This window comes from Mya arenaria, chromosome 9, assembly GCF_026914265.1.
Source record: "Mya arenaria isolate MELC-2E11 chromosome 9, ASM2691426v1".
NCBI classification, from domain to species: Eukaryota; Metazoa; Mollusca; class Bivalvia; order Myida; family Myidae; genus Mya; species Mya arenaria.
This window is the reverse complement of record NC_069130.1, coordinates 48,435,023-48,557,020: the sequence shown is the minus strand read 5'-3', so window position 1 is coordinate 48,557,020 and position 121,998 is coordinate 48,435,023. Positions and strand designations below refer to the sequence as shown.

General features: G+C 35.5%; 3 protein-coding genes across 8 annotated transcripts; 1 reads left to right on the top strand and 2 right to left on the bottom strand.

The window, feature by feature from the left end:
• Nucleotides 1-2,729: 2,729 nt before the first annotated feature.
• On the bottom strand, nt 2,730-102,834 carry LOC128202998 (arginine-glutamic acid dipeptide repeats protein-like). 6 transcript variants are annotated; one of them, XM_052904218.1, is made up of 25 exons: nt 102,741-102,834; nt 99,377-99,661; nt 96,860-96,930; nt 88,847-88,949; nt 55,234-55,330; nt 54,601-54,754; nt 47,504-47,637; nt 44,223-44,319; nt 41,812-41,910; nt 38,292-38,372; nt 23,393-23,528; nt 16,823-16,912; nt 13,436-13,614; nt 13,030-13,188; nt 12,357-12,437; nt 11,012-12,099; nt 10,518-10,671; nt 10,103-10,277; nt 9,630-9,732; nt 8,848-8,975; nt 8,180-8,257; nt 7,290-7,472; nt 4,852-5,232; nt 4,024-4,187; nt 2,730-3,473 (listed from the first exon to the last, which is right to left on the bottom strand). In XM_052904218.1, the coding sequence occupies exons 2-25, from the start codon at nt 99,630-99,632 to the stop codon at nt 3,396-3,398; spliced, it is 4,269 nt and encodes a 1,422-aa protein (XP_052760178.1). In that variant the 5' UTR covers nt 99,633-99,661; nt 102,741-102,834; the 3' UTR covers nt 2,730-3,395. The 6 variants fall into 6 exon arrangements, with proteins under 6 accessions (XP_052760178.1, XP_052760181.1, XP_052760179.1 ...); XM_052904221.1 differs by lacking the exon at nt 4,852-5,232 and adding an exon at nt 4,561-4,779; XM_052904219.1 differs by having other exon boundaries at nt 9,636-9,732.
• A 7,965-nt stretch (nt 102,835-110,799) lies between these two features.
• On the bottom strand, nt 110,800-111,501 carry LOC128246119 (uncharacterized). The gene has a single exon (XM_052964318.1). It carries the CDS (start codon nt 111,499-111,501, stop codon nt 110,800-110,802), a length of 702 nt encoding a protein of 233 aa, XP_052820278.1.
• A 3,285-nt stretch (nt 111,502-114,786) lies between these two features.
• On the top strand, nt 114,787-117,096 carry LOC128246118 (serine protease inhibitor Cvsi-2-like). The gene is made up of 3 exons (XM_052964317.1): nt 114,787-114,829; nt 116,421-116,531; nt 116,987-117,096. Exons 1-3 carry the CDS (start codon nt 114,787-114,789, stop codon nt 117,094-117,096), a joined length of 264 nt encoding a protein of 87 aa, XP_052820277.1.
• The last annotated feature ends 4,902 nt before the right edge of the window (nt 117,097-121,998 follow it).

The following is a 121,998-nucleotide window of genomic DNA, read 5'->3' as shown; positions in this document are numbered from 1 at the left end:
GAATAATGGGACATGCTCACATTACCTCTTGCAACATTTGCATTAATTTTTTGACAGGGCAGCTGATGATAACAACACCAAGGCTATAATGGGACCTCAAATTCTTTCTTTGAAAAAATCAGGCGAGCTTATAATATAACATAACTAATGTCCAACACAGGACTGATATACACTGAAAACAATAATTTTGGTGGAAACATGTTGTGAGCAATTTTTATTCTTAATTTTGAAATAAATTCCTCATTTTTCTTTTTAATTTGGAAGTATATTGTAAATGAAATGATCTTCCTTTACTTATAAAGCTACTTACACATTTTTCTTTTTCATTTGGATGTGGATTGTAAATGAAATTATCGTTCTTTACATATAAAGCTGCTTCCAAAACGAAGCCTACAAAATGCATTATACACCATCCATTCTTATGTAGTAATTTAAATGATATATAACCATTTTATCATAGCAAATATTTTTCCCCAAAAAAATTATTCTTCCATGATTGTGTACAGATGAAATTAAAGCAATAACATTTTAAGATTGGAAATATTTAAATATTTGAGATCAGAAGAAATTAAAATTTGATGAATACTGTGAAACTCATTCTAACTGAATAAAAAGATCAATAGACTACATAAATAATTTGAAAAGTTGCTAGCAGTAACATAAAACATTCCAGAAATTCTCTAAAACATATCGAATTAGCATGTTAATTTCATTTTTTACAAGCAAGTCTTTTCACAGTATCTCTTGAGCATAACAATGCCAGTACTTGTATGCACAGGCAGCAGTTACGTTGACAGGACCCACCCTGTGGCCACCCCCCATTTAAAAAAAAAAATAGTAAATTTTTTTATTTCAAGACCAAAAATGATTGGAACATGATGATTTAGGTATCATAAAAACATAAATATCAACCAAAAATTCCACTAAAAAGATTTTTCCCGATATTTACTATTATTATATAGTATATATAATAATAGTAAATATTGGGAAAATTTTAGTGGAATTTTTGGCTGATATTTATGTTTTTATGATAAATGATCATGTTCCAATCATTTTTGGTCTTGAAATTATTTTTTTGAAGATTTTTTTTTTAGAGAAGGGTGGCAATAGGGTGGGTCCTGTCAACGTAACTGCTACCTGTGCTTTTTATGCATATATATATATTTTAGATCAATGTTTTTAAATCGCATGTCAACTAAAAAATGCACAGCATGTGTTGAAATTGAATACTTAATTGACTTAAGAAGAAGAGACAATTACATTAAAAATTATTTCATTTACTTCAGTTGAAAATTAAACCAAAATAAAAATATCTAAAAAAAAATACCTTCAATATGTTTAACATTACCAAAGTTCTCTGCATGTTATTCTTACATAACTGTTTTCTTAGCTCAAATAAATAAAAATTACTATTATACAACATTCAATAATATAATACTTTTCGGGGGGCTTGCCCCATTGCTTGGAAAATAGATTGCAAATATAAATATTACACCATCCTTAATTCTTAAACACATCAACATAAACATTCACATTATACATAACATCAGGATGATCTTGGTTTCAAAATCACAGCGAGGAATCATGGGGAACCACTGCTGCTGTACAATTAAATGATTCAAGTGTTGTGTGCTATTGTAGTATGCTAACTGACACGACACCGAGCCATCCTCATATCCGTATTCATTAAACCAGCGGAGTGATTCACTAGTCTTTTGATAACCATGGACAAACAAACGCACATTATCAAGACCAGCCTTAATTCGATCTAAGAGCCATGACATTTAAGACTATTTTGTGCTTTTTTGCACCCCTCCCCTACCCTCCCAAATTGTTCATACCCCCCCCCCCCCCCCCACACACACACACACACACCATTGGCTTGCACGTAAAATGATGTAGTTGAAGAACAAATTGAATGCTATCAAAAACATTACACGAACCATAGGAGAGGAAGATCAGCCAGGTATCACCTTGGATCAGCCCGTATCGTTGCAACAAGTCTTCCCCAGCGGGGGTGACTTTGATAATAGTCTTTTAAAACACTTGAATCATACTTTAACAACATGTAGTGGTTGTACCTGATTCCACTTCATGATTCGAACAATAATACCGGAAATTAACTGATTTCTTGATGAAATGCTTATAAGCCCAAAGCCCAAAATAAAACCTTAAAATCTTACTAATAAATAACATGATTGCCCGCCTCGAATATGGGTAACAAAGGCCAGGGTTGTTTACACATGTAACGGGGTCTGTTGTTGGCACCTTTCAAACCTGTGAAAAATTCTTTAAAATCAAACAGTCTTCCCCGATGTATCGAGTAACCTGAGGAAATTTAATTCCCTTATCAGGTTTACGTACAGTATGCTTTATTTCCCCGAAATATTGGACTAGGGCTCTTGTCCCCGATCAAAAGAAAAATCCCCTGAAGTGATGACACATGCACACTGTCTGAAGTAATGAACGAACACAATCATGCCTATTTAGCACAGTCCCATGAAAATCTAAGCTGCCTTATGAAATTGTTCAGTGTTTTTTTCTTAAAACTGAATATTATGTAATTTGTGTAGTTTTCAAATGGAATCATAATCTATATAATGCATTTTTACATCTATTTAAACAATAAATAAAGCTTGACAAAAAATGCCCTGTACAAAAGTCGAAAACACTTTTACGCTATAACAAAAATTTGATGATTTCTGTCAAACAATGATACAAAATTGTCATTCACTTGTATTTTCATCATATATACACATATACATCAAACATAGCAATGAATTTTACAAAAGAAATGTAGAAAATATTGCACCAAAAAGTTATGTTTGTTCAGATATTAAAGTCATCTGTAACACTTCAACACAAGGTCGCGTTGTAAATCAAACAAATCATTAGAAAAGAATACTTAAAGAGACAGACCTGCTTAATATTAATATATAACACACACACATGACACGGATTTTAATTAACACTGGTAGACTTTCAGCCGATCGGTAAGACAGAATAATTTTCCTCACACACAATCTTTTCACCGCTGTCTTGATAAACATCCTTTCCCTTTTCCAATTTTCTCTAATCAAATTCCAATTACTCTCTTGGAAAACCAGAAAACCTGTTTCTGTACATAACTAATTTCCATAGTTAATTTCTTTTAACATTTCCCAATAGCTAGCACTTTTTTCAAGTTTCAGCACATTTCCTTTTCTTTTCTAAGGGTCTGCCATCGCCAGCAAACCAGTCCAACAATAGAGAAATTCTTTACAAATTCTCCAAGGCATTCCAGTAAACCAGTCCTACCAGAATCAACCTACAGGACAACAGGTTACTGTGTGCTACCAGTCAACCAAGAGTTGCTGCCCTTTCACAAGAAAACCTCTAGAGTGATCTCCCTTCGCTCAGTGAGGTGGTGGCAGGTGCCCTGAACCAAACCGGTCACGCTCCAGTGCCATCCGCTGAAGAGCCTCATGATGAAGCTAAAAAAAATAAAATTGTTTAAGTCTAAGTTATTAGTCCACAATAAATACTCAATTTGTTATTTTCTTACCCTTTTGGGTATTTCTACATTTCGCTACCCTGTTTGGTATATTCCTTCCCGGTTCGGTATTTCGCTATCCACATTTTGAGGCGTACTTGGGTTGAAAGATAGGTTCAATTTTATTTCCTATTTTAACATCCAAGCAAAAATAATAAATATGAAGCTAAAAAACCATTTAGGTCCTTTGTTATTTTTGTTTGTTGGTTGCGAATCACGAAACAAACTTTTCCTCAATAGTGGCATGACTTGCATAGTTTTTGCAAGATACGAAACTATTATCAAAGTGTAGTAACAATAATGTCTGATTGACACCAACATAGTTTTAATAACCAGAGCTTTTATAAAATACAGCTTTGAAATTTGTAAAAATAAGTTAAAAAGAGACATTGTTTAATGAACAAATTATGTCTTGCAAATACAAATTTGTGTCAGGACAGCTCTAGTTACAAAACAAGCCAATCTGTATATATTTATTCTGTTCAGTTTACCTGCTGAGCAAGTGCGGGGTCAGTGTACGCGCGTCTGTACAGGTCTGAGAGCTCCTGTTCCCGTGACATCATATGGGGTGGGGGCATACCCACAGGGAGGGATGGGAGGGAGCCTGGGGGTGTCTGATTGCTGGCCCCGTTTACCCCCGACATTGGGTCCGCTCCTGGGATGAAAATTGTTTCTTTAACACATATCTAATCAATGATTGAAGTTTGATAACAAACAATTTGATCTTGTTTTAGAAATTATTATTCATTCATACACATAATTAGCTTTAGTTTAACATTGTAAATGCTTCTATCTTTTTGCTGTCACATGCATTTATGCAATGATAGTTGAAAAAAATTAGACCAATTTTCGTGTAATATGTCCAAACTGATAACACTGTTGGAAGGACATTAACATGATAATGGTTATCTATTATCAGTGAACTATGATTTACTCGACATGAGTGTATCATTCAGACAGTTTTTAATCAATTCATAATGCCATCTACATGTTTAAACCTTGTCCCTAATCACAAGTACCAAACTTACGAGAAAACTGGTAAATCAAATGAGAGGGGGAGGTACTAAGCCCAGGGCGCTCAAACTTTGTAAAGCCTGGGCCGGGCCCTGCAGACGAGCCCACGGTACCCCCTCTCATAACCATTTCATTCGAGACTCGCTGCATATAAACGTGCTGCTCCTGAGTAAGACGCTGCGTGTAAATCTGGTAAATCATTCTACTCGTCATTTGCTCTGACTGGAGCATATCTGTAAAGGGGAATATTGTTTTCCATTGTAATTTGTTCTATTTTCTAAAGGATTGGGTTTAAAAATTCTTACCTGGTGGTAATGTATGTAGCATATGTGGCGGAAGAAATAGGTGCGGCATCGCAGACGACGTCGGTGGCAGAAAACCATGAGGGGTTGAAACAGGGGGTGGGGAAATGAGGTCGGGTTGATGAAGGTGTAGATGCGTGTGGCTGTGTGCGTGCGTGTGTGTGTGCGCATGTTGTTGGGCGGCAGCAGCTGCAGCGGCTGCAGCTGCTGGTCCCGCCATGCCTGACATTTGAAAGCGCATCATAGGGTCTTGCATCGCCTGCAGTCGTTCAGCCTGAATCCTCTCCGCCGACATACGTTCTGCGGACCTTCTCTCCGCCGATAATCGCTCCATCATTGCGGCGTACGCGCCAGAATCTCCAAGCATGTGACTCGGGTGGAGCCCTGAGAAAACACCATGAAAACTGCAGTTAAAAAACTGGTAACTTGTTCTTGTTTCTATTAGTAAAAGTATACTTTTTGTTATAAGATTTAGTGTAACATCCGATGTTTTGCTACATTTTTCCGAGTTCTGGATTTTCCAAGCATTCCCGTCAATCATTCATTCATTGCTTTCCAGTCATTCAAATAATTGTGTATTTTAGCTGTCGGTTTTAAAGTATGACAGTTTTTTCTAATGAGAACCATTTCCTGTACAACTTGACTCAGAAAAATGCTGTTACACTAAAGTCTAGCCTTTTCACAACCGGTTGTTCAAAAATAACCCATTCGTGAATTGACACTTAATTTTTTTCCCCAATGAAAACCAAACAAAAAAAACAAACAAGCGATACTGATCATTTTTTTGTTGCTTCATTCATGGTATTTTCTTCAGGTCAATTGTGGACTTACAACACAAAAAATTCAACTCACTGTGAAAAGACTTCTCCTTCATTGCAACTATGTCTAGTAAACAGTATCCATACCACATGGTTTAGATGTCATATGTAAACAGAAACTTGACGGGTAATTTCGGACATTTCTTCAGCCGAGCATGGTCATTTTTAGCCGATTATTTTCCACCTAAGCTGTACAACATGACAAATGTAAGTGCAGAATGATAGCATCGAGGGTTCAAAGCGGAAATGTTCTATCTACTTCCATATTAAATGCCACCTAGAACCTTTTGGCTTTCACTAGACAGCATAGAGACTGCATGTATTTGAACTAATATTTTGTTAATAAGCGTATATGTGGGAACGTATACAAACTTTTATTGGGTTAAAAATGAGACTAAATTTACATATCCTACTGTCTCAATTAAGCTACTGGCCCCAATTTCTTGAAATATCTTAAGCATAACATGTTCAAGTCTCTTATTTTAGTCTCAAATTACGAGCTTAAGCATTTTTTAACAAATCATAAAAATTGATTTGATAATGAATATAATTTCCCCTTTATAAAGATATTAAACTGTTTGAAACTCAAAATAATGTGCTAAGCTTCATCTTGTGTTGAGGAACTTACAATAATAATTGCTTGAGAGATAGGGACCAGAATAGTTCTTAACGAGGTTTTGCCCACGCATATTCGTATACGACCATCCTGTGCATTGTACATTGGAGGAAAAATAGAAAGGGACCAACATTCTAGTTCCAGAACACCGAGTCAAATTTCTGTTTACATATGACATGAAATCCATGTGGTATTGGCAATGTTTGGAAAATTGGTATCAAAAAAAGAAATGGTACCAAAAAACACAAGAAACGAAAACGAGATGTTCTCCGGAAAAAAAACTTGACTAGGAAAGCAGTGAAAAACAAAAGGACAGAGGAAGTCAAAACTCAAAATTTTACAAACATGGAAAGAGTTGGACCTACCTTTTCATGAAATCATTGCCATGGCGAAGGTATATGTGCAAACTACACTACACATGTATTATTTTGTATGAACATTCTTTATTTAATAAATCAAATATACATTCCCTCTTTATTTATTAAAATGTACCTTATTTAATATTCATGATTTACTTTTACAAGTATTTGATATATAAAGGAAAGAAATGAGACACTTTGTTTGTGATTCAAATTCATGTCAAAGATAATGGAAGTAAAATTAATCCCATCCCATCCAACTTAATTGCCTGACCCCATGTCCCCACACCCTCCATCAACTAGGGGTGTAATGTTACGCCAAGAGCCTACCATTCCATCATACTCAACTGATTGACCCTCTTTCCCCCCCATCATCTAGGGGAGTAATGTTACATCAAGAGCATATCACAGTATACTGCGATACAAAGTCATTTACTGCGATACGTAAAACAAAGTATTGCTTTACGATACAGCAGTAGGATTATTGATGCTTGATACAGCGTTTTTGGTATATTGGGCACCCCTCAAATCTACCCCAAACCATCTCAGGCAATGTTTTAACTATGAATCTCAAATATGAAAGGCAATTAAAATTTGAATCACAAACTTATTGAATTCTAAATTAAACTATGAAGGGAGATAACTCACCAAGTCTCTCCAGTCTTTCTCGCTCCCGAGCCATGAGATCGGATGCCAGGCTGGTGGGAGGGTAAATTCCAGGAAGGTGGGAGGCCCCTGCCCCACCCAGCATATGGGGGCCATAGCGACGCTGGAACTCCAACCAATGGGGGTCTAGGGGGTTGGCTCCGGGGGGTAACAATCGCTCAAGACCTGGAATTGAAAAATTAAATTACATTCCATTACAGGTAGGTGGGAAGGTTAATTCCTGGAAAATTGGTGGCCCTTGCATTGTTTTACTTCACCTCTTTGAAAATGGCCAAAGTGCCCTTAGAATTATGAAAGTAATGACAAAATGCCTAAAATGGTAAATTTACCATTGTGTTTTCCAAACAAAGAAACTGCTACACATGTGACGATTTTACAGTGAAAAATCTCTCCGATTATTTAGGCAAAATTTCATAGCCCTCCATAAGATGAGCAGCATAAAAACATTAATTTACAGACAAATGCCTCTTGTCTCTCAATATCTTAACACTGTATTCTGTTTTGTCTGCATGTCAGTCTGATAAATATGTGTTTTTTATCAAGATTATTTGGTTTACACTGTATGTGATTACTGTTTCAATTTGGCCATTCTATACAGCCAGGGGTATACATTTATTGGCTGGAAGCAAAAAATATATGAACTCTTCGCAGGGGCTGTGTAAGCGCAGTATGGGGCAGTAGGGGGCAGATTAAAGGGCAAGGGGGGGGGGGGGGGGTGACAGGGGGTCAAAGCAATCTTTAAGCTGGAAGCATTTCAATGTCCTGCAATTGCATTGAAACATATCTGTAAATATAGTTTTCAGTTAGTTATTTTCTTTGCATAGGGATGTGAATGGGGGCCAAATTCGATAAAAACACTGCCCGTTCCCAACCTTGCATTTGGGGACCATTGCGACGCTGGAACTCCAGCCAATTGGGATTTTCCCCTAGCGGAGACAAACGCTCATAACCTGGAAATTTATGTACATGAGAATTGGAACCTTTCAAAAGCTCAAGCTATATTCTGAAAATACATGCATAAAAATAATATTTTTCTCAAACAAAAGGGTCAAAGTACATTTCTATTTAGACCTTGAGAAAAATTTGAGATCTGTTACGTAAAAGCTTACTATCCCACACATCAATAGGATTTGAACGCGTCAGTTTTATTCACAAATAAGCAGATGTCCAAAGCCAATAGGTGTTGGTAATTTGTTGGCAGTGACTTTTGGATGATAGGTTTTCATACAAAATCATACAAAAATAGCTTATATCATAGCAAATAAAACTGTTTTGTTTTTTTGTGCACTCACTAAACTGTATTAGATCTGGCCATGTAAAAATCTCATTTGTTTTTTAGGAAATACATTGCATTTTTATTCCTTCATGGAAACTGTGTTTACCAAAATGGGAAAATATTATAAATGTTTAAGGAAAATGAATGAGAAATTGCCTTAAGAAGGCAAAAAATTGCACCAAGAAATATCTTGGTTGGATATTTCCGAAAAATTGTCATTTTGATCATAATGTTAATTATAATTATATTTAATATAATATTCACCTGGAGGTTTCATCTCCATTTCCGCCTTGAGTTTTTCCCGCATTTCCAAGGACCGTAACTCCTGCTCCCTCAATTCCCGTTCCCGTGCGTCCCGTTCCCGTTTATCTCTCTCAAGCTCTAATTCCAATCTGGAATAGAAAAGTTCATGTTATACTGAATATGTTATTTTTCTCGTTTATAAGACTTAATGATTTGGAAAAAATTAGTCTTTCAATCATAGGAGGTAAAGTAAATCAGAATGAAAAAGTTCATTAAAATTAGCGGAGTTTTGGGGATGCTGGTGCAATAAATTAACTTTTAAAAGGTGATTCAATTCCAACTAAGTTGTTACAAAGATTTAACTGCAGTCTTTTAACTTTATATTCCACTATTGTTTACATTTTTGTACATAAGAAAACCAACTCTTGTCTGTTGTTTATCAGTCGCAGAAAGGGGCATAACTAAACATCTCCTAGCAACGTATAATTACCAAGTTTTATATGAATATTTTTAACAGATATGGCGAATGTTAAATCTCATTTCTTAGAATAACTGAAATAATTAAATTCCATAAAAAATACTTTTCTAGAAAAAAAAGGAACTATTTTTCCAGATATTAAAAGAATGTACATTTCGAGGGGTGTTGCAATACTATAGTAACAACCTGAAATTAAATAAAGAATTACAACAGTCATGCACGCATCCATTGATATTGTAAGTTTATTACTTTATAAAAGTGTAAAGGAACTACTTTTCCTAAAAGTTAACACTAAATGAAAAAGTTAACACTAAACGATTCTTACACCAACCTTTCCCTGGAATTTGGTGGGTACATGGTCGCCATACGGATCGGGTCCATAAATGGATAACCAAGGTAACCAGGCATCCCCCTCGGATCTTGGCCAGCTGAAAAATACAAATGAAAAGATATATGAAAGTTTGATAGTGGAATATATTCTTCTTTTAAATATTGATTTGAAAGCCTGCGAATGCTGCAAAATTGGAGCAAAAAACTGTCCCAGTTTACCCATTCAAGTAAAAAATTCTCCACAGCTGAATTAAAACAATTGTAACATGTGAACTTTACTGTTTTACACACATAAGAACCATCAAACAAAACCAAACATAGCACACAGAAATAGCGCATTTCACCAAACATGATTTTTTTTTTTTTGTTACAATTGTGAAATAACATCTTTTTACCAAATTCTGTACAGGCTGTCATTTGACAATAACTTTCTATTACTTAAATTTAAGTAATCAATATTATAATTACCAAGTGCATGGGGCTTAGCGTATTCCGAGAGTTGTCGCAGGGCTGGAGTATCAGGATACGACCTCGGCGTTACCCGGTCGCCATGGGAATGATGGGAGGGCGGAACGTTACTCACAACCTGTGCATCTGACGTTGAACTTGGACGTGGACTTGGACGAGGTGATTCCATCTTTCTCTGAAATAATTCATTACAGAAATGCTTACACAATAATTTTATAATAAATATCGGCATTAACAATTACACATTTCTGTAATCCTTGTCAATTTTTAGAAATGAATGTTCCTTCATTATAATTTACTTTCATGCAAAGCTACAATCTTTTGAACTCTCACTCAAATATAATAATATAATTAAATTAAGCTATAAAGTTAACGCAGCTTGCTTGGATATATATACATTGAAGGATATTCATACCTTAACATCATCCTTAGCTGGCGTTGAAGCAGGGGTAGGCTTGCGATCGCCATGTTCCCGTTTCTTTGCAAGTTTGGAGTCCGGGAAGGGTTTAAACATGAGATCACAGCGCGAACAGGAGTTGTACTCACCACGGTTTAACAGTTTGATAAATCTGAAATTAACACAGATTATACATAAATACTAGGCAATATCTTTCAATAATAAAAACCATCTATTCCCTATGGTCTAGTATTTCTAGAAACTTACTGTTACATGTGCAGTTAAATTCTATTAGGTCTAAAATTTTACAAGTATAATGTTGCATAGGAGTAGTTAAGACACTTTTAAATATTTTTTTTCTGCGAAATAAAACTCGTTTCAAAGGTATGCAACATTGCATGTGTTTAATTGCTGTGTCGTTATTTCTCGCATATGCTTACAACCCAGTCAACAGATGTTGGCATATATATCTTAAACTTTTCTTTCTACTGGTTAAAAACCTTAACACTTACATGGCTGATTTGCTCCTGAGGATTTCCTTGTTACACGGGGTTGGCACCGGCCCAGGGGTCAGTGTCCCTTCCCGGTCAGAATCACTTTCTTCCTCAAACTCTACCTCTGACCTTTCACCTTCAAGTTGACCTTTCTCCCTTCCCTGACTTTCACCCTGTTCTTGTTGAACTTTGACCTCAGCCTGCAAGGTCATATCTGCCCGGGGCTGGTCAGCATTACTATGGTTACTGCTGTGTAAGGGCGGTGGGTGATAACTAGATGACGATCCTGAAAATTGCGAATTCACTACCATTGGTTCTAGTTTTGGTGTCAAAAGGGGAGAACACATGTCTTTATTTGCTGAGAATCTGTCCAAACCAGGTTTGGTTTCACTGTTACCGACATTCTGAGCTAAACTCGACATGAAGTCTAAACTGTCGATGGGCTCCTGTTTAATGGAGACTTTAATTGGCGATGGAGGCGGAGTAATCACTTCCTCCTTAATACGGGGTCCGGATATCACAGAAGGTTCTCTTGACTCTACACCACTATTATTACCATTCACACCCACATCACTGGCACATGGCTCAGTCCTAGTTTCACAAGACGCAATAGTTCTTGATTCTGAGCTTTCGCTCCGAGAATCGGTATCCGACACTGACGGGGGCGGTATGGGCGACGTTGAAGCCTCGCTCACCTGAGGGGGTCGATGATAAATCGGCTCCAGGGGTGGGGGATATTTCGTTTGTGGAAACACAAAAGCTGGAAGTGGAGGTAGTGGAACAAATCCTTGTGGAATATGTGTCGAAGCCAACGGAATATGACCGCCTGGCGGTAAATGTGGCGGAATCAGCGGGCTCGTCTCAATTGGTGGCCGATTCGGTGAAGGGTACTCAGGTTCGGGACGAGGCAGCTCGGCACGTTTTTCTCCGCTTATTGTCGATTCCACAGGTATTGGCACTTTGTCTTTATCCAAATCGACAGGGCTTGGACTAGTGGGTGGGGAACTGGAGCTTAAATCGTCTGCATTTGTCTCATCTGCCTCATTCTGAGTTTCCTCGGCACCAGATATGCTGCTGTCAGATAGGGAGTCAGACTCGGATGGACCCTGAACATCATACAAAAATAGGTTTATATACTTTTGTAAAACAATACAATTTTCTTCAGGGAAACTATTGATTAACATGTCTTTGAGATAAGTAGTCAAGTTTATGACTATTTGTTTAGCAGACATTAATTCAGTCATTCACAGCAAAGTTAATCAAAACATAGAGGTTTAGGCTTTTGTACTTATAAATCACCTTTTTCTGCTACCAAATTAAAGTTGCTTTTGCTATTGGCCAATTTCAATTAAACAAAACTCACAGATCGTTGTCTTTTAGGGAATTTGTCTTCACCGTCGGAACCGACGTGTCTTCGCTTCTTTTCTTTATCTGGACTTTCAGACTGTAAAATAAGAGACAAAAACTCATCAATGAAACTCGATAACAGAAAGGCTGTATTTGTATATCTGTATGGATTATTCCTAAACAGACATAGGTAGTATTCATAAACAAGTGTTTGCAAACAATTTGGTCTCATCAATAGTCTTCTATTTGCTTTGCAAAGCAGAAAATCAACAGAACATAATGCTTTAAGACATGCCCTTAATATTATATGATAGAAGTCTCAATGATATATATATTCTCACATCACAGGCTTTAACCAAGATTAACAATAGTTGAAAATCATACACTTTCTCAAAAACCAGTTTGTTTTTTCTTCTTCTCCATAACAGTTTTAAGAGCACAAGGTAAAATAATTGCTATAAAAGAACCATATTTAATTCAGTATACTTAGCTGATTTCATGCTATATTTCTGATTGAGATGTGCCTCTTTTAACCAAGAGGATAACGATTCCAGCCCAACCGGGGGGCACATTCTTTAAGACACCAAATACCGTGAGATAGACTCACATATAATTATATCAGCCTGCATTGCAAACTTCACTATCAAGCAAAACATTAGCAAAATAAATAACTACAATTGATTTCCTACCAGTCGTTTTTTCTTGTCCCTATCGCTGCTACTACTGCATGTGCTAAGCGCAGATGGTGACGATGGAACGAGGGATTTCTTGGAGTCGCTTGACGGACTATCAAGATTATCGACGCTTGTCTCGCTGGCACTGCCTTTTTTCTTTTCTTTGGAATCGGTCTGAAAGATAAAATAGTCAGTTAAATAAATTTTCGATTTCACTCCCCAATCCAAAAAAAATCATCATCGTCCTCAGCAACAGCAACAGCAACAGCATAATCATCTTCACTCTAAACCGTATGTTGATGTGTGATCAGAATTTCTTACCAAGACCACAAACATGATTGTAATCATCATTGTTGGCTTATATAAGCATTATAACAATTATACAGTCACAAAATAAGGCTATGTATTTTATTATACTCACAGAGTTGCGATGTTGGCGCGTCAACATGCTATGCGTGCCATTGATATCCCCATCGCGTAGTGGCTGGAAGTAGGGAGAATCTCCACTGATTGGGCGATCCACGCCATATTTCTTGAAGAATAATCGGCATTTTGTACAGCGTTGACAGGGCTTCCCGACATTATTCCAGTCCTTAGATACTGAAATCAAAAATTGCAGCAAATTAAATATAGTGCTTTTTATTGAAATTTTAGTGTGTGTTTTTTTTTTAAATGAATGTTTTGTCACGCAGAATGATGAAAAAACTTTCTTGATAGTGGGCCAGAGCTAGTATTCAAAATGGATCTATTTCTTATACGTAGACATGCCTCAGTGATTTCATTCAGCCTATTGGTCAGCTAAATATACATGCCAATCAAAACACTAACTTTTTAAACTTAAATCTAAGTACGCTTTAAATTGCTTATTGAATAAACCCCTAAAAACTGTTTAAGCCAAGATTTTCAATATGTTGGAATTCACTGATAATGTTAACATATCATGTAAAATCGTTCAAGGCTTCCAAGCAAAACTGCGACTTGCTCTTGATTCTGATCAAGAAACACACCGTAACACACTGCCTCAAGCTTATACAAATCATTTTTTCATGATAAAGGAAATAAAGAATGAGATATGTATTGGCTTGTATTACTACATTGATTCTAATTTATGACAAAAACCATTCTTTGAAGCTACAAGAATAATTTTCATATCAACGAAAAAAACAAAAACTTTTGCGTCATATTGCGATAGTTTTTTGACTGAAATTTGAATTTGCTCCTAAATCATACTTTATGACGAACAATGGCTATCATTTTCAAGCCCTATAAAACAATGCTTACAGAATGAATAATTATGATGGATTTGTTTTATTGATTTTACGAAACCTGAAACATGTCTGTTGTCTATGCAAAGCATGTTCAAAGAAACCAAACTTAAGTTCTTCTAAAAAAAATAAATGCATTGTTTCCTGGAGTAAAACTTCTGAAAACAAAGCTTGTTTTATCCAGACAATGCAGCAATCTGTTGATATCTTTCATTCGTGACAAAAAACAACAACAATCAAATAATTTTTTTGCAACAAACCAAGTCCTAATTAAATTCACACAAAATATGCATATCTGAGCAAACTTCATGAAATTTGTCACAAAATTTATCTTCACTGTATACCAACTTTTTCAATAAATTATGATTACACTGGAAAACCAAACTTAGCTTATAAGTCATACATGACTTCTCTCACATAACATTTATATAAGGGACAGCGAATAAATTCAATTGTTACTACGCAAAAAAACAACAACCAAATTCCACATCAACCATATTTGTTTCCATTGTCTGCCTCTTCAGAATCAGACCAGAACTACATTTTCCAGCGAAGAAATGGATCGTGAAAGAGGATCGTGAAAGACGGCGCATTCTATCTATTGTCCCTCTCACTTCCCGAGACAGATAATCCATAACTATCCCCAAATTGTGTTTCCTATAGAGCCTTCTAAATATCAAGTATACAATTGTGAGACACTACTGACATTTTTGTGTCAAGCAAAACTTCAAAAATGTTTCCAGTTAACCGATATTTTTTTATCTTCTTTACGATCTTACTGTACTCGATTTCTGAAAGTTCAAGCCAGAAACGTAATTCAGTTTTCTTTGATTTAATTTTATGCAAATTATTAGTTTTCTTTCAAGAAATTTGCATTCAAAAGATGAAGCTTTCAATTAAAGTTTTATGTATATATTTAAATTAGAAGTGTATTAAAAGTGTCTTACACTTCAATTAATGAGTAATAAAAATAAATTTCAAAAATGCATAATTTTGGGGGTAACACAAGATGCTATTTCCAATTCTAACTGCCATCCAAATAACAGTCAAGTCAGGTACCCCTACCCTGAACATCAAGTACCTTTAAATAAACAATGCACACAGCAATAAGGATGTTTTAAAATTATACGATGCATTCGTCTTACAAATTCAACCTTTTGTGTGCCTTTCTTATTTGATCAAGTATTTTTCAGCTGCTTTTGCTTCAAAAGTCAGAGCCTCCTGTTATTTTCTTGCCATTATTAAAAACCAGGGCGGTAGGGTCAAGTCTTTTGCAAACAAAACGAAAGCGTTGAGGACGTTTCCCCACAAGACATAAACCAATTTAAAATTCATTGGGAAATCATTACCCGCTAAGACTCAGGGAATAAATACAGTACGAAAGCAGTCCACATTGTGAAGAAAATGGCGTGCGGAATTTCCGCTTGGTTTACCCTCCCGAATTGAACAGTTCTTAAAAGGTCTCCGCTTCAATATTGCGAAATTAGACAGGGATTACGACAACTCATGTGTTAAAAGCTCAGACAGTTGATGAAAAATGTGCAACACAATTTTACGCCATGAACAGATAATGTGATTGTCGAATGAGGCGGAAATTCTTCATACCTTTAAGAAAAATCCAAGGAAAAAGATATGTGATATGAATTATGCATTTCTGAAAAAACCCCATAAAAGTCAATTATGTATTTCCAGTATGGTATGTAAAATACATGTAAAATGCAGCTGTTTCTAGTATAGGATTTGAAGAATGTGCTTAAGATACACATTATCTGTTAAATTGTCATGAATAAAATGGCATAACACTACAGCTGCAGGTTTCATGTGCACATTATATGTACAAATAAAAGCGCCACTTCAGTGCGATTATAAGACCATTGTGCGTGAAGGAACTTGTTAAATTTGTGGCTGATAAAATTGGTGTTGTGTAACCTACTTATATTACACTAGAATATATATATGTGAAGGATATCAGCAGTTAGGCAGCTGATAAAATGACGCATTATTTCTTATTAAATTAGCAGTCAATGCAAGAATGGTTAACATCCCAGAATCAAAGATAATACCCCAGATATGACACCCAGGGCTTCTTTAAAGGCACGGGTGTCTATACAAATCTCAAGCCCAGTGATTGCTTTAAAGCTTAACTCTCACATATTGACCGTTTTGACTTTTATTTTAATTTTTGTCTCAGAATCAGCTGAACCTGGCTGGCATCAATGTCTTTAAATGTGCCATATAAAACTTACAAAAGAACAGATCCTAAATGGTTGAAAAATTATAGTCAAAACAACCTTTTCTTTTTTTAAAGCATTATAGTAACGCTTTTAGCCATAATACATCAATTTTCAATTTTATTTATGAAAGACTGCAGTCTGATTTTTTGTCAGCAGTCTTATATCACTGGTTTCCAAATATTTACGCAAAAATTGGATCATTCCAAAACAACAACAAAAAGTTGTCAAAACGGTCAATCTGTGAGAGTGCAGCTTTAAGAGCCTGCAATCGGCATAAAGATAAGGTTAACTATTTCATTATCATCTTACCAGTAACGAGACAATTCTGGCAACGGAAGCCACTTAATCCATCGCTGTCCTCTGAATCATTGTCCGAATTGCTGCTCGAACTCAGGTCCACTGAAAAATTTACAAGTTGTAAGAATAGCAAATTTAACTATAGAAAATATTGTAAGTTGAGAGAATAACAAATAAAACTAGTAAATAAAAATGTTTTTCAAGTTGTTTAAACCAAAATAGCACATTTAAAAACAGTTATGGATTAAACAGAATGGATTTAGAACATTGCCTATACATCCACTCATTTATTCTAAATGAATGAAATATTAATTTTGAAACACACAGAATTAGTAAACTATTTAATTATGTTCGGATTATTAATTTGTTTACTGCAATGTGATATCATTAATGTGGTGATAAAACTGCAGTGGTAGCTATTTAGTGAAATTTTAATTAAGACCGATGACAGTTACATTGAAAAACTCAGACAATAAGTGTCAGATACGCGCACATGACATATTACTTAAATAAGCAGAGCAAACAAATTAATTGCTTACAATAATTTGTCATTTGGCCGTTAGATTGACTCTATATTAGCTGCCGAGCAATTAAAAAAAGTTGAAGTGCATTTTGAAATCGGATAAAAAACACAGATTTGAACAAAACCAATGCAATCGTTGCCTTAAGCAGAATAAATATCAAGAACATTTTTTCAAAACAAGTGCGCCTGGATTGAAAACCAAAACTTGTGTGTTATTTATCAATAAAAAAAATGGTATTTAACGCAAGAATTATTAAATCCATATAATGGTAATTGCTCTGAATAAATGTGTATCAAGTTTCATTTGAATATCCTGAAAGTAGAGCCAAGGTTTAATCCTGAAGTAAAGGTTAAGGTTATATCCTGAAGTTAAAATCAAGGTTATATCCTGAAGTTAAAATCAAGGTTATATCCTGAAGTTAAAATCAAGGTTATATCCTGAAGATAAAATCAAGGTTATATCCTGAAGTTTAAAGGCCTGTATGAAGGTTACATCCTGAAGTTAAGACCAAGAAAACACATTGAAGTTAAGACCAAGGTAAAATCCTGAAGTTAAGGCCAAGGTTATACATTGAAGTTAAGACCAAGGTTAAATCCTGAAGTTAAGGCCAAGGTTATACATTGAAGTTAAGACCAAGGTTAAATCCTGAATTTAAGGCCAAGGTTATACATTGAAGTTAAGACCAAGGTTAAATCCTGAAGTTAAGGCCAAGGTTATACATTGAAGTTAAGACCAAGGTTAAATCCTGAATTTAAGGCCAAGGTTATACATTGAAGTTAAAGCCAAGGTTAAATCCTGAAGTTAAGGCCAAGGTTATACATTGAAGTTACGGCCAAGGTTATATCCTGAAGTTTAAAGGCCTGTATGAAGGTTACATCCTGCAGTTAAGGCAAAGGTTAAATCCTGAAGTTAAGGCCAAGGTTATACATTGAAGTTAAGACCAAGGTTATATCCTGAAGTTTAAAGGCCTGTATGAAGGTTACATCCTGAAGTTAAGGCCAAGAAAACACATTGAAGTTAAGACCAAGGTTAAATCCTGAAGTTAAGGCCAAGGTTATACATTGAAGTTAAGACCAAGGTTAAATCCTGAAGTTAAGGCCAAGGTTATACATTGAAGTTAAGACCAAGGTTAAATCCTGAAGTTAAGGCCAAGGTTATACATTGAAGTTAAGACCAAGGTTAAATCCTGAAGTTAAGGCCAAGGTTATACATTGAAGTTAAGACCAAGGTTAAATCCTGAAGTTAAGGCCAAGGTTATACATTGAAGTTAAGACCAAGGTTAAATCCTGAATTTAAGGCCAAGGTTATACATTGAAGTTAAAGCCAAGGTTAAATCCTGAAGTTAAGGCCAAGGTTATACATTGAAGTTACGGCCAATGTTATATCCTGAAGTTAAGGCAAAGGTTATATCCTGAAGTAAAGGCCAAGGTTATATCCTGAAGTTGAGGTCAAGGCTATATCTTAAAGTTAAGGCCAATGTTATATTCTTAAGTTAAGGTCAAGGTTGTATCCTCAAGTTGAAGTCAAGGTTATATCTTAAACTTAAAGCCAATGTTATATCCTGAAGTTAAGGCCAATGTTATATTCTGAAGTTAAGGTTAAGGTTCTATCCTGAAGTTGTGGTCAAGGTTAAATCTTAAAGTTAAGGCCAATGTTATATCCTGAAGTTAATGCCAATGTTATTTTCTGAAGTTAAGGTCAAGATTGTATCCTCAAGTTGCGGTCAAGGTTATATCCTCAATTTAAAGGCCAAGGTTAGAGATTTTAAACAAAGACTAAGACAAAGACAAAAACAACCCAAAGCCTACCACAATAATAATATATGACCTTTTATCCAGACAAGCTAAATATGTGCTTATAATTTAGATTTCAGGACAACTTTAATAAGACTCTTTTTATCACAACCATACCCCATAGAATCAATGACTTACACACCTTAATGGACTCCCAAGACAATAAAGCCATAAAAACAATACATTTGAATGTCTCATGTGTATGCCGAAATCATTTATTCAATTTTTCGCTGTAAAACTGCTATAAAACTAATAGCTTAAAAAAAAACCTAGCCCCAGTACGCATTTCCTCTGATAATTCCTGTATGATCATATCATCTGACAATCACACGGTCAATTACTCGCACATATTCAGCGAGGCCTTTCTCTTTCAAGTCAACCATTTACAATTTTCTTTTATTCCTCCAAGAAAACGAACTCCCGAGGATGAATAAATTGTTCAGCTCGTTTTTTCCGTTTTCTCATTCATTTTGCCAGCTACAGTTTTCGTATTAATACGTCATTCTCATTTCCGTGCGTTAACGCAGAAAACAGATGACTGTGTTTTAGAATCATTATGGTTGTAAGTGGATAACCTATTTACATTTTTTCTTTAAATGCTTTTCAATTAGGCAAATGAAAAACAACAACAAAGGATGTTAAATGCATGACTTCTAAATATCAGTCATATATCTACACTCTTCCTTGTATCAACTCTCTTCCTTGTATCAAAACTTCTAAATATCAGCCATATATCTTCTCCCTTCCTTGTATCAAAACCTCTAAATATCAGCCATATATCTACTATCTTCTTTGTATCAAAACCTCTAAATATCAGCCATATATCTACTCCCTTCCTTGTATCAAAACCTCTAAATATCAGCCATATATCTTCTCCCTTCCTTGTATCAAAACCTCTAAATATCAGCCATATATCTACTCCCTTCCTTGTATCAAAACCTCTAAATATCAGCCATATATCTACTATCTTCTTTGTACCAAACTAAACATCAGCCATATATCTACTTCCTTCCTTGTATCAAAACCTCTAAATATCAGCCATATATCTACTATCTTCTTTGTACCAAACTAAACATCAGCCATATATCTACTTCCTTCCTTGTATCAAAACCTCTAAATATCAGCCATATATCTACTATCTTCTTTGTACCAAACTAAACATCAGCCATATATCTACTTCCTTCCTTGTACCAAACTTATAAATATCAGCCATATATCTACTCCCTTCCTTGTACCAAACTTCTAATTATCAGCCATATATCTACTCCCTTCCTTGTACAAGACTTCTAAATATCATCAATATATATCAACTCCCTTCCTTGTACCAAACTTCTAAATATCAGCCATATATCTACTCCCTTCCTTGTACAAGACTTCTAAATATCATCAATATATATCTACTCCCTTCCTTGTACCAAACTTATAAATATCAGCCATATATCTACTCCCTTCCTTGTACCAAACTTATAAATATCAGCCATATATGTACTCCCTTCCTTGTACCAAACTTATAAATATCAGCCATATATCTACTCCCTTCCTTGTACCAGACTTATAAATATCAGCCATATATCTACTCCCTTCCTTGTACCAAACTTATAAATATCAGCCATATATCTACTCCCTTCCTTGTACCAAACTTATAAATATCAGCCATATATCTACTCCCATCCTTGTACCAGACTTATAAATATCAGCCATATATCTACTCCCTTCCTTGTACCAAACTTATAAATATCCGCCATATATCTACTCCCTTCCTTGTACCAAACTTCTAAATATCAGCCATATATCTACTCCCATCTTTGTACCAAACTTATAAATATCAGCCATATATCTACTCCCTTCCTTGTACCAAACTTATAAATATCAGCCATATATCTACTCCCTTCCTTGTACCAAACTTATAAATATCAGCCATATATCTACTCCCTTCCTTGTACCAGACTTATAAATATCAGCCATATATCTACTCCCATCCTTGTACCAGACTTATAAATATCAGCCATATATCTACTCCCTTCCTTGTACCAAACTTATAAATATCCGCCATATATCTACTCCCTTCCTTGTACCAAACTTATAAATATCCGCCATATATCTACTCCCTTCCTTGTACCAGACTTCTAAATATCAGCCATATATCTACTCCCTTCCTTGTACCAGACTTATAAATATCAGCCATATATCTACTCCCTTCCTTGTACCAAACTTATAAATATCAGCCATATATCTACTCCCTTCCTTGTACCAAACTTATAAATATCCGCCATATATCTACTCCCTTCCTTGTACCAAACTTCTAAATATCAGCTATATATCTACTCCCTTCCTTGTACCAAACTTATAAATATCAGCCATATATCTACTCCCTTCCTTGTACCAAACTTATAAATATCAGCCATATATCTACTCCCTTCCTTGTACCAAACTTATAAATATCAGCCATATATCTACTCCCATCCTTGTACCAAACTTATAAATATCAGCCATATATCTACTCCCTTCCTTGTACCAAACTTATAAATATCAGCCATATATCTACTCCCTTCCTTGTACCAAACTTATAAATATCAGCCATATATCTACTCCCTTCCTTGTACCAAACTTATAAATATCAGCCATATATCTACTCCCTTCCTTGTACCAAACTTATAAATATCAGCCATATATCTACTCCCTTCCTTGTACCAAACTTATAAATATCAGCCATATATCTACTCCCTTCCTTGTACCAAACTTCTAAATATCAGCCATATATCTACTCCCATCCTTGTATCAAAACTTCTAAATATCCGCCATATATCTACTCCCATTCATGTATCAAAACCTCTTAATATCCGCCATATATCTACTCCCTTCCTTGTATCAAAACTTCTTAATATCAGTCATATATATCTATTTTCTTTTTTGTGTCAAAACCTCTTAAGATCAACCAACTATCTTCCATCTTCCTTGTATCAACCCTAAAAGTTTCACTCATACATTTCAAACAAAAAATGACACATCACTCAGCTATTACCCTCAGCTTAAAAACCATACGGAGATTTTTTTCTCTTTCAGCCAACAACTCGCCAACTCCTGGGCAATCAATGCAGACAAGCATACGGCCATAAAAGGAAATATACCTCTTTATACATCCGACGCAACGCAGCCATAATCTATGAAATATCCCTCTAGGGCTTTATCCAGGCTTTGTTTACAAGGAACATTCCAGCATTAAACCCACGATGGGGTTGGGAAATTGTGTAGGAACTATACGCACATGATGGAAATGACAGCATTGTGGGAAATATTAAACAGTACAGGAAATGACTCGGATAAGTTAAGAATATTTCCGACTTCAATCACACTTGTGAGGCAACAATGGTGAATATCACATATATTTGGCAGAACTGAAGTATGATACTAGGCAATTTTTTCATACTAAATCATCATCATCATCATCATCATCATCATCATCATCATCATCATCATCATCATCATCATCATCATCATCATCATCCTTGTCCCCTCCCCCTCCTTGTCATCATCATCATCCTTGTCCCCTCCCCCTCCTTGTCATCATCCTCAGCATTATCCTCATCATCATCATCATCATCCTTGTCCTCATCATCAGTATCAGCAATGATAGCAACAGCAGCACCAACTACAGCCATCTGGCATTAATAAACACCACTACCAGCCACCAAGAGTTATTTCCAGCATTAAGCTATATAATCATATCCCAGTATTGAGGTATTCCACCATAAACTACTCGCCCATAACACACTTTATTTATTCATAAAGTGCACCATATTCTTTAAAATACCACACCTCAACCGAAGAAGTTTTCCATCGCTAATCAATACAGAAGATAAAGCTACATGGGTACTTATGCTTAATCGAAAAAATTCAATTTCGCGTTACTTTACGATTGTCGGAATAACAAATGCCACAACCTATCACTGTGCGTATTAGCATTAATAATTCAACACCGAAGCACAACTATTTCACATTTACTGAATATTTCTCTGATCATTTATAGCCAATGATGTAGTCTTTGTCAGTCATTATCAATATATTACTTTGTCCAATACATTGGACCATATTTTCCAAGAAGAGATGAATTTGTAGAAGGTTTTTTATGTTTTTTGGCCTTAAATTTGAAAATGTGAAGTCAATAATTTCGTTGGTGCATTGCTCAGTGTTTTTGATGTTGATGGTGTGTTGTGTTTGTGTGCACAATTTTCAAATATTCAAATTCATTCCTTAATAAAACTTACAGAACTCGCTGCTGGCCGGTCGCTGTGATCTAGTGGTGGCACGTTTCACACCGTGTTTTCGATGTCGACGGTGGGGTCGGTTGGAAGCTGCCGCTGGGGTCTTTTTCCAGAAGTAGTAATACTCGACTAGCTCACCCTGAAAATACACCAATAAAACAAAGGTTAGGTCGTACTATTATACGTTCATTTAAGCTCAATAATTATTTCGTAGAGCTATAAGCTGCTATGAAGCAATCTTGGTAGAATCAAAACTCTCCATCTTTTTGTTGGGCTTAACAACTGTTTGCAAATCAACTTAGCAAAATGTGCTTAGTTAATTAGTTAAACAAAGCATTCATGTGAGCGTTGCAACTTTGCACTGAGGTTGATGTCATGATATAACGCTCAAACTAAAACAGTCAGACAGGATTTTCCAGTCATGTTTGATGTCACTGTACTGCGTTCGCATTTGTAGTTGTGCCTCTTATGGACTATCAAATTATATTGGTAGCACACCCCCATTTTCAAACGGGGAAACACAAATGAGACAGCAACATTATTGTTGCATTCATTATTTTAGCATTAAGTTTTTAATGAATCGGCCACCTACAAGCTCAAATTGACAAATCTAGGCTTATTTGAGAAAAAAAAATGCATTTGCTGATTTTAAGACCATCTGGTGTCTAGCCCCTTTAAAAAAGAGCAGTACTACTTTTGAAAAATATTTCCTTGGAAAAAACAAAACCGTTCCTAGAAGTCTTGATCAAATGGCCTCCAGCAGCGTACAATTTGCAAACTTGGCCAAAACAGGTGGTTAAATACCCATACCCTGATTATACATCAGCATCCGCAAGTAATAATCACGCCATCATTAGGTTAGGGTTGTATTTCATCAATGCTTTTGAAAACGCAACTTTATAATTCATTTATTATAGCGTCTGCAACCATTTTACAATTATCCACACCTGTTTAAAGGTGTGCATTTCTTTTGAACTGCAATTTTTATAATACAATCAACTGCCCTAGATATATCAAATATAAGTAACAGCGCTATCTAGAATCCATAAAGTAAAGTTAAAAATCTAAATTGCACATTTCGGTCTGGTAACAAACAGGTTATTAATGTTGAAAACGATCATGATAATTCTCTAAACTTCATAACCAACTAAATAAATGCATTAAAATAATTTGATAATGCCATGAAAACCTCATGAATATCTGATATCTGAATTTCAGGGAAATATTTAGATGGTAATTCATGTTATTAAAAGCACGAAAATATTTCATCAGATGTAGTTTATATATTTATTCAATTAAAATGTACTTATCCATTTTTAGAATATCAGATTTGTAGCTGAGACAACGGCTTTTTCTTTTGAGCGCTTTATCTGACAACGGCATCATAAGCAGATGCGCTTTAGTTTTTCGGCCATAAAGGCGCATAACTTGACAATTATTAAAACCAGAGTTATGGGACTTGCTACACATCAGCATTGTCTCCAGCAACATGGGTACCAAGTTTCAAATTAATTACACCCTGCAAGGCAGAGACGCTGTCAAGCATATGCCTATTATAACTGATAAATATCTTGTATGTTTTGGAAACGGCCAATGTTAAAGTTTTTGAGCCAACAAACTGCATCTAGGGAACATTAATTTGTTAATTTGTCCTACCTATGTGTGTGTAAGTGTGTGTGGGGGGGTGTGTGGGTGGGGTTGGGGGTTCAGGCGGTATTATTGAGGGGGAAGGGGAAACATCTGAACCATGAAACCACTCCACCCTACTAAACCCGACTCTCCCTATAATATCATGTTGTAAAATTTTGATAATTAAAATAAGTTACTTAAGTGTACTGTTACAATATAGACATTTTGAGAAACTGAGGCCAAAACTATACTCAATACTTAGATTACTTTTAATTGTATTTTAAAACTCTCACTTTCATTTAACAGCCAAAAGCAAAAACACACACAAAAAGTTGAAACTGAAGTCAGTGTCTCCCGCCTTACTTTGGAAACAATCACTGAGACTAATATAACATCTTAAGAAAAAACGTTAACCTAAAATGTCATTTTCGTAACTGACACCGATGTGACAACATTATGTATTTCACTTTCAAATCAGACAATTAGCAAGTGACACAATCTTAATTCACACAACTGTAGGTGGCATGAAGCCCGGTAGAAAGTTGTCACGACCATGCGTTTATCACCAACAAAAATTGGTCCCATTTAAATTCCAAATTAAGTAACCGAACTGTTGGTCTGACAATTGTTTTGATATGGTCATTTTCAAAAGGTTAACCTGATTAAAAGGCTATCTAAGGGTACAACGTTAAACACTGACATCTGTACATTTTGGTTTACATGCTTTGATTTAAACATTTCAAAATCAGGGAAAGCCTATTCATATTACCAAAGTAGATTACTTTCACTAGCAGATGCAGTGGGATAGGTGAGGGAGGGGATCAGGGTAATTGGGAACCTGAATAGCGCATAATTTAAGCATCAAGATTCACTTTTCCTACCCAAAGGAAAAATATAGAAAAAACATGACACTTTTCCCCGCAAATAATTGGTCTATAAGACTATTGGATCCCCAGGGGACTGTTTTGTTTTAGTAAATAAGTCTATTTTATAGATACAATTATTACTCTTTTCCATATAAACCAAAACATTATACCAAGCCTGGTATTTATACAGCCTTGAAGGCCAGTCCTGAAATTTTGTTCTGCTAGGGGTTTGGGGCCTTAAAGGATTTTCAGTACTTTCAAACTCTGACGAGACTCCAGTCCAGAAGTTCTAGTAACAGAGTCAGGCCTGTTAAAATATGTTCCTACTTGTTTTTTAGCTCAACCTTCGCTGTTCAATGTCAGTCAGACACCTTTAAATTAAAATCTTATATAAAAATAATAAGCCTTTAATTGTATGATAATATGGTACAGCGATATAAAATAACATGTTGATCGATTGAGTAGAAGGACCGCAACCAGCGTATGAAAAAACTCAGTGCTTGAAGCCCCTACCGCCACCCCCCACCCCCAAACCCGAAAGAAATTCTAATCAGATCTGCGCAAAGCTCAGGACACCCCCTGGGCGGAATTCTGGCAAAGGCCGGATAAATATCAGACCTGTTATAAAGACCTGGCTAACAGCTTTTCATGCAGCTGCATAACAGGCATACCACCGTGAAATAATCATAATCATGCCTGGTTTCATGTAATAACATTACATATATGAGACGAATCTTGCTGTTATAACTGCCATTGAACCTAACACCACGGTAACAAACACGCTGACTTCAAAAACTCTGTATACATCATACAAGATTTCTTTGCATCAAAAGCATGCATGTTTCCTCCACTTTTATAGATCGTTATTTTACCCTAACTAATTCCCCGTTTATTCAGTTTATATCCTACACGAATCGACTTTATGAGACTGCATCCAAGTTTCATTAGGCTGGAGTGACATAAAAATGTCGTAAAATTATAGTTATGATAAAGAATTAATGGCATATAACTGTGTTATTCCGCTCATGCAGTTTCGGAAATGCATATTCACCTATATATCATAGACCGAATGTGATAAATGGATTTTTTTTGGTAAGAACATAGCAATTATTCAGATATTTTAACTCAAGTCTGGTAATAATCCAAAGTCGTAAAAGCAAAAGAAGGCTCGTTTATGAGTACAGAAGCTTTCTGTATTTTGCTAGTGGTGTTCCGAAATTTTCTCGCCTCGTGAGATTCACATATGGAGGGAACTACTTTTTCTGACTGAGCATATCACAATATATCTTTGCCTATTAGAAACAACTTAGGTGGCCTAAGTCCTCAGACTACTTGTCTTACAACAGATCTTGACAATGATAGAAATAATTTCTGAGGAATACTGTATTTTGTTGACAACCGAAAACAAAAAGCAAATTATGAAAATGGAAAAATATTCCACATAAATGTCAGTAACAGAGGTATCAACTTGTGCATAAAGTTGATTTTTTTTGTAGCAACATGTGAGATTTTCAGCAAGGCCACAATTGTTCACTTGTCGTTTCCCTCCCCACATTTCTTTAATTTCGTAATAATAAGATATCACTACCGGAGGGCTAAAAATAATACTCAGGTCATGAACTACCAAATGCAGAAGAAATGCTTTTCTTTAATTCTGTCATCACTTAAGTGTTCATGAACAAATGAACAGCTTTTAGATGCCCAGAATGTCAAATTGTATCCAATGCTCCAAATATGAGAATTGGTTAAGTGTAATTCCTTAAACAATTGAGTTGACCCACTAAAAAATTCTGGATGTGACCTATCCATCTCCAAACCTTCAGGAGAGGTATATAAAGTTACAATGGCATCTGGAAAGGGGTTGAAAGTTGCAATATGAACGGAATAATCAATCCGCAGCTTTACGAGAGTGCTGTTGTTTATCAGTCAAAAAAGGGGCATAACCCTACAATTATTAAAGCAGAAGTTATTTCCCTTGCTAATACAAGTAAAAAGTGGCCAATGTGAAATTTAATTTAAAGGTCAGAGTGTTTCAAAACGTTAATTCCACAAACCTTTTTTATCCCGCCAAATAAACCCTTTCATAGTAAAACACACACCCTACAAGTTAGGTGGGTGGGGGCGGGAATCTTTCTGGGCTTGTTCAAATACCAAACCCTTTCTTTTCTTAATGATTTATTTCATTTCGATAGTCAATTTTACAGGTAGCTTATCATCCCTCTTCACTTAGAAACTGTCAACAGCCTATGTCCTAATCAGTTAACATTTAAACGTAAACCAATGTAATCTATTCAAGATTTTGATAACACATTATTTACGGATAAGCGCCATAGCATTAAACTCGTTCATCAAATCTCAAGAATACGGAAAAAGTTATTGAAATGAGTGGAATATTACAGATAAAATTTATCTCAGCGTACCTCAAACTCTGATGTTAAGACTATACTATCCATAATTTAATGGAAAATACGACATAATAACGATAACAAAAATAACTACCGCATTAACCTTGAAACCTTTTTTAAAGCTTGTATAGATTTGAAATTTTTAAGATCTTTTATTTTTTATTTAAAAAACGCATGGTTTAGAAGCATTTAACCGGTCGATATTTTCATGAAAGGGTTACACACAACCATTACCTTTTAATGGTGAAAGGCTTATTAATGAATCAATGCTTATCTCTGTCCCTTGTGTAGAAAAAAATACCCACCCAATGACTCATTAGAGAATCTTAGTCACTTTGGTTAACGGATCTTAGTCACTTTGGTTAAAGGATCTTAGTCACTTTGCTTAAATGATCTAAGTCACTTTCATAAAGGATCTTTGTCACTGTAATAGCCCCTGAGACTTTAATTCAAGGATCTTAGTCATTTCAACAGCCCCTGAGACATTTATTAAAGGATCTTAGTCACTTCAACAGCCCCTGAGACATTTATTAAAGGATCTTAGTCACTTCAACAGCCCCTGAGACTTTTATTTAAGGATCTTAGTCACTTCAACAGCCCCTGAGACATTTATTAAAGGATCTTAGTCACTTCAACAGCCCCTGAGACTTTTATTAAAGGATCTTAGTCACTTCAACAGCCCCTGAGACTTTTATTAAAGGATCTTAGTCACTTCAACAGCCCCTGAGACTTTTATTAAAGGATCTTAGTCACTTCAACAGCCCCTGAGACTTTTATTAAAGGATCTTAGTCACTTCAACAGCCCCTGAGACTTTTATTAAAGGATCTTAGTCACTTCAACAGCCCCTGAGACTTTAATTCAAGGATCTAAGTCACTTCAATAGCCCCTGAGACTTTTATTAAAGGATCTTAGTCACTTCAACAGCCCCTGAGACTATTATTAAAGGATCTTAGTCACTTCAACAGCCCCTGAGACTTTTATTAAAGGATCTTAGTCACTTCAACAGCCCCTGAGACTTTTATTAAAGGATCTAAGTCACTTCAACAGCCCCTGTGACTTTAATTAAAGGATCTTAGTCACTTCAACAGCCCCTGAGACTTTTATTAAAGGATCTTAGTCACTTCAACAGCCCCTGAGACTTTAATTCAAGGATCTTAGTCACTTCAACAGCCCCTGAGACTTTTATTAAAGGATCTAAGTCACTTCAAGAGCCCCTGTGACTTTTATTAAAGGATCTTAGTCACTTCAACAGCCCCTGAGACTTTTATTAAAGGATCTAAGTCACTTCAACAGCCCCTGTGACTTTTATTAAAGGATCTTAGTCACTTCAACAGCCCCTGAGACTTTAATTCTAGGATCTAAGTCACTTCAATAGCCCCTGAGACATTTATTAAAGGATCTTAGTCACTTCAATAGCCCCTGAGACTTTTATTTAAGGATCTTAGTCACTTCAACAGCCCCTGAGACATTTATTAAAGGATCTTAGTCACTTCAATAGCCCCTGAGACTTTTATTTAAGGATCTTAGTCACTTCAATAGCCCCTGAGACTTATTAAAGGATCTTAGTCACTTCAACAGCCCCTGAGACTTTTATTAAAGGATCTTAGTCACTTCAACAGCCCCTGAGACTTTTATTAAAGGATCTTAGTCACTTCAACAGCCCCTGAAACTTTTATTAAAGGATCTTAGTCACTTCAACAGCCCCTGAGACTTTAATTTAAGGATCTTAGTCACTTCAACAGCCCCTGAAACTTTTATTAAAGGATCTTAGTCACTTCAACAGCCCCTGAGACTTTAATTTAAGGATCTTAGTCACTTCAACAGCCCCTGAGACTTTTATTAAAGGATCTTAGTCACTTCAACAGCCCCTGAGACTATTATTTAAGGATCTTAGTCACTTCAATAGCCCCTGAGACTTATTAAAGGATCTTAGTCACTTCAACAGCCCCTGAGACTTTAATTCAAGGATCTTAGTCACTTCAATAGCCCCTGAGACTTTTATTTAAGGATCTTAGTCACTTCAACAGCCCCTGAGACTTTTATTTAAGGATCTTAGTAACTTCAACAGCCCCTGAGACTTTTATTTAAGGATCTTAGTCACTTCAACAGCCCCTGAGACATTTATTAAAGGATCTTAGTCACTTCAACAGCCCCTGAGACATTTATTAAAGGATCTTAGTCACTTCAATAGCCCCTGAGACTTTTATTAAAGGATCTTAGTCACTTCAATAGTCCCCGAGACTTTTATTCAAGGATCTAAGTCACTTCAATAGCCCCTGAGACTTTTATTCATGGATCTAAGTCACTTCAATAGCCCCTGAGACTTTTATTCAAGGATCTTAGTCACTTAAATAGCCCCTGAGACTTTTATTCAAGGATTTAAGTCACTTAAATAGCCCTGCAACTATAATTAAAGGATCTTAGTCACTTCAATAGCCCCTGAGACATTTATTAAAGGATCTTAGTCACTTCAATAGCCCCTGAGACTTTTATTAAAGGATCTTAGTCACTTCAATAGCCCCTGTGACTTTAATTCAAGGATCTTAGTCACTTCAATAGCTGATCTCATAAATGAATAAAGCAAAAAATGAAAATATAACACTATATATTAGCTTAATTTCTAATACGACTAAGACCGACTTAGACTGACTAAGACTGATTAAGGATTTTATTAAAACAGCACGCCCCAGCTGACGGGACCCAACATCACAATCTCTTGGGCTAGAAGCATACAGACACCTATACACAAGACTACTCTCGTCCTCCGAAGCCTTGAAGTTTCATACAATTACTTCTGAAGACGAATCACAGTGAAATTGGTTTTCCTGCTATAACTTGAAAACTGCATAAACAGAAACACAATCAAACTTTTGATTACACATTTATCCTTCGACAAATAAAAGAAATTAAAACAAAACAACTCATAGTGCCTCAAATAAAATTTGATGAAGGAAAAATTGCAGCAGACTGCTGTACATTCATGTGTATGTCATACTTTCTTTTACCATCATTGGGGGTTGTCTTCCAGTATAAGTATGTATTTTTCACAAATCAAACTTAAAATAAAGAAACTAACAGTTAGTTAAAAAGTGCGCTTTGATACTAGACTTGAACCAAATTGACCTAGAATATTGTTAAAACAAATTTGGTAGTTTTACCCAAACACACTACACTAAAAAAGTATGAATACCACTTCAATCAAAATTTCTTAAAAATTTATTTCACAAAAATTATTATCATGCTTGCTTATAAATAATAATATAGATAAAAAGTATTCAAATAACTTCCATAACAATAAAACTAACAACCAGGCTTTTCAGTTAAGTTGTTTTTCCCACTAAACTGAAATATACTCATTCCTGCCTCTTTAATCCCAAACCAAGAAGAGTCGGAATATAACCAAAGGGAAACAACTCAATAACAATAGACAGAAAAATATAAATTTGTCAAAAAATGCCTGTTTTCAACATAATAAATACATTTTAAAGCAATATTTTTCCATACCTTATCAAAATTCCTTCAGCAAATCACAAATTTAACATCTGCTTCACCACTTTCTTTATGTATCAGCCAATGGCTTAGTTTCCATACATTGTCAAGTAGGTTATATTTTCAGAAACAAATTGAGCATATATTTGCTAAAACAGAGTCAATTTCGACACAATAACAATCAATGAAACACTGACGTAACTTGAACACACTGTGGTCAATCCAGTAAACACAATAAGTACACAAACTCGGACACAAGTCACTAACTAAACGTGCTAAACAGAGAAAACTTAACCCGGTATGTTTACAGTGTGAATATAAACCAAGATGGCCGCCACACACACTTTACAAGATGAAAACGGTAGCTAGCCAGTCAGCTAGCTGAGGGTATTGAAGAAGAGGGAAAATACAATATCTCTCGTCACTTACTGCTATCAGAGAGGCATAAAGAGTTGGTAAAATTCAAAACAAACGATATAGGAGTGATCGGAGGAATATAATCTGTGCTTTAAAATTTTCTTTAAAAGGAGTGCCTCGAATATAACCTCACCGTTTACAGTACTTACAGAATATTTAAGGATTTATTGCATATTTACTTGCATTTATGCTGTATGAACACAGTAAGGCATGCGAGCAAATTCCATGAAGTGCTTCTAGGTATTTTTTTCGATTATCCTGCCTTCATACAGCATAAACACAAGAAGAATGTGATCAATAATTATATTTACATATTAAATAATTATTCACTATGGTTAAAAATTACCAGTATCTTCTGCAATAATTGAGCGTTTTTTTTCATAAAGAAATATAACAAACAAAATACAACAAAAATTGTACTAAAGAAAAGCAGATATTTGTAACATCGTATATCATTGGTTAAATGACGTCATAACTCCTTACATTACAACATCTAGTCTTATCTTTACAAAGGACTAGGCACATAGAATGTATATTTTCTATAGAGAGGTGAAAAACAAAGGTGCCAGTCTCTGTCAGGGGTAATCACATCATACTTGAAAAACATAACTATAAACTGCCAACTATGATGTAAAAAGTTATACAAACTAATATGTCTGTTCATATTGAGTGCAAATAAACAGACAAATTGGAAAAAGATTTCATTTTAGAGAATATTTCTATACAGCGATTATTTCCATTAAGAAACCTTTTCTATTTAGAGACTTTTTCTATTTAGAGACTATTTCTATTTAGAGACTATTTCTATTTAGAGACTACTTGACATATTAAATGGCCAGTGCTGAATCTATTAAGGTGGCCGCCTCTCATCCACCAGGTTGTGGGTTTAATTCCCATCAGTGTTAGTGTGGTCTTATGGTATAGGTGTTGGCCTCTCATCAAAGAGGTTGTGGGTTCAATCCCATTCAGTGTAAGAGTGGTCTAGTGGTATAGGTTTCAATGCCTGTCAGTGGCCGAGTGGTCAAGTGGTGTAGGTGTTTTCCTCTTATCAAAGAAGTTGTAGGTTCAATCCCCACCAGGGGTACTTACTTAATTTGCAAGCTAGCGTACATAACAGTAGCGTGCAGATATCTAACAGCGATATTTCTAAATGACGTTTGATTGACAATATGGAACTTTTGCTCCCTGCGCATTGTGTACAATCACAATTACTCAGGTAGTGGGTGCAGTAGATTATAAATTATTTCTACCATATTTCAGAGCATTTTCTTTCTTTTAATCTACACATTAATTCCCATATCAAAATGGTTACAAGAGAAAGGGTGTTACCATTCTATAACTATCATGCGGGTAATTCACTTATACCACAAAAAAAGTCATGCTAGTTATTGAATGTTGTCCTTAACAACATGGTACAAAATAGTTACGAAACAACTTCTGTGATTGAAACTAAACTCTTACGCTAAATTATAACCTGATCGTGAAGTTAAACGAATGTCAAAGAACAAAACAACAAAGGTATTATTTTGAGTAAATGGTTTTTGATGTACGTAAAAGCCCTATAAATATAGAAGTTGCTGTCTTAATTTCGTTGTAAATCATATACAATCTTTCTGTCTAAATTTCCTTAAAACATATACAATCTTTCTGTCTAAATTTCCTTGTAAAACCTATACGATCCATCAAGTCTAGCCAATTGCAATACAATGCAAATATATCATTATTCAACGTAGATGCATATATAAACTGTACCAAGCTTGAACTGCAACTGAAAGATACGTTCTTTATCATTTTACGGTATTGGCCAAAGATATTCTTGATGCCAAAATGCTAAATAGACGGAAATGTAAGCAAATTGACTTGACGCTAAATCAAATTAAGACCGCCCACAACGATTACCCATTTTTTGGTTTCACAATGTAATATTGGATTCAAGTCCATGTGGATTTTGTTTTTCAAGGGTTATCATGTGACTTTGGGTTAATCTCACTATTGGCTTATCAGTTTTGAAAATTTACAGCACAGTGCTGTGGCATTCTACCAATTGTAAGGGGTGAGAGTGGTCTAGTGGTTTAGGTGCCTGCCTTTCACACAAGAGGTTGTGGGTTCAATTCCCATAAGGGTGAGAGTGGTCTAGTGATTCAGGTGCCTGCCTCTCACACAAGAGGTTGTGGGTTCAATTCCCATCAGGGTGAGAGTGGTCTAGTGATTCAGGTGCCTGTCTCTCACCAAAGAGGGTTGTGGGTTCAATTCCCATCAGGGTGAGAGTGGTCTAGTGATTCAGGTGCCTGTCTCTCACCAAAGAGGTTTTGTGTTCAATCCACATCAGGGTGAGAGTGGTCTAGTGATTCAGGTGCCTGTCTCTCACCAAAGAGGTTTTGTGTTCAATCCACATCAGGGTGAGAGTGGTCTAGTGATTCAGGTGCCTGTTTCTCACCAAAGAGGTTTTGTGTTTAATCCACATCAGGGTGAGAGTGGTCTAGTGATTCAGGTGCCTGTCTCTCACCAAAGAGGGTTGTGGGTTCAATTCCCATCAGGGTGAGAGTGGTCTAGTGATTCAGGTGCCTGCCTCTCACACAAGAGGTTGTGGGTTCAATCCTCATCAGAGTTAGAGTGGTACAGTGGACTAGGTTTTACCTCTCATCAAAGAGGTTGTGGGTTTATTCCCCAAAATGGGAACTTTTTCATGGCTTCTCAAAATGGGACAACAGTACTTGTTTCTACCCAGCAAAAAACGAAAGGATGCATTCTTGTGTAATCCATGAATACTTTTCTACCATGGCAGGGTAAGTTTATTTAGGGTGGGAGGGAAAAGAGGGAAGGGGCCCTGAATATCTGCTTGTGTATGCCTAGATTGTCTAATTCTCACCATATTAATAGTCTGTTATGAAGAATGAACCATTGCCAAAACTTACAAACATGTAAATCTTTAGTGAATATCCTATTCCCTGGACTGAATTAACTGCAGGGGAAATTGGTAAACAATAATGCACAGTTGACTGTTTCCGATTCAACGTGTTGGCCAATCAACACCCAAACATAAAAGCCGAGCCGCTTAGCGATGATCATTATTCCGGCACCCATAATTCACTGCATTGAAACATGGAAACACTGACAGATGGCAATAATTTTATTATCCCATCACACTGAATGTTTAATAATTGAATCAGGGGGATTCATATTCCGACAAATTGCAAGCATATTTAATTAAAGGCCATGCAATTAAAGAGTTAGAATATACAGTAGATCCTGCACATTTGTTGAAATGATAGTGTGGCAGAATGTTGAAACAATAAAAATCTCTCTAGGGTAGATGTGATAGAATTGATGTATCGTTTGACACACAAAGAGATGCTTCACTCATCAAATAATTACATAGGTTAAAACACTGAAATAAATCAAGCTGTACATTGCCATTAATCAGTTGCCATTGATCATAATTTTTTTGTAAAAATAATAAGATGAAGCGGTAATTAAAATTTTGATTTAATAATTCAAAATTCAAAATCATATTATTTTTTTTACTTTGATATCAAACAAGCGGAAATAATATAAAATGCAAGACTGCTTGCTACTCATAAGCCTAGGCCAATGCACTCTTTTACAAATTACATGCACCCATGTCAAAGAATATATGATGATTTTTTTTTTCCACATCAATAAACAAGGGAGACAATTCCTCATCACTTATAAGCATCTATAGATGTTGATTTTTTCGTTCTCTCCCTTTAACTATAAAAATATTTCTAAATGACAATTGGACATCATGATATAAACAGTCAACAAATTCATAACAATACTAGTTATCAATATTTTATGGTGGATCGGAGATTTTTATTGTACTGAAACTATTCTTCTCAACTCTCTTTGTGTTTTTAATGAAGAAAATTCCGTAATATCAAACTAAATGACTTCTAAATGTGAAAATAAATGACTTCTAAAAGACTAAAAGGTCTAAATAAACTCTTAATTTCTGGTCTATCAACACTATTAAAGCAGGCCAGCATGTCTAATCATGTTTCATAATCATTACAAGAGCACAGAAATTATAGATGCCAACTCTTTGTCTGCTTTTTTTCTGATGACCAGAGAGCGTAACTCAAACAAATATTGATTCATCAGTAATGGGCCTTACAAGACAAAGTGGACATTGCCAATGTTAATTTGTGTACAAAGTTTCATGTAAATAGTTTCTGAACAGTTATTGCCACTATTTAAAAATTTCATCTGATGAGGGAAACGATGATGATAACACCAACAACGTTTACTCTCGACTTGAAAAACAGGCAAGTTTATAATATTTTTGCATGAAATACCACCTTTAAATATTTTCAACTCTTAGTATTGACCAAGCTGCAGTAAGCTATAAAATGACACAACTGACGATAATCATGTGCCAACTATTGACTTTGAAAAACAGACAAGTTTATGATATTTTTGCCTCATTAGATACAAACATTGTGCTGATAGCTATACAATGACACAAATGACAATGAAAACCCCGACACACCATTTTGAAAATCAGGCAAGTTGATGACAATTTCTGCATCAACAGACACACACATCATTAGTAATGACTAACTTGCAGCTTAGGCTATACAATTTCAATTTTTTCAGACTTTTTGCGAAAACATGCCATGTCAATTTAATCGATGCATAACACATTTTACTCATTAGCGCAATGACATGTTTATAGCATTTTGCACAAAAATGAAAATCAGTTAACATACAAGCAATATTTCACTGCTTTAGAAGCTCCGCGAAACTTTACAATATAACGCTACTGATTGCCATCGACAGTGCAAACATCGGCCTGTCACATGCACATAATTTGAATTATTATACTGCATGACATAACCCGATATGTTGGATACAATGAAATGAGTTAAAACGGAATTAAACAGCTCTGTAACTGTAGGCTTGTATCATAAAAACGACATGTTTTTCATGCTTTGAATGAGTCTATGATGTCATTGGCAGTTTCTTTTAAATAATTAATATATCATATATCTTTTAATGACTTAACTTATAACATATAATAAATATAAACATAATAGGAACATTGGCAATTTTTTTTAATACTTAATATATCATATCGATGGCCTCACTTCAAAATGCCAAAGCTTCATTTTTATGTTTGAGGATTTTTACATCACTAAAATCATAATGGCGAGCCACATCTAGCTGCAAAATGCTGAATAAACAGTCCAATGAGAAAATGGTGTCCTATCATGTGATCAAAATGTCAAGCAATGATTGGACATCTCACAGAGAAGCAAAAATGCCGAAACCTACAGAAACTGTAACTACAAAAATTGTTACTTTGGCATTTTGAAATAAAATGTGTGATCAAATTACCAAGAGTAAGTACTCAAAGCGTTGCTTTTTAAGACATGGAATTTTGTAGCTTCGACATTTGGAAGTGAGGCCATTGATATATCTTTTAATGACATAAATTAAAACATATAAAAACAAACATGACATTTTCTTAGAGACCTTTATTTCATGTATTAAACAGTTAAAATTCAGACTTATACTATGGGATAAGCTAACACATATCGTGTTAAATATTTACTCTAATAGGCATACATAGTTGGGTACCCCTGATACACTACTACGAATTGGCTACGAAAATCTCAAAATCATGAATAAAAAATGAGGCAGTTTCATTGGTTCTGCAAGGTTCCAGAGGCTTTCCCGTCACAAAAAAATTCTGGCAACAGCAGGGATTGAACCGGGTCTCCCCTGTCTCATGCATATTCATAAAAACGAGATATTGTCAGTCAATTGTACCACTTTATTAATGAAGTATAACAGAATTAAGTACTATGGTTGCCGACAATGATAGGCATAATGCTGCTTTATTTTTAATTTTAATAACTTGATTTTCCAATCAATATTGTCTAAATATTACTTATGGAGGAAATTTGATCATAAACAGTTGAATGAAGATTTTGAACATTTCTGTGTATTTTTGTATAATTATTTTTTGCTCCCCAAAAGACTCAGTCCGAATAATAAGATATTTCCTTGCATGGACTTTTTAAACATTTATGCTAACAGAAGAAAAATCAGGATAGAATATATATCCTTACCGTTTCTTTAGTAGGCAATAATTCTTTTCTGATCTTGAAGAAATTCTTCCCGTAGACACGGAGACCTTTCACGAATCGTTTCTGTAAAAAGAGAACATGACAGCGTACCAACGGCATGTAATATTCATAAGAGAAACGGGTTATTACGATTCTCTAATGACCGTTTCACAGGCCCAAGCTTCAGAAGGAACGAAAATAATGATCTCCTCCGAGGGATCGTAATTGACAATGTTCTATTAACATGCAAAATTATCTAGCAATCATTTTAGGCAAAAATGCCAGAAATGACAGCCATAACTTCTCCCAATACTGGAATTCTGGGAGTTTTTTTGGTGCCATGAAATTATTGTGTTGTGAAATTTGCGCTCATCAATTTGAAAAGCTGTGAAGACATGTTAAAGAGTACCACTAACATCATTATTCATTCATAAAGAATACCGCTGATTTCTGATTTGTGACAAATTTACTAGGAACTCAATGTGAATACAGTCTGTGTGTGGTGTCTGGCGTGGGTGTGGAAGGGGTAGGATTTGGGGTAAACAGGGAAGTAACCTGCCCCTTTTTTTAACAATGTTAAACCTCAGGGCCAGTAAATCCAAAGTTCTAAAACTTATATAATCTTTTACTTACATCTAACATGCTATAAGAGACTAATCCTACATAAAAATAATATAGTTTGGAAATTCTAGAGTTTCACAGTTCAGACGAAAAGTAAACAATCCTGTAATGATTAAACACTCTTATGATTGAACACTTGGCTATAAAAGACCTTTAAGGTTGACAGTAATTTATGGAAGTTAATTTCCAGAGCTCATGTTATATAAACACGCGGCATATGCTCAGTGCAAGAGTCAAGAATATACACAGGCAATACACGGGCGATTTTATCTCATTTTCATTGCAAGTATATAACTTCCCAGAGGGTAATTCCCGCTAAACAAGTAATTGCATTGGATGCAAATAGGACTATAACATCTCCAGAACAATTCAAGTAAATGGCATAAGAGCTCTTTTTATGGTTACATATCAATTAAAGCCCCATAATCTGTCAAAAGTTAAACCTCATACCCCCTGTTTCCATGGCAACCAAATTATCAGTTGTAGAAAGAGACATTAAACCAACTTCATAAACCTAATTTGTGATCCAAAGACCGCTGTTTTGCAATAAAAAAACACCGGACAGGAAAAAAGTTGATGGTGTAAAATGGTTGGTATGACTGTGGCTGGGTTAACATGAAACACATGATTATGGTAGCAAAAATACAAACCCATTGCTGTCTGCATGAAATGCACAAGCCTGCAAAATTAACAAGTACAAGGGCCCTAATCCCTTCTGGGCGTTCCGAAATTCTACTGCAACATGCAGGCCCGATGTGCTTGTATAATTTTAGCATTGTACTGTACTAGACTAGAATGGGTATGTGGCATATAAATCTGATATTTTTGAACATTCCACAAGCCCAAAATGGCTATGGTTCTGAAATAATTTTGTGCAGACTGACATTTCTGTCGGTGTGAATTTCATTCTTTTATTGCAAACTGAATATTCTGAAACAGAACGATCGTGTGAGCGATGCAGTCTGCATCGTGCCAGGGATCGACTTTTATTTTTTATACCAAATTGAAGCTATGAAACCTAGACCTACCACAGCCATGTGGAGAAATCACCTACAAGACATTAAATGAATCCCTCCCTGACAGCAAAGAGAAGATTCATGCTAGGTTTACACTTTCTTTGACAGGAACTAGAACCTTTTTTTGCTTCACCGAGAATTGAGCAAAGGACGACTCTACAGAGAGGATGAGATTTGCATCTAGAATTTTAACATGAAACAAGTTGTATGTATTCTTCCTGGATGGGAGTTTATTACGGTCTGCTCACACATGTAGGGCTGCATTATTCACCCAGTAACATGTGAAACTTACAATTAATGACATCTGGGTGGCCCTTCAGCGCTGACATATTGTAAAGAAGGAAAGGCTACCCTCTCTCGAGCCATCCTGCTGAACTTTGTTAAGCCTACATTGGCTGCTGAAAATATCCTGTTTTCTGTCTTTAATCAAGGGAGTCCTGTGCCCTCATGGGGACATGCAGGCACAAGTGGATGGAAGGCAAAGCATTTTAATAAGAGCTTTCAATTTGAATAGTTGCTTAGTTTGCTTTCTTATAACTGAGAACAATCTCTAGACAAAGATCTAATATTATGCAGAAAAGGCCCCCTAAAACAATTACCCAAATCTTAAGACCATTAGAAATCTATCACTCAATGCATCAACCATTTTACAGCCAAACGCAGGAATTAAGTATTGAAAGCCTATCAAATCATATGGCACTCATGCCCAGCGCTGATGACTGAACATCAATCCTTCCACTGACACCGCTCAGATTGATTTTCCCCGCTGTTTCATTTCAGTTTTCTCCCCGATCCCCAATTTCCCATCCGCAAAACCAACAATACATGCTTGCATGTCGACAGAAAAACCACCCTTCTATACAACACTTTGCTTTAGCCACAAAGCGTGATATCGTGATATCGGATAAAGCGCTCCTCATTCTGTATATATTGTGTGAATGAAATGGTTTGTAACTCTATTATAGCTCACTATCAATACTGCCTGCCTGTAAAATCAATACTGAGGGCCTCAAATAACTTCTGGTTTTCTCATTAACAAGGGGGGGCAACTGTGTACAGCACTTTGGAGTAGAAAACTGCAGAATAGTTGTGATTTACTGGCCTTGTAGTATGCTATACTAACTGACCTTGGACCATCAATAAACAGAACATTTTTCTGACCATAAAGGCATAAGTCCCCAAGATTGGACTTTACTTATATATCTAATGAAACATTATTGTAACACTGAGAGGCGCTGATTAAATATATTTGTAAATATAATTGTTTATAAGTCAATGTCATAATTAAGAGTTTATTTGCTAAAAGGCCACAAGCCCATGCAAACATAAGACAATACATACATTTAAAAACTACTAGACAAAGTGCAAATAGTGTCAATAGCCTGTGACTATTTATCATATCTGGATAATTCCTCTATAAGGGCCTCTTATATTTCAATCACTGACAGATGGGTGACAAATAGCTAATCCATAATACTGGCCTCAAACCTTTAACATAAGGGATCAATACCTTTAAAGATTCGGATTCTTGAAGAAGAATGGTGCAATTGTTTATATACGGACCCTTTATATATCCAATTAATGGTACCTCTTCCTGATTTTAACACCAAAAAAATGTAACGACAAAAATACGATAGACTAGAAATTGCTCTCAGTTCTAATTTCAGGATTAATGCTGAATTTATACATTACATCAGAAGGTTCACAATCCACTGCCAGTATCCCCCCCGACCATTTCGTAGGCCAGAGGTAAAGTATTTGCTTAGGGTGCAAAAGGTTGCAAGTTCAATCCCCAGCAGTCTTACCGAAAGACGTTAAATTATGGGTTCAACTTGGTTAGCAAAACTTTTTGTTTTAATAGGAAATTCTAAGAACATGTAGCTTACCGTGTCTTCTTCGTTCCATTTCTTGTCAATGGTTCTCAGGGCTGGGGCTTTAACCAACCCCTGCAGGGCCTTCCCGGTGTCATAGTCGTAACGATGCAACTGAAATACGGCACAAAAATATAAATTTAGAAAACATCTAATACTTAAATATATTATTGCTGAAACTCTTATAAATTTCGAGAAAACATTTAAATATGCAGTTTTATACTTTTGTGCACTTTCGGCAAAGGTGCAAGTTTGTTCATACTGAAATCAATTGCTTTTTTTGCTTTGATCAAGAAAACTGCTCTCGTTAAGGATTGAATGTTTTTTAGTTTGAAAGAGTTTTATTCTCATTTAATAGAAATATATGGTTTAACCATAAATATAATGGTATATAAATCACTTTATATTCAGTTAAAAACTACACCCAATCTTTGAAAAAAAAATTCCGAAATAACAAAAAATTCAACTTAGAATTAGCGTCCACGTTCATTCATTGCTTTTAGAAGACATTTTTTATACATTTTAAAGATATTTTAATTTCAAATTTCGTAATCGAAAATTGAAGAAAATGGCTTGAAAAATTATGAAAATTTAAACTGACTTTCAATGGGTAATGACCAGTGTCAAATTTTGTTTTCCATTCAAATACGAACAATATATTAAGATTATCATCATTCAAGTCAATAAGAATGACACCATTTTCTGATTAATCTCAATCTAACGTGGATGTGCAGTCGGCCATAAAAATTAATTGAACATTAAACAACTTCTTCAGCAATGATAATGATTTACACATGTATCTTAGTTAATCTTCAGTCATGACTGGGCAAGTTTCATCATAAATACATAAATCAAATGAAACTTGATCATTCAAGATATTAGTTCATAACTTCGTAATTTCAGTTTAAAGAGACTTTTATAGGGTCGTAAAAACATATTTTAGTGTGAAATGTGGATATAATATAATGCTTGTATCAATGATAAAACTTCAAATCACTATTGAAAATATTATCTAAAAATGTGACCCAAAATGACCTTTTTTGCATTAAAAAAAAAAGCATTAGAAAAAAATTCAGAGCTTGGATTCACGATATTATGTATAAATCAGGGACAAGTTTCAATAAAGATTGTAGTCGTAAAATGGAATTATCTGAGTGTCAATCTGAGTGTCATATTTTAAAAAAAAAATTGGCATAAATTAATTGGATTACAGTCAATCAAGGGGCATAAATCGATACTAATTTTATTCAGAGTGATGGGACATGCACAGCAAACAAGCACGAAGAGTTTTGTATTTATATCTTATAGAGCTTTAAAGTAATGGCCAAGCTTTTTGCACAATGACTAGGAGTACTACAAATAATATTCATAAAGCTACTTGGGTAGAATTTTCAACTTAGTAAAAATTTTACTTTTTTTCTAAGCTGAATTTAAAATAAACTACCAATGTTTAGACAATCATTACCTGAACTTATGTAAATACGGTCCAAATTTGAATTTATTTCAATAAATTTGATGAAAAGTAGTGGAAAAAATAATGTCAAAAGTTATAAAAAATATTTTTGCAAAAAGTGATCTTTTTCACTATAGCTTTTTAAATACGCCACAGAAGCATTCCACCTACTTACCCAAGCACTTTCTACCCAGCTTTATTTTTTAACAATTAATACATCAAACAAGCCTGCAAATACTATTCACATTATCAATTTATGAAAATAATGATCCCAGATCAATATTGATCGACTACTTCAAATAAATGAAGAAATTACTAATTCTGGTATCCACTTTATCTTAATGAATTTGTTTTCTATATTATTCCCTTGCTGACAAAAAATATCTACTGAACCAGATTTTCATCCATGGCATAAAATAAAGTATCTCTTTTTATTGTGAAGCACCGCGTTATTTCTTTGTTGAAGGCTCTTTAATCAGTGTTTACCTGATATTGATTGGAAATTAATTTTCATTTCATATTACAATGATTACTTTAATTTAATTGGGAAAAACAGTGTTATGGCTGATAGATTATGATTCCAACAAATGAGTAAAATATTTTATCACTATTTGAAAGGAATAAAAATAGGTTACAGCCCTTTGATAGTCAAAGCTAGAACTTCTTATTATGTTTAATTACTAGTGGAATAGAAAACACAGAGTTGTGGTCCTTGGATTTTTAAAAAACATGCTGACGCTCATTTCTCTCAATGAAAGGAAGTTTAAAGCCATATTGACAGAAAAAAAATTGCATGGAAGAAAAATATATTTGAGGTCTGAGTTCAGAAATGGAAAAGAAATGTTAAGTTAATTAATATATTTCCCAAACAGGTGTCATCTAGTTCGGAGAAAGTGATCCCTATGAATGGACACACCATGAAATTGCGATATGTGACATGCAATAAGAAATTCACAAGTTGAAGCATTCATACCATGTGCATGGCGTTAAGCGTGGTATCGTCCATCGCGGCAGCCTGACAACCATCGGTGTTTCCACCATCGCACATTCCCGCGAATGCCGCTACACTCCTGAAAATACGAGAAACAAACACAGTCTAAAATCAACTTTCAAAGACACATAATTCCTTGGCTCACCAAGAACACATATTCATTCATGATATAATTACACATACAGTGGTTATTTTCACCTGATTGCGAATGTGGTCAGGGGCCTTTGATTTGTGAAAAAAGTAACAGCAACTTGTGAAAAAGCCAGAATGAATACTGAAACATTGCTAGATATTGAACTTAACAATTTTCCATTGTTCACTGTGACTTCCATGTTAACATACACCTATAGAAAGGAAATTGCAACAAAATGAGGGAGGATTTTTTTTAAATCTGCAGTTAAATCCTCGTTGACTCAAACTAAATGTAAAGGACCGATTTCTTTAAACTGAAGATAAGCATTCAAACTAAGCTCTGAATTTTCATGGTTGGAGGTATTTTCGCCCTGGGAGTTCGAGCCAACAAGGTTTCACTGTAGTATAATAATATTCAGAATTGTGGCTTTTGATATCATTTTTGTGAAAACAATTAAGTTTTTTAGGGTTGTGAGTGAGGCCCAATTTCAAATTGAGATTTAACACTGGCATACATGTATCTACATAGTCCCTACAGCTTACTCTCTCAAGCTGATGAAGTGCCCCATCCCCAATCAACATACCCCTACCCCCCGACCCACCCTCAAAATACCCCTTCTCCCTGACCAATTAACAATACAAATGTCAGAAGACCCTATTGCTAGCTTAGGTATAATAATTCCATGACTTTATTCCCGGTCTCATTAATATTTCAGAATGCTGGCAAATCTAGCTGTTGCCTATTTTCTGCATGCACTAGACAGTAACAGGTCTTTATTGTCCTAAAGCATCCAACAGACACATTAGTAAATGTTCTGACACTTACACTACTATAACATGCAACAGTCACCTTCAGGCAAGACCAAACATCATCATGTTTGTCAATGAAAAGTAGGATTATACTCTGTAAGGCCAAAATCAAAAAGATCCAAAAACCTAAGGTAAAATGATTTTATTTTTATTAATAATTTTTTTAATTTTTCTTTGGGGCGGGGGGGGGGGGGGGTTCTGTACCAAACGGACATATATTAGGGTATATCACTATTGTGTAAATTTTAGAAATAACGCCTGTCGGTTAGATTGAAACAAACATATTTTTTTTAAGCTTGAATAATCTATGATCCTGCATATCAAATGTTGCCTGTTAGCATCCATTGCTTTGAAAACTCTACAACAAGTCTATCAAAAGTAATCAATCATAAACGAATGTGTGATGCCAACGAAGACAGACAAGAGTAATACATACGTGTCTTAAACATTACAAGGTTGCATTCTACAGTGGATTAATGGGAGTTCTTCCGCCAAACAATCTTGACAAGTTACATTGATTGCCTTGGCGACTGGTCAATTTTATAGTTTCAATTTTATAGTTTTGGTGTGAACTTTTCCATATGAATATAGTAACATTTATTCTGCAAGAGCATACAATTTGCACACTGGTAAGTTTTTTCATGGAGGAAGACCATTATCCTCTAACTTATATAAGTAACCCTTTTGGTTGCCTTCCATAGACACTTGGCCGTGCTCAACAAAAACATCCACACAATATTTATGCCCCCTTTTGAAAAAAGTGGGGTATATTGTTTTGCACATGTCGGTCGGTCGGTCGGTCTGTCTGTCTGTCGGTCGGTCGGTCGGTAGGAATACCAAATGGTTTCCGATCAATAACTTGAGAACGCTTTGACCGAGGGACCTCATACTTGGTATGTGTATTGGTCATCACCAGCAGATGAACCCTATTGATTTTGAGGTCAGTGGGTCAAAGGTCAAGGTCAGTGTGACCTTTACATGAAAAACGGTTTCCGATCAATAACTTGAGAACGCTTTGACCCAGGAACCTCATACTTGGTAGGTGTATTGGTCATGACCAGCAGATGAACCCTATTGATTTTGAGGTCAGTGGGTCAAAGGTCAAGGTCAGTGTGACCTTAACATGAAAAACGGTTTCCGATCAATAACTTGAGAACGCTTTGACCCAGGGACCTCATACTAGGTAGGCTTATTGGTCATGACCAGCAGATGAACCCTATTGATTTTGAGGTCAGTGGGTCAAAGGTCAAGGTCAGTGTGACCTTTACATGAAAAACGGTTTCCGATCAATAACTTGAGAACGCTTTGACCCAGGAACCTCATACTTGGTAGGTGTATTGGTCATGACCAGCAGATGAACCCTATTGATTTTGAGGTCAAAGGTCAAGGTCAGTGTGACCTTAACATGAAAAACGGTTTCCGATCAATAACTTGAGAACGCTTTGACCCAGGGACCTCATACTAGGTAGGCTTATTGGTCATGACCAGCAGATGAACCCTATTGATTTTGAGGTCAGTGGGTCAAAGGTCAAGGTCAGTGTGACCTTTACATGAAAAACGGTTTCCGATCAATAACTTGAGAACGCTTTGACCCAGGGACCTCATACTTGGTAGGTGTATTGGTCATGACCAGCAGATGAACCCTATTGATTTTGAGGTCAGTGGGTCAAAGGTCAAGGTCAGTGTGACCTTTACATGAAAAACGGTTTCCGATCAATAACTTGTTTTCTTATATAGTAGACAGTAGAAATTTATATGTCACTAAATGCATGAGTTGAAGTATCAGTTTTCAGTGAACATCTAGTTTAATTATGCCCCCCTTCGAAGCAGAGGGGTTATATAATTGCTTTGCACATGTCGGTCGGTCTGTTGGAAGACCAAAGCTTGTCCGAGTGATAACTCAACAATTCCCGGACCTATGGTCATCAAACTTGACATGAAGATTAGGTATGACCAGTAGATGACCTGCCTCATATGCATCCAATGACAAATCAGCTGTCATTTCAGTCCATGCATATTTCATTCAATTGTCCAAATATTTCTGGCAACTTGGCGCTCAGGGGGCATAATGTTTGACAAACATCTCTTGTTTATCTAGACAAGACCACTCACTGCCTCATCCTTTGCATAACTAAACATCAATTGGAGCCAGAACGGGCCTTACTATACATGTATGTATTGTCAATGCCTAGTGTTACATGTTTTTTTCAAAGCCAGGCAAGCTAAAATCCCATGCACACATTTCATGTTCTCCTCTCCTTTTGTGGAGGAGAGGCATACCACAATTATCTACCATGCAACAACATAGAAGCACATGTTACCTTGCAGCTCGTAGAAACATCATGAGGTCTCCATCCAGAACTCCTTTCGGCTGCCACTGGAACTCTTCCAGAAGGCTGCTCCTCTCCGGCATCTCATGTGGGGGCACATTGGGCTTGCATTCAGGCATACGAGCCTAAAAAAAGAAAACAGGTTTATATTTGATCTGCCTCTGATTCATTAACAATATATCTTAAAATTCATGTACTTGGATCCTGCACTCATTTCATGGGGGGGGGGGGGGGGGGGGGGGTACAATCGGTTGGCATTCAGGCCAACTTGGCACAATGGGTTGGCATTCAGGCCAACTGGGCGCAATGGGTTGGCATTCAGGCCAATTGGGCACAATGGGTTGGCATTCAGGCCAACTGGGCACTGAATTGGTTGGCATTCAGGCCAACAGGGCCCAATGGGTTGGCATTCAGGTCAACTGGGCACAATGGGTTGGCATTCAGGCCAACTGGGCACAATGGGTTGGCATTCAGGCCAACTGGGCACATTGGGTTGGCATTAGGGCCAAACTGGACACAATGGGTTGGCATTCAGGCCAACAGGGCCCAATGGGTTGGCATTCAGATCAACTGGGCACAATGGGTTGGCATTCAGGTCAACTGGGCACAATGGGTTGATTTTCAGGCCAACTAGAAACAATGGGTTGAGATTCAGGCCAACTGGGCACAATGGGTTGATTTTCAGGCCAACTAGAAACAATGGGTTGAGATTCAGGCCAACTGGGCACAATGGGTTGGCATTCAGGTCAACTGGGCACAATGGGTTGATTTTCAGGCCAACTAGAAACAATGGGTTGAGATTCAGGCCAACTGGGCACAATGGGTTGATTTTCAGGCCAACTAGAAACAATGGGTTGAGATTCAGGCCAACTGAGCACATTGGGTTGGCATTAGGGCCAAACTGGACACAATGGGTTGGCATTCAGATCAACTGGGCACAATGGGTTGGCATTCAGGTCAACTGGGCACAATGGGTTGGCATTCAGATCAACTGGGCACAATGGGTTGGCATTCAGGCCAACAGGGCCCAATGGGTTGGCATTCAGATCGACTGGGCACAATGGGTTGGCATTCAGGTCAACTGGGCACAATGGGTTGATTTTCAGGCCAACTAGAAACATTGGGTTGGCATTCAGGCCAACTGGACACAATGGGTTAGCATTCAGGCCAACAGGGCACAATGGGTTGGCATTCAGGCCAACAGGGCCCAATGGGTTGGCATTCAGATCGACTGGGCACAATGGGTTGGCATTCAGGTCAACTGGGCACAATGGGTTGATTTTCAGGCCAACTAGAAACATTGGGTTGGCATTCAGGCAAACTGGGCACATTGGGTTTGCATTCAGGCCAACAGGGCACAATGGGTTGGGATTCAGGCCAACTGGGCACAATGGGTTGGCATTCAGGCCAACTAGACACAATGGGTTGGGATTCAGGCCAACTGGGCACAATAGGTTGGCATTCAGGCCAACTGGGCGCAATGGGTTGGCATTCAGGCCAACTGGGCACATTGGGTTGGCATTCAGGCCAACTGGGCACATTGGGTTGGCATTCGGGCCAACTTGACACATTGGGTTGGCATTCAGGCCAACTGGGCACATTTGGTTGGCATTCAGGCCAACTGGACACATTGGGTTGGGATTCAGGCCAACTTGACACATTGGGTTGGCATTCGGGCCAACTTGACACATTGGGTTGGCATTCAGGCCAACTGGGCACATTGGGTTGGCATTCGGGCCAACTTGACACATTGGGTTGGCATTCAGGCCAACTGGGCACATTGGGTTGGCATTCAGGCAAACTGGGCACATTGGGTTGGCATTCAGGCCAACTAGACACATTGGGTTGGCATTCAGGCCAACTGGGCACATTGGGTTGGCATTCAGGCCAACTGGGCACATTGGGTTGGCATTCAGGCCAACTGGGCACATTGGGTTGGCATTCAGGCAAACTGGGCACATTGGGTTGGCATTCAGGCCAACTGGGCACATTGGGTTGGCATTCAGGCCAACTGGGCACAATGGGTTGGCATTAACAGGCCAACGAGACACAATGGGTTGGCATTCAGGCCAACTAGGCACATTCGGTTGGCATCCAGGCCAACTAGGCACATTGGGTTGGCATTCAGGCCAACTAGGCACATTCGGTTGGCATCCAGGCCAACTGGACACAATGGGTTGGCATTCAGGCCAACTAGGCACATTCGGTTGGCATCCAGGCCAACTGGACACAATGGGTTGGCATTCAGGCAAACTGGGCACATTGGGTTGGCATTCAGGCCAACTGGACACAATGGGTTGGCATTCAGGCCAACTAGGCACATTCGGTTGGCATCCAGGCCAACTGGACACAATGGGTTGGCATTCAGGCAAACTGGGCACATTGGGTTGGCATTCAGGCCAACTGGACACAATGGGTTGGCATTAACAGGCCAACGAGACACAATGGGTTGGCATTAACAGGCCAACGAGACACAATGGGTTGGCATTAACAGGCCAACGAGACACAATGGGTTGGCATCCAGGCCAACTAGGCACATTGGGTTGGCTAACTGGAATAATGGGTTGGCATTCAGGCCAACTGGGTGCAATGGGTTGGCATTCAGGCCAACTGGGCACAATTTGTTTGCATTAGGAGTACTGGGTTAGCATTGAAAGTTCGTTTGGTTCCATTTTAATTCAATATATAAAACAATAAATTGCTTAATTTTGAACCAAAGCAGGTTTTAAACCTGCCAAGAAAATATTTTCTTAGGCCTACTGTAACAGCAAAACTAAACTCGATAAGTAATGTCAGCACTGAGCCTTCAGCATTTCGATAAAATACCAGTTGTGCCAAAAATTTCCTGGAATTGGATGAACAATTAATTCATTCTCATAAACATTGCAGTCTTCTTACAGAGTGCATGTGAGGTTCTAAGATTAATAATTAGAAAGAACGCATTTGAGCTTTTTATCCGGCAATTAATCGTTTCCAAAACACAAAAACCAGCCCTACTGCTAAGCGATATGAAATTAATTAAAAGTAAACTTCTTGGAAAACCTTCTGAGAGATGATAAGGCATATGTGCGCAAAGAAACATTAAGCTCTAATATAATTCCTAGGTAAATTACTGTGTTAATTTATAGCTCTAAGAATAGAAAAATGAAATACAGATAAGCCAAAATAAATATTAATATGAATGTTTATACAATTGATATTCTTTTTGTGAGTTTACAAGACTGAACTGAAACAAAATATGAAGAAACATTTAAATATGATCGTGGCTGTCCGGCTAGCGCAGTTGCTAGCGCAATCGCTTCTCATCTAAGCCACCCAGGTTCAATCACTGCCCTTGGCCAACGTTAGTTTGGTATGTGGTCACCAAGTGGGTTTCCTACGGGTACTCTGGTTTCCCCGACAACACAAGACCACACTCTCGAAATTTACATCTTGCTAAGAGAGTGATTAATTTAATGTTGTAAAATATAATTTATGTTTAAACTGAAATATATATGATCCAAATTGCTATTGTTTGTACCATTTTTAAGAAACAAAGCAACAATCATACATTTAGTGTTTGCGCTCATGTTTTGACCATGTTTTGAATACTGATATGTAGTAAATTAAAAGACTTCACACTTTCACACACTGCCAAAATAATGTTTTGACATTGATTGTTTTAAATTAATCATTAGGCTGTTCGTGCCTAGTCGTGCCGGCAAGAAAAGAGACATTCCTGCTAACACTTTGAAAAATATTGAAAACAAGAGCTGTCACAGTATGTGACGAATGCCCCCGAATGTGACATTGACCTATGAACAAGGTCAGTACATGAAAAGTTGATCTTGCCTTTACCTGTCAAATACATATATGGCAAGTCATTTTAAATTGCCTCTGAACATAAAAAAATACCACCCATATTCGACAACCTACACTCTTATGACCTTATATTCAGCATTCCATTGTGAATAAACATTAAGTGTATCTTTCACCTTAGAGGTACGGACATGGGTCTTGCACACGACACATCGTCTCGGTATGTTGAACACATGTGGCAAGTTATTTTAAAATCTGTTCATACAAGTAAAAGTTACAGCCCGAACAAGACAAGCTATACTCTATGTGCTTATATGCAGCATTGTGAATAAACACCTAAGTGTGACCTTGACCTTAGAGCTAAGGACACGGGTCTTGCACGCAATACGTTCTCTTGATATGTCGAACACATGTGACAAGTTATTTTAAAATATGTCCATACAAGAGAAAGTTACAGCCCAGACATGACAACCTATACTCTATGTCCATATACCCAGCTTTTCATTGTGAATAAACACCTAAGTGTGACCTTGACCTTAGAGGGAGGGACACGGGTCTTGCACGCGACACGTCATCTTGGTATGTGGAACACATGTGGCAAGTTATTTTAAAATCTGTCCATACAAGGGAAAGTTACAGCCCGGACACGAGTTATTGAGCCGGACAAACGGACAGACGGTGCGATTTTAATATGCCCACCCTCGGGGGAATAAAAATGTATGAACGAAAAGTTTTTTCTCTTGTTTTTTTTTTCCCTTAAAATGGATGAATAATGATCCAAAGGCTGCATGTAATATGTATATATACAGAATTGTTAATCATACGAAAATTGTCTCAGAATTATAAGAATTGTTTTCTAGATATACGACCACGTTAATACCACTTTCTATTGTCACAATCAACTTTGGTGTAAGACCTTAACAAAGGTAAAGACAATTAAACAGATGTATGTAAATGACAGTCATGTGAAAATAATGGATTATTCCCCCATATAAATATAATAATAGCATTCTGCTCACACTATAAATCCTTAATAAGTAACGCTTTATCATTTCTATAATTATAGAACTATTAATAACCATAGTCAGGCCCAACTTTATTAATTTCACAGCACGTTTGTTATGAGTTCAATTAACATAATTAATGTTTAACATAATTAATGTTTAATTTTGTTGCCCCCACAGTGAAAATAAAATTAATGGAAATTGTCAAAAACTATTGTTGATTTAAAATAAATATTTAAAAAAAATAATTTCACTTCTATTAATCAAACACATTATATCCTTATATCTTCCCATTATATGATTATATTGTGTGTAAATTAACTCTTTATTATTACTGCATGAAAATAGAAATCAATTCTTCAAATGTTAGAAAACATAAGTAAAATGCCAAGGCACCTAATTGCATGATGGTATCTAATTAGCCTTACTGACAAATGCCCTCGTAACGACTCCTTAGCGATCACAAAGTCATGAATATCATTTAAGTCCGCGCTATTGTCACATTTCTATGGGTGGCGCGATAAGATACCAATCTTTACCTAAAACGGATCATTGGAGGTCGCACGAAGATTAATATAATGTGAAAGACGTTGATAAACTAGTCTTTATGCTATGTCGATCTTACAGATCCGAACAATAAGAGCTTCAGGTATTATGATATGCTCGGGTTATAGGTCTGAATGATTTATGACACCTTCCGTAAAGAAACGACACTGTACGAACCATTATACATTGACAATACTATCTTGCTATGCAAATTTTACAAAGATAAATGCGCATCCCACAGTTAAGTTCATACATAACTTAAGAAGTCTTTGTAAAGTAATATATTCTGATCATAAATATGCCTTTTGATGTAAATAGACCAATTTTCAAAACTAGTTATGTATTTTATTACAAGTAACATTAGCCAAAAAATGAATAAATGCTTCATAATCACGCTTTAAAGGGCTGAAAAGTATGTTATAAGATCAAATTATCTGCGCATTAAATTTCTTAACATCAGCGTGATGAAATCTTACAGACAGCGCTAAGGATGTTTGTATAAGATCAATGAAATTCAAGTTATGCAAACATCAGGCAATTTCGATAAAAACGGTCTATAGAAAGAAGTTATAATCAACATGTTTGAACGGAACATGAATTACCTTTGTGAACATAAATATTATCAAATACTTGACACAAAAGAACAGTTAAGACCAAATGTAAGTAAATATTTAAAGTTCTCTGTATCTAGTGAGTAATATGAAGAATATTTTACTGAAATGTTATTATCCCCACCTAACCAAAGTTTCGGGAGGTGAATATTGTCATGGCATAGTCCATCTGACTGTCACATTTTTCTCTCTCCAGAACCATATCTTGGCTAAGGTTTGGTCAAATAGTTTTGAAACTTTGTCAGATTGTTACCCTTGATGAAATCTTGACAGCTTGAAAAAGTGGGTCACATTGGGTGAACAAATTGTTCACTTGAACCTGTTTTCTTGATGAGATTATATAAAAGACCACCACAAGCGTACAGAGGAGGTGAATGCGAAAAGGTTCTAAGTGACATTAAATAAAGTAGCAGAACGAACCTTTTCGCTTTCACCCCTCGATTATTTATTATGCTGGGCTAATCATTGACCATAATGCTACTATTGCCAATGGTAACATATATACAAAGTTTCATGTGGATGTCTAAAACAGTTTTGTCAGTTTAAGACCAGTTTAAGACAGTACCTCAACTTTTTTCCTCAAGAAAACCCCAAGACAAGCTAAACCAATTCAACTAAAATGTACAAAATTTTGAAAAAAAAAGGGCAAAAACTAGGCAATCATACAAATTGTTGTGTCCAGAATTCATCGTCTTTATCTTTTTTCTAATCAATCAAACTCGAGCATGTTTTTTATAAGCCTTTAAAGCATAAGTGGTATCGAGTTGTTAGCTTAAGAGAACGCTATGACTGCTTTGCTCATATTTTTATTTTCCTCTCAAGAGAAATGTGAAGTGATTTAAACATGTTTGTTAAACATCTAATAACTTTGTGTAAAGTTTCATGCAAATATTTAAAATGGTGTCCAAGCATGGCAAACATCAAGTTTGTACATGAAATCCAAGCTGCCAACCTCACAGAGGCTTAGAAGTTTTTTGAAACACAGTCTGGTTTAAAATCTTGCAAGTGCATTGCAAGGTGATGCCATAATACAAATGCTTATCATCTCAAACTTCCCCTAACTTCAAGCAGAACTCTTTTTTTCATACTTGAAATATTTTAGCTCTCAAAAAACATTCCCGTATCTTACCTGATACATAGACCCGACCCGTATCTGTCCCTGTGTGGTCGCCAGCCTCTTGGTTTCCGGGTTGTATCCGAGGATACAGTAGAATGTGTCCGCGGCCGGATGGAATGTCCGCGCCGCCTCTAGACTGTTACAGTGAACAACGCGACACTTGCCCCTGAAATGTAAATTTTTCAATGTACACAATTAGGTCAATTGTGATGATATCATTTTTGTATCATTTAAAAGAGGTTTATAGGTCTAGAAATAAAAAAAATAATAATTGTGGATTGAAATGAGGCAAAATTTCTTGTTTTACGTCTGATTTCAGTTGCAGAATAAGAACAAAAATACCAACCGATGTAACTTTATCCATAATATATTGACATTTCATTTCAATTTGCGACACTCATTTTATCATATTTTGTCATACTTTCATCCATAAGATGGCCCCATTATACAGAGTCCACATTTATAATTATTATTATTTCTTTTAAGTAATAATGGCCCAATTTTGCAGTGTTCTGCTGGAGCACAACGGCTAACACAATATCATAGTATAATTGTACACACTGAACAAGGAAAGAGACAAAAGATACAGCAACTGAGGATAAGAATCTAAAAGGAGCAAAAAGGAATTTAGTAATGAATTTATACCTGAGTGCAGTGACAGGGTAGGTGTCGGTGGCCTCGGAACAGAACAGTTCCCGCGCCTTGACTGCAGGGTTCAGGAGAGGATGGTCACTCTCAATCTCTGAAAATAGATAAAATTCAAACATAACTATGATGTAAAAATTAAAACACTAGTGTATAATCTCGCTCAGTTTTGGGTGACATAATTGTTATGTTCCATGTTGTCAAGGACAACGTTCAATAAATAGTGTGCAATATAAGATCATAGCATAGTTGTTTTTTTGAATTGTTACATTATCTTTTTTATTGTTAAGAAGGAAGCGCAGGGAAGGAACTCTCTTCTTAACCAGTTAGATTTTGTTTAATCTTTAACTTACTATATAATACATGATTGTAAAACAACATTTTATTAATGGCACTCGTTGGCACAATGCTACGCTTGTGGTCTTGTGTTGTGGGGAAAACCGGAGTACTCGGAGCTAGTACTGGAAACCAACTTGACTGGCTTGGCGACCACAAATCAAACACACACGTGCCCAGGTTGAGAAAATCAAACCTGGGTTGTCTAGGTGAGAAACGTGTTGGCTAACCACTGAGCTAACTCATTACATTTAACTTAATATCTGCTAACTGACTTAAAACATATCCTTCATTTTGATCGATTCTAAAGTGTCCTATCAGATTTAGATACAATAAATCAGCGAAGATTATTATTAATGCATGTTTGCATATTTTGAGCCAAGTCATAACTATCTTCCCAGTATCATAATAATTAATATGTAGCTTCTGACATACAGATTTGTCAAGAGACCGACTTAATCGAAAAATGTTGTTTATGAACTTAATGCACAAGAAATAAGTGCGTCAACCTTTTATCTATACAAAAACATATGGATTAATTCACCAAGGTACAGGCTTAAAAATAAATCTATCTATCAAAATTATTAATGGTATAATAATCAAAATGCATACCTGAATAAATGCAAAATAAACATGTCCATTTTTAACAAATAGTGATCCATTCGCATATAGCGATAAATCAAACAGATTTGCAGAGTCACAAAAAAAACGTTAATACATTCCATTTACAAGTCATAAAACCTTACACTTCAAATAAACCAGGTTGAAAATCAAACCGATTAAATAAATTAATGGAATATAACCCTTTTCAAAATCAATCAATTGAGCGATACCATATTTCTTAACCTTTGGCTACAGAACAATTCTACACATAATTATCATTAGTTATGCATTAATATAGTTTATGACTCTTTGATTTTTTAAAAGCATTTGATAACGATCAACATTTTACTCTCTATTGGACGATTATTCAATTGCACAAAATCTAATTGATCATTTAAATGTAAATCTATATACTGTATTTGCAACAGCTTTAAGTCGTAAATATGTAATAATCAAACTACCAACCATTAAAAATAAGAGCGTCGCATAGCAAGCGCAATGTCTCGTAGGTATTTTTCTCAGTCAAAGAAAGGGGCATTACTCAATGATCATAAAAGCCAGAGTCACGTGCCTTGCTGTACATGTGTGTATTGTCTCTGGCAACATATGTACCAAGTTTCAAACATATTTCAAGTCGTAGCCAAGGTTATGAATAATGACACAACTGACAACAACACCAACAACAACGACAACCAGGCTATGACAATACCGAGAATTTTTTTCTTTGATAAACAGTTGAGCTTAAAATGCATCATCAATTTTCATTAATATAAACCACAGTGAAAGAATAAGATGGTAGCATTTCATCATATCATCAAATGTTAGCAAATTTCATGAGAATCTTCCCAAGCAGATAATCTCATGCTAAGATCTGATAAAAAGTCAGAATGCAAATTTGATATTGCAAATTAAAGATATTATTTAGTATCATGAACCAAGGAAAGAAAATACTGACAGGTAAAAGGCAGGTATATCTAATGTTTTCTCATTTCTCAAAAACTTCACATGAACAAATAATGAGAAGAGAATATAATACTAAACAAGAAATTGTGCTGAATTATCCCATTGTATGAATTTGAGATATGCATTTCAAGGGGGTATCCAGGAATTGACACTAGAGGGGGGTAACCTTTTGACATTCGCCCGTCCCTAAGATCTGAAATTGAAATAGTTAAATGTTGGCAGGGGTGTTAGGGAAAAATTGTGCAATTAGAGCTTTGTATTACTCTTTTTTTTCTTTTATATATAAAAATAAAATATGAGTAGGATGATTTTGCCTATCTGGCCTGGGTTTAGCATGCTGGAATAAAGTTGTAATGTTGTTATTTTTCAAGGCCGAAACCTGCCAATTGGTCACTAGATTTTACATACCAATCAGAACACTCAGATTTAACTCTTAAATTTAAGTTCTACTTTTACAAGTGAGCTTGACCTTGATTAGTTGAACAAGACGGCTTTTCCACCATTCCAGCACATTGTAGCGCAGATTTCATCAATTATAGTTTTCAATATTGGGTATTCTCAGCTGATGTCCAGAACCCCTACACATGTAGTATCATGTCAAACTGGCGAGTTTTAATGTCAATTGTCAACACAAACGACCATCATAACTCTTGTTTTCCCGATGTTTAACATTCTGTTGTCACCACATGTATAACACATGTATAACAATGAAAGTGACAATTAACAAATTGCTCTAAATACTGTTGTTATCATTTTTGTCAACTGTCCATTACGATATGATTGATATGTCCACTACTTAAACATCTGAACTGACCACTGACTTTATCACTAGTAAACATCTGAACTGACCGTTGTTACAAATATCAATATTCCGATTACAATTATATTTCAACAGGTTTTACTTGATCCATGTGAACAGACATCCAACATAAAAAGGCTGTAAACAGAACCTTCAAATCAAATCATGTTTGAAACACATATTTCAGTCACTGTGCGTTTTTGTCCGAAAATTCTCAAATCACTGCTTGTACGATCTATTTGTCACCTTCAACAAAAACAAACCTAATCCAGCGTTCTACAGATAAAATCTGTCCTCCTCGTTTTCTCTTGTGTAAAAACTCTCCTTCCACACAATTAACATCACACACGCAGAACTATTTTTATCCCCTCGTCAAAACATAGTCTAATCAACAGTAGAATTTGACACATCGGCAGAAAACCTAACAGATCTTCTTAATCAGATAAATCATAGCCATAACTTGTAAATAATCCAGACGAAACTTGTATTTAATCCCAAAAGAAAGTGTGGCCTACAATTCCTCCATTTAATCATAGAGATATGTACTAGATTATGTATGGTCTTTGCTACTGAATTTCCCCAAGCAAAGATCTGAAGAAATTAGGAAAATGAGTTGGCAGCCACTCAAGTAGTTTCCTGCAACTCAAGGGAGACAACTTTAATTAAAACAGAAGACTGCTCATAATTAGTTTTTGCAGAGTTACTGTTACTCTGGAACTGATAAATAACGAATTTATCATGATAAATTGAATAATTTTTATGTGACATATGTATGCTTTGTTCAAAGATTAATCATAATTAAATGATCAACTTTTCGAGTGAACTTTTATAACATCGTTATATTACAGATGTAAAATGTCATTTTGACAATGAGCACATAATTAAAGCATGACTCTTTTGATGTTATTAGAAGCGAAACATTTTGTGCATTTCTGTATAACAAAAAGTGGCAAAATGTATGGTTAATTGATTACGAAAATAGAAAATTATCTTTCAAAAAGAATAGTTACAGAATGAAAACCAGTAATAATTAAACAACAAGAGAGCTGGGAGTAAACACCAGTCCTCGTCTGTTCTTGTTCTTTTCAGTCGAACAAGGGGCATAACTCAAATAATGATTAATGCCAGAGTTATTCATGCACTTACTGTCTCTGTCAACATATGTACCAAGTTTAATTTGAATGTCTTCGACAATTTCAGGTTATGGCCAAGGTTAAAAAAGGTTTATGACACAGCGATGACACTGATAATTACATCAAGACACTCATGAACTATAAGACAAATATTCGAACTATTTTGCTGTGAAAAATGGAGGCACTAAAAATGCCAAAATTGTTTTAAAATAAATAGAGGCATACATTTCTACATGCATAACTAACCTACATACATGTAGAAATGATAATGAAAGAGAGGATAAATCAAGTTGTCCATTATACTTTTACAATAAGGAAATTGAAACACAGTATTACATGTTTAAGGAATAGATTTTATAGCCATGCTGCCAATTAAATTGATCAAAGCAAGTTAAGAATGACTTTCTTAGTGTTGCTGCAAATGTCTACAACCTTAATATCACATACATGCACAAACTGCTTCATCACCCACTTGACAAAACCAGTAGATGAATAAATTGAACTTTGGTGGTTGGTTTTTGTCAGGAGCTTTCTACATGACCCAAATCTGAGAATCCAAACGTTGAACCCATATAGGCACAGACATAAAGGCAAACACTAACATATTTATTTATAAAACCTTTTCTTGTCAAATGTATAATAACAAAGGTTTTGACTGTAACAAATGAATAGAACAATTCAAAGAACAATACCTGTTTATTTATAATCCAACACATTGACGTACACGCAGATTTTGAACAAATACAGGATTTTTTTTAATAATCCATAACTTGAAGCAAGTTAAAAATGCCCAAAGTCACACCAAAAACTGTCAAATTAATATTCTAACCCTCCACAAAGGCAGCGTCACTTGTAAACTAAGCCCATTTTCAGTGTATAACTTCCATACAAGGGCTGTTAAATGCAAACACAAATGTTTAATCTTCGGGTAAATATCTGTTTACATTAGACTGTCAAGTCACTTCACATTAGTACTGGATAATCAACAATATATGTTTACAGCCCATTGTCGCTTTGAGATAAAACCTGATTTGAACAGACAACGTAGATAAAATGTCAATTTACTCTGTCAAATAGTTTGTTTCATTTTCTTTTAATCGTTTTAATTAAGACATTGAAATGTTTGTAAGGGATAAGGGTTAATCGAACATAGAAAAAAGGCCTTAAATGTTCAAATGAATTTCGGGTAAATCAAACACAGAAATGGCCTTTTATGTAAAATTCCATTTCAAGCCAAAACCTTAAAATAGTTAAGTATGTAGACTTAAGTACACAAAACAATGAATTCAACGAGAATAACTTTTATGAAGTGCTTTTTCAAGTTTAAGCAACTTTCCAAAATTAAAATCAATATCAGATTATTTCCCTTCAGAATGGCGATGAATAACGAAAAGACATGGTACTTAGTTTATACCTAATGCCTATGTATGATATGGGAAATCACCATCCAAATTAATTATGTAAATTCGATCACTTTCAACAAATCTCAAATTTACCAAATGTAAATTGGATTAAAATCAAATTGAAAAGCTATAGTACCTTAAACTTTTCATAGGCACAAAATTTCCTTTAAGAGCCGTTAAATAGCTTTCGAGATGTACTTAAATATAATATACTTTAATAACCAAAAATATTTAAAAACTAAATTGTAAACTTGTACCTGTGTCAAAATAGATCTTAACATCAAAGGCATGAGAAATTCAATACCTTTTAGACCGGCATATACAAGTATGCTTAAATTGAATCTCAAGAGGCTTAACTAACATAATTTGTGAGAAAGTGACAAGTCGACGTTGATTTTGTATACCTATACCACAATGAATATCAATTTTATAAACGAAGGTCACTATGAATAGCAGAGTATTAAAATTAAAACTTACAGGCAAGAATGCTTTCAGGTATTTTAACGCCGATACAAGAAAGAACAAAATAAATCCCTCAAGGAGACGCCAACAGTCAATCTAATTTGTGTTCACAGTTGATAAAGGGCCATAACTCAACAATGAGTTAAGTCAGAGTAACTGGACTTTCTTCATATATGGCAGCCATATTGTCAAAGAACACATACCCACATGAACAGTTTCATGGCAATATCCTTTAAGGATTTAATAGGGAATTCAGAGTATTAATACCTAACCATTTTTGAAGTATAATGAAGTGATCATTAAAAATACTGTTAATTAGTATTTAAAGACTTAAGCGAATTGGATGAATTACCTGTTGGGAGCGCAAAGGACACCATGACCTTCACCTTCTACCTACTGACCTCAAAATTAATTGGGGTCATTTTCTGACCATGACCAAATGCACAACCAGTTTTAAAACCCTACAACATGTCATACAATCTTCATTCAGAATGAAAGTGTGCCAACAACAACTGCCAACGATGACAACAGTGTCAGACAAAATATCCCATAATATATATGGCTGCCATGTTTTTCAGACCAAAAACACTGTTAATGAGCAGGAAAGTTTCATAACCTTTTTACTCCAAGACGCATAATTCTTATTTCTTATATATCTCAAGAATCAAAGCCGGTCAGGTAATAACTATGACTACATAAAACCGTTTTCACCAATAAAATGGTAGACACATTATTCAAAAGAACTTGTCCATCCATTACTTTTCCTGAAAAGAAACATCAAAATCAGATTACCGCTACTTCTCAATACATTTGAATGGCCTATCGTGAGGCTTGTAAAAACTATAATTAGCATAATTTAAGATATGCATTCAGATAGCCGATATTGACAACATAGTTCAAAAACATATTTAATTTAAAAGTTATTCCCATTATCAGCTGTATAAAATCACGATCAATTCACACGATATTGACCGTGAAAAGCGATACAGTTATTTCTTAACGTCTTTTTTGTCACAATGTTTGACTATCGAGTATTAAACATAACCATAGAGTGAACAAGTATCAAACGAGAATCAACTATCAGCCACTGTGAAGGCTTAATCTGCAGTCGATGAATGTGTCATATCAGTGTGTAAACAGCCGTGTAAACACGCTCACCTCATCAGAGTGTAAACAATCAGCTCTTTGTCTGCGTACAGGTCGGCTTCTTCAATTTTAAAGCAGGTGACAGAGTTGAGGACTTCTATACAGCCCACTATGCAGCACTCATGCAAAGAAAATGCAATTAGGGGAAACCCTTCTTTTGATAATGATGTACGATAATGCTTGACATTTGGTTTTCTTGAAATGAGAGCTAAAACTACCAAGTTTATATAAAACATATGCTGTGGAGTAATTTGCATCTATTTGCATGACATTTACAAAAACATCAGCCTGGCTTTATAGCATGTAATACTTTGCTAGTCATGTTTCTCTTCACATAAAAGGTGACATCTTGTGAAAACTGTAATATGATGAGAAATGATTGATTAAAATCTCAAGTTTCATGTAATTTATCGCAGGGTTATTATTAACAGTTAATGCACTTAACTTTATGAAGACAGAAAAACATCATTAAACGATAAAAATCATAAAGCTCATGACATCATTATATATATATAAAACCAACGCATAACGTAGTTAAGAGATAATAATTGATAAACATAAAACAATTTTTACTGGCATATATAAAAGTAGACCCCACTCACCTCCCATTCAATCACATGCCACAAAAACAATGCATGCTTGACATGACAAACCCTATCAAATGCCTCTCAAAAATCCATTAACACACCAACAATGACATTTATGTAATGTTAGTAGCCCATTTTTATAAACTGAAGGGAAATATAAACCGAGCTTACCTGATTTAGCTAAAACTTGAGTGTATTAATATCCAACATTAAAGCATTTTCATGTTACATCTGCATCATATCCAATGTTCACAATAAACCGACTTCCAAGTTCCAGTACGGTATGTTTAATCCATTATGAAGTTATTTGTAACCAGAGAAAACCATTAAGTGCGAGGCAAATAGTGTAAAAAACTCCCAACTGGATCACTTCACTTCCCAAACAACATAAACAAAGCTAAAGATTTCTCGTTATTTGTTGTTGTTTTTTAAACCAGTTTAACACATCCCTGATCTTAAATTGATCAAACACTGAGGGAAGCTTCTTCATTTAGCACAAGAAAAATCCAAATACCACAACACAAAATCTAAACAGTACATTGGCTACATTCCACCTTGTATCTGCCAGGTATGTATAGTGTCAAATAGCCCAGGTAGCATAACGATTTTCACCCCAAGTAGCTATTTAACTACAAAGTAATTTATCGCAATGTCAATCAACACTGTCGGTTCAGATAACTAAGGGAAGGAACTCTGTTTATTGGTTTTTAATCTGATAACCCCTATTTATATCATGTCAATTTGTGATCAAATAGGACAAAGCTTGCTCTTGTTTAATAAATAAATAATTAACTCCGCTCTATAAACACGGCCATAATACCGCTTACTATATATAAAATGACATTCATTGTTTTCCTTTGTGCTTCTAAATGCCTGATAAGATGTAACCATCAATAATGATTTTAAATATACTTAAACTTTATAAATCAGGTTAAAGTTATTTTGAATATCATTAAAACAGAATAGCAAACCCTACCTTTCGGAAATCATACCGATCCAGACACATTTCAATAATTAATGTCCTATTGTAATCCGCTAACGATTTTTTTCCTCACACAAACAGCACATAAACGTGATGTTCTTTTTACACCATACTGCCTGTATATACTTAACTTTCCACATGAGCTTAACAATTATGACTTAAGGGTCTCACATTTCCGCACTAAATGATAGTTTCACAATAAACTGTTCCTGTTAATACAAAACACAAGTGGTAACGTTCATACCACACTCAAACACTTGAAAACCACTTCTGACTCAATTACTTATTTCGAATATATCTGCGTGAGCCTCATATACGAAACACAATTATTCGATGCATCTAAACAATATGTTTCCTAGATTTGTAACACAGCTGACACGAAAAACATTGTAATTACATTTACGTGAAAAAATTTGCTGTAACATCGTACATAATGGAGGATAATACAGAATTTAAGTAAGGTCTCCCAACACATCAGAAAGTGAACAATTAATTACAGTAGTATAAACATTGGTGAAAGGCCCGAGGTGGAAATGAACTGTGGTGACATTCGAGTTACAACATTTAGCAGCTACGTCTGTCAGTATGTGACAGATTGAAACAAGTAAATTAGAGAAGACGATTGTTGTTACGACTTGTAATACATTCCTAATGGTCAAATGATTTCACATGACAAGAAATGACTGTTCGATTGGACAGTATTTGCAAAACAGTTCATCTAATAGCTTAGTAGCTATTTAATATCAATAAGGCTCTGACATGTCGTCCTGTTAGTGACAGTCAATCCTCAAATATTGGATAACATTTTATTGACAAACTGGGTAAGTGTTCTAATGGTAAAGGAGTCCAATTCTCACCACAGAGGTCGTGGGTTAGATCGCCACCAGGGAAATGGTATCTTAGCCTCTCAAAAAGGACACAGCAATAGTTTCCATCATAGGAAAAAGACTCAAGAGTGACTCATAGCAGCTTTCAGCTGTCTTCACCAACAAGATAAAACAAAATCAGTATAAACCATACTGTATGACTTTTATTAAGTACCAGGTTCGAGCTCCAATAAAACTAAGGGAACTTTCTCTGCTTTGACAGCCTTCAAAATAGACACCAGTTCACGCAGGATCTTACACAGGAACCTGAAGTCTAGACTTAGGCTCTGGCCAGTCCAGCTCTCCAACTCAAGTATTTAAAATTTCAGGTAATTGTGCCTAAAATTTAAACTTTTCAGTCCGAAAAAGGGCTGAAAAAACAACACTAGAGCCTTACCTTTAAAATTCCCACTTTTACACAAAGAGTACGCAAAAACAGTCTGCACTACAATATATCTCAATATTGAATAACAATATTTAACGGCAACTCTATTAATTTACTTTTTCTCAAGGCTTTTAGTCTATTCATTTTCAAGTTCTTTATATTTATGTTACAATCCAAATACTTTTGTATTTGCGAAAGTAAGCAAACATAATATCCTCCTCTTTAAACACAATTTATTCTGTTCTTGCTTTCAAAAATGCTTTCAAGTTAATGTTTGCAGATTTTATTAAAACCCTGGTTCATTTATTTGCAAATACTCTTTGAAAACTTACGAAAAGGCTTAACACAGTTTAACCAATATATTTCTCATTGTAAATTTCATTATGGCAAATCTGTTTAGAATAAATGCTGTTAAAAGATTTAAAATTATTTTAGCTTTATATCAATTCTTGAAACATTGAATCAGATTTGTTTGCATATTCTATTTTCAATATAATTCTTATCCTTATCCTTGCTCCTGAATTATTTTTGTCCTGAATTATCCTTGCTCCTAAATTATTTTTGACCTGAATTATTCTAATGCTCCTGAATTATTATGTCCTGAATTATTTTTTCCTGAACTATCCTTGCTTCCTGAATCAGTGATTCCATTTAGTGTATCGGTCAGCTATTTTTACAATCTAATCAAAACACTCAGATCTACTCTTAAACTTACATTAGATCAAAGTTATTTATTGAATATGGCCCATGAACTTCAAACTTAACTTCTTTAAAATAACTTGTTTCCAATTGAATACAACATTTGGTAATTATTCCACATTAGTTATCCTTGGGAAAGTTTGAGTGATCAACTTATTTGGTTGGTTAATAATTATTGGATAAATAATAAATTAATGTCTTAGCTTTGAGAATTGGACAAAAAATTCTGCCCAATTGGTGTAAAAAAACAACAACAATGTATTAATCTAAGAAATGGTTAAAGGTTGTAAGTATGTGCATCCCAAAAAAATAGTTTGATGCAATGCAATCACATAACCATTTATTTGGTGTAAGAACATAATAACAATTTAAACTTATTTAGTGGTCTACATTTTATTGTGTAAACTGTGATCATGCGACTGTTTATATCTTTTCCTTCACCTGGTTTAAATCAATAATGGCTGTCTTCTGATTTACTGAAATATATGTATTGGAAAACTTAAGAAATACTGCCTTTTCATTGGACAAAATAAAACACTGACCGCTTTAATTACTAATATTTTTTTAACAAATAAACTAATTCACCAAAGTGCTTCAGGGAATGATATAGCCAGTTATTAAATGACAAGCAAATATTAATTGTCTTAATAATGTCAAATTAGCATCTTACTGACTGCACAAGTTAATTATAGCCATCAGATTCTAGTTTCTTTATGTGATATAAGATCATAATTTGATCATAAAAGTTTGAACAACCAATAATTATTTATTAGTAAAATAGAAAGGTTGTCAGTATAGCCAATCCTATAGAAAACTGTTGTCTGTCTAGGGCCGATTGAAAAGGGAAATAATAGAGAGAGATTTTATGATAATATTACCAACAGACATACAAACAGACAGATTACCAATAGACATACGAACAGACAGACTACAGAGAGACAAACAATAAAACATTAATGTCTTCAATATTACTGCACTCTGTGTGAGAACGCAATATATGTAAGACAATTATTCACTTCTTACCTAAATTTTCAACAACAAAAAGACAGAATTACTTACAATTTGGCAACTGGTTGAAGATGTGCCTCAAATAAATTTAAGAAGCTCATTACAAATAGATAAAAATAATACTTTACCTGATCATAAAAAATATTTCTTCATTAAAAATGAAAACAAGCTAACAAATGATCATTGAGGCATAATGAAGACTAAGTTGTTCTAAGTATTACCCTTGTTTTATCTCAAATGCTGAGTTAAAAGTTTGTAAAACAAACAACAACAACATCACAATCAGTTAATATTTTGCAACTATGTACATTTTTGTTACTTTTAAATAACTCACCATTTGTATAAAACAAAAATCAACACATCAAATTAAGTTAAGAATTTGTTACTATATATATATTTTGGTTACTTTTAAACAACTCACCATTTTTATGCAAATCCTCCAATGATAATTGAATAAAAAAAATATGAAAACATCATTAAAACTATCCAAGAAGCAAAACCCTTTCTTTCTCCTACATGTATTATAAGTGTTATCATGCCCAACTAGTGCCTACACACTCAAAGCAAAAAATATCCAATCTCTGCGAAACAGGTCACACGTCGAAGAAATCACAATACAAGATTGACAAACATGTACACATCGACGTAAAAGCACAAGGTCACTCGTTGTCGATAGACAAAAGAGTCAGTAGCACTCAATACAGCACGATAAACATTATCTTCTTGAGTAAAAACACAAGTCCTGAGTCCAAATACACAATAGACTCAGCATTCTCAATACCGCTAAATAACCTACTGGGAACCACAGCGTTTAGACGGTTGACAATAACTAGTGTCAGTAAAAGTGATAAACACCAACCACCTATAGTTTCATACAACCTTTTCCAAATAAAGCCACATTTACATTAAATCGGCCGAACAAAAGAAACCAATATTTGAGATTGTTATCGGTAGTGCTTCTGGCCTTCTTTAATCAATATTTGCAAGCAATCAAAGTACTATCTGTAGATATTTGAGCTGTAAAGAACACAAGTAGATATTGGAATCATGACTGAAGCTTGATATGATTTTGCGCTAGAGATAATTAAAGCAGCCGCGTATAATTAGTTTGCAGTATTGGATTGTAATCTCTCAGCGCCTTCCTTTTATTACCGTTAAACAGCTTGTTGAATTAGCGATTGTTTTCGTAATTATAACTGGATTATCTCTTGATTCAGAAGGCGATATAGGATTATTACTTCATAATGAAATATTTATTTCATTTGTCAATAAAAGAGAAATAAAGGTTAGATTATTTGTCAGATCTTGTAAAATAACTCAATTGAATGTTGTCATGAACTTGATTTTTTTTTAAATCTGTTACCAAAACAATTCCCTAAGAAATATAAACGACCACCTTAGTGCTATAGGTTTCTGTGAAAATACTGAACGCATTAGAGAACCAATACATAAAACATATCAACAATTCTTTCCCAGAACCAGCCTCTTACAATAAATCCAGAGGCTTCCCAATTATCTGTTTTCTTGTGGAATAATACCCCCCATCTAAATACAATTTACGTAGCCTAATTCCATCAGACGAACCAGCCGTCTTAAGAAGCGTTTCCATGTTTGATGCCACTAGGCTATTTCTTTGTCATATGCCTTCCATAAGAGAAGATGTAATCTAATAGCTGACTTGTCCACTTCTTCAAATGTGATTTCCGGAGCAGCAGAGGGATGTTCGATGTAAATCATCGCACGGTGCGATCACTTCCTGTATTCTCCGAGGGTTTTCACCCACAATGCTCCGGTAACTGCTTATCAAATCAATAATTGTAAGAAGGCATGACTTTTTTCACGCTACTCGGATTATTTGCTTCCGTTAGCTCCAAGACAATTTGAGCCATCAGATTTACTTAAAATAATCGCGATTCACTGACCAAAATGCTTTCTACCATTTGGTGATAATGTCTAATTCAGTAACAATATAAGCTTTGCAGCTTCACACTAAATAGGCCCAAAACAACATATTGTATGGTTAGAGTTACATCATATCCATAAAAGAGGATGGATAGGTTATGGATTTTTAATTAGGCTTTATCTTTTTGTCATCAATGAAGATTGGCGTAAAAGTGATCTTCAGTATAACTTAGCTTTATACAACATATTGAACCACACATTTATTTAAACATTTCAAAAAGAGTCCATTTAGCACAAACAAGACAAATTTGAATGCCTACCTGTGCCGGGTACTATTTTGACTTTCTTTAGAAATGACATTGAATATACTTCACCATTTCACCATGTCAATATGACGATGCTGCTTTAACCAGCCCCAAATACCCCTACCCCCCTCTCTCTGTCCCCCTATCCATATTTTCAACATAATTATGATGCTCAAGTTAAAAAGTAAATTCAGATTGCAAAGCATCCAAATTATGTACATGGGCTTCTAAACTCATACTTACATTGCCAGAAAAGCAAACATCCGGCACTGTTTCTTGTCAATCCAATCAATTCCTCCCACAAGTGACACTGCTTGGGCATCTCCTAGTCATATTTCACTCGATTTTCATACTCTCCAGGGAGAGGTTTCCCACAGTTTTATTTCAAAATCAATTCTTTGATAGCTTTTTAAGACACGGTCAGAATTCTACAATGAAACACTTTAAATACTTCATTAAAAAAAAAAAAAAAACGATTCCACTGTCTGAGTTAAGTATTCCTAGAACAAGCATGTTCCTTTATCAACTCATAGCTTTTTTACCAACTCTGGTAAGATACATCTAAATTATTTAGCCGAATGTTTAGACCTTCAGTCCCAAAATTCAACAGAAGGATACACATAGATATATATCAAAGACCTGTGACTCTTCAACTATACTCTGAATACTTCTCCAAGAAAATGCAATTGCACCATTAATTCATCCAATCATTCCAAGGCATCCCGAGCTGAGCTCGACAACAAAAGAGCATGTCAAGACAACAGGAAAACAGATATTATGATTATCCTCTCTCTCCCTGCAGTCAAACAAGTGCCCAAGTATTTTTACACATACGAGGCTCTTAAAGAGAGGATTCCAATTAACTTTGCGTTGACAGCCAATCAATATTCATTCCATACATCGCTAAAGCTCGTCCACATGGTCTATTTTGGCATAGATACATCAGCGATCCATCGCCTTTCGATGTTTCTGAGTGCACTTATGTATTGTTTCTGACGATAGTTAATCATCATGATTTTTTTTGCATAGGTGATATCACGAATTCCCGGAATTTATAGCAACCTGAGAATAAAACAGCTACAAAGAACAAATACAACATGTTTTTCTTAAACAATAACTTCACCATAATTGATGGTATAAAATTTCAGTGAGATAAAAAAAAATGTTAGAAAAACCACCTTTACTTACAGGCTAATAACTTTCTGGAAATTTCTCCTGTATCCAGATACAAATTATTCCCGGAATTTACACATGGATTTCACATCTTATGGACGATTTTCCATGATTTTCTGCATGTTTTTCACTCAATCTCAGAAAACAATGAAATGTATATCAAACAAAGTTTACAGCCCATTGGATAGAAAGCCTCTTAAAAATCTACAAATCAACACAAAATACGAAATGTATACCAAACTTGTTTCTTGTCTACAATAAAACCAGCAAAAACAAACAAGCTCTCAGATCTTATCCCAAACAACATCACAAGACCCAAGATAACTGCAAACAATCACAGTGTGCTCCCAGAGAGATATGGTGAGGTAGCCAACAGCCAGACAAGGGCTTATCAGTAATTCATCAGGAGAATAATGGCTGCTACTTAGCCCCTGTCTTGTTCCACCCTGCTGAGGGGTGGTAGATGTTAATATAAGCTCACTGCTACTTATACTTCGTATAATTAGCATTTGGTTTGAGATGCGCACTTATCCGAAATATTTGGCACCATTATTGTAAAGTAATCTGAAATTGGTGCCTGGAAGTATTTATTGTAGCTTTAAAGGGTGGGATGCTGAAGTGAAAAGGTTGGTCACCTGTAATCACTCAAATTTACATTGGGGTGGGCGTTGGGGGTCCTGCGGCGGCCAAGTAAGGCTTCTTGTGAGGACAAGGGCATTGCATTGATGAAGTTCACAGGAGGTGAACCATGATTCAAAGCATTTTAAGAGCCTAAGATTGCATTTAAACATGTTTGTACTCAAAGTTGTCAAAAGGAATCAAATCATATATATTTTACATATATACGGACTTACTGATAGATGAAAATGGCCAATATATACAAACATGACCTTGTCTCTCCAGAAAATCAATTCAAGTTCACCAAGTAATCGAGTACCCGAGTACTCGATCGGAAGATTGTCTGAGTACTCGAGTACCAATTTCACTACTCGTTGTCATCCCTCATATTTAGTTTTGTCCAAGAGGCACAAAAAATCCTGCGAATCTGTTGCAGATTATCACCTTTGGTACCTTGTAAACATAACTATACCAACAAAATATTTGCAAGGTACAAGGCATTTTGGCGTTAAATGTTTTGCTTGTTTCCGCACTATATAAAACCTCCAAAAAAATGAGTAAGTAGATAGGCATAACTTGTTTTTCACCAGAAACAGCATCTTACTTTAAAACCGCTGGTCTGGCTTGGCATATAACAAGACCTCCTGTCAGAACAATCCGCAAACATGAAATAGCCTCATTATATGCAGGTGATACTGTTTCTGGATTCAAGGGAGAAAACAGCAGGAGAAACAAATTATTCCTGGTAATGAATTAAGGCATGAGAAAAGTTAAGCCTTAGAACCACATCCAACTCTTATCCAGATTTTCTTTTTAAAAAAAGGGTGGTGGAGAAATACAAACATTAGTCATGATTTTTTCCTTTAAAAAAAAAGGGCCCAGAATATTACACAACAATGATTGTATTCTGAGTTATGAGCCTTGCGATAATAATGATCATACGCAAGCCTATTAAATGTCACTAGCAACATGTGTGCCAAGTTTCATCCAAATATCCTGAGCAGGTTTTATCTTATAACCAAGGTTAAAGCTATTGTCACAGGCAACATATGTGCCAAGTTTCATCTAAATATCCTGAACAGGTTTCAAGTTATGGCCAAGGTAAAGTGAGGCTATTGTCACTGGCAACATGTGTGCCAAGTTTCATTGAAATATCCTGAGCAGGTTTTGAGTTGTGGACAAGGTTCATGTTTTGTCAATAAGATTAAGAAACCTCTAACACCAACCCTCAACTTTTATCATGATCTAAATATTGGACCAGTGAGTATGTCTGGACGAAAGAACCGAAACTTCAAATTCTGGCATAACTTCTTTGAGTGTTTACCCTTCTTGCCCTAGGCAATTTTTTGTCAAGACTCAAGTATAAAAAAAATGTTGGGGCAGGTGTTCCATTAGCAGGGACAAGCGGGCTATGATGAAAATACACATAATTTTTTTTCCTCTAGCCTAACATAATAATGTTGCAAAGGAATCTGAGTGGTGTACAACATTGGAGTTATCGGTTGTGGCCCTCGGCCAGCTTAAGAGCTATCAAGAAAATCACAGTTGATGTCAGTAATGAGGAAACACAGGAAAGGCATTTATTCCTGCTATTTCCTGCTATTCATGTTCAAGCTATTTACCACTCTTTCAAATATGATTAACTTTATGAGGAGGGTTGATCTGATGGTCACTTCCTACTTTTGAATTCCAACCTTTTTTAAAGCAGTGAACTACACAAAGTAGGCTTACAAAGAATAACCCTGGTTGCCTCCATTTTCATTCCTCGATTCCCAAAAGCCTAAATTGGTTCATGGTCCCTCTAGCTCTCTATATTTAGGCACTAGGCTGTTGTATTGCAAATCAAAATCAGGAATCGCCAAATCCACTTTTTGACATGACATGTTAAAAGAATTAATGCACCGGGGGTTAAAAATTGGGAAGTATAGTGTTATGCGGTTTAAAATAGTGCGACTTAAAAGACCACTTTATTTAAATATGTTCATACTTATTCTTAGGTAATGATAGGCACTTATCCTTTGGGTTTAACAGTTTGCAATCCTAATACAATTGTCATAATCCTTATTCCATCCCTTTGTATCCCTAACACCCCTACACATTGCCTATAATTTCTTCTATCCCACCATATTTACCTCTAGCAAATATATGCCCAACCCATTTCTTCCCAGTCTAGCCCCACCCCCTTATTTCAACCATCCATCCCATTCCCATCCCTCTTTTTTCGCCTTTGGAAGTTCTTTTAAAATCTGAAGTATATTTTCATATATTTACAAATGGGATTTATTTCTATCTGATGTATTTTTGTTCACCCCAACAACCAATAGACATCTTAATGCCATTTACATCTCTACAATAACAAACATTGGTAAGAAATATGTATACAGCTGATAAGCCCAGCCTGACAGGAAACACCTGTCAGAAAATACACAAAATACCTGGAAAATACATCATAATAATTATATATAAACTAATAAATTTTCTTAAGGCATTTCCTAATCATGCATATAAGTTCTTGATTGTGTTCACATGGGAATGCTGCCTAATGTATTAGAAATAAACTCGTAAACTCTTGAAATACTTTTACTCAATAATTTCTGAAATCCCTCGCTCAATTTTTTTAAAACACTTGCGCCAATTAAACTACCTGATTTACACCAAAATGACACCTGGTCAAATCATGCTTTTTGCAAAAATATTATTTTAAGTGGATTTTGCCTTATATTATTTTTGGCACTGACATTCTGGCATATTTTGCTAGTTACTCCAATGCATATTTTTAAGCAGCTTAGCATTCATAGCAAGATAAGTTTTTTTTATTTCATCAGAAGTCTTTGATGTCGGCTTTACCTATCATTGCCAATGACTGAGATTTAGACATACCAAATTCCAAACCATCTAATGGTTCTTTAAAACCTTTTTACTTATATACAGATAATTTATAAATTAATGACTAGTGTCAGAAATCCTTGCAAAAACTTATATCACCTATACCATCGGAGCTGAATTTCAGGAAATAATGCAAAAATAACTATGATTTCTGGCTATAAAATTCAACAGCGATTTATCTTCAGAAAAGCAGCATAGCTGGAAGAGGCCTGTTTCTTGTCACAGACTATTGCCAATATGTAAGATAATGTGGAAAAAAACACACCAACACTTGATGATAAGTAATTGGCACACAATCACCTAACCTGGTACATCCAAAGGTAAGGAATGATTTTCATAGATTTCGAAAGGTAAGGAATGATTTTTATAGGTATAATTTTTGCCAATTAAATGCATTGCTACACAAATATTTCATCTATTTTAAATAATGATAGTAGGAAATGTAGGTTTAATTATACCTGTTCACAAGGCGCATCAGCTGTGGACACAGGAATTTGCGTTACGATGGAGAGTGACTTTATAAGTGCACCCACCCTCAAAAAAGTACAAAAAATATATCATCTTAATGTTGTAAAGGAGGTTTTTCCTATTTAACAAAGGGGCAAAACACAAAAAAAAGTCTTGAGTTATGAGCCTTGCTATAGTAATCAGTCAATTGTCTCTGGCAACATGTTGGCCAAGTTTCATCTAAATATCTTGAAACATGCATACCATTTTAGGGCGATGTTACTTTACCAAATTCAACCTTGTTAAAATCTCAAGATCAAGTAGTGTCAAGGTGTAATATTTTGAACTGTTATTACAATGTTAAAAATAATGCAAATATTTTTACTTCAAAATAGATTCGCTTCTTCATACATCTCTTTGACTTACAAATATACCTCTTAATTGATTATTTTACAATAATGAAATCAAATGGAAGTCTCATATACCCTGAGACGAATCAATTCTTTAATGCAAAGGCCAGAAAACATGCTACTCATAAAAAGGCTAACAGCTAACAGACTGGTGATTAATTATTTACAGATTAATGCTCTGAGACTGTTTCATTAGATTCACAAAGAGCAAATAACACAAAACTAGTCAATAAATGATTTATAGCATCTCTCAGAGATAATGCAGATAAATCAAGAAGTGCTAGTGCTTGGTGGTGGTGGTGGTGGTGGCGGTGATAATGACAATGATGATAATGAAAAATATGATTCTCTGTTGCTTCTGCTGCTGCTGTTGTTGTAGCTGATGAGGGTAATGATGATGATAACAAATGATGAAACTCAGTTAGGCTGCTGCTGATGATGATGATAATGATAATGATTATGATGATGATGATGATGATGATGATGATGATGATGATATGATGATGATGATGATGATGATGATGATGATGATGATGATAATGATGATGATGATGATGATGATGATGATGACGCCTACATTGATGATGATGATGATGACGATGATGATGATGATAATGCCGACATTGATGATGATGATGATGATGATGATGATGATGATGATGATGATGATGATGATGATGATGATGATGATGATGATGATGATGATGATGATGATGATGATGATGATGATGATGATGATGATGATGATGATGACGACAATGTTGAGGACAACAACATCGATGACAACGATGATGATGACAATCTAAGAATGATAAAATATATAATGATAATAAATTACAACAGTGAAAACTATGACAACCAGGCCCCAAGTTTCTTAAGTCCCTTATAACAGGATTAAGCTAATCTCATTATTTTTGGTTTTCAATAAATTGCGTTATATTGACTTCTTTAAGAGTTCTTATACTTTGGATAAAAATTATCTTTATGATAATCACAATAAACCATTTTTCATTTTTCGAAATTCATTTTGGCTATCTCAAATAAGCTACTTAAGCTTGTTAAGCCTAAGAAGTTTCTAGAAATCAGGGCCTTGACTAAATCAACAAACAACTTAAATGTGAGACCATTCGAGGAAAAACTACACTCTAATATGGGTTTATTGATAGATGCATGCAATAAAGTGCACCTTTCTTTATAACATTTCCGATGTGAATTTATTGAAGTCATTGGATATAAAACTGTTATCACAAAGTGGCCAGATCTCTGCAATTCTGACAACAAAATCGATGATGGCCTTTCTGTTAATCACATTATGTCAGAAGTAATCCCGAAATGATTACATGAGATTAGGAGAGTATAAAGAATGAGTTTAAGACATGCTTTTTCATGAAAATATCAGTTTATTTACATAGAGATATTAGAATTTGAAGGCATTAAAGGAATATAAAATATTTTGCATTTCTTTGCATCCCAAACACTGGTGAATAGAAACTGATATCACAAATGTTCTTACGTTTTACCAGTTTTTTAATTCAAGTGTTTAAAATTAGTTTGAATTGGGATTGAAACTATGCTTTGATAAACAGTATTTGATAACGATGATAAAGTTATTGATGATGTTGTTGCTGCTGCTGCTTCTGCTGCTGTTGCTGACAAAGAGGAACAGCAAACAGTACCAATTATATAAAATGAAGTATAAATATCTCCCCATACCATACCACATACCAGATCATGTAAGCAGTAGTTCCAAGTAAACTCAACACAAAAATACAGACGCTGCTGCTGCTGCTGCTATGCTGCTGCTGCTGCTGCTGCTGACAAAGAAGACAAGCCAACAGTACCAAAGATATTAAATGAAGTATAAACATCTCCCCATACCATACCATATACCAGACCATGCTAGCAGTAGTTCCAAGTAAACTCATTACAGAAATGTAGATGTTGCTGCTGCTGTTGCTGTTGCTGCTGCTGACAAAGTAGACAAGCCAACAGTACCAATGATATTAAATTAAGTATAAAAATCTCCCCCCCCCACCCCTTACCATACCACATACCAGACCATGCTAGCAGTAGTTCCAAGTAAACTCATTACAAAAATGCAGACGTTGCCGCTGTTGCTGCTACTGCTGCTGACGAAGAAGACAAGCCAACAGTACCAATGATATTAAATGAAGTATAAACATCTCCCCCCCTTACCATACCACATACCAGACCATGCTAGCAGTAGTTCCAAGTAAACTCATTACAAAAATGCAGACGCTGCTAGCAGCAGCTGCTGCTACTGCTGCCGCTGCTGCTGATGAAGAAGTCAAACCAACAGTACCAATGATATTAAATGAAGTATAAACATCTCCCCCCTTACCATACAACATACCAGACCATGCCAGCAGTAGTTCAAGGTAAACTCATTACAGAAATGCAGATGGGAATGATTTATTGGTCCATCTTCTGGAAACTAAACTGGTTGCTTGCAAGCAGAAATACATTTATCACTTGCAAACATAATACTTTTTGCCATGAAGTGTTCTCTGGCACTGTTTACAAGGAATGGCATGAAAAGATGAAAAGAAATTATCTACTTGTCTCAATGTCTACAGTCAAGACTGTCAATTGATCCATTTTGTGCATGCTTGTTTGCTTCACATGAGTCTTTATCTCTCTCCCTTTGTCATTTAATGTCTGTCTCTTTGTCTGTCTGTCTGTCTGTCTGTTTGTCTGTCTTTGTCTGTCCATCTTTGTTTGTCTGACTGTCCATACTTTGGTCATTCTGTCTATCAATCCGTCCTTCTGTCTATCTAAATATCAGTACCGGTACATTCTTGTGTGTCTGTATGTTCCTGTCTTTTAGCCAGGTCAATCACTTTATCTGTTTGTCTTCTGGACAGCATGTCTGTCTCTTGTCTTGGCTGTCAGGTTCTCTGTTTTTTGTTATGTCTGTCAGCTTTTCTGTCCCTTGTATTGTCTGTCATTTTTGGCCCCTTGTCTGTCTGCAGGTCTGTCTCTTGTTTTGTCTGTCAGTTTGTCAATCCCTTGTCGTGTCTGTCAGCTTGTCTGTCATTTTTTCTATCTCTTGTCTTGCCTGTCACTTTGTCTGTTTCTCGTCTTGTCAGTCAGTTTGTCAGCTCTTCTATCAGTCTATCAGTTTGTTAGTCTCTTCTCTATCAGCATGTCTGTCAGCTTGTCTGTCCCTCGTCTTGTCTGTCAGACTGGCTGTCTTGTTAAGTTGTATATCAGCTCGACTGTCTCTTGCTTAGTCTGTCAGTTTGTTTGTTAGTGTGTCTGTCTCTTGTCTTGTCTGTCAATTTTCTGTCAGTTTCTCTGTTAGTTTGTCAGCTTGTCTGTCTTAAACCTTATCTGCTTATTATTCTGTCTGACTAGCTCAGGCTGTTGGTCTTACTTGCCATCATTGAGGCACTATTTCATCTCATCAAACTGTATAGACATCTGTCTGTCTGTCTGTCTGGTTCAGTAAACTTCGTGTCTGTCCTCTTGTTTGTCTGTATATCTGTGTAACAGTGTCCGGCTGCAGGTGTTCATGTCTTTGCTCCTTTGCTTGTCTGCAAGGATTGTCTATATTAACACTGCTATCTATCTAATGTTTTGTTGACTGTTCATCCATTATGTTTGTCATGTTTGATCTGCTGTCTGGCAAGCTCGGCCATTTCATGAATGTCTAAATTGTCTTATCACTAGTCTGTCTACATCAAATTCATCTCTCCAACTTAATTGTCACTTACTGTATGTGACAAAGTATTAAATTTACCTAGTTTACATACTGCTTGCAAATGGACGCCACACTCCACCTGGTCACTGGTTGCAGGTTATTTGACAAAGGTGGTCAAAGTTATGAAATAGATTATATAACTATGTGCTATATTAATTATTGAGAAAAATAATCGCTCGTATCATATAAAATTGAATGCTTGAACGACAACCAGCATGCTGAGTGAATTCAGCAAACTTGAGTCTACTACTAACAGCATCGGCTATTAACAGCATGTAACAACTATCAAATAACCAGAATTATGCTGAACGCACTTACTTTCTAGATCCCCGCACCTCCTCAAGTATCCATTCCATGAATATATACGCTTAACCCTAAATCCAGCTTAACCCTAACTCCAGCTTAATCCCAATTTCAACCTTGCTTAATTCAATTTCCACCTCGTCTTTGAAATGTTCTCTTTCTCTATCAACATACAGCCATCTCTTGATCCAAGGCTTTCTCCAGAATGCTAACAACAATATGTAAAACATACCAATCCATTAAACGAGCTGTTATTTTTCATCAAAAATGTTCCAACCCGCACTGAATGGCAGAACCAATATCCTACATATGCATGAAGAATGCGAATATTTCAAAGAACACATGAGGTTTTACATGATGCAGAAGGGTTATCTGTGAGAAAGTGTATCTGGATATGAATGAAGCACTGATATTTTATGGTTTATCCACATGATGGGCACACAGCTAAAGATAGCTCGATAGCCCAGCAGACATTAGTACTTGGATGATTGGCAGACCCATAGAATCAAGATATTTATCAATACGCCTCTGCCCAGTTGCCCAATGTATTTTTTGTTGGTGCATGTAACCTCAATGAATTTCAGAATCGACTGGTTTGGTGAGTAATTTTGACCATGGTATTGATTTCATTGAGACCAATTCTAATACACGTTTTTTTTTTATTAAACTTTGATCAGTGTCTTTTTCATTTTCAGTAGTAGGGGCGAAAACATTTTCATTAGAAAGGGGCGTACTTTGTGAGAAAACAAAATTGATTTCAACCATTATTTACATTATCATTTATTTGGAGGTGTTTATGAGAAATAAACATTCGCCTAGCTGTGCCTTTTCCCATTAAGACCTCCAACAATCTAACCATACCAGATCAAAGCCCATTTTATTCAACATGCACATGTTGCCCAAGGACTTGTAACAGATTTTCTAGTATTTCCAATAATACTTGAAAAAGCCATTAAACAGAGCTTTTGACTCAATATTTCCATCATACATAATATGGCACAGTCTCCCATTATCAATTTCTTCTGAATAATTTATCTCTGAATAAACTCAAACAAGGTGCACTCCATATACTCCATCAAACTTGATGAAACACAACCACTGTATCATTAAACAAAACCACAAATAATTCCTGTATTTTGGGGAAAAGAAATAAATTAACTTCCACTAATAAACTTTGTACAAAAACTGACCAAACACACTAGTGGTCAAGCATAAAGCCTGACTGGACCTATTTACCCTGTAACCTGACCCGTGGCCCCAGTTGTAAAGATGAGTGACCTTTTCAACCCCTAGCCCCTCGTAAAATAAGCAGTTTACCCACAGCCCCTAGTTACTAGTAAGGCACATTAGTTTAGGTGCTGTCTATCATTTCCAGCCACCATCACGGCCACCAGGGTATTGATGTACTAAGTGAAGGGAGACCACTGCTTTAACATCCATAAAACCTACTCATTCTATCGAACACTGAAAGTCATTCTCTTTCAACTCATGAACCTATCGAAAACTTATGTTTCCCCTTAGCATTTAACAAGGGGAGATAACTGTGGAAATAAATTAACCAAAGTTGTATTTCTTGCTCTGTACACAAATTTGCTTTAACATCAATCAATTCTCAAAGTTTAAATCAATTCCCTCAAATAGTTTCTGAGTTCTGCTCTAAATTGATTGAATAGTAATAAAATGAATGATAAAAATACTGACAAAACAGAATGTCTCCTTTAAGTCAAATGAAATACATAGGAATACCAACAATGGCTCATCACAAACACCACCATAAACACAATCGTTAACAAGAAAATATCAGCAGCAGCTATGATAGCAGGAAAATTAGTAGTGGTAGTAGTAGTGCTGGTGCTAGTAACAACAGCAGGTGATGATGATGCATCCCACAGGACAACACTGACCAACAACAGCAGCATTTAAGATACAGTAGCTACGCCAACAGTGGTATTACTCACGATTTGATATAGCAGCACATGTTCATTTGGGACCAGTTAAGCACTATTTTAAGGATTCAGGCTTGTTCATTCAAAAGTCTTATTTTGTTGACTGTTAAAATATGATTATCAAGCCTTTTGTTAGCCAGCCTAATGTACCAGTCAATTGTAACCAGGTCCGGGGAATAGCAGGGACTTTGGCTTTTGGTCCAGCCAAGCCCGAGTAAAATCCCCTACCTGTGGGGACAAACTACTAATAAAATCCCTGCCAAATGCCCCCCCCCCCCCCCACCCAAGGTACCCTAGGTAAGGCCCATGCCCTGCTATTTTTGGTGCGAAGACAAAACCACCCCAGGGTTAAAGTACTACCTACTTAACAAGTTCTGGTAAGCCATAGGTATGCTGACTTGACCAACACTTAGGCCATAAGTGGTCATTAATGATCGTATAATCTCATTTTGTAGGTGTCCAGATCATTTACCTGTCCCATAATTCATCTGGTTTATTACCCGAACCACAACATTAAAGCCGGCTTTATTGCAATGCCCACATATGTTTACAGCATGTTTCGACAATAACTATACCTTAAAGTGATACTTATACCAGATAAAGTCGGAAAAAAACTTAATAAAACAGAGTAACCAAACTTTATCAATAAAACATATCTCATATTTAAATGGAGAATGTTTAATTATATTTCAAAAATATACAGCCTTTCAGAAAAACATGTTTTGAAAACAAACAATTATCACTTATTTCTTCAAATCATTTTTAATTTGTAAAACATCAAAACAAAAATTTCTTTATTCAAGAATGCAATCTTCATTCGATCCGCATAAACCTGTTTTTAGAATAATAACTATTCAAATAACAAAAATCAAATCAATCGAGACAAAAATGTCATACACTACAAAAATTAAAATTCTGCATCATAACAACAACTAAACATGATTCCTTTCTTATCAAAATACATATTTTAGATCAAAGAAATCGACAACTAAAAGACTAAATCTATAAACTTCAACAATTTACAAAGGATTATAAAAATCAAACATATCACAAGTGTCAATCTTTAACTTCCAGCTCTGGAAAACAAGATTGCAAATAATCTTGTAATTATACTTGACAGAACCAATCATAAACATACATAACTAAGTGAAAGCTGGCGCTATAAGTACTAATCCGATCAAATATGATTAAAGAACTATAAACTCCAGGACTATTTTTACAGATCAAAACAGCTTTGTAGGAAGTATCTAGGCACTACAATGAAAGCCAACATTTGTTTGTTTTTCAGTTGTTCCAGGGGAATAACTCAATTATCAGTGCAGCCAGTTTAATACTATCAAGGGACATAATGCAATGATTATTTGAACCAGACTAAGGTGATCAAGGGGCATAACTCCATGATTATTGGAGCCAGTCTTAATTGATCAAAGGGGCATAATTCCATGATTTTGGAACCATCCACAGTTGATTAAGGGGTTTGAATATATGAGCATTTACCAATTAAAGTTGACTAAATGGCATAAATAAACAATTATTAGAACCAGTCACAGTAATGTTGATCAAGGGACATAACTCAATGATAATTAAAATCAGATGACCATGGGGCAAAACTCAATGACAACGGGAGCCACTCACAATTAGCTTTGATTATTGAAGCCTGTGAGTCTCAGTTTGAACGGGTAATGATTCTTTGAACTAGTCACAGTTGCATAAGGGACACAATTCAATGATTTTCCACCCAGTCACAGATGATCAAGGAGCAATACTATGTAAATGCTTCTCAATCTGTTTATCTGAGTTGATCAAGCCACAAACGCACCTTACTCAACAAGTGAAGTATCACAAGTGATTGACTAAGAACCCATCAAGTGTACATTTTGAAACTTAAAAAGAAACCTTAAAAATCAAATTTAACACAGAAACATTATGTTAATTCCATTTGTTTTGGCTGTATAAAGACAAAAAAAACAAACTTGCACAAACACGATCACTGATTTTGCAACAAAAATCAACAAAGGAGCAAACATTATTTGCAAAAAAATGTGAAATCAAAAGGTCTGAGAGCAGTTTTACAACTGTTGAACAGTACTAGGCTATTTATTTCTCATTTAAATGAAAACACCTTACCAGTTTTTCTCTCACAATGGCTATCCAATGCTCAACCACTTTGCAGAAATCAAAAGAAAATCTCCCAACAAAACAACTTCAACCCAAATATGTTTGTTACCATCCGAAATCGTTTTCTGATTTATAAACTGTCCCAATGTAAATACGGCAATAAAATCTTCATTGAAGTCAATTTAATGTAAACTGGGGGGTATATATCACCATATTTGCTAATTTAATCACAAGTACGTTCGCGACATCTTATCTGCAACAAAAAACATGGGAAACAGTGTTTCATGCCAATACACAGGTCAATAAAACGGAAAATGAGGCTAAGTGACGAACTGGAAATTTCTCTGATGGAATTGATCTGTTTCCTCTCTAGGCTCATTGATGAATTAAAATATTTTGTAGGAGTCTTCATATTGATCCTCACGATGCAAGAAATGAATAATCAAACCTCGACAGCATATGCAGAATAATTGTGAACTAGTTTAATATATACGACAGAAAGAAAAAATGTTTGTGAGATTTCTTTGGTTCATTTTAAGATAAATGTTGATATTGCAATTCATTTTTATGGGCCTGAATGTCATTTTAGTGACCATTTAAAAAATTGTAAGGGGGTGGGGTGGTTGGTGTTGGTGTTGGGGGAGGGGGATTTGGGGGCAAGTGGCCAAAGGGTGGTTCCCGTCAACATAACTGCGGCCTAAAAACCTCAGAATTCTAATGTAACACATTATTTTTTTCTTTCTAACCATGCTTTTTAGATAGTAGGTCAAAGTAGAGAAAGTAGTCTAGTGGTTTAGGTGTCTGCCTCTTACCCAAGAGGTTATGGGTTCGATCCTCACCAGGGGTACTTTCTTATAGCCTTTCAAAATGGACATCAGTACTGGTTTCTACCCAGAAAACAGACTCAAGCGCGATTTTATAAGGTATCAGCTTTCGTCACAATCAAGCTTAAAGTAATTGGTATAAACTAAACTACACCATCTTAGTGGACATTTCCGTATTTTTTACAACCATTATTTCAAAATGTATTCACATGCGTAAATGTTTTATTCCATTTCCTATCTTTTTGTCATATTTTTGGTGTACAAACATTTTCAGTTTTCTGTAAAATTCAACTTACAGAAAAAGTTGTTTTTTTTCATAATTCAAAATGGTCAATAAATGCTTTAGGAGTAATGGCTCCTGATTAATGTCAAATTCATCATAATATCATAGATCGGCAACCATTTAAAAAGAAAGCTCAATAAAAATTAACTAGTCTCTTATACTTCATAGAACTAATACCTGATATTGTATTTGTATATTTGAACATAAATCCTTATGATAGGAACGTTTGTTTACATTCAGCTCACAGGGATATCTTAAAGTTTACACAAATGTTTAATAAATTTTCAAAAATCTATACATCTGCTTTAAAACGCCATAACCTCAAGATTAGTATAACATGTAATGCTCGTTTATCACATTCTCAAAGTAGCAATAAGCCGTTACTTCAATAAGGTTATTTGTCGGAAAATTCACTTCAGCTTTCGCTGATAATAAAGAAGCATTAGCAGATTTCGACAATATCCCAATACAGGCCTGTACAAGTGGCGAAACTAAGACGTCTAATCCCCTTTCTAATATCTGCTACGGGAGGTCTTTAATGTAAATTCAAAAGAAAGTTGTTTTTTACCTGATTAATTTAAAGATATTAATTTTGTTGTGTTTTTTTGGCCATTTTATTTTTATTTGGCCTGCATCAGAGTGAATCATTGATATTAGACTTTCAGCTAAACCAGACATCAAAAATTAGACTCTTGGATGAACGAGCCCAAAAATCATACCAATGCTTGCAATTAAAAGGGTTGACAAGCTCTGCTATATATATATATAAAATTGAGAAAGCCCGTAAGTCATATCACCAGTGCAGAGCTTGAAGGTTCATGCTTAAAATACCTCATAAAGTAACACAGAAATTTAATAATTGGTCATAAATAATATTCTTCTTAGTTTATCATGAAGACATTTTGAAAATATACCTATTTCGAGGGACACAAAATATATTTTAAACTTTAATACATCATCCCAACTTTTTTTAATACACAATACACATTTATGAAATGCCAATTTTATGGGAAATTTTAAAGCTATACAGAACACAAGTGTGAAATGGTGAAGAACTGAAGGTAAATTTTGTATAACCCTTTTACTTCTGGACAGTCCAATTTTAACAATGCAAGGGAGATCACTCAATGAAGAAATGTGGCTTTTCTCCAAATGTTTTGCAAAAATAATGCTATCATGTCAGACCTGTTTTAGTCTTTTATCTTCTGAGAAATCAGACCCGATTACTGTTTTAATAAATCAGCTGCAACAGTCTCTCTATTTTTCCAGCACAAAAAATAAACATTCGGGGAGAAATTGTCTGAGATTAAACAAATAGTGAAGATACTGGATGTTGTATACTGAGAAATTGGGCTGTTGAAAATCATACAAGAAAAGAAAAACATATTGGAGCCTTCAAATCATCAAATATTCAATTTTAAGAAACTTGATTCATGGTCTTAAAGCAATAAGTCATTTTTGAAACTAACATTTGGACAATAGGTTGACTTGAATAAATAAGTTAAATTCACTCTTTCAGTTTTCAATGAGACCAAGTCCCTTTGGTAAACGGGGTCACATCCAGGATTTAATGACAGAAGGTGTGCACTTAAAGGGTGACCCTCTTGGCATGCGCCCCTTTCCGCAGGAACCCCCAAAACAGATTCTAAACACGGCACGGCCGGGGGCCCTCTCCGAGAAATGTTTCATTTTGGTGTAACTTATGCATAATTTATTGACAATTCTATTGACATGAAAAGTTAATTTGGCATTTGATTGTCCAGTTGGCGCAGTGGTTAGCACATTCGCTTCTCACCAAGGCGACCCTGGTTCGATTCCCTGCCTGGGCGCATGTGAGTTTGTTAGTGGTCACCAAGCCAGACAAGTGTGTTTTCTCCGGGTACTCCGGTTTTCCCCACACCAAGACCACACTGTCGCGCAACATTGTGCCAACGAGAGTGACATAGTAAAGATAATCATAACTTTCTTCACAATCGTTGTAAAATAAATAAGGTTTAAACTTAAAGTTAATTTGGACCATTTTTGGGGTTGCCATGCTGAATTGAGTAAAAAAAATCACATTTATATTCACAGAATGCTTTGATGCTGCCTAAATGTTGTGTAGAATGAGCTGATCATTATAAAAAAATAATAAGTAAATGTAGCCGACAATTAAGTTTTGAGCATATGAACCTCATACGAAATGTCTCTTGTGACTAAAGTAAGCCGCAGCCCACCTGACTGAGCTTTTGTGGATTATGGATTGAAAATATTATTTTCACAGAAATTTGAGTAAAACTCGATTTTCATTGCTCTCAAAATAAAAGCATCAATAAAACATTGTGTCTTTTCTGCAGGCTCTGCTATTTTCTGTAATTCAACACTAAAAATATACAACATAAAATATGTAAAACTGCATTTTCAATGTCTTGCTAAGACCTCTGGTAACAATCAATTTGTAAAGAAGTCCTAAATTTCCACTGCCCATCAATATTGCAGCAAAACAGAGTAATCTCATGATGATGGCCAATCTATCTTTCATGAATATATTCTTAGAGAAAAGATGAATGACATATAAACATGGGAAATGTCTTTGATAAAATATCTATACCTTGAAAGATAGTCTTGGTGCTAATAATTGGTGCTTATTTTGAAGGCCAAAAAAAACAATAAGTTTGATTTTGCTGACCCGAATGACCCTAAATTTTGGGGCCAACCCCAATTCATTTTTTCATTTTGTGGCTGTCTGATTTTTGCAGTGGTTTGTGCACTCGCTTCTCACCTAGGTGACCCGGGTTTGTTTCTTGGCTTGGGCGAGTTTGGTTTGTGGTCACTGAACCAGACAAGCGGGTTTCCTCCAAGTATTCCGTTTTTCTCCACAACACAAGACCACACTCTCCAGTAACATCGTACCAACAAGAGTGAATAACATAATTTTGCAATAACTTGTTTCAAAATCGTTGTAAAATAAATAAGTTTAAACTAATTCATTTTTTGGAATAAAAGAAATAGAGTGTGTAAAATTTGTTACAAATGACAAATTCTAGCAAAATGGTACATAAAAGCAGACAGTGTTTTAATAGTAACTAATTACAAAAAAATGTCAAATGAACACTTAAATGCAAACATATAGCCATGTGGAATCATTTTCTACCAAAAATAAACACAATCCAACCAACCATCCCTTTTTTTTCAAGCATGTCACAGGAACCAGACATATATTTTTCCTTTGGCCTATTCATAGAAATAATAAAGGCCTTGTGATCACAAATTTTCTTGTTTATATGCATGGATGATTGACCTGGCAGCTGAAGGGGCTGACACCATTTTGGTGATGGGTTTTAATTGGGTGCGCTTTAGGCCCCTGGAATGGGCTTCAAAGAGGTGAAGCATCTTGCCGCAGAAGCAAAACAAGATTTTGAGGGCTCTCCAGACTGGAAATTAACAGCAAACTTGAGTGCATGCAAATACTTACAACAAAGAAAGAAACAAGCAGTATTCAGTTAACTGTTTTTAATCAGTTTAAAAAAAATAATCTTTTTTTTTGATGCCATTAGATTTGCAGGATTCTGCGAATCCACAGACAAATCAAAACCCCAATATGGCATTTTTCTGCAGCTCAGAGCCATGTGAAAAGCTTTAAAATTATTCATTATATTAACGAGATGATTTTGTTTTATTTCGAGAATAAAACAACCATTAAGTATTACACTTGTGCAACATAACTTGACATTGACGTCATTTCTCTTTTAATATTGAATAAGCATCAAACCTTTTATCATTTTTAATACTGATTTATGTCATGTGAATTTCGCATTAGTTGGTATTCATAAAAAAAATTGTGAAAATTGCTATATATCTTTTCCTTAACAGGTTTTATATTTTTTTTTTGTATTAAATGGCAACACGTGGAAGATCCTAATGTGTATCGACATTTTGTTAGCAAAAATATTAGCAAAAAAACAGGTATCTATTTGAGTATCTGTAAAAGTTTCCGACAGCAATTCTATTGCACTACAATGCAGGGAAACGCATCAAAAACAGGTCAATACTTTATAAACCAACCAAAACATTCATGAAAAAGGTTGCAAAAATTCAAAATACCGAAATATTCTGAGTTGTTTTCTAGCTTGAAGAAGTAGTTTACCTTTGTGTAAAAAACCCCATTATAAATGCCCTAAGTATTTAAACAGCGTTAAATTTCTTTTAAACTATAAATTTAAATAATTTCTCGAGCATTCTCTGTTGATTCTTACACTCGAGTCATATGGAAACCATGACACTGTTTCAAAAACGTTGGTATTCAAAATGAAACCCGATAATCATTCTATTCAGTGATTATATCAGGACAAAATTTCAAAGTAAATTTGCAAATTATTTCTGACACCATTATAACAGCCCTCTACATGTTTCAGACTCGTGCTAAACACACACTTCAGAATGTGACAAAACGGCTATCAAACTTTACAACGAATTTGACACCCAAGTTCCATATCATATCCCCAAGAAAAAGGGACAGCAAATTGGCTCACTGTCGTTAAAAGCCCTGTTACCATGGGAACCTGATGGAATATTTTCCAAGAGACTGGTTACAAAGCTATCGATAGCGACACTGTTTATACAGGCAGTTGTCTCTCTGTGGGTAAAACGATCAGCAAGGCTTTCACACCAAAAAGGAGAAAGGCACTCAACAGAGAGGCACTCAAGTTATTTCTTTTTTGTCAAAGACGTTTATCCAAACTAGATTTAAGTGGCACTTGAATTTAAAATCAATACATTCACATGTATAACAAACATAAATTTTGAGAGATAAACCTTTAACTACTTACTAAATAATGCATTTAAGGAAAATATTAATTACAGATACCAAGATTGTAACCGTGTATATAATAGCTGAAAACACACAAATATTAAATGACTAGCCAATGTCCTAAAAGATTTACAGTGATCCACTATTGTTTCATAAGGTAGAAATACCCTGTTTTCGGCACCTTTCTTTCAAATTAAAAGGTGTCCTGCATACAAACCATTGTTTTCGATAATCATCATCATTTTCGGTGAATTTAATCAATTATATTAATTGTGGTACATCTTATTTCATTTCTGTTTTTTAATATTCACTTCAAAGCAACGATACCAAAAGAGGCAGAAATAAAAAAAAAAATTTTTGGGAAGTAAATCATTTCTTTATCAAATATTTTGACTGATGTTTTTATACCAAGTATTTTTTAATGTCCTTCGACTTAACGGATTGCACAAGAAACTGACAACCAGCAGAGTGAAACAACACTATAAGGGAACAATATCACAGTTTGTTACGTACTTTGCGAGTATCTGTCCTGCACTAGATGTTGGTACACGCTGTCAGGAACTTCTGTCACGCGGTAATACCACTTCACTCGCAGCACCAATGTGTCTCGTTTTACCTGAATCGAGGAAAGAACTGCTATATATCAAGAATAGTTTAATAGAATGTTTTACGCCTGAACATGAACATGTATCACCTGGAAGCCAGAGGGCTAAAACCATTTGAGCCATGGGTTCTTGGGGCTCCTTGTCAAAAGCACACTGCCCTTTATTTGGGGTATGTGTGTGTGTGTGTGGGGGGGGTGCCTGGGGCCATAAGATCCGTGGATTCCCTGAATCCGTGGCCAAATCACATCCCTGATAAACTAAAGTACATGGCAGTCTTCTAATGGACAGAAATCTTTGTTGTACAACTTCACTCTTGAGTGTCATTTTTTAAATACATGAATACAGGAGGGGTGGGGGAGGAAAGGGGGTGGGAGGGGGGGAGGTTGTGATAAAAGGAATTTTCCAGCAAGCCAAGAATTGCCTATTAGTGTGTACACTGAAGCATTTTCTTATTTTAGTTCATTCAATAATAGGCAAAGCTTTTTCTGTGCAATAGGTAGCAAGGATATATAAATTATTCACTTAAATGCAGAGCAATTACACCCACTTACCTCTTGATCGAAATTAATGCTTTACGCTTGTGTATAATTTCAATAACTCGGTTGACGGTACAGAAACTACTTCTTGAAGATCACAACATAATTATTAGAATGCCCATAACCCTCGTATCATTTGAAGTCGCCTGTCAGCTTTTGTTTTTTTACTCTCCCTATGTGAAAAATCCCCTTTCAATTATTCATATATTTTTCCGAATGTTTTAAGAGCAGAATATAAAGCTATGGTAACAATATATATTGCCATTCATGAATTTCTCCATAGGTTTGTTAAATAAAAGGTTTGAAAACAAGTTGAACATAATTGTTTTCACAAAAAGGGGAAAAGTTAACTAAAGAAAATAATATAACTTTTCCCCTTTTTGTGAAAACAATTTTGTGAAAACAATTCTCTTTTTCCCCCATTAAAGGGCCAGCCACAATTCCCATAAAAGTGAAAACAAAAACACACTGTCTGGGATGTAGGCAGTGCTCCAGCTAGCCCGTTTTTCAATGGCGCAGCGCCCGTGCCCTTTTTCTTACCGCCCTGCCCCCTTTTCAGTAGTGCCCTTTTGACAAATACTATATTAGAGCCAATTATTCCATTAGTGCCCTTTTTACTATTGAAATCATTATGAAAGAGCAGCAGCCCTTAATCCGCTGTCATAATTTAGACAAATTACGTAATACTTTATATGATAATAGTGTTCCAGCTAGGTGTCACCATGCCCCCATTGTCTGCTTAAAATATGCCGTACTGCCCTTTCATCTTCCCATGTGCCTTGTCCAAGTCATATGACAGCTAAGTGTGTATTTGTGTAATGAGCAGACGACCTGTGTATTCATAATCGGTCATCTTCTAATCCAATAATTAGGAAGAGCCAAATACAGAAACATCGGCAGGAGGCAGGGCTATTGAATGTCAGCCAATCAGAATATACATTGAGAACTCGTTCATTCAATCATGAAAGTTCGTAAAATGCGATTGAAAATGTGAAGGGATGGTAAAAAAAGTTGTCAAGCACAAATCTTTAAAAATACTTGTTAATTGTATTGTTCTGACGATACTCGCCATTTTAATTAAAAATTGTTGATTTAAAGCAGACGGTCACTGCCGATTTGTAAACATAAGAAAGGTGGCGCTGACACAATCAAATACATCACCTTTTCAGTAAAAGTTTTGAAAGTTTATTTGTAAAATATTCATCATGAAAATTTCTTTGTTACCCACATAATTATGTTGATGTTTTATGTAGCATTTATCTATCATGTCCACGATCTTGTCAAAATTCGCCGAAACCGCCATTTTGTCAGAACGATTTTCGGAGTTATTTTATCAATGCTCTGTTTTATAAGTGATTTTTTAAACCAGGGAAGTGATTTTTATTGTCATTTTATTCTAAAACATCAGTATATTAAACATTATTTTACCAAAGACAATTACATAACAGCCAGGCTGAATATAACATTCGTACCCAATCCCGATCGTACCAAACTAAGATTCGTTCCCTACATATTTTTTTTTGGTGTATCTATTTATTTGATTGCTTCAAATGTTTAACTGTGTTTGTTTTTTTCTTCATTTTACATATTTTTTAGGAGAAATATGTGACATTGCACTAAAGAAGATGCCAAACAAGTACAATCATACTACCACAGACAAAAAGACAAATTTTAATTTTGATATTAAACACACCCTTCTAATTTTAGAGAAAAAACAACACCATTTTGTATAAGTCTGAACATAATGGAAAATGATTTAAATTGAGTATGTAAACAAAATAAATTCTAGGGGGAGACCCCCCCCCAAAAAAAAACAACAACACCTTGTGACCCCTCCCACGACCACCCCCAATCGCCCCTACACGACTCATGTAGCTTGCCCTTTTCAAAACTCCAACCTGCCCTTTTCAAATCCTGGCTGGAGCACTGGTAGGAATGAATTATATCCAAAAGCAAAATGAGAATTTGGAAAGGCTTGAAACTCGGACAAATATCCATAATGGATTATCGGAAAAAAACATTTTTTATCAATCAGCAGTTTCATTATCAGAGATAATTTATGTTAAAATGGAAAATAAATGTTACCAGAAATTGTACAATAGTCATTTCATTGTTTTAAAAAATATGAATTCAGAATCATTCCAATGGGTAATTGTATTCAATAACAAACTAAGATTTAAGAGAAGTGTTTTGATTGGACAGTATAATTAATTGGCCAATAGACAGAATGGAATCACTGAGGCAAGTCGAAGGATAAGGATAATAACTATATTGAATACTCTTATCCTAATAGGTCGAGACTTTTTTTAAAAGCTTATTATAACTATGATTATGTTTACTCAATTAATAACAGTTCAGTTTTGAACGTTAGTCTATAGATTTTCATGAAAGAGAATATTTTGCATTCGATAGCGCTAATGACAAATTTTCGTGAATTGAAATGGATTATTGAAAAATTTGGAGACAATCAATGGGTTTTCTACAATATTCTATCATTTTTAAAGCCCTTAAATGCAGGAATTTCAAACAAATACACCTTAAATTACCACTTATATACAAGGCATGAAAAAAATGTTTGGTTACAGTAACATCTTGTGCAAAAACTGGTAGGTTAGGTTGGCTTTTATTCTTTTTGTAAGAATGCTTTTGTCCTTATTGGGTAATGAAGTGAAAGCAATTTATATTTATCTTTTCAAGCTTTTTGAACTGCATATTAAAACACACTCGCCCAATTTTTTTTTAACCAATGGACTATAAACATGGTAGGGTCGGCGCCTATTTCGTAGGCAGGGGTCGGTTGCCAGCATCAAAAGTAGGGTTTTCAGGCCTACAGCAAAAAACCCTGATCAGAGTATAAAATTTCACCAACTTGAGCGGTAGACATATTTCTACATCTCATTTAAATTTATTCTAAATTTTCTCTAAGAATCTGATTGGAGTTTAAGAGAGTGTCTACATTCAATAACCTTGGTAAAAAGACCCTCTCTTTAGAGAAACTTGTGCCAGACAGAAATGGAATTACTTTATCCCCTGGTTTCTGAAAGTTCTTGGCACGGCTGTTAAGACTTTATCTTACAAATGATGATATCTCAAGCTCCTTTTAATTTGAAATGACAATACCTAGCAGCTTTTGAGTGGACTGGAGTGTGTATTTATTAAGTGGAGTGTATATATTTATACATTGGTATCAAATTGGAACCCGTATTTATTTTTTTACAACCTGAAAAAAATATATGAAATAGCTAGATTTTATTTTTGGTCTTCTACGTAGTGCAAGCCAGACAGAGCAATTTAGAAGACCGAAAATAAATGCTAACTTTCTTAGTGTTCAGCATAACAATTCTCTAAACTTAATTCAGGGCTCATGGGAAAGTTTCTATTTAATTGTAAACCAATTAATGACTAAAATTTCAAATGGAAATTTTGCGCTTGTTTTTGTCAGAGGCTTTCTAAATGATTACACGTGAGGAATGAGCATAGACACTATATATATTAAGCTGATGTCTTCGCCAATAGGATCAGTACTTAAAAAGTTTCGAGAAATTGGAGCCTGGTCCAGGCTCCAATTTCTCAAAACCTTTTAAGTCCTTTTTAACAGGATTAAGCTAAGCTCACTAATTTTGTATTATAATTTGCATAACATTGAATTCTTAAGAGTTTTTATACTTTTGATAGGAATGATCTTTATGATAATCACTATTAACCTTTTTTCTTCATCCTTATTCAATTTAAGTATGTATTTTGGCTAATTGAAATAAGCTACTTATTATTAAAAGCCTGTTAAGCTTAAGAAGTTCCAAGAAATTAGACCCAGAACAGTTCATATGTAACCATATACCAAAGACTCTGATGAAAGGAACTGCCAAGTTTCAATTTAATCTTCAATTAATTGGGTTATTTAGCAGTTCGCGCATGAACGCTTGCTAGTATAGGGCCATTAAGCGCCAAACACTAAGAAAACGCAAAATAAATGGCTAATAATAGAGCAAAAAATTAACAATAACTATTGTAAGGACGTTTTACCAGATAACAGACACACAACAGGCGATTATATTCCTCTGATCATGTTTGTATATTTATTCGTCCATAATGATAGACAATTAATAACTATAAATTCTACACTGAAGTGGCATATGGAGAGGGAAAAAAAATAACAAAGCTCGAGTTCCGATTACAAAACATTTCCTTCATCATGTCGGTGTAGAACACTTAAACCACTTTGTGAAGCCACTTGACGGGTAATTTATATGGGCATTTTCGCATATTAATTTAACAAATTATTGTTTGTTTTACCTCACCAGTTCTTTATAAGCCATTTCGTGTGTTTAATATCTCCCACTTCGGAAATTATTAGTTTTAATATCAGTTGCTGCATGATTTCCTAGCTCATTAAATTCAAGAGGTTTTGAATAAAATTAACCTTTTCGAGAGTATTCAGCAGATTTGTTGTTTGAAAACACAACTGCAAAACGAGTATACATATATATATATAGGATATCACACGAGTGGTCATTCAATACAGAATTTAATAAATGAGTTTTCTAAAATTGATAAAAATGAGTCTCGTTTAAGGAAACAATAAATTAGTATATTCAATGACCATGAATGTGATATATTCTATTTATATCATAAATACTAACTTGATGATTTACAATGCTGTATACATCAAACTTTACTATATTATGAACAAGCACATTTTCATAACTGTTCATTTATGATGATACATCAAAAGTTTTTACAATTGTTAGTGGTCAATTTTTATTTTTATTAATGGGAAGGCAGTATATATCTCAATATTTTCCAAACATTTATTTCAGTAAATGTCAGGCGTTATCGAGGTAAATCAGGTGAAGTGAAAGATATATAAAGTGGCTGGCCTATTAGTAGGTAGTTTACACACAAAAATGTAGACCACTAAAAATTGTTTAAAGATTGTTTGTATGTAAGTACACGAAATAAATGGTTATGTGACTGCTTCACTTCAAACCATTTATTGTTGTTAGAATATGCTAGCAACCTTTAACCATTACTTTAATATCAAAAATATATAATAAAACATTCAAACAAGTAGAAGACACGGGCAATATTTTCTTATTTGATATTTTTTTCTTTATAAAATCAAACAATTTTCACAAATTTTTAGGATCTAATTTTGAATAAAAAAACTGATGGTGAGTGATGCTATCAAATTAATAATTAATCAACAATTTTGCATCAATCACATAGTTCCCATCCTATGCATATTCTTAAAACAGAAGACACATTGTTAAATACTTCAAAAAAACTGTTGACTCATATCCCACAGGAAAAAAAACGAGACTAAATATATCACAGTGAATTAAGTTACACACACACAATGAGACTCTAAAGTTCACTTGAAACCCATTAAGATCACTTTTAATATGTAGATATATTGCCCTGTTGATTTGCTTCGACATAAAATCTAGCTTTTTTTCTCCCCGATACTTAAGTGTTTTTTATATATTAAGGATTTAGCCTTTTCACAGTTGGGTTGTTATCAGCATGCTCGTTTCAGATTATAAAGCTGAACATTGGAAAAACTATACGAATTTGCTTTGTGTAAAATCAATGAATGGCTCTAAAAAGAGCTCCTCATGTCATGATAAAACTTAATTTGACATGCATATTATAAGCGCAATCATTATTTTATTATCCTAATAAATATGCCTGTTAAATTCTCCGCCCAAAGGCATCTTCACCAACCTCTTTTACATAATTATTCTGACATTTACATTTCAACACAAACAATACAAGTTAACCAAACATTTATTCAGGCCAAAAAAAATACATTTGGTTCGGGTTACCCAACTCTACCTACAAAAAAAGGCGTCGACCCTACTGATTTTTTTGTCTGTTAGTTAAAAGAAATGAAATATAAGTGTGTGTTTTAATATGTAGTTTAAAACGTTTAAAGCTTTATACGGAAGATTACGTTAACAAAATTTGCCAATGATGAAAATAACGTTCTTATATAAATCCCTAATAAAAAAATAAAATACATAAATAGCCTCCCTACTCTACCTGTTTTTGAAAAGGATGTAACCCTAACCAGACAATTTAAAAAAAAAAATATATTTTGGCCTCAGCAACTATAATGTTTTGAAACACAATCACAGATAAAATGTCCAGGAAAAAATTATGTTTAATAAGTTACCGGTAGTTTAATAAGTTTATAAATACAGAGCTAAACTATAAGTATGCGGTTTATTGCTGGCTTCAACAATCCTGTCTTAACAACTTGAGGTATTTCAAAAGCGAATATAAATGCCAAAGGCGAAGGCAATTGCCAATTTCATCACGTCCTATTCACGATATAATGAGCTCTCAACAGGCTTACTACTCAGATACATTCTTAGGAAATTGAGTATCCTTCCATTTATATCTCCTATTCATTTTAGTACAATAGCAAATATAGCTTGCAACTTAAGTCAAAATTAATACACAGATTTCTATAACAGAAGCCTTATATTAGACAATTAGTATATTTAATATCTTCAACAAGAATGACTCAAGAAAAGGTGTAAGAGAGGGAGGAGGGGGGTTCTTTTGAAAATTTTGCACACAAAAATTAGGCCCATAGGTTTCGTTTTACAGTTTCATTAATGGACCTTAGTCAGTGGTCGAAATGAGCAGAAGCCCGCAAGTCCTGCACTGGTAAAATGTCTTCCGGGCTTGCTCAAATTCTGAATTTTATATAACAGGACTTGTTCGAAAATTTGATGCCAAGCTATAGTATATGAATTCGGGCTTGTTCATTCAAAAGTAATTTCAATGACTGCTTAGTCATACCTTCAATAATCTTATATCTGTATAAATGTCCAAAAAAAATCTAAACTTTGTGTTCATACTAAATACTGATGAAAGTTCAATTTACACACATTAATGTACTGGCAGCAAAATAGCGAAAATATGACAGTCAGATCATTTCAATTTATGGCTCTTATAGATCTTTATTGAAACTGGCAAAGGACCTCTTCTGTAAATAGGACCTCTAAAATTATCCTTAATTTTCTGAGGAAAAAATGAATCTCCCTTTTTAGGTGAAAATGGCATGAGGTTTAATTCCAAAATCTTCTTGTGTCTAACTTTTACAATACAAAGACTTAGCTAAACATTCTCAGGAAAATAAGCGGAATTCAATACCGTATTTTCAACTCTCTGTTCAGTATGTTCGTCAACAGGCAAGCAGAACACTGGTTAAACATAAGTTGGGCTTGCTTAAAATATGAATTTTTCATAGCAAAGCTAATTACAATTTTTAGAGTCATGTATTGTAACTTATGTGAAAGAATTTGGGTGTGATAATCAATATTTGAGAACTTGAGACAAATCATATAAATCTAAGGTTTACTAGGGTTACTTACCACAGAAAAATCGAGAATGGAACAGATGAAATATGGATTGTGATGTCTGTTGTTTTCGATGTATACATGATCTGAAAGTAAAAGAAAAACATATCATAGTGTTAAGTGAAATAATTACAGTTTGCATTCCGATATCTTTCCAGCCATGTCTGCACCACCACCCCCTGCCCCCTGTTCCCAGCCATGTCCAAAAAAGCCTGCCACCTGTTCCCAGCCATCTCTGAAACCCCCTGGCCCCTGTTCACACCCATGTCTGAAACGCCTGCCCCTGTTCCCCTCCATGTCCCAAACCCTCTGCCCCCTGTTCCCCTTCATGTCCCAAACTCCCTGCCCCATGTTCTGCTTCATGTCCAAAACACCCTGCCCCCCTTCATGTCCCAAACAACCTGCCCCTGTTCCCCTTCGGTGTCCTAAACCCACTGCCCCCTGTTCCCCTTCCAAGTCCTAAACCCACTGCCCACTGTTCCCCTTTATGTCTGACCCCCCCCCCCCCCCCCCCCCCCGCCTTTAGGTCTGAAACACCTTGCCCGCAGTCCCCTGTTCTCAGCCATGTATGAAATGCCATGCTCCCTGTTCCCTGTGATGTCCGAAACACCCTGTTCCACGTTCTAAACACCCTGCCCCCTGTTCCCAGCCATGTCCGAAACCCCCTGCCCCCTGTTCCCAGCCATGTCCGAAACACACTGTTCCCAGCCATGTTCTAAACACCCTGTGCCCTGTTCCCAGCCATGTCCGAAACACCCTGCCCCCTATTCCCATCCAGTTCCGAAACACCCTGTTCCCAGCCATGCTCTAAACACCCTGCCCCCAGTTCGCAGCCATGTATGAAATGCCATGCTCCCTGTTCCCAGCCATGTCTGAAACACCCTGTTCCCAGCCATGTTCTAAAAACCCTGCCCCCAGTTTCCAGCCATGTATGAAATGCCATGGTCCCTGTTCCCAGCCATGTCCAAAACACACTGTTTCCAGCCATGTCTGAAACCACCTGCCCCCTGTTCCCAGCCATGTCCAAAACACCCTGCCCCCTGTTCCCAGCAATGTCCGAAACACCCTGTTCCCAGCCATGTCCGAAACACCCTGCCCCCTGTTCCCAACCATGTCCAAAAAACCCTGCTCTCTGTTTCCAGCCATGTCTAAAACACCCTTCTCCCTGTGTGGCATAGTGCATTACACATGTTACAGCCACCCCTGTAGTTTATAACACTGGTATAAATTATATACATCTAAAATCGTACATGTATTTTACATGTTTATTACAAACAAAGCTCATTTTGTGCTAATACTTGAATATATCACGCATTACATACTGACTTTGACAAGTACGCCAGACAACATGATCCCTGTATATCTGCCATTCTGCGCAGGGGATAAAAGGTCAATTTTTTTTTATGTGGTTTAGGTTTACATCTGTTCAAAAGCAGATAGGGTAGATAGGCATTTTTTTTATTTGGCTTTATGTAAGAACATTATTGTCATTATTGGTAACTGATGCCATAAAAGTAATCTGTACATCAGTATTAATCAAAAGACATTATATTAAATTATGTGATGTAAAGTTTTGGGAATAATTGAATTCAGAAATCATTGATTTTCATCACATTTCAGAGATCAGTATGAAATATATCTGTCATGATTTCAGGTGTCATCATTTAATGCATAATATATATATGTGTGTATTTACACCCCAAGGATTGATATTTCAGCTGTTTTAGGTCTTTTAAAAGGGAAAAGAAACTAATATTTATTAATTTCCTCATTCACAGGAGACTGAAAAGCTTGTTCTTTTAACTGTAAAATTTCTCAATTTAGGCATATTCGCGGAATTGCTATAAGGGCAGAGACACACGAAAACCCAGACTATAAAAACAGTCGTGTCTGCGTCTATTTTGCAGGTAGGGTCGGGATACATAATTTTTTAGACCTAAAAATGTGAAAAACAAACTACCACATTTTTATATTTGTGTTGGTATACATGTAGGTGATAAAATACATCTTTCATTGTTTACATATTTCTATGAAAAAAATCGGACTGTAGCATCATATTAATACACCTACACGATGTTTTTTTCCTAAATATTGTTCACAATACTTACACAATAGTGAACAATTGACATTGGCAATCAGAAAAAAATCCCGATAAAATATTTGTTATCTAGACTACCCAACACATGAAGAATAATTTCTCATATCAGTAATTTATTTCCTTCTCAATTTTGGCCCTATTAATCATATTACATTTCTAGTTTGTAAATTCATCTAAATGAAAAATGACTATCATGTTCAACAGCATATCAATTTATATATATAAAAAACAACTCTTTTTCATAAAGTCAATGTCACATTGTGACATTATTAAATGACTTTCAAAATATATTACAATATTTAAGATAAAATCATTACTGTTTACGCCCTAACCCCTAAAAAAACAATTTGTCATTTAAAGTCTAGACCTTCTGTTGTTTACAAAATATTCTTTGAAATGTTTATGCAAAATAAATGTAAATGTAAATAAGGTACCATTTGGAGAATAGGTTATTCCTCTTTCGGTTGTAAAGGACGTGATTTTGTCCCCTTTCATAGTCAGCGACCCAGACGACCGACCTCTCCGACTTTTCCGCTTGACCTTGATCCCGAGGCTACTTTTATTCTCTTTCTCATTTTCATCACGTGGCTGTGGGGAAATTGATTGAAGTTCCGGGTCGTTCTGGTCGTTGATTTCCCCGGAAATCGAATTTTCAGAGTCATAAATGGCGGCCCCAGGAATGGGGTCCATTTTAATGCCGCTGCTATGTCTGGTGGAGTCTGCAATAATATATAAAATAAGTGTTGTAATCAGGATGCAAACGAATGGCAAAATTGATATTGAACATTCAGTTATTCTTTCGATCGAATGTTCGAATATTTGATTAACAAAATGAATCTCTTAGAAGTTCTAGTAAACTATTATTATTCAATTTGATAAAAGCACTATATACCAGTGCATTCATATTTGTAAACAATGCAAAATTAGATCAGCGAACATTGTAAATTTCCAGTTAATGATGTTATGCGCCAACAGAGGTCATTTCGTAGGACAAATAGCCTGGTTCTGGAGTTGACCTTTCCTAAATATAACTATGGAAAAACCAAACCAACTCGGAACTTGTAAAACGAAAACAAACATGGACTTCAACTCATCTATTGTGCAACAATACAGGAAGAATATGCTGTGAAACAGCTCACTCCCATCCCCTTAATCCACCTGCGACCTTTACAGAACTTTTTCTCCATATGTTTTGATTTGCCATCAAAGGCCATCATTACACAATAGTTATTGATGTAATATTCAAGTTAAACTCCATCATATAGTTAGGGTTTAAGAGGAAGTTTTATAGAAGGGTGCTGCTCCCTCCCCTCTATGTAAGGACCCCTCTGTGATCATGAGACCAGCATGTGCACACACACCCCCTTCATAGAAATGAATGTTGTAGATCTATAATAAAATAGTTTCTATGTTTTGTTTAAAAGATTTTTAAATTATTAAATATTCATACAAAGTTAATATATATCTTGCAATTGAAAAGTACCATTACTTCAATTAAATGCATTTCTGAAACAAATTGTCAAATTCATATATTTTATTTCTCCAATATCTTGCAATTGAAAAGTACCATTACTTCAATTAAACGCATTTCTGAAACAAATTGTCAAATTCATATAATATTTTATTTCTCCACAGCCCGAAATAATGTGCCATTCTTACCCTCATCGCCCTGTCCCATTTCTACAGCACCTTGCCTTTTTTAAAACCCTGGCTAAAACCATAATACAGTATGATGTATAACTTTGTATCCATGCTGCAGTAGATCCATATGTTTCAAGTAAAGCAAGGGTTATTTTTTGTTTATTGTCTGATATCACACATACCCCCTGTGTGTTGTACACAGTGTGAATCAATATCGCATTGTGTAGCTTGAAACCACCTTTTCAAGGATAGAGTGAGAATTTTAACTATGATATACTATATGCATTTGAAATTCAGGATTCTGAAAAATATATATAATAAATAACCCAGTTTTTGTTGAAAACCTGCTTATTATAAAAGGTGTCATAAAGGGAATAAAAATTGTCTGAATGAGTTAAACTAAAACTTCACCAGTGTATTTTTTCGGATCAAATTGGGTAAAAATTTCGCCACATTCTATAAAGCTATAACATACTTATTGCCCAAATGTGAAAATAAAAATTAATTTTAGTGCAGAGCGTTGATGGCAACATGCTTATTTCAGAATTTGTGATTCTGGCAAGTGTGGACCTGGTTAAGATGTTTGTCAAAATTATATTACTCAGACAATATAAACCATTGCATTAAATGCGAATTTCGGGTACAAGATACTTAAGTAACATAATTAAAAGACTTGTGGGGAAATCACTCATCTAAAAGACTTAGAAAAAGCTCCCAACCAAACTGCCACTGGACAAAACTGGGCTTTGGCGTAATCTTACAAGGTACATCTCAAAATTGTTGATGCTTAAATTATCTCTGACCATTGAGTTTTTACCCTCCATGATCCCGGGGAAAGATTTAGACAGGATGTCAGTCTTGAAGTTGACAGGCAATCCCACACCTGTAAGTTTGAGATATGGTTTGACCCTGCCGAATTTCCTGTATGCGTAAGTTGAATTTTGATGCCAAAAGTGGGCAATATACTTCCACTGGTTGGGACTATGCAATAGACCGAAGTTTAAGTGAAGACTAGGATGGTTTCACAGCGCAGACATTCAAGAAGGAATGGTTAAAGCGACACTCTTATTTAAAATCAACAAACATACATACATATATATAACAAACATAAATTTTGGGCTATAAACCATTCAACTTCTTACTATTAAAATAATATTTTTATGGAAAATATTCATAATTGATAACAAGACTGACACCTTGTAATTAATAGCTGAAAATGCACAAATATTAAATGACTTGTGGGCCCTAAAAGACTGACATAGACTAACTAAAGTAACTGTTGTCTCACATGATAGAAATTTGGTTGTTTTATGCACCTTTCTTTCAAATTAAACACTGTCCTTCATGAGAACCATTGTTATCAATATTTTGTTCATCCTTTTCGGTAAATTAAAACAATTGTATTAATTTTGGTACATCTTGTGTAAAAGTGCATCTTAAGAGCCAACCCGCCTGTCTAAGTCTTGGCTACATGAGCTGCAGTATATAAAATTCCATGCGCATCCAGTTCCCTCTTTGAGATGTGCTCTTGCTCCCAAACCATAGGGATTTTGCATCCTGTCAAAATCACCTGGGTACTGACCATTAATTTCAGACCATGAGGGGACGTCACCCTTATTGCAATAATTGAATTTCATTTCAATATTTCATTGAATTTGAGTCTCGATATTATGACGAGTGAACTAGTAGAGAAACTTATTCATTTTTATAAGTAAATTCACTTAACTCGGTGTCTTATTTGGACTATACCTCTTTGAAGAGTTAAATACGCTAATTGAAATCATGGAATTCGAGGTGAGAATTTAATTGACGAGATTGTCTCCCTTTGCCGAATGCTGATAAAATGTAAACACGATAAGAATAATGTAAACAATAACGTCAACAGGAATAAAACACAAATATTTGTTACAAAACAAACTTTTAATTCAAAAGATCAAATAAAACAGAGCACGCTCGAAAAACAGGATCAGGAAAATCTAAAGAATTAAATGAAAATAATTTCTTAAACTTGACGGTACTAATCGCCGGTTTCTTTTGTTTGATACTCGTAAATAATTCCTAAAAATACGAGCTTGACAGCATAGCTTTGGCATATTTCGGCTTTGAATCGAATATCTTATATTTCCGAAATAATAATTTACAACATCAATAACTTACATGCAGTGTTTACGCATCAATCGCGATGTTGAATTTTGACATGATTTTTGTCAACTTTCCAAAAGCCGCCATGTGCAGAGCTATGAAAACTCCGCCTACTTTTTAACAGCCAATCAACGCATGTCTTTTTTTCCTCACGCACATCAAGGGAGACAAATACATTAAGATCAAATGTAATTCGCTCCCTTGGACCATTACTGAATTAAACAAGAGGTTCGATATGGTCATAGATCGCTTACCTGAGCTTCAACGTGGAGAGATTTACAAAAATCTTAAGACATTATTTTTGAAATCGATTCATTAACTCCCTATTGGACAGTCGCTGACATTGTTTGAAGCAGATTCGAATACATTGGGCACAGAAGCATTTGATTTTATCTAAAACACCAACACACCTATGATTTTCGGCTCCTGTTCAATACTGATATAATACCTAAAATATATTTTAATGTGGTTTGTGGTCACCAGGCAGGACAAGTGGGTTTCTTCCGGGTACGCCGATTTCCCTCACCGATGACAATTCCCACGTGCAAACGAGATTGATAATTAAATATAATGTTGTTATAACTCGTTTTACACTCGTTGTAAATCAAATAAATTTAAGCTAACGGACATACACATTTATGTACGGTTCGCTACGCGTGTGATAAAAAATCAAGAGAAGCTTAGATATAAACAAAATACGAAAAAATCAAGCATTTTTGAGACATTTAATTAATTCAATATTGAAACAACAATGTTTTCTTGCTTCCAGTTAAAAATTCAACAGTATTCCGGTCTTTAAAAACGGATTTCCGGATTCCAAAAGTTGGGAGGGGGGACACACAGAGTTATTGCTTATTTATTTCAACTGAAATCGGTGGTGAATTGCTTTATTTTTCATTCTTTCAAGAAAAAAGATACAATTTTCGGTACATTTCATGTATTTACATATTCTTTCTCTACACATTCAATTTATGGCAAAGCAATATAGGGTTACCAGAAATTGTAATATCAATTAATTCCACTGTAGCGGATACTGTAAGTTATTGTTTCCTTGTCAAAGTGCTGGGGTGATATTAATGTAAGAATGGTGATAGGTTTCCACATTTCGCAAGATTTCACTGAAGGTGTAAGAAATAACGTTTTTCTTAGATATTATCTAAATCTTTGATTCTTTCTTTAATACAAATTATAACGCAAAGATCACATTTAGCCTGTCTTCTTTAACTAAGATTATGTCTTACTTTTCCCAGACGAAATAGTCAAACTATATGCTTTCCGAAAATCATTGGTAAGCCCATGAAAGCCTGGGGATTGTATTGTATTGTTTAATAATTTAGACACCTATCTCAGGCCGTTATTTGAGCACCTCTATCAGACTCCACATACAGATTCCTCTCTCAGACCCCTCTCTCAGACCCATTATTCAGAACCTCAGATCCTTTATTCAAATCCCTTTCTCAGATCGCCGTTTAGATACCACAGTTAGACCCCTCTTTCAGATCCCTCATTTAAATTCCTTTTTAAGACACCTCTCCCAAACCACTCTTGCAGACCCCTCATTCAGCCCCTTTCTCAAACCCCTGATTCAGAACCTTCTATTGGAACCCTCTCTCAGATCCCTCATGCAATAAGACCCCCCCCCTATTCATACCTCCTATCCAGACCATTTATTCGCCCCCTTTCTCAAACCCCTTATTCATAACCTTCTTTTGGAATTCTCTCTCAGACCCCTAATGCATTAAGGCCCCCTCATTTACACAACTCATTCAGACCCCAAATTTAGACCCCTCAGTTTAGACCCTATATTTAGACCCCCCCCCCCCCCTCCCCCGAAGAAGACCCCTCATTTAGACTCCTCATTAAGATCCATCAGTTAGACTCTCATTCGGACCCCTTACTCGGACCTCTAATGCAGACCTCTTCTTTCTAAGCCCTCATTCTTACCCTTCATTTAGTACTCTCATTTAGACCCCTCTCTCAGACCCTCATGCAGACCCTCCATTCAGACCCCTCACTCAGACCCCTTATGCAGAATCCTCATTCAAACCCTTACTCAAACCCATCTCTCAGACCCCTCAATGAAACCCCTCATTTAGACCCCCCATGCAGGCTCCTTATGCAGTCCCTTCTTTCAGACCCTCATTTTAACCCACACACTTCTAATTAAGTCCGCTTTCTCAAACCCATCATTTAGAATCACCATTTTCACCCTTTCTTATACTACATTCGCAGGCACCTCATTTAGACCCTAATTCAAATCTCTCATTCACACCCCTCATTTAGACCCCTCACTCAAACCTCTCATACAAACCCTTCATTGGCCCCGTCATCCAGACCCCTCATCAAGAACCCTCATTCTAACCCCTCACCCAGACCCCTCATTCTAACCCCTCATTCAGACCGCTCATTCTAACCCCTTATTCACACCCCTCATTCAATTTCCTTTCGCAAACTCTCATTTGGACCCCTCATTTAGACCCCTCTCTTATACGGTTACATCCAAAATGCTTTTTATGGTGGCGCATTTCTTTAACAATTTCTCCGACAAGATGTGAAAAAAAACAGGAGATAGAGGAAAACATAGCACTAATTGTCTTGAGCTTTACACGCTAAGTTGCGTACGAGGAATTAAAAAGTAGGGAAGTCTGTTTTTCTTTGGGATGGAAAACCATATACCGCATCTATATGACGAGTTTTACCCTTTGGGGCAAATTTATTCAAGGGGTAAATATGTGCATAAAGACGCACAAACCGAATGGGGGGAGGGAATTTACCCTAGGGACAAATTTGCATTATGTCATGAGGTGGTTAAGAGTAAATTGCCCCGTGTGTATTTCATGCCAAATAAACGCAAAACCTGATAATTATTTAAAACAACAAGAGCTTTACAAACATGAACAGTCGTATAATATTCAATGAGTGGAAAAAGGATTTTGATATTTATTTCTCTATTTTTTCTAGTGGATAATGCTACTTGAGGGGAACAAATCTTGCAAGTCACTTATAATAGCTTTATTAATTTGATTAATGTATTTTTCCAACACGTAATACAGTTTGTTTTTATTAAAAATACCCAGTTTTTTAATTACCAATATATTCGCGGCAAAACAATATTCCCCGGGGCTAGCCTGCAGGCTTTTTAATGCATGCCGGTGTACAGCAAGTAAGGATCTCGATGTTCCTAACAAGATTCCGAAGTGTTAAGACATGTTAAAGGTAATACGCCACTAAATTAATAAACCTTATAGTCTTTAGTGAATTGATCGATTTGCATGCGAAATATCACCGATTTCTAGTGTCTCACGACCCCCCCCCCCCCCCCCCCAACACTATTTATTGAATGAAAGTTTTGACTTGTGTACTAAACATTAACCACACATTAGACAAAAAAGTTAAATCTAAAGATGCTCTCTTAGTCACAAATAAGATTTTTCACAATTAATACAGTTGTTTTAATATACCAAAAAGGATGAATAAATGTCGAAAACAATGGTTCTTATAAAGGATACGGAGTTTAATTTCAAACAAACCTGCAGAAAACATGGTATTTTTTCCTTACGATACATTTTTGTACAATAGTAGATCACAGACAATATTTTAGCACTCACCAATCATTTAATATTTTCCCGTTTTCAGCTATTAAATACACGGTCACAATCCTGTTATCGGCAATTAATATTTTCTATAAATGCATTTTTGGTTAGTAGTTGATTGTAAAAGAGTGTCACTTTAAGAAAATTAACAAATGTTAAATGTTACTACCATATGATCGATCAAGTTGCCAATAGTCTGATATGGTATAACTATGCTTTATTTCACTGCAATGTGTTGATTAAAAAAAAGAAGAAAAAGAAACACATGTGACAGTTAGTAGTCAATTCCGAATTGGCGTTATTTGCCCTAGAAATACAAGTATGATAAACTTGCATAGTATTCTGCAAATTCTGACCGTTAGATTTTTAATAAAAGTACATTTTCAAAACTGATATTCATTATATATTACTTATACGATTAGCATTTTAAAAATATTACTGCCATGAAATAAATTTCTCAGTTTTTAATATTTTTAAAGTATGCATATATACGTACCGAAACGGAATATACTTAACGATTAATCTAATTAGTTCCATCTTTATACGAGTTTTACAAACTATCCAACATATGCCAATGGGAGACAGATAGATTTGATATGAGTTTAATTAATAAGGATCTGAATGAATGAATGCAGACAATGCTATGATTTACCGGTACTAAGATCACACTTGATTGTTTTATAACAATTGTGACACAAGTTATTACAACAGTATATTAATCACTCTCGTTGGCATGCATGTTGTTCAGAGTTTGTGGTCTTGTGTTGTGGGGGAAACCGGTACCCGGAAGAAATCGACGAATCCGGCTTGGTGACCACAATTCAAGTGATACTATATATTCTTGATATTATTTATATAAAAATTATTATCACGGTACGTACTGGTGGTAGCGGTAGCAGTAGCAGTAGCAGTAGCAGTAGAGTTAGTAGTTGTAGTAGTTGTTGTTGCAGTAGTAGTAATAGTAGTCACCGTCGTCATCGTCGTCGTCGTTATTGTTGTTGTTGTTGAAGTGGCATCAACAGCAGCAGCGGCGGCGGCAGCAGTAGTAGTAGTAGTAGTAGTAGTAGTAGTAGTAGTAGTAGTAGTAGTAGTAGTAGTAGTAGTAGTAGTAGTAGTAGTAGTAGTAGTAGTAGTAGTAGTAGTAGTAGTAGTAGTAGCGGCAGCAGCAGCAGCAGCAGCAGCAGCAGTAGTAGTAGCAGTAGCAGTAGCAGTAGCAGTAGTAGTAGTAGTAGTAGTAGTAGTAGTTGTTGTTGTTGCAGTAGAAGTAGTAGTAGTAGTAGTAGTAGTAGTAGTAGTAGTAGTAGTAGTAGTAGTAGTAGTAGTAGTAGTAGTAGTAGTAGTAGTAGTAGTAGTAGTAATAGTAGTCACCGTCGTCGTGACGAAAAGTAGTAGTAGTAGGCGCATCATCATCATCATCATTATCATCACCCGACATCGTTGTAGTAGCAGTAGTATCAACAACAATAGATGCAATATATGCAACAGTACCAGCTGTATTTCTCAGACTTGTCAATTTAAGATTGATTTATTCAAACTACAATATAAGATAGTCGATTCTGTTCGGTGAGGTCACTCTTTTATAGACACGATTATGGGGAGTCAATACAGGGGCAGTCATAAATTTACAGAAAATGAGTCATTTTCATCGATCATCATCATCATCAGCACCACCATCGTCATCGTCATCGTCATCATCATCATCATCATCATCATCTTCATCATCATCATCATCATCATCATCATCATCAGCAGCAGCAGCAGCAGCAGCAGCAGCAGCAGCATCACCACCACCATCATCATCATCATCATCACCACCATCATCATCATCACAAATAGTTGTAGTAGCAGTAGTATCAACAGCAATAGATGCAATAACTCTTTTATAGACACGATCGTGGGGAGTCATTATTTTAAAGGGGGAGTCATTAATTTACAAATAAGTAGTCGCTTTTTATGAAGAATAATGACCGGGGGTCGTTATTCAATGGGGGTCAAAATACTTCCTCACACCGGTACCTGTTTACGCGCCGCACTTGAACATTTGGCAGCCTTAAGTCAAATTCAAATATTTTGTAAAAAATGACGCCAATCTGTACAAAGTGAATATACACAACGTTGAAAGACTTCACACCTATTGATTGTTTAACTGTTCAATTTATTGTTTGCTCAAAATCTTCATCAACAATATGAAATAATGAAGCAAACAACTGCCATGCCAATTCGTAGAGTTATTTTTAGTTCCCCACTGAGCATTGTAAAGTTGTGTAAAATCTCCTTCGTCTGTATGTGTGTGTGTGTGTGTTCTCGAACTGAGTTGATAAAAAGATGCGTTAGGCTACCCAAAACGGTATATATTTCACGCATATTTTGTCTATTGGCGATTCGGTACAAAATTTGAAAGGTTAACTAACATTACATGTACAGTTTTGGAAGTAATATTGCGCATTCTTTGGTTGATTGTTTTTTTGTTGGTAGTTTAGATAAAAAAATAAATTATTTTTTTATCAGTACCGTATATACCGGGTCCCTGGACTTAAACATTGGTTGAACTATCGTGATCTAGTACGGCTGTTAAATTAAATAGAAAAATAAAATGCAATGACGAACACACTGTATGCGTATACAATTGTTTAACAAGAACAGTGCATGGAAAACAATAGCTTTCTACATTTACAAATACAGGAACAACTTCACGTACATATCAAGTAGATAGATGGTTAAAATCCCATTTTATACCAGTTTGGAAACAAGAAAACAGACTTTCCAAGGAAAATAAAAATGGTGTTTTTAATAGGAAGGTGAATTGAAATTCAAAATAGAAACTAGTCTCTTAAATTGAAATGAAATAATGATTATAAATTTAGCCAATCTAATAATGGTTGAAGTGTCAGCTATAACCATAACTTTCTGGAATTGAATGTGTCTGGATCTTGGAAAGGATACTTAACCATTTACCTTTTTACATCTCCATAAAAAACAAACATGTGAAATTCAAGAGACAGTGGAACTGCTCACCGACATCTTTTGTAATACATATTGTGCAAATTCGCAAATTCTTATCAACATTAACAAAAGAGGAATACAATTGCTTTAAAATCAAAATGCGCTAAAACTGGTACAGAGGCAATTGCACATACTGTGATGTTTGCTTTGGTGTCTTTTGATATATCAAATATACATAAATTCCAATCACTCACCGTAAACAAGATCCAAATGAGGTATTTCGTTAGTAAATCTATCTGGTACGGAGGCTGATGCACATAACTTAATGGTGTTTTGCTGTCAAGTGATAGTTCTAATGTTAACTTAAGTCATCCAAAATATATAGATTCCAATCACTCAAGGAAAACAAGATCCAAATAAGGCAATGCGTTAATAAGTTAATCTAATGTGCTATTGGCCATACTCATTAAAATAAAAGTACTTGACGGTGCCTAATTTGTTAGTAATCCATTGAAATAAAAGCCATACGTATATAGTAGAACACATTTAAGAGCGATCTTGGTTTGGATCGGCTCTCATTCCCGTGCCATTCACCCATTCTCATACGCCAGAGTGATGATGCCATACGTACGTACCACCAGTGTTAGATTTATCATTATCAAACCTCTGACAAATGAAAATGCCTTTAACGGGATCATGGTAAAAGTTGAGACTGGCACTGTCCTGGTAGTTTTTAGTAAGTCAAATGGAGAAATTACCAGGGTGATAATCCATTTAAATCAATGACTGCCAATGAACGATATGAAAATATATAATGCTGCGGTGAAGGATATGAATCTTATAAATACTTAGAAAATATCCAGATCTGTAAGAAACATGCACTCGATCACCTTTTTCTTTGTGTTTTTTAAATGTTATTAAATATCCCATTTATATTTCTGCACAAGGGAAAGTAAGTAATGTCCCAAAATATATTTCCATGTCAATATGTTTTGAAGTTAACAACACGACCAGATCTTTTATAGTTCTATGAGTTGTGTTTCTGCACTCGTTGTCCTGATGTTCAAATTATAACAGGGCTTCCATTAAAGGAAGTTTGGAAGTATATTACTCCCTAGAAATGGGTTAAAACTTCCAAAATTAAACATTTGGAAGTACAAAAACTTCCATAATTTTGAAGAAAACTTCCAAAGTTGAAAGCTTGGAAGTTCAAAATATCAAAACCTTTTGTCAATATTACTTTTATGGTCACAATTTCAATCAGTGTAACTGTTTTTAAGAAAAACAAATCATTATAATATAAGTCTGTGAATTTGGCAAGTTAAAGTTGCAAATTATTTGATTTTTAATATACTTGTTGAAAAATAGTTGAAACAGATATTGCATTCCGGAGACTTAAACTTCCACATTTCAGTGAAAAACTTCCAAAATTGAATGTCAGGAAGTTCATACTTCCAGTTTCAAATTCTTAATGGAAGCCCTGTTACAATGTTGTTGTTATGCGCCTGTGGTTGTTTGTTTAATTGCTACTTCCATTTTTAAGCGGCAGGGTCGACTTTCACGTCATTGAGGTATGTTTCGTCATCAAGGGGCACAATATCTGTGGGCGCACATTTCTGTGTCATCATCCGCTGTCTCAATGTCTCCAAGTTCAGATCGGATTTCATCTGCTCCTTTGCCCATTCATGCATTTCAACAACAATCCAGGTTACGATGTTTTTGCACAAAACTTTGTTTTCGATCATGTGAGGTAACACTGTGTACTCTGATCCCTCTATGTCCATCTTAACAAAAATTAATTTGGGCTTAAGTGGTTTAATTTTCTCGTTGATGAATTGCACAATATCAACTGTTGGTACTTCGTACCTAGCCATGGCTTCTTTGTCTTTGATAGCGACGTCAAGGACTCCTGCGCCCCAGTCTAAGTCAAAATTAGTCTCCGAGTAAATTGTCACGTTTTGGTTTTGTTCATTCCAAACTGCATTATTGTAAAAGGTGACTCGAAACCCTTTTCGTCTGTACGCATTCTCGATGTACTTCAACCTTGTAAAATGTCGTGGATTTGCCTCAAATCCAAATGCACAAGTGTATTTTCGCCTGTCTTGAACATTTCCAAACAGTTCGTTGAAATACGGGATGATCTTAGCTCCTGGGTATAACGCTGGTTCAAATAGTTTTCGTATCTGTACGCCTTTGTTAGATCCAATGTCCAAGTATACGTAGCGGCATTCTTCTCTCATAGCTGTATTTGAGAGCAAATAAGCTAGCAAAATCCAATATAACATTATAATGAATACTATATGCCATATTCGTTTATAGCTAGTAACGCTCATATTTTTTTTTAAGAATCAAACATAAATATTCAAAATATAGCATGTGCAAGGGTGTTCACGTTTGCTAAAAGCACTAGACCATGGTAATCATTTAAAGAAAATGACCGATTGATTCATTCAATTTTGATGGACAGTCGGGGTGCATCCAATGTTTCAAAGGTTGTAGATTGGCATTTGAGCATGAATCTTTGGCTGTAGTTAATCTAATAACACTAAACTATTCAATCGGAACACCTCGACCATTATCCAACATAATTGTTTATCTCGAAGCTTAGAATTGTTTATCTCGAAGCTTAGAATTGTTTATCTCGAAGCTTAGAATTGTTTATCTCGAAGCTTGCCGGGGATGACCGAGTCCTTACTATTTCAAACTATTTACTGAAGAGCCAATGATTTGTTTTGTTTGTCTGTTTATAAGGTTGTATATTCAATATTAAATACCTTTTGTTCTACATTGGAAAATAACTCCACCACTACATGACAAAAATTTGTATGATAAATGACCCCACTGTATACATACTCTTCCATTAAGAATAATAATCCTATGTAATATGTGACAACTAGCCATTGTAATTTATGTATTTCCACTTTGACTTTATTTGTTCTTCTTCGTGTTTTTCTTGCGTGCTGCTCATGTTTATTGTACATGTATATATAATTAGCGGATCCATGGGGACGGGTTACTTTGACATACTATGTTGTACTCATGACTGAATTGTTTATCTCGAAGCTTAGAATTGTTCATCTCGAAGCTTAGAATTGTTTATCTCGAAGCTTAGAATTGTTTATCTCGAAGCTTGCCGGGGATGTTGTACTCATGACTGAATTAAAATATGTTCTTACAAGTGTCGTGGTTTTAATAATACTAAAACTTAAACGCCGCATGTTACAAGTGAACATGAGAAATAAATGTATTCCGAATATAATGGTGAATGTTTAACATTAATAAATGGTAGAAGTGTTGCTTTATTACTCAGAAATGTTTTGATGTTAAAGTGTACAATAAGTTTAATACAATAACGGACATTTTTTATATTAGATTTACTGTATAATGATATGTCTTTTCCGTGAGCAAGTATGTATGAACCAGAAGAAAAACAATTTGTAATAAATAATTATGCTAATTGACTTCAGAATGGCATTTGATTTGATATCACAATTGAGAAAACTATATCATTTTTTAAGTTTGGTGATAAATTCAAAATGAATTCACATGTACAACGCTGAAGTTGCTGTGCAGATAAATGTATATTTCTATCAGTTTTAAAATACTGTATAGAGCTTGTTTATATAGACATCTTTTTTCTCCATACTCATTTATTATGTTTTCAGAAATACTTGCTATTAAGATAAAAAATGTAAACGTATTTGTATCGATGGTGATATAATGATATGGAATATAAGATTTCATATAAAGTAAAGTAAAGTAAAGAAGGATCTTTTAGTGAACACATTTCCATTTTCTGTGCAATTATCTAAACTAATAATCTATTCCCCTCGGCTCCTCATCAAGATCTATCTAAAATTCTTCGGTTTGATATCAAATTCAGATTTACGTTGAAATATTATGAACTTATTGAAATAAAGTGGTATTTCAATTTGCACTATTTTAAACCGCATTACACCATACGCCATATTTTGTAACCCCGGCGAATTAATTCTTTTAACATGTCAAGCTAAAAAGTAAATTTGACGATTTTGCGGTACTAAGGCCAAAAAAATATACCTGTGTTTCCGGTAACATGGCGAAAAAAAAAGGTCGGTCGGTCGGGTTTATTTTTTATTTTTTTTTACATTTCCGATTTTATGCGAAATTCTGTTGCATTTAATCAATTATATTATATCCAAGCTTTCCATAATTAACAAAAAGTCAGAAAACCCCCAGCTATGTTTAATATCTGAAATCATTTCCTTGCCTTCGACTACCGTATTTTCCCGCCAATTTTGCCCATGATTTTTTTTGTATAGTATACTCCTTAATATGACGCGATCGGTTTTTAGAACAAATCCAGCACTTCAATTTATACAAATCTATGATGATGTTCTAGCGAAACAGTCAATTATCAACTAAAGTTGTTAATTTGCTTGAAGAAAATCGCCTTTTCTTGTCAACTGTTTAAGCTCTCTTATGTGAAGGTAGGTTAATAATAAAACAAGTAATCGCGGATATTTATTTTACGTTTCTTATTTAATTATTTATAATTCATCAATATTCTTGTAACAATCAAAGTTTCATTCATATTCGTGGTGAATTCATATTTTTTTCGATCGTATGGTATTTTCTTACCAACCTAGACGAAATCCTGGCAATCAGATGGTATCATACGGTATCCAACCGACCTATTTAAATACAAACCATAGCTACGCGTCTTTGATCGTATAACCGCTCGTGCTCTGACGTCACAAATTGTACCGTTTGATCTGCAGCCGACACATTCCTATACATGTTTTGTTATAACTTTTGCAGGTTTTTGTTTGGATTTCAGTTGATGGGACTTAAATTATGCGAAATAAATAAATATTGATAACTGCGGATAAGTTAATGTAACGATTAATGAAATGTGAACCTCGCAGTTAAACCTGCATGAATTTGCAAAGCCTAATCGTAAGAAGCCTGCATGATATACACAAAGCCTAATGTATAAAAGTAGGTTCTATTTTGGACATAGATAAATAACAACGCGAACTATATCCTGAATATATTCATTATGAAGACAGCAAAATGCATCTCCTGTGATCATCCACAGGATTTTCGTAAAAACGGGAGTTCTTAGCCCTGGGAAGTCATATTTTAAATGAAAAATCAAACATAAACTTTTTGAACATAATTAAAGACACATTTATAAATGCACACGTCTGAAGCGACAGTTAAAAAATAAATAAAAGTTAATCCTATGCTGTTAGTTTTGTTTTTCAATAAATCATGATTAACAGAGGTCATTGGAAGCATATTCCCGCACGAAACTACACATCTACGTGACAAACGGTGTCTTAATGTGAAACGGTCAATTTTAGGCTTGTGCAGATATGTCCGTCCGCATGGTCAACAGTCATGACTTGGCAGGTCAATATCAGTATTTGTCCAAGATAGCATAACTGACCACAACTTTGACCAAACGTGGACACGTAGGCATGGATATATAAAGCTGGGGTCTGGTACCAGCCGTACACGGATCTAAACAACCGATAACAATGAAGATTGCTCTGAGCTGCGTTGTTGTGCTTGCCTGCCTTGGTAAACCTTTTGGTTCTATTCATTTTATTTGTCAGAGATAAAAATTTACTAGTAAAATTTGTGAAACAAATGCTATATGATTTCATATGTTATTTCTATGTGGGAGTCTGCCCTGTTTTTCTTCAATAAAACATTGGATTGGTGTTACTGGCTGGAATGAACACACCAACACCATCATACATGATATTTGGTGACCTTTGTGTTTTCCCTTCTATGTTTAAACAAACACCAGAATCATTTCATACTGGACAAGGATAATAAAAGTTATTTTTGACTTCGAAACTAGTTAAACTTATAAATTTATTAACTTTTTAATGATTTGGTGTCAAGACGTTTGATTAAATCTGTCTGGATTGAAAATATTATGTTTACTTTTTTGTGAACTTGATTTATTTTCTGACATTTGGTATATCCAAAGTTTTCTAAATAGTAATTGGTTAATTAAGGCTTGAAATAAAATGTAGATGTATGTACTAAACAATGGCATTGTAACTTAGAAATTTCATCTGTGGGCAACTTTTATAAATATATTAGAGTGAACTTTCGCCAATCAAACTGTATTCAGTCATTAATAATGTCCCAACTGACAAAATATTTGGTACGTTTCATATCATGAAACCATAAACTGCCAAGTTAACTTGGTCGATGGCAGAATTTGCTAATTCATGAACTATATTGTCCAGTTTGTTCAGAAATATGTGATAAAATCGGAGTAAAATTTGCCGCAGCTACCAGCCCTGCGTTCAGTAAAGATGTTTGCGGCGAACGTTTGCTGTTTGGTTTCCCGCTTAACTTTTATGCGCTGCGTTGCAACAGGGATACAAAACAGAACGTTTGCGAGCGTTTTGTAAACGCTCGCCATACTGAACGCACTGCAGATGTCGAACCCGGATAGAATAACATATACATCCGGGCACCGAATATATAAAGTTAACGTACAACTCAGCTACCATGGTGCTATTGTGCTGACCTGACTAGACTGCCTTCGCTTTAACTGTGATAAGGAATTCGACCCCAAAACAAGCCACTTTGCTGATGGCTCTATTTACTTTAATGTGAACTGTTGATGACCGGTGACCCCATGTTATGTTGGTACCATTTAAGAGGCAATTGATTGCTCATAACGTAATAGTTAGTTGACATGAATTAAAATCTTAATGATTAAGAATGGGCGGATGAGCAAAACGAACGAGGCCTTCGTAATCATTAAAGTTTTAATTCAGGTCATCTTACTGACTTAAAATACGACCTCATTGGTTGACATATTGTCAACACAAAGATCTGACGCAGGGATTGTGTATCGGATGAGTGGCATTGGGCGGACCTTTAAACACCCGCAAAAATTAAAATTCTTAATGATAAAGCCTATTACTTAATGATAACCTATCAGGAATTTCATTGGCTGTATTCAATGTAGGTTGACTTTTAATTATTGGTAAAATTGACGTATTTTACAAAATCTTAACAAATAACAAAGATAAATAGAAGAACAACATTGCTATACTTGACTGAATTATTGTATCAACAATCAAACACAATTCAGCAGAGGCTTGATGATCAAACTACTGAAGCATTAACCTTGTACTTTCAGCTTTGGCCTATGGAGAGGAGTGCAGGGACACCGGAGACTGTGGTCACGTGTCCTGCCCGGAGAACGACTACGTGCTCGAGTGCCACAACCGTCAGTGCACGTGCACACACAGTGAGGCCCTTTCGCATATACTTGCTCAGCAATTCAATCTAAATCGTTATAACTTGGTGTTTATCCTATTGAAAGAGCGCATTTAATTAAATTAATTGACCCATAATTATTTATTATTTTTACAAAGTACATGGTCAAGAACATATAGAATATGCCATGAAATAGGTCAACGTGTATTGGCATTTTATGAAAAAAGCAAATAACACAAATAAATATATACGTACGAAATGAAATAAGAATAGGTTGAATGATTAGCACTAGTTCAGGCCTATACTTTATTTGAATGATTTTCTTTGCTTATTTGTTCATTTAAAAACTTCAATTGTCACATGGATATGAGGTTTTATTTAAAATATTTATTATATATCAACATGAATCTAAACGCCGGAGAAGAATTAAGTTAGAATCAATTGCATGAAAACGGGACTCGGTTAATACTATTGGTATTATTTCAGCTTCTGCCAAATGCTCACTCCCAAGCGACTGCAGCGGAAACCGATGCGACCGTGACTGGCACTGCGTGGACGGCGCGTGCCGCTGTGGTTTCGGATTCGGCGGCCGATAGAAGCCGCCATTCGACTTAGCTTTGTGTATTTTTGTTATCTAATAAATTAATCGTTACATGATGGTTTTCTGTTGCTGTATTTTCCGTTTCTAAATTTTAACTTATTATTCAACTAGACTAAGTGTAGTATTTGTGTGTTCAAATTGATTATTGTTTGTATGAGTTTGCATTTTGTCATTTCCGGTCCAGACCCGCTCTTCTTTAAGAATAAGTAGATAACAGTTTAGATTGAAAAAGGCATGTTGATAGATTCTTATTTATCTAAAAATACCTCCAACAACCCGGAGAGTGTGCTTCAGAGCTGTTAATGTCTTAGGAACATAATGAAGCAACACTCAAGAATAGATAAAGGGCATAGGGAACCAACTACTTAAAATATAGATAGCATGAAGTGGCAGTAGGCGGACATTTAAACAGCCACGAAAGTTGAAATTCTTAATGATAAAGCCTAGCTAGAACTTAATGATTGCCTATCTGAAATAACATTAGCTGAAAATGCGCGGAGCGCGAAAGTTGACGTTCTTAATATTAACGCCTAGTACTTAATATTGCCTATCTGCAATTTCATAGGCTGAAAATTTAGGTTGTTTTTAAATAGCAGTTAGAATATAACCTACATTTAAAGCCAATGAAATTGTAGATAGGCAATCATTAAGAACTAGACTTAATCATTAAGATTTTACTTCATGTCATCTTACTGTCACGTAGTATTGTAACGATTCTTGCTATAATTGCAATTTCGAGATTATATTGGACACCATAAAACATTTAACATAACAAGTGAACACAAGCGTTCAAACTGTTCGAATATCATAGAGTTTCAACTTTCCCTCGTAGAAGCATAAACTATGTCAAAAATAAAGTTATGGTGATGCATAGAACAGTGTGTGTATACCACGTGATAAATTGCGTCATAAATGCTACGTCGGAAGGCAATATTTTGCTTCGATTGAAGACTTAAAATGGTATGCTTTAAATGAAACATAGCGCAGTCTATGCCGTTTACGGAGCCCCGCCTTCGATCTTTTACCAAATTTTGATTGAAAGTTTAGTTTCTTATAACACTTCGACAAACCTTTTCACGATACGGCCGTCTGACAAAGCTCTGTCAAATTGTTTTGGAAACAGGTTTGTCAAAGTGTTTGATGAAACTAATCACCTTATCAAACTCCGGTTATAAAACAAAAGGTGAGGCTCTTGAAGCGGCATAGACTGGCCTTTGTTTCATTTGAAATGGTGTAGTAAGCGATAAGATATTTTTGATTTAAGTCTTTATTTTAAGCAAAATATTGCCTTCCGACGTAGCATATATGACGTAATTCATCACGTGGTATACATACACTGTAGAAGGCCTTCAAAGAAATCCTTTGGAATGAAGATACAAAGTTGAGGCATTATTCACATGTCTGTTTTGCATCGGAACACCAAATCCTACTAGCCACTAGCGGATCCTGGGGAAAAGGGGGCGAACCCGGCACCCGCCCCTCTCTCTGAAATCGTCCAAGTCCAACATACTTGGGGGGGGGGGGGCTTATTTACCCTCGCCATCGGGTAATACCCATTCGGAGAGCATGGGGGAAGACCCCGAACAACTCTTTAAACCAAATAATTTTCAGGGGAGGGCGCAAGTCAAAAGGTTACGCCCCTAAGTTACGCCCCCTCTTACGTTAAATCGCGGATACATCCCTGCTAAACCGTCTCCGTGGCCTTGTGGTTAAGCGTCCGCTTACGGAGCGGGAGGTCGTGGGTTCGATCCCAGGCCGCGTCATACCGAAAGACGTTAAAAGCTGGTACAAGTAGCTCCCTTGCCTGGCGTTTGGCATTTAAAGGGTAGTGCTTGGGAAAGTGGTGTACTCAGTACTGGTTCAACCCAGGAAAGTTGTATCCCGTGTATCGGTGCTTTACACCGAGCACGTTAAAGAACCAAGAGGTCTCTTCGCAAAGAGCTAGGGTATCGCACCCGGATTTCTTGTATCTCACTCTGTTTCTTCAAGTCTTCCAATGCCTGGATTTGACTGCGAATTGCTGTCACTTCTATCTCATGTCACTTATGGCATTTAAACACAATTTAAGTCGTGATGGCGTCACGGCGGGGTCAAGCCATGCGCGGGCAGACCTTGATAAACTCAAATAAACAAAACAAACATCCCTGCTAGCACCCAGTCTTAAAAAGAGACCGCGATGTGTCGGATGCTTTTAAAGACTCTCAGTGTAAACCACGAGGTAGTTTTCTGCCATATGACTTTGGTCACGTAACAAAGAGTGTTTCCTAACGTAAAAGCTAGTTCAAATGGTTAAATGTGTGTCATGAACAGCATTTGTACAGATGGTCTAGAAAGCACAATGCTGGAGTTTATTTCATGCTTTTCGTTGGTTATCCGTTTCATAGTAAAAAATGTAACATAAACGCATACAATGCCGGGAAGAAATGCAATGACATCATTTTTTCGTTTCCTGTATGACGTCATTCGGTTGAATTTCGCGCGATTTTCCTACAAATATCAATTACTTTTTATTTTTTGTTTATTATAAGCATGCAATAAAAGGAAAAAGTTTCGTTTCAGTGCATGATTTTAATATATATCACCTCGTGAACACCAAAAAATTCCTGTGTTTTTATATCACTTTCAACTCGGGGGCGGTTCAGTATTTACCAGGTACATGGACTCGAACTTTGATTGAATTACCATGGTCAAGTACGGCTTACAAATTTAATAAAAAAAAGGGGGCACATCAGTGCCTGTGCTCCACTGGCCAAAAGGTTCAAGCAAAGACCACCTAACGAACATTTTCGTCAAGTTTCATAGAAATACAATCATCAATTTTTGAGGAGAAGTTATTTAATATTTTTTTTTACTTTAATAGCTCTGGCTGCCATGTTGTGCAGTGGACCGAAATGATTTGGGCAATTTGAGTAAAGGAGCACATTTCTGTCAAGTTTTATCGAAAAAAGGTAATCGGTTTCGACGACAAGTCGTACAAAGTTTTTTTTTTATTTTTTAGCTCTGGCAGCCATGGTGTGCAGTGGACTGGAACCATTTAACAAATTTTGATTAATGACCACCCAAGGAACATTTCTGTCAAGTTTCATCAAAATCTGATCATCGGTTTCTGAGAAGATGTAGTTTAACGTTTTTTTCTATTCTTAGCTCTGGTGCCCATGTTGTGCAGCAGACCAGAACTGTTTGGGCTATTTTGGTTAAGGACTACCCAAGTAACATTTCTGTCAAGTTTCATTGCAATACGACCATCGGTTTCTGAGGAGAAGTCGTTTAAAGGTTTTTCTATTTTTACCTCTGGGGGCCATCTTGTGCAGTGGACCGAAACCATTGAAGCAAATTTGATAAAGGACCATCCAAGGAATATTTCTGTTAAGTTTCATCAAAATCTGATCATCGGTTTCTGAGAAGATGTTCTTTAAAGGTTTTTCTATTTTTTTGCCCTGGCAGCCATGTTGTGCAGCGGACCGGAACCATTTGAGCAATTTTGGTTAAGGACCACCCAAGGAACAATTCTGTCAAGTTTCATCAAAATCTGCCTATCCGTTTCAGAGGAGATGTCGTTTAAAGATTTTGCTATTTTTAGCTGTGGCGGCCATATTGTGCAATGGACCAGAACCATTTGAGCAATTTTAATAAAGGACCACCCAAGGAACATTACTGTCAAGTTTCATCAAAATCTGCCGAACCGTTTCAGAGGAGATGTCGTTTAAAGATTTTGCTATTTTTAGCTCTGGCGGCCATATCGTGCAATGGACCGGAACCATTTGAGCAATTTTGGTAAAGGACCACCAAAGGAACATTCCTGAAAAGTTTTGTCAAAATCCGCTTATCAGTTTCAGAGGAGATGTCGTTTAAAGTAAAAGTTTACGCACGCACGCACGCACGCACGCACGCACGCACTCACGACGGACAATCTGTGACGACATAAGCTCCATGGCCTTCGGCCAGTGGAGCTAATAAATGCAATGACGAACCAACTGTATACATATATACAATTATATAACAGTATTTGGGAAAACAATAACTTTCTACATGAACAAATACAGGAACAACTTCACATACATATCAAGTAGATAAATGGATAAAAGGTCCATTTTACATCAATTTGGAAACAAGAAAATCTACTTTTTAAAGGAAATAAAAATGATGTTATGAATAGATACGTGAAGTTGAAAGACAAAATAGAAATTAGTCTCATAAATTGAAATAAAATAAAGATTACAGATTCAGCCATAATAATGGTTGAAGTGCCAGCGATAACAATACCTTTCTGGAATTGAATGTGTCTGGATCTTCGGGAAGGGATACCTAACCGTTAACCTTTTCATATCTACATAAAAACAAACATGTGAAGAGACAATGGAACTCCTCACCGACATCTTTTGTATTACTTACAGTCGTACCCCGTTGGCTTCAAATCCGAGGTACTGGCGAAAATACCTCGGAAAACTAGAGTCAATAATCGGTCTTTTACACCCAATTCGAGCCAAGCGAGTTCGAGCCAACAGGGTTCGACTGTATTGTGCAAGTTCGCAAATTTCTATCAACATTAACACAAGAGGGCCATGATGGCCCTAAAACGCTCACCTAAGCAAAGGGCCACACCTCTGTGATGAAGCATTAATAAAAATGTTGCAATTTAAGAATATCTTAACTGATGATGCCCTGTTTTATATTTGTAAAGGGTTATGTAATAAAGCTACCTATAAAGTCTCATTGAATTTGGCCTGGTAGTTTCAGAGATTTATTTTAAAAGCAAAACAGTAAGTCGGCCATTTTGTTGTTGTTGTTGTTGTTGTTGATGATCAATCTCAATGCCTTGTTGTATTTTTGTAGAGGGTCATGCAATGAAACTTCCTGTAAAGTTTCAGTGAATTTGGCCTGGTAGTTTCAGAGGAGA

Bases quoted from the DNA above. Each gene is read 5' to 3' on its own strand.
- LOC128246119 (XM_052964318.1), bottom strand. From the start codon at position 111,501: ATGAGAGAAGAATGCCGCTACGTATACTTGGACATTGGATCTAACAAA.
- LOC128202998 (XM_052904218.1), bottom strand. From the start codon at position 99,632: ATGGACCCCATTCCTGGGGCCGCCATTTATGACTCTGAAAATTCGATT. The intron at 44,320-47,503 runs GTAACATGTGCT...TCGTATTTTCAG, and splicing joins ATGTTTCTACGAGCTGCAAG to GAGTGTAGCGGCATTCGCGG. The intron at 41,911-44,222 runs GTATGAATGCTT...GCCGTATTTCAG, and splicing joins CGCTTAACGCCATGCACATG to TTGCATCGTTACGACTATGA.
- LOC128246118 (XM_052964317.1), top strand. From the start codon at position 114,787: ATGAAGATTGCTCTGAGCTGCGTTGTTGTGCTTGCCTGCCTTG. The intron at 114,830-116,420 runs GTAAACCTTTTG...TTGTACTTTCAG, and splicing joins TGTTGTGCTTGCCTGCCTTG to CTTTGGCCTATGGAGAGGAG. The intron at 116,532-116,986 runs GTGAGGCCCTTT...GTATTATTTCAG, and splicing joins TCAGTGCACGTGCACACACA to CTTCTGCCAAATGCTCACTC.